This window comes from Carassius auratus, chromosome 11 (genome assembly GCF_003368295.1).
Source record: "Carassius auratus strain Wakin chromosome 11, ASM336829v1, whole genome shotgun sequence".
Lineage (NCBI taxonomy): Eukaryota > Metazoa > Chordata > Actinopteri > Cypriniformes > Cyprinidae > Carassius > Carassius auratus.
In genome coordinates this window covers 2,135,576-2,279,754 of record NC_039253.1, presented here as the reverse complement: position 1 = coordinate 2,279,754, position 144,179 = coordinate 2,135,576, and the positions used below count along the sequence as shown (strand labels likewise).

At 37.4% G+C, this 144,179-nt stretch overlaps 6 protein-coding genes across 7 annotated transcripts; 1 reads left to right on the top strand and 5 right to left on the bottom strand.

Annotated features, from left to right (window-relative positions):
• Nucleotides 1–37,065: 37,065 nt before the first annotated feature.
• LOC113110718 (inhibin beta B chain-like) lies at nt 37,066–49,059 on the bottom strand. Its single transcript, XM_026274872.1, has 2 exons — nt 47,962–49,059; nt 37,066–40,270 (listed from the first exon to the last, which is right to left on the bottom strand). Exons 1-2 carry the CDS (start codon nt 48,344–48,346, stop codon nt 39,495–39,497), a joined length of 1,161 nt encoding a protein of 386 aa, XP_026130657.1. The 5' UTR covers nt 48,347–49,059; the 3' UTR covers nt 37,066–39,494.
• Nucleotides 49,060–50,180: 1,121 nt separating this feature from the next.
• On the top strand, nt 50,181–60,735 carry LOC113110723 (ras-related protein Ral-B-like). 2 transcript variants are annotated; one of them, XM_026274877.1, is made up of 5 exons: nt 50,181–50,307; nt 51,012–51,157; nt 58,151–58,359; nt 59,691–59,868; nt 59,950–60,735. In XM_026274877.1, the coding sequence occupies exons 2-5, from the start codon at nt 51,044–51,046 to the stop codon at nt 60,067–60,069; spliced, it is 621 nt and encodes a 206-aa protein (XP_026130662.1). In that variant the 5' UTR covers nt 50,181–50,307; nt 51,012–51,043; the 3' UTR covers nt 60,070–60,735. The 2 variants fall into 2 exon arrangements, with proteins under 2 accessions (XP_026130662.1, XP_026130663.1); XM_026274878.1 differs by lacking the exon at nt 50,181–50,307 and adding an exon at nt 50,578–50,727.
• Nucleotides 60,736–73,400: 12,665 nt separating this feature from the next.
• On the bottom strand, nt 73,401–77,927 carry LOC113110724 (synapse differentiation-inducing gene protein 1-like). Its single transcript, XM_026274879.1, has 2 exons — nt 77,491–77,927; nt 73,401–74,059 (listed from the first exon to the last, which is right to left on the bottom strand). Exons 1-2 carry the CDS (start codon nt 77,902–77,904, stop codon nt 73,910–73,912), a joined length of 564 nt encoding a protein of 187 aa, XP_026130664.1. The 5' UTR covers nt 77,905–77,927; the 3' UTR covers nt 73,401–73,909.
• Nucleotides 77,928–78,594: 667 nt separating this feature from the next.
• LOC113110726 (synapse differentiation-inducing gene protein 1-like) lies at nt 78,595–80,313 on the bottom strand. The gene is made up of 2 exons (XM_026274881.1): nt 79,791–80,313; nt 78,595–78,992 (listed from the first exon to the last, which is right to left on the bottom strand). The coding sequence occupies exons 1-2, from the start codon at nt 80,196–80,198 to the stop codon at nt 78,855–78,857; spliced, it is 546 nt and encodes a 181-aa protein (XP_026130666.1). The 5' UTR covers nt 80,199–80,313; the 3' UTR covers nt 78,595–78,854.
• Nucleotides 80,314–91,681: 11,368 nt separating this feature from the next.
• LOC113110553 (zinc finger MYM-type protein 1-like) lies at nt 91,682–94,024 on the bottom strand. The gene has a single exon (XM_026274685.1). It carries the CDS (start codon nt 94,022–94,024, stop codon nt 91,682–91,684), a length of 2,343 nt encoding a protein of 780 aa, XP_026130470.1.
• Nucleotides 94,025–118,608: 24,584 nt separating this feature from the next.
• Nucleotides 118,609–120,869, bottom strand: LOC113110729 (synapse differentiation-inducing gene protein 1-like). Its single transcript, XM_026274885.1, has 2 exons — nt 120,616–120,869; nt 118,609–118,857 (listed from the first exon to the last, which is right to left on the bottom strand). The coding sequence occupies exons 1-2, from the start codon at nt 120,808–120,810 to the stop codon at nt 118,717–118,719; spliced, it is 336 nt and encodes a 111-aa protein (XP_026130670.1). The 5' UTR covers nt 120,811–120,869; the 3' UTR covers nt 118,609–118,716.
• Between the last annotated feature and the right edge of the window lie 23,310 nt (nt 120,870–144,179).

Sequence of the window (144,179 nt, the reverse complement as noted above, 5' to 3'; positions counted from 1 at the left end):
CTTACTTCAAATGGTCAAGAATTGCATGCTAATGCATAAAATGACATGTGTTGAGACCTCCAGCGGACCAGTGAGAGCATCAGAGAACTGCAAACCAAGTGTTGAGATTAAGCTTCTTTGTGGCATTGATGGCTCCATGAAGAACCTTTAACATCAATGAAATTATGTATAGTGTAGGCTCTTTCGATTTTGCCCACTAGATCGCAACGAGATAAATGCTGAGTGTTGAGACACTGAGATGTTTGTGTTGAGGAGACGTCAGTAATGTGACGTGTCTCCTGTACATTCAGATGAAGGTTCTTTATTGGCATCGAAGGTTCCATGAAGAAACTTTAACATCCACGGAATCTTTCTGTTGCACAAAAGGTTCTTTTGAATATTCAGTTGTTCTTCATACCATAGAAAAAAATGTTTATTCTGTTCACAGAAAGGTTATGAAGAACCAAAAATGGTTGTTCTGCTGCAGAGATGACTGGTGTAAAAATAATAATAATAAAAAAAAAAAAAATGTTATGTTGTTGTTTTTTCAAAAATTTAAAAAATGTAATTTAAAATGTTAAATTTAGAATATTTAAAATACAGATAAAGATGCTTCAATTTAATTTTTTAGTTTTAGTAATATTTAGTGTTTTCAATTTGATTAAAACCTTAAAAAAAAAAAAAATTAGTTCTGCTATCCTAAATTTTTAATTATCGTCCTGCTTGCTTTTAACTTAAAATTCTGCTATATATATATATATATATATATATATATATATATATATATATATATATATATATATATATATATATAGCATATATATATATATATATATATATATATATATATATATATATATATATATTTATATAATTTATTGAAGTTATAAAAATTATTTGAATTTTTTTCTTTATATATATATATATATATATATATATATATATATATATATATATATATATATATATATATATATATATATATATATATATATATATATGAAATATATAAAATATAAATATATAAGAAAATATTTAAAAATAATTTTTATAAATTCAATAAATTATATATATATATATATATATATATATATATATATATATATATATATATATATATATATATATAATTAATTGAAATTTATTGAATTTTTTTTTTTATTATTTCTCAACAATTCTCATCAATGCAGTTTGTAAGAAATTTTACACTTCTTTTATTTATTTTTTTATTTTTTTATTATGATTCATTGATTGCATGGCGTGGCAAATATAAAAGGTCATCTTTGGGCATCAAAAGTCTTAGATGTAAATCGGAAATTTTCTCAAGCTCAAAGAGCTGATTTCCACATAGATTTTTTGGCTTTAGGAGTTTTAAAGAAACATTTCATAAGTTGAAACTTAAATGAATTATAAATATAACTGCAATATAATGGAAGAATGATGTTTTCTTCTAGGTTACTTCACAGTACTGAAAGACCTGCTTAGCGTTTTCTTTTTACCATGAATGGACATGTGCACTTCCGAAATTCATCAGTGTTTGTTTTCCCACCGATTTGAAGCAGGTAATAAGACCTCGGATCTTTTTTAAAGCTAATTCATCCTATATGTACACCACCTCATTGTTCTAACAGTAATTTGTTGACCCAGAGGTCTATAGACTCCCGCTTTCACCAGCGAAAGAGCCCCTGATTTGTAAACCCTTTCATTGGCCGGTGGAGGAGTTGTACCGCGGTAAAGGCCAGAGGAGGGATGGGGAGGCCGCTCATAATGGAGCGCTGTGTATGGGAGGGTCGTGGGAAAGCATCGGCACGCTGTTATTGTGATATTTCAACCAGGACTCGGGACTGACCCTCCTAAAGACACATTGTGGTGACTGCCGTGCTAATGGGGCAGCCGTGCGCTCGCACCACAATAGATGCATCTCCACGAGGAGGAGGGGAGTTCACGCGAGGACAGGCTGATTTTAATGCAGTTAGTAGGTGAATGGGTTTGTGCTCTCACTTAATGGATGAGCCGCATCATTAGGAGCCTCTTACTGGGTCTGTGCCCTATGTGAATGATGCTACTACGACACTGTGGGTCCATGTGTTTTTAGCTTAGAGTATATATTGGTTTTGCTCCTGTTTAGTATTAGTGATGTGTGCAAACCTCTAAAAAAAAACTGAAAAATTCGACTTAAATTTTTTTTAATTCTACTTCACTAAATTCAAATTTTATTCAATTATAATTCTGCCAAATTAGATTTTCATTCATTAAATTATTTTTAAATTATAAAAAAAATTGAACAATTTATCACCTTGTTTAATTACAGTATTTAAAATTGTTATTGTAAAATTTTATTTATCTAACTACAACTATCTGTATTGAAATGTATATATTTTATAAAATAAACATTTTAAATATATATTAAATATATGTAAATATATATAAAAATATGGAAATCTAATTTGCCAATGATGCATTGTTTTCTTTAAGTATATAGCATTTTTTTTCAATTATGTGTCCTGTTTTTTCACAATATATAAAATTATATTTACTGTTTTTATAAATGCTATTTTGAAAATTTAAGCATCCTGTTTGCCTACAATACATACAATTATAATTATTATTTTTTTAAAAGCTAGTTTTAACAATGCATCCTATTTTTATTATATATACCTATAATTTTTCATGCAAATTTTAACAATTACAATGTGCATCCTGCACCGTTCTTGTTACCCAACATTTTAGATATATATTTTATATGTCTTTTATTTTTTTACTGTTTTGAGCATTTCAGAACGTCAACACAACATTCCAGGCACTCAGCACACAGTCAGTCTCACAGCACAGTCACATTACTAACGGTACAATAACGTGCTGTTACCGTATTCAGTTGATTTTTAGCACCTGCCAGACGATATACAAACCTTCAGACACCCTTTAGAAAATGTAGAAACGTAGTTGTGTGTGGCGAGCGAATGTTTATGTGTAAGCTCAGTATCTCAGACGAGGTCTTTAAACATGTTAAACGTGAGAGAGAAAGTCTTCCGTGCTCCAGACGCGGTTGAGGAGGTGTCAAACACAGCAGAAGTGTAAGTAGGTGACGCAAGCGTTTGCTGTCGTGTTCATGAGCTGTCGTGTGATAACCGCGCAGCTCTGTTTGGATGAAGGCAGAAGCTTCCAGAAGTTTTCTCTGCAGTAGACAGGGTGGTAATCATGGGGTCACCGGGGTGCTGTTTCGGCATTGTCCCATCCGCTGACTCTTTGACCTCTTATGTCACTTCCTCAGCGCTAGACTCTCTGGTTTCTCCATCGTCACACCCGCCTCGCTTCACGCCACATTGTTTGTGTCCAAATCTTTAGATCTCCTTGACAAATGCTAGTACATTTACAAGTCCAGAAGTGATTGAGTGGAGCCCGACCAATAAAGGGCGTTTCTGCGCCTCGGGGTGGCCATATTTCTGTGCACACCACATGTGTCACAGCGCTCTATCTGAGCAGAAACGGCTTTGGGGCAAAACACATTCAAGGTCACTTACTCTGATGGATGAAGTGCCTTCTTGCCCATTTTTCTCACCCTAAAATCCTGTTGTCCTGTGTGTGATCATATGAAAGCACAGCATTCGTTCAGAACGGTTGCACAAAGGTGCATTTCTGGTGTGTGACTTGGCAACCGCAAATAGTTAGACTAGAATGATTGAACTATTGGATTATTGGATATCTATCCATCTATATTCTCACATCTATCATTGTCTCTTTTGCACTATAATTCTATCCATCATTCTCTTGTTCTTTTTCTATCAGTCATTCTCACTCTATCATTCTAACATTCTCTCGTTCTTCCTCTTTATCATTTTATCACCCTCTCATTCTCTCAAATCACTCTCATTTTAATTTATAATTCTTTCCCACTGTACCATTCTCTCTCTCTCTCTCTCTCTCTGTCATTCGGTGTATCCTTCTGTCAATTTGTCATTGTTGTTTTTTCATTCGTGTATCATTTGTTCTCTTATTAGGGCTGTGCAAATAATCGAATGCGATTTTCATGCGTATCTCATCCGTAAAGATGCTCCTGTAATTAGAAGTATATCTCCAGCACGTGTGTTCAGATCAGGGTTGCCAGGTTTTCACAACAAATCCTGCCCAGTTACTTCTTAAAACAAGTCTAAAACTAGCCCAATCGCATTTCGAGGAGGTTCCCCGATAAAAATTGCTTCCCGGGGTTAAAATATAAGTTTTTTAGTAGTGTTGCCTAGGTAAAATTCGCATTTTAGGGGCTAAATATCACGTTATTGGTATTGGGGTTGCTTCAAAGCGCGGACATTAAAAACAACCACAGACTTGGCAACACTGGTTCAGGTGGAGCGGCAGTTACTACACAGAGCCGTAGTCTTTTGATAACTAACACAAAATTGTTTTCAAAATCGACCAAGAATCGCCTGCGATTTTAAAATCGATTTTGTGTAGATTGTCAGTGAATTGCGGCTCGGTGTAGTAAACGCCAACCAGTGTTGCCAAGTCTGTGGTTGTTTTTCATGTCCGTGGGTCGAAGCGAACCCAATACAAATAACATGATATTTAGCCTCTAAAATGCTAATTTTACCAAGGCAACCCTGCTAAAAAACGTATATTTTAACCCCGGGAAGCAATTTTTATCGGGGAACCTTCTCGAAACACGATTGGGCTAGTTTTGGACTAGTTTTGAGAAGCAACTGGGCAGGATTTGTTTATGAAAACCTGGCAACCCTGATCTGAACGCACGTGCTGGAGATATACTTCTAATTACAGGAGCATCTTTACTAAAGAGATGCGAATGAAAAACGCATTCGATTTTTTGCACAGCCCTAATTCTTATTTCTGTCGATTTCATACAATTCCCTCATTCTTGTTCTATCGTTCTCTCCGTATCACTCTATATCCTCTCATTCGGTCTGTCATTCTTTCATATGTATCACATCCTTTCCTTTCATTCTTCTTTTCTTGATCTGTCTATCCATCGCTTTGTCTGTTTAAACTTTTAAAACTCTTTGCACTTTTAATGCTTTCGCCCTTAAACTTCAAAACAAGTTTTCCTCTGACGTCTGTGTTTTAAGGCCGCTGTCAGTATCTCTGCAGGCAGATATGAAGCCCTGACGGAGTCCATGGGAAAAACACAACAAATGGCCTTGTGTTTTTAGATGCGTCTGCTGAAGATAAAACTAAATCTACAAATATTAAACACCTGCAGCCTGAGAACCTCCAGACGTCATACCAAAATAAGTCCGATTTGAGTGTAGAAAATAAAACAGGCTTTTAACTTCAAGTGAATGAACTGGAAAATAATAAAAATGTACATGTTACCTTGACAAAGCCATGTGTTAGGATTTCTAAAATTAATGTTTTAAAAGCCTTTCAGTAGTTATTTTTAATATGTAGTTGAATTTGACCGCTCAGTGATCCTTAACCCATCCCACAAGCACCAGGGTCAGTATCTCTGGCGAAAACCGTCTTGATGTGATTTGTGAAAGCTAAGGTTGTGACCTTGGCTAAACTCTCAGCTGACGTTCCTTAATAAGCAGTGCCGCTAAATTCTGACCCCCAGAGGTCAAACATATGTCAAGGATAATTTGAGGTCAAATGAAGCTGACCTGATGTAATCTGCTCTGTAAAGCACCAAGCGTTTGCTGTGTTTAATGATGCTGAAGAGTCCCAAGAACCGCTGCCACTCAAAAGAACCCTAAATGCTGAATGAAAGCCTCGGCAAACACACCCTCCTTCAAGACAAGACGGCACAAATCCAGCTCATTAAGACAAGAACGTTGGACGCCAAGGACAAAACCAATCGCTTCGGTCCTATTTCTCATTTAGACAGGTAAGAAATCTTCAGGTTTTAGGCCTTTCAGAACAAACATTCACCTTTTATGATGGTAAAGCACACCACCGAAGTGAATTCTGGGAAATATGTAGCGTTCACCACCATAGTGTTCACATTTGTGTGTTAAATCTCTTGTACGCCCCCCGTCTGTTCCCAGATCTGGACACTCACATCTATGGACTCAAACCAAGCCGTTGCACTTCTGGTCCAGGACTTTGAGTGACAGCTCGGCTTGGTATATACTTCAGCCTTTATCTGAAGAGTTAGAGGTCAAGGGATTAGTGTCCCAGGTCAAGTATAGCACCTGTGTGTCAGTGTAAACCACACAAAGGGGTCAGTCTGCAAAACGAGAGATTTTTTCTAGGTGGAATGCACTAATGGCAAGGACAAGATGGGAGATGAAGTTTCTGTGTGTGTGTGTGTGTGTGTGTGTTGTACATACAGCATTCTCTGATTTCAGTTTTCAGAAATTTCTATGTGTTTTGAAAAGTGCACTGAAAAAAAACATACAAGTGCAAGTTTCACTTGCTAGTAAACAAGAAATGGTGAGTAACACTGAATTTAACAATACATTTTAAATTCAATTAAAAATTTATAAAAAAAAAGTTTTATTGTAAGATAAAAATGAATAATTCATAAGAAATATTTTTTCACCCTCATGCCCTTTGTTTCCCTTGAAGAATCATCATATTGAACACATTGTCAAGCTCTGAAATGTATAAATACATTAAACACATTAAATTAAACATGAAAATAAAGCATAAAGATATGCATATTATGTCATATTTCTTCTAAAAAGGACTTAGTCTTTATTTTACACTTCAAAAATATTTTTTCATCATCTGTATAATGCATATTAAAGTTCATAAGTGCAGCGATGCTTTGTTTACAGCAGTAACCAAGGAAACACGTTAAGCGCCACCTGCTGGCAGATACTTACAAATAAGAACAATAGAAGCAATCAAAACCAACAAAAAGAGCAATAATATGTAATGCAATATAAGTATATTATAGTGTTATATTTCAGTTTCACATCTCACATTCACACTCATTTTGTTTAAAAAAATTAATGAATCGTGAATAGAATCAAAATTATGAAGTGAAAATCATGAATCGAATCGAATCATGAGTTGAGTGAATCGTTCCATCCCTACTCACCATGTGATGTTGTTTTGCCGTATTGCGTGTTTGGTATGTGATTTCTTTCTCCAAGACATGTAAGTTTGAAACAACGTTAATTATTCTTTTAAAGATGTACATCGAGACCCTCTTTGACGTCCGGAAGCTATTGTGAAGTTTGCAAGTCTTACTAGGGTTACCTTTGTGTACCTTAACTTAAAGAAACTTTCCCACCCTTTGTTTGGACGCTCACAATTAAGGTGGGCACAAAAAAATGGCCAATGTACTCAGTGCCTTAATGCAAGCAGCCATGTCCATTCAGAGCTGTGAGAGGGTGTCTTTGAGGGGAGAGGGTTATCAGATACGGACGGTGGGGGAAAGTGAAAGCCTTTCTATGTCTGTGTGAGCGAGGCACTCCGGAGGCTGAATGGATAGGGCTTTTAAAGGCCTAGATTACAGTAAAGCTGGCCTATGTGTTCTTTTTATCGGTCTGTGTGTCCTCGATCGCTGGCATCTGTTCTCTCTCGTCCTGTGAGGCCTTCCCTGCTCCGGCTTGACTGTCGGTCAATGGGCTTTGTCCCGGCTAGAATTTGAACAAGCGCCTCGGCCCTCTTTGACTTTATAGATAATATAGAAACCCCTTCAGAGAAGATGAGATTGTGCTCTCATGACAAAAAGGTACAAAAGCTTTCATTGGGGTGGTATTCTTCACATTTAAGTATGTTTAAAAGGCACATATTAGAAGCTAAAATACACATAGAAGTCAGAAAGAGTTATATAAACATTTTTCTAACAAGGAAGTTGACTTCGTGACTGGTGCTTCCAGTGATTCATCCATTTATCTGTCTGTCCATCTGTCCATCCGTCCATCCGTCTGTCATTCTATCTATCTATCCCCAGACAGCATGAGGAGATTCCAGTTCCATCCTTCCAGTTTGCATATCGGTCCAACCGGTCGACCGATGATGCCATCGCTACCACCCTCCACTCAGCACTCACACATATTGACGAAAAGGACTCATAATCATCCCTCAACAGCTCATCTACAAACTGGTCAAGCTGGGGCTCAACACTTCGCTGTGCAACTGGCTGTTGGACTTTCTGACTGGAAGACCTCAGGCAGTACGTGTCGGCAGTTACACATCCAGCACCATCACACTGAACACTGGGGCCCCCCAAGGATGTGTGCTGAGCCCCCTCCTCTTTACTCTGCTGATATACGACTGCACACCGTCACACAACTCCAACCTCATCATCAAGTTTGCGGATGAAACGACTGTGGTGGGTCTCATTAGCAACAAAGATGAGACTAACTACAGGAGTGAGGTGAGTGCAGTGACAACAATCTCTCACTGAATGTAGAGAAGACGAAGGAGATTGTTGTAGACTTAAGGAGAGCACACACTCAGCACGTTCCTCTGACCATCAACGGTGCGACTGTGGAGAGAGTGAGCAGAACCAAGTTCCTGGGTGTGCACATCACAGAGGACCTCTCCTGGACTGAAAACACCGCAGCACTGGCCAAGAAATCACAACAGCGTCTCTACTTCCTCCGCAAACTGAGGAGAGCCAGAGCCCCGGCCCCCATCATGAACACCTTCTACAGAGGCACCATCGAGAGCATCCTGACGAGCTGCATCACTGTGTGGTATGGTGCTTGCAAAATGTCATGCCGGAAGACAAGGACCTGAGAGTAATGCAATTTCAATTCAATTAATTTGATTTAGTTTCAATTCTACTTTTTTAGATTAAAACTCAAGAACTGAACTGAAATTCGGAATTCCACACACCCATAAGGTTTAATATGGAGTCTGCCACTACCTTGTAAAACTTTATTTCTCAGGGATTTTTGAAGAAACATGAAGATCTCCATGAAGATATGAATGAGCAATAATCTTTTCCTCTGGGAATGCTGCTTGTTGAGATCTAGAGGGTCAACTAAACATCTCCTCTAACAGCCTTTATGTTCTCCAGACAAAACCTGCTCGACACGACTGCGGCTGCTGAAGGGAGGGTTTTGGATCTGTAAGTAGCACAGAGAAAAGCCTGATTTTGAAAAGGGAGAAATAGTCTAAAGAGTGTTCTGTGAGTTCTAACCTTTGTTCTGCTGGCAAGGGGCTAATGTTCTCCAAGCTCTCCCATAACAATCAAAAGAGGAGCTCCCCTTCAAGATATCGGGGCCTCCTTCTCCTCCTGCATTTCTGTCTTTCCATTCCCTCTCCTCTCGGAGAATAATGCTGGCCTTTGTAAATATTGCACCACATTCAGAATCTTTACCAATCTACGAGATTGTAATTGACTAGTAGTGGGGATCCCTCGGGAGACGGCGATTCCTGGAGGATGAATTAAATGGCCAGTTAATTGATTCCTTTATTGATGTTTTTGTTAATGGGATGAGAGTGGAGGCGCAGTGAGATGTCAACACTTGTAGACTTTGCTGCAATCTGAAACTTCTCTCCCAATAAAGACAGCTTTTGAAACCCTGAAACATTTCTTATTTACGCTAAAAAAATAAATAAAAAGAAGATATCTTTTATCATTCTCAGATCAAGATACAGTTACTTCAGATGCAAAATTAAGATATCAAGGCTTGCTCTATGGAAAAATGTAAAAATATAAAGAACAGAAATCTGCTTTTTTTATACATTTGATACATTTTTCAGAAAATAAGACTTAAAATATGAAGCCATTTTTCTTCAAAAGTAAGTGTATGTTGATTTTAGAAGTAAGAAAAAAAAATAGAATATGCCATCACTTGCTCACCAATGGTTCATCTGCAATGAATTGGTGACGTCAGAATAAAGTTAATAAAAAGCATTATTATGGATTATGGAGTCATATTTTAGATAGAAGCAACCGTTTAAAGTTAAAATATGTTATTTATGGATTCGTTTCTTACAAACACACAGCTTCTGGTTTCCCAAGACAATAACTTATGAACTTGGAGTGGTGTGAATGAATCAAAATTTTTTCTGGTCACAAAGAAATGATGTCAGTTTTTTTTACCTTTTTTTGCTTATTTATTTGCCATTTGGTAATACTTTTGTTGTCTTGAATATATGTTTTTGTTAACATGTCAGTGTGGCCTGCTTTGTCAGCTTCGCTCTGTATTCCCTTAAAGCACACAGACTGTTAATGGTCTAGCGCTTGTGTCCATGATGCATTTTGACAGACTGGCTTTTATCGCCATGACTCTTTTTCTCACACTTCCCACGTCATTTCTCACCTCGTCTACAAACGTGCGAGTGTTTATCTTTGTTTCTCTTGCTTTCTGTCTGCATTCATTTGTTGGAGTTGTTTAGGAGAAGTTTCGTTTGTTTTGACTGTCAACTGGTATCTCGTTACAGTCACTGGGTTTCTTGACTTTCTTTGTGAATTTAAGGCAGGACACAATATCTGCCTTGAGGACAGTAGGCCACAATGATTCGGTGTTAGAGAGCATTGTTGTGTATTAAGTATTTTCCCATAAAGCTGAATTTTTTCATATTCTGAGTCTGATGTCAACACTGAAGTGAATGTCCAACATCAGATAATCCTTAAGACTCACTAAACATATCTGTATGCACTGGCCGTCGTCTTTTAGATTGTAGAAGAAAGTTTAGAATCTATCCCTTGTTTTCATGTCATTTTGTGATGAAGACCCTCAGTGTTTTTGGTTTGTCTACTAGACGCTTTCACATCAGACTTGCATTTGCTGCTTCTGAGCGAAAGACAAATAAAGCTCATTATTTGCAGGGTTTGCAGAATGGGCCGCATGTTTAGATTTCTTCAAAAGAGCAATTTTCTGTGCCACATGAGAGCTCAAAATGAAGAGGAGACGTTTCCACATGTGCTTTGATTTGGCAATTTCTCTCTCGGCTGTTTCTTTGATGTAGACCTCAATGATTTTTATATATTATTGACTGATGCTGGGAGATAGAGAACTGAACATTGCCACAGAAGATCTTGAAATGAAACGTTACAGGAAATAATAATAATAAAAAAAGAATCCCTTGTAAATATAATATTTTTATTTTCTGGGTACAAGTCAAGGTGCAGTTTTGACAAATTATGTGCAAAACTTTTTTTTAAAATTACAATTATTTTATTATTATGGGACAATACTATTTAATTGTGTGTATTTAGGTCGCATAAAATGCTTTTAAAAGCAACAAAAAAAATAATCATCCATTTTATTCTGGAAATATTTGACACCACAAAACAGTGCTGCATCAAATTTTTGTAAAGAATAAAAAATAGTAGCAAATTAATAAAAGTTTGGTAGTTAAATATTTAAAAATAAAGAAATAAAAATAGTAAATCTTTTATAGTAGTAAGGTAAAATAAAATACTTTTTTTTTTTTACTGTGAAAGATTATAATGCTAATATTTTGATTTTATTTTGTAATCTTATATTTTTATTTAGTAGTACTTTATTTATTGATTGATTTAAATGTAATGACCAAATTGATATATAATAACAAGATATTGACCAAATTGTGCACCCAAGCACAGCCAACCTGGATTTTTTAAACACATTTTTAATTGCAATTTTATTTGTTTTTATTTGGATTGTGGTTAGTTCTCCACCAAATATATTGGTCCGTCACTAATGTTTACGCTTGTTATTTTCACATGGATAAAATGCTTCATGTCTTCAAATGTGACCTGACAGAAATTCAATAGCGCTGAGTGATAACTGAGTGATTTGATTCATCTGGACAGTCTGCAGGAGTGAAATCGATTGATTTCTCTAATCTAGGGATCAGAGGAACCATAACAAGAATCAATGCTAGACACATCTGAGGAAAAAGGGTCCCTTTCAAAGCCGCATTTAGTGTACCAAATCAATAAAAGGAGATCAAAGACATTCTTCCTGAAGCTTTAAAGTCTTTAGTGTGAAGGCTGATTCACCTGTGTTGATATGGGACGCTTTCAGCCCTGGTTTACCGTGTGTCATCACAGCATGCCAATGTTAAATATGCTCCTTTCAACACCCGACCAACTGTGACCGAGTGTGTCTCCCAGTAATCTCACATATATATCCTCTAGAGTTTCAAAAGATCTCTACAATCTCTTAAATGTGCTCAGATACTGCATTCAAGATATTAGATATCGCTCAAACGATCCGAGCTGCTATTAACACTCATCTTATATTTCTATATTCTCGCTGGATGTCAACTAGTGGCTCATTTGTGTCTCTTTTATGTTTTTACGGGAATATTCAGAGGACAAAGTCCATACGTAAGTCAAGTCGCAATAATTTCTATACTGCTAAGTTTCAAAGCAGCCGATCAATGATAAATAGGAAATTAAACATGTTAGCATTGTAAAATTCATCAATTATGGAACAAATTCAGTTTGCGCTTTAAACAGTACTATAGAAGTTCATTGTTCATTCAATACACAGTTCAATAACAGTGTTGATATAAAGTTAATCAATTCAGTTTAATGTTATTTCAAGTCATTTCAATGTGCATTCAGTTCTGTTTCAATGTTGCAAAGTTCATCAATTATGAAAAAATTCAATTCAGCCACAGTTAAAGACGTTCTACGGCGGACCACTATTCAAACTCGATTCATTTTAATGTTGATTCAGTTCAGTTCAATAACTGCATTAGTTTCTCAGTTCGGCAAAGTTCCTCAATTCTGGATCAATTCAGCTCAGCAGAGAATTGTGTCATTATTCAACTTAATTCAGTTTCATGTTTATTCAGTTCAGTTCAATCACAGTCGCCAAAATTGCAAAGTTCATCAATTATTAAACAAATTAATTTCTGCTGACAAAAGTGTCATAATTCAACTCAGTTCAGTGTTAATTCGGATCAATAACAGTGTCAGTGTTGTAAAATCCATCAATTATGAAAAACAATAATGTCATTATTCAACTCACTTCATGTTCAGTGATTCAATTCATAATTTGTAAATAAATACAATTCAGCAGATAATAGTGTCATTCAACTCAGTGTTGATTCAATTTAGATCAATAACTGTGTCAGACTCATAAAATAAATAAATCGTGAATCAAATTCAGTTCAGCAGACAATTGTTTTTTTTATTCAACTCATTTCAAGTTCATTGTTGCTTCAGTTCAGTGTCAGTGTTGCAAAGTTTGTCGATTATGAATCAAGTTAAATTCAACTACAAGCATTGTGACATTGTGGGTCCCCACGAGGGAAAAAATGATTTAAAATAGTAAATTATGTTTATATCAATGTGTAACAATGCAAACTGGTTTTCTGCAAGGGGTAGGTTTAGGTTTAGGGGAAATAAATATCATTTGGTCAGTGTAGTAGTCTATGGAAAGTCCCCATAATTGACAGAAACAACTGTGTGTGTGTGTGTGCGCGCGTGTGTGTGTGTGTGCGTGCGAGTGTGGGTCTGCGTGCGTGTGTGTGTGTGTGTGTGTGTGTGTGTGCGTGTGTGTGTGTGTGTGTGCGTGTGTGTGTGTGTGTGTGTGCGTGCGAGTGTGTGTGTGTGTGTGTGTGTGTGTGTGTAGCGAGTGTGTGTGTGTGTGTGGGTGTAGCGAGTGTGTGTGTGTGTGTGCGTGCGAGTGTGTGTGTGTGCGTATGTGTGTGTCTGCGTGTGTGTGTGTGTGTGTGTGTGTCTGCGTGTGTGTGTGTGTGTGTGTAGCGAGTGTGTGCGGTCCTGTCAGTGTATTGTACGAGCTGATAGCCATGTGTTTCTGCTGGCTGTGACTTTGCTCCGCTGGCAGGCATGTCTAATCCTGAATGCACCTGATGTGTGTTTGTGTTTGTGTGTGAGCACATCTCGGCTGCTGGAGCTGATGCAGATTGACTTGACGTGCTCGGAGCCCTGCAGTGAGACTCTGGGCTGCCTGACCCCCGGTCCACGCTCCAGATCTGGGGGAACGGCAGCCGTAACAGGCACCATGGTGAGCGGTGTGTAAGGATCCTTAAGGGCCTGTCACATTGCCCTGGCACAGATCTCTGTCATCAGCTCTCCTTCCTGTCTCTGTGCCCCTCGCTCCACACACACACACACACACACACACACACACACTGATGACCTCGGCCTGCTCTCCTGCATGTCACATCACCGCTCACAAGTGCTGGCCAATCAAAATGCACCAATGATTTTGCATTTCTACATACAATACCATTACATTTGTAAAAATGTTTTCACACATTTTTGTCTTGTTTTCCGTGATAAGATAGATTTACTTGAGGTAAAAAAAAGTATTGTTTTCTGAAAAATAATTAAGTGAGTTTTTGCTTAAAAGAAGTACAGATATCTCAGGAAAACAAAGACAAATAAACTTAATTCAAAATATTTTTTTTCTATTTTAGCTTTATTTTTGTTACCACATTTGCAGATGATTTTTTTATGTGTAAACAATTTTTTTTTCTTTTTTTTATAAAGTAAAAGTTAAAGTATCTTGATTTTATATATATATATATATATATATATATATATATATATATATATATATATATATATATATATATATATATAAATAATTATGATATATACTGTAAATTTATTATGATATATACTGTAAATTTGATAAATTTAAAGCATCTTTAAAAATAAAAACATATATATATGTTTTTATTTTTAAAGATGCTTTAAATTTATCAAATTTACAAAAAAAAATTCCTTTCCTTTCCTATCTATCAAAGAATCCTGAAAATAAAATTCATCGCAGTTTCCATAAAAACAAAATGGTTTTAACCTTAGAATGATTTCTGAAGGATCACGTGACACTGAGGACTGGAGTAATGCTTGCATCACAGGAATACATTACATTTAAATTTACATTCACACAGAAAACTGTAATACACACATTCACGTTTACTGTTTTTACTGTATTTTTTATTAAATGCATCATTGGTGAGCAAAAGACACTTCTACCAAAACATAAAAATATGCCCTTGTCAAAATGTTATCAAACGTTTGAATAGTAATGTATAGACATTTAGAACAATGTGCATAATGCATAAAGCAAAAAACATACGTTAATATGCTTTTCTGAACTTACCCCAAGACTTACCCCTATTTCTTAGAAGCCGTAAAACACAGTTTCATGTCCAGTTTATGATAATATTAGTCAATTTGTTTGTTAATTTTGGCTGTGTGTTGAGATGCCACTTAATGTGCAAAGAAAAGCCTGATTTCTAAAGCAAAACCAGTAAAAATAAAAACATTACTTTGTTGTTGATGTTCAATAATTTAACTTGATTCTACAGTGTTCTACAGGAGTGATGTGCTGTAGTTTCACACATTGTTGTGGAGTGAATGAGGGTTTTTTTGGCTTCTCCTTATGCTTTACAAATTTTCCTCTTCCCTCTCAATGGACGTTATTGATTTTAGCCCACGGCTCTCTCCTGACCCGATACGCTACATTTAAAAAAAATCCCTTTAATCCAGAAGATATCAAGTGCATATTAAAAACCGATGTCCCTGTGTGTCATCAGACACATAATAATCCCTCGTCATGTGTACGATCACACAGGACGGGCCTGAATGTCCTCACACACCAAAGCCTTTCCAAGAAACACGTCTGACTGTGAAATGGGTCTAACATGTTGAGGATTACGACAAGACTTTTTTTTTTTTGGAGGGGGGACGGGGGGGTGAAGGCTTCATTTTGAAGTTCTGCTGGTCTCCAGAGCCTCGGGTCTCTAATAACCCAAATTGAGTTGACTTGGTTGGCAGGGGCGAGTCGTTCCCCGAGGCGGTGAGGTAAAAGATTTAAGGAGTTCAATGAAGTCAAGCATAACCCGTGAACACAAACCTAGTGCCTTTATGCTCGCATGATCTACAATAGAGCTTTTAGTCCAGCTTGAAATCAATTTATAGAGCAATGTTTCCAAATCGTGTCATTTTTGTGTGTGCCATTGACGTCTGCACTGAAGAATGTTGTGCGAATGTGAGCAGGCTTGTCTGTTAATCAAGTATTGAACTAATAATGCAATTTAAGTTAGTCATCCATTTTTTTTTCTTTAAGACTGGTCAAATCTATGTTAGTTACATTAAAAAAGTTGATTGTACTAATCTAGTTCCAAAAAAGTGAGACTGATTGTTACAATCATTGATGGTGCCCATTGACTTACATAGTAAGGAGTAAAATACTATGGAAGTCAATGACTTTGGTGAACTATCGCTTTAAATGGAGTATGTTTTACAAAAAAAAAAATGATTTTTAGATTTTAACTTGTTGTCTAATTGTTACTTGCCATTTATTCGCAATTACTTAGTGAAAATAGTTTCACCACAATTATTTTCAGTGTAGTTTTTAATTTATGTTAACTTGGTAATTTGTGTCGATAAAACTGATCTTGATTGGTGGGAATCTTATAATTCATATTTCCATAATTCATAAGTGATGACCACAAATCAGGCCAGCTATTGCAGAACATGCATGCATGTATAAACATAAGGATAACACAATTTGTCATGTTACATTAGAAAGCTGCATGGAGCTTTTTAAACCAGAAGTGGTTCGTTGGTCTGATGGGATTTGGACTGATTATCCCTTGACTTAGTTGGTCAGACCTAGTTATTAAGATTGTTTATGTTTACCTGTATATTGTACACCATGCAAGTAGTTTTGGATTAATGTTGACTTGGTTCTTCATGTCTATAAAACTGATTTGGATTGGTGGCATACATCTCATAATTTCATATTTACCCAACTTTAACTGGTAGCATGACATATTCTGCAAGGATAACAATATTGTTCACGCTATGAGAGAAAGTTGCATGGAAAAAAAGAGGTTTGTTGGTTTCAACTGGCCACTAAATTGGCCAGTCTGGTCTGGTTTGAATGTTTTATAGGAGTTTGGGTGCTGTTTAGGTTGGAAATAGTTGGAAACCAGTTCTTTTTAGTAAACTAGTTGAACCAATTCACCAAATCAGACCGAACCATAATGGCTCAATCAGTTCAGATCTCAATCAAAATTCACTTTCAGACGTCTTACAGCCACTCCGACTCAAAATGAGCCAATAAATGAGTTTGTATGAGTCAAAATGAGTTGGTTTTTGCCAACTCATTCGCTCCAACAATACACTAAACTGAGGAAACAGTCCTGACTCCAATCGGAGACCAACCGCATGGGCGAAATTATTAATAAGACTAGTTTATTCATTGTATATGTATATACTTTGTAAAACATTAATATTTCACACAGTTTTTGGGTGCTTTTTTAATAAAATTCAGTATATTTTACACCATTATGTGGTTATTTGAATAAGTTCATTCAAATGTCAGAAAGAATCAGTTCTCTGAAAACAATCGCTTTGACTCGGACAGTTGGCCGAGCAGCTAAACCCCTGCTTGAGATGAGATTACACCAGTTTAAGGTGCTTTAAACCAGACCTTAAACCAGATAAGACCAGCCAACCATGATAAGAATGGCTGGTTTAGGCCATTTCCTTCTTACATCTGGCGTCAGATATTTTGAAAACAATCAATAGATAGAAATTGAAGCAACCTGTGGAAGTTAGCGCTCCCGTCGCTAGTGCTTCGACCATTACCTTGTCAATATTGATTGATATCTTGATTAATTGGCGGGACGGGAGGGAAACCAGGTGCTGAGTGGAGAGCTGGGCTGGACGCTGGGTGCCATGGACTTCATGGTGTATTACTGACGGCGAAGGAACCCGGTCGAAGCATTGAGCCATTGTTTAACTTGGCACACCGCGTAGCTCCCTGGGGTTCGGCCCATAAAAGGCTTTCTGTTACTAGCCGGAGTGCTTATTGTAGAAAAATTGTCCCTCTGAAAAATTAGCATGGAGCAATGAAGAATGCGTAATGTTGGGCAAATGACAGCTGCTTGGCTGAAACAATAGATGCAAAATGGCTTTTCCTTCAGTGTGCTTCTTATGGAAATGAATCCCCCTTCTTCTTTGAGAGGCGACAAACACGTTCACACACCGACCGGTCCCATTCCAAACCAGTTACTCCCATACCCGCTGTTTCACTATAATGAGAACTGGGAGGAAACTTTGTTAATGGTGTTCTCATTGTACAAAGATTGAGATATCGAGGCACTTTCTTGGGATCTAGAGTGCAACAGTTAGGTCATCAGCAGTAAAATACCATATATTAAAAAAAAAAAAAAAAAAAAAAAAGGAATATATATATATATATATATATATATATATATATATATATATATATATATATATATATATATATATATATATATATATATATATATATATATATATTGGTACACTGATCAACTTAACTTTAGAAATTATTATTATATATATAGTAATTGCATTTATTTACTATACAACTTTCTCTTTTTCACTTATATATATATATGCATATATATATACATGCATTATTCATGATTTAATGACGTCAATCACAATGCTTCGTGGGATTTAAGTACACTATTTATCTTTATTTTTTAGTTTATGTATTATGTATATTTATTTTCACAGCTGTTTGGTTTAGTTCTACCCTTTTTTAACAGTTTTTTCTTCTTCTTTATGTCTCTAGAGAAAATGAATGGAAAATATTGAGTCTACGTTGCGTTTTATTGTCAGTATATATATATATATATATATATATATTACTATTACTATTTTATACTATTTCAGTCTTTCTACCTCAAAATGTCATGATTAATACAATGTGCAACTTGTTGTTTCTTTGTACTTTGTGAAATTTAGCTATTTCTGAGTGAAAATTGTTTCTACTCTATTGTGTGTGTGTGTGTGTGTGTGTGTGTAAACTAAACATAAATGCTAAGTTACAGTCCAACAGACTCTTAGAAAGCGAGAAGCCTGAGGTTAATGGGTTCATGAGTGATTCATATGTGTTCTCTAAGAGCGAGGGACTCTCTCAGATACGTGTGTGTGAGTTTGTGCTTAATATGCTAATGTATTCTCTCAGTTAATTTGGCATTGAGGCCTGAAAACACAAAATGAGCATCATGTTGACTGCAGGCAGATCGAGTTTCAGCGGTTCAGCAGATTAATCACGGGACTCCCTGAGCTACAGACAGGTATAGCCTGCTAAAGTGATAGAAATGTGCTGCATGGGGTTTGATTTTAACATTGTTAGGGACAGAGGCACACAACAGACATGCAATGGTTTGATCAAAATGATATAGTTTCTGATATTGGTAGGATCATGTCATACCATCTCTACTTAATTATACAGCCTTGAAAATCATAACAAGCGATGTCCGACTATAGTTTTCTCCTTAAATATGAAGAGGTCAAACAACAGATTTATGAGTTCATCCAAAATTCAGAAAAAGTTTATGGGCATAATTATAATATTAGTCAGAAACTGAAGTGAGCTGCTGTTTTTGTCTCTTCTGAGGAAGATTCATTCACTTGTTTAGCAATGTACCAACACAGAGAATTTTATGGTTTTACTAAAAAAAAAATAAAATAAAAAAAAAAAAAAAAAAAAAAATAAACTGAAATATTTATTTATTTATTTATTTATAATAATCTTTATTTGCAACTTTGAAAAACATTTTTACATTTTAATTTATTCAATGTTAATTTATTTTCTGCTTTTGCTGCATAACATAGCTGACTCAAAATGATCATTTATATGAGTTTTTGTCACTTTTTTACTCTTCCAACACATGCAAAAACTGGAATAGTATTTCTAGTAAGACATGCTCCCATGCAACTTAAAAAATAATAATAATAATAAAATGCAAAATTTTAAATATATAATCAATCATTGTCAATTTGTGTATGTTTTCATCACTCATTGCAAAATAGCCGGAGTAAAGACAAGCTCATTTTTGCATGCATTCTTAACCTGCAGCCAGACATCTGCAGTATGTGAAATATTCGGTATATCTGTAAACCGTGAGCACGCGTTTTTCAACAAACAGCCTCAAGAGCCCTATTTGGTTGAGGAGAGCGACGGCTTTGGCTGGAAAGCCCTGGTTTCAGGGTGTTTTCGAGTTTTGGCACGCCTGATTAAGGAATGAATTTACATTCGTTTAATTAAGTCAGTCTAAGTGGATCCTATAAAGCATGGTAAACTAATACCAGATGTCTCCAACAACAAATATGTAAGCAATTGAGAGATGTTTGCAGCAGCGGCGCAGATAATTACCACGATTACCCCGTTAAAGCTTGAATTTGTTGGTCATATAGGCTTCCACAGATGGCATTGTGTTGGTTTAAGGCTAAACATTTGAAGACCTTCCATTCATCACCTTCATGGTTTCCCTTTAGCGCCTTTCTGCGGCTAAACAAGGGCTTGTTCTGTTCCAGCAAACACTCCAAACACATCTTCCTGGTTTCATTTAGGACGCCCATTCATCTCCGTTGGGGGAAAATATGCATGCGTGTATGTGATCTGTATGATTACCATCACAATATGGCTTTGCTTGGGATGTTCGTCGGAGGGTAAATGAGATGAGCACTTTTTTGAAGCTCTTTGAAAGTTGGAGCTGGCACTGTGTGCCTTCTCCTCATTGTTTGGGACTCTCGGTTTGGCTCGCTTGGTATTCCTCTCACAGACGGGCCTAAACTTTGGCCTGAGAGATGTGCTTCAGGAATTCAGCCTGCTGCCAGTCCAATTCAGCTTTCCAACTCAATTTCTTTCTCTCTCCGCATTTGTCTTTGCTAATTCTCTCTCTTTCTCCCTCCTCTGCGTCTCACTTCTCCCGTTTGTCTGCTTTCTGTGTTTCGTGCTGCTCACTTGTTTGTTAACATTCGTTAAAAAACATTTTTCGCTGAGAAATTGCGTGTAAAGTTTCCAATTAATGGCAAGACGTTGAATTAAATAGGAAAGTCGTTTAAAGTGGAAAGACTGATTTGATTGTAAAACCCTTTAACTTTGAAAAATCTAAAGTGAAATAAGTGTATAGAGTATATAGTTAATTTCACAGGTAATTAAAAAAATGATATGCATTAAAATAAATGTGAAAGTTTGAAGTTAAAAAACAACATTTTAGTTTATTGGAAAGAATATATATAAATAATAATAAAAAAAAAAACATACTCTGAAAATCTTTATTTACAGCTTAACTCCATTAGTTTAACTCATCAAACTAATTTAACCAATTTCAACTTCATTCATTTAAATGATACAAGATTTAACATTTTTCTAGGTACGGTTGTTATATTTTAAACCGATTTCACTTAAGGCAGCAACTGAATTTATTATTTTTATTATTTTTACACAACTTTTTTTCAGTGTATAATTGATTGACATATTTTGCAACAATAACAGAAAATTACATATTACATAAACCACAAATAAAATTTTATTTCAGTCTTTCTATTTCAAAATATTCACATTTAGTTAAACGCATGGTTTATCTTTTTTGAAAAAGATAATTTTAAACTTTTCTTCTGCTCTTCTTGCATCATATGTGGATCACACTGAAACAAATAATCAGTGTTGGATTTACAGTAAAATGTTTTTTTTTTTACAATTGCTTACAAAGAAACATCAATCATATAATACTGAACTAAATGTAACATTTTGAAGTAGAAAGACTGATAAATAATCTTTATTTACAACTTTAAAAATCAATTGCAACCAAAGCACTCTTCACACGCAGGCAAGCACCGCTTTCGTAAAAATGTAGTTTTTAATTTAATGCTTCCCTAAACATTTCTGCTGCACATTTAATTTGTGCCAAAAAGTGCTTTTGTTTGATTTATCATCACCTTTCTTCTCTACCGATTCGAGCGATGTCTCTCACCTGCGTTCTCCTACAAGATCCCTTTAGGATCCGCTCTGCAGCTGTTTTCTGTATCCGTCAGCTCTGATTGGAGGACGGAGTTTGTCCTGTCGCCGTGTCACTTCTCTCAGGTGCTTCTCATCATGCTTCTGCTTATTTTCCTCCTTTGGTAAATTAAAACGTCATGCATATTTATGCAGCGTGACGCTTCACTTCAGTATGATCGATGGCTGGCCGTTTCTGTGATGGGTGCACGCATTAAGCGGCCCGTGTAACTTATACAAACTGATGGAAGACTTTTTTGCCAGGATATAAGTTTCAAGAAAACTATAATTCATAGATTAGACTGGACTGTTTTGAATTGAAGATATCATTCTTTCACAAATAATTTAATTACAGTATATTGTGCATGGTTTATCGAAAACTATTGCAAAATTTAACAAACTTCTTCTTTCAAGCAAATATAATGAATTAATGACCAAAAATATAATTAGTATATATTAGTGGCTTTATCCACTTTCCTGTGTCATGGGGAAGATACTAGTTAAAGTTTTAGTAATTGTTGTATATTCTTGTAATTTTTACTATTTGTTTCTTTGTTTGTTTTTAATATACATGTCTATATATTTTTTTTTTTACATCGTTAAATTAAAATGATTAGTTTTAGTTTCAGTTTTAAACTCTCTAGCCTTTTGTAGCCTGGCCCAAACTTTAAAACAAGGTTTTTTTTAAGTAAGTAAAATCGAATATTTCCTTAAATAAATAAAATATAAAATATGTAATTTTTTATAATTTATATAATGATATTTTTTCAGCTGGCTGGCAAGGAAACATTATCATCTTATTTTCTCTTAAACTTGGATATAATAAAATAACTAAACTGAAACTAAATTAATTAATTTTTTAAAAATATATAATAAAAAATATCTTTTAAATATAAAATAAAAATTATATTATTATATAATATATATATATATATATATATATATATATATATATATATATATATATATATATATATATATATAAAGATGAAAAAATATAATTCAAAATATTAACAAAATCTAGAATAGTGTTTCAATGATACTAAAAAACAACATATATTTTTATATCCTATTCTTAAGCGTTTGTTTTCACCGTGTAGATTTGTTTTCATACGTATTGTACAGTATTTTGGTTCAATTTATGTTATGTTTAAATCCTCTTTATTAGTAATGTAATGTGTAGTTTTCCTTCAGCTCCAGAGCAATCAGTCACATGACATTTACAGCTCGTATGATTGGCTCTCAAACCTCTGAGCAAAGCCTGCATCCCGCCCATCCAGTCACTGAATTTCAGGTAATTCAGAGCGCTTTCTATTGATGCGCTCATACCACAGTCGTTTCTCTGTCCAAACGATGTGATAAGTGAGTTATCCGATTAAGACGGTCATCGCCGCCACTGATCTCCTGAATAATTAGATCGTTTTCTGAGCTGCTGAAAGCTCGCTTCTTGGCAGCCGTCCATCTTGATGATTGTAAAGCGGGTTCATTCAGACTGCGGCGCCGAAGACGGATGGATTGGTTGGTCAGTTCGCGGTCTGAATGGCCACGTCCTGCCCGCTGCGCTGGACATTAAGGCCTGATGGACAGCGTTAAGCCTCTCTAAACACTCGAGGATGAACACAGCTGCTGGGAGAGACACTGACCCACTGTGGAATAAGTACACAGACTCTGTCTCCGCTCAGCAGGAGGCCCCTAGGGGCCCCTCGGTGCATCTCTTGATTGTGTCCATCAACGAGCATCAAACCCCAGCTTTGTGTCTTCTTTAAACATTGACATGCATATTCAAAAACCAATGCATCATCTAGAGGAAGATGCGTGCATCGCAAGCTTTGGCGATCCACTGAGAAATGCAGCCAGTGGCTCGTTTGCCAATATTTGTTTATGTTCCAGTATCTGCGACGTCGGCTAATTTGGTACGAACACAAGCTGCGAGTTCGTCCAGTAATGAGCCCTCAGATATTTGTTGAACCACTGCCATCGGGGGCGCTTTTATTCTGCACGTGCAATTACCAGGTCATTCGGCGAACGGGACACAAACGAGGTTAAATGACTGCATGGGATTTTGGCTGGAGTGTTTTTGGCCGGCTATGGCGAACAATTAGTTATGCAAATACATATAAGAGATGTAGAAAGCATGCGAGCTGGAAGGATGCAATGCCCAAAGGCGATGAACTTCGCCTCAATCTCGTTTCGTCGGCCAGAAACCAATTAAAGAGAACTTTAGTTGGATGTGTAGAGCGGCTGGAAACGCGATTGGCACTCAAAGACGTGTTGTTGTTGTTGCTTCTTCTCCTTCATTAGACATGTAAAATAAGACTTTTTGCGATCCGTCTATGTCATGTGTCTCTCATAATCAAAGCCAGAGCTCCCAGTTGATCTCCTTGTCGCAGTTCGTGAACGTGCATTTGCTTGAAAGAGCTTTCGAACGTGCCTTTTGGAAAAGCAAATGTTTAGCCACTAATTCACAAATCCCTTTAAGAAGCTGAGAGTGTTTGGTATTCCCACCATGGCTTTAGTTAAACTCTCGTAATGATAGATGTTTGACGTCTCCTGCGTCGCCGCCTTCTTGACGGATGAAGTCACTCACGCTGCTAGATTACATGTGGTGTAGTCTTGACCCAGAATAGTTGACCCGCCAGTTGGATGGAGTCATGTGGGACTGAAACAATCAGTTGATGGGATGCTTTTTGTGCTGGAGTAAAAAGGTCCAAAAGTTACAACTGGGAGCTCTTTTATAGTGTATATCAATTGGTTCTATTAGGAAACGATGGTTTAAGAAAGAAAGTAAACTTTTTGCTAATCGTGTGTTTCTCCACTTTATTGGCACTGATGGTTTCAATGAAGAACCTTAAGACTTTTAATTTGCGCAAAAGGTTCTTTATAGTGGAGAAAGGTTTTTTCACACTAAGAAAAAATGGTTATTTTAATAGGAAATGTTCTTTGAGAAACCAAAACTGCAAAATAAACCCATGTTTGAACCATGATTTTTAAGATTGTGAGAAAAATAAGCCAGCAATCTCACTAAAGTCTCCAACGGTGACTTTTCAGATTCAGAGAGGTACGAGATCTCAATATCAACGGAAATATTTAATGACCTTTCCATGAAGGAAAATGGTATAAATGTCCAAACTGACAGCTCTTTTACAATGTATCTGTTATTCTCTTAGAAAACAGTGAAGAAAATAAAAATTTGGCTAAAATCTTTTACTTCTCAGATGTTTCTCCTGTTAAAAATAAGGCTTCTTTATTGGAACTGAGGGTTCCACGAAGAACCTTTTACATCCATGGAACCTTTCTTGAGATTATTCAAATGTTCTACACACAAAAATGGTTCTTCTATTACATTGCTACAAAATCCCCCCTTTTGGAAGCTTTGTTTTGAAGCGTGTGAGGAAAAATAACCCAGAAATCTCACTAAAATCTCAACTATGTTTCAAATGGTGCTCAGATTTGCCGAGAGGATTCCAACATCTACAATCAGAGGTGAAACATCTCAATATTGACTTCAATATGAATACATTTTTACAATAAGGTTCTATTTGTTAACACACTTGAAATAAACGAAAGAAAGAAAACCATTTTTAACCTCAGTAACATAACTTATGTTAATAGTGTACACAAAACAACTACTGTATGATGATTATGACACAGAGGAATTATATTGTTGGTATCAGAACAAACCTTTTTCCAGCGGATGAGTTATAAAAACACTGACAGCTTAACAGAAACTTTAAAAGAGGACAAAACTGCAGCACATAAGAGCTTATAATAAACCGAACGTATCGTGTTTGTTATCAATGTGGACACTAATGTAGTTATCGTTGTGTTAAAAGGCCTTTACTAGTATTGCTTATTGTTAATTGCATTGATTAAGTAACGTTAACTATTGGGACCCTATTGCAATATTTCTCATGGAGATTCTTCCAAATTATGTGTCATCAATTTTTCTTATCTGTTTCCATTCCTATTTCTCTTATAAGAGAAGCGTCTGAAACAAAGCAAAGTTGATACTGGAATAAATCATAACAGAGAAATGGAATGAATCAGGTCACATCGTGTCAATTTGTATTATTCTTAGTATCTGATCTGCTTTTTTGATGCTGCTGTTCACCCAAAACCACTGGAGACCCGAGCTGGACCCGTCCCTCGGTTCGAGGCCTCCGTCAGCAACAGAAGCACATTGCTATATCAGGAATGCAGCAGTAATCCACAGGTGTTTGGGCAAATTCCTTCAGTCTGGCAGGATGACAAGCTCTCGGTCCAGTAACACCAAAGTGGGGCTCTTCAGATGCCAAATGCTGCCTAAAACTGAAGTTCAGTCTCTCCAGTCAATCGTTTTCTTCTGACGGCAAGATTGCATTAATATTAAATTGCTTCTTTGAGATTTCAGCTTGCTCAGCAATGCATCTTCTGCAGAGAATGGGTGAATTTCTCCAAACTTGATGAAGAAACAAACTCATCTAAATCTCGTATGGCCTGAGGATGACACTTTGGATGAGCTGTTCCTTTAAATGCACAATAAACCACTTTCTATTAAAGTGTCTGCCATGTGCATGAATGTTGACCGAAATATAATACTTCATGCATGTCATTTTCCCATCCTGCTTTATTCAGAATATCCCAGATTCCAAGCGATATTGTGTGATATTTTTGTTAGTCACTCAAGGTCTGTTTGATATTACGGTTTGTTTCAGGGTTTCCTTGAATCCAAACTTGGATTTGTAACATAAGCCAAATATGATAATTTGGGCGTACGCGGGTTTGCTTATGGCGAGATCAGAGGCATACCACGAATGCTGCAGGGGATGAATAATTTTGGAGTAATCCTTTGTTTTTTTGACCCAATTTTCAGGCCCTAATTTCCACCAGCGCTCTCGTCTGACATTTGATCTAGGATTTGTGGGTCTTACCATCAAGAACTGCTGCGGTTCTAGAGTTCTGCTGAATTGGCCCTACAGTAACATGACAAATGAATGTGATTTTATTACACAAAGCGACTACGCCTTTGAAAGAAGATGGGCGTCTCTTTATCAGTGTTTAATTGGCAGGGTCGCAAGCGTTTTCCTGCTCTTCAACTTTGAAAAGCATTACGCCATGCTTGATTTGAAACTTCTCAGATTGCTGTTGTTGTATAAATCCCCAATAAGTGTTTTATTATGACTGGTCATAATCCTCTCCCTCGACCCCACAATAGAGCGGCATCTGCCATCGAACAAGCCGCGAATCTCTCTGAATCCTCCTCATTATCTGTGCTGGAGGAGGTGTGTCCTCTGCAGATGTAGCGTGAAATTTGTTTGCACAAAACTCTGCGTCCTAAACCTTTGGGAAGTTTCCGTTGAATATTCATGAGGCGCACAGACGTCACCCTTTTCCTGAGCCGGGCTTGTTATGAATATTCAAATGATGGGAGGTGGTCATGGCTCCTAACAAGTGCACTGTCCTCATGAATATTCATGAGGGGAAGGGTCTGCTTTGTAGCGCAATGGTAACCCGGCGTCTGAAGCGGGCCGGGACCCTCAGGAGCAGCACCAAACCATCTGGACCTTTTGATGGCACAATATAACACGCAGCCGGTTATGAAAGCTAGAGCCTTTGTCCTGATGCCACAAGTAGTACTTGTACCTAAAGGATCTTCTGGTGCGCTTGTGTCTTCTAGGAACAGCGGAAACGCTGATAAACGCTCCATTTGACGGAACTGGGGGGCCAGATTTAGAACAGTAGTTAAAAAAAATAAATAGCAAATACATTTAAAATGCAATTTATTTATATCATTTATATTTAGTAAGTTCTTTATGAAAGAACATCGGACTACAGACTTCTTGCTAATTTATTATAAAGGGAACGTAACTCTAGCTGGGGTAAAAGTTAAAGCAGAGAAATGCTGGTAAATTTTACCTTTTAAAAAAAAACTTAAAATTCTTTAGAATGATTGCATTTAAATATATTGATATTATATATTTAAATTAAGTATATAGATTCTTTACTTTGTATAAAAGTAAAACATTCAAAAAAAAATATATTTCACATATTACATATATATATATTTATATATATAATTAAAAATAAATACAATTAAATTAAATTTATGCATTTAGCAGCGACTTACAGTGCATTCAGGCTAGTTTTACCTTTCATGTGTTCCCAGGGAATTGAACCCACAACCTTGCGCTTGAAATCGCAATGATCTACCAATTGAGCTACAGGAACACTACATATATATATATATATATATATATATATATATATATATATATATATATATATATATATATATATATATATATAAATAATGTGTTTTTATATATAATTTATGTATATGTCTGTATATGTACAGTATGTATCTGTGTGTGTGTGTGTGTGTGTGTGTGTGCATCCATAAAATATTTGAGAAACTTACTCAAATACTTTATGGCATTCAAACTTGGTATGACTATTCCCTCAAAACCATTACAACAACAATTATATATTATATATTTTATATATATTGTACTTACTGTTTTAAGATCATACCAAACTGATCTCATACCAATCATACCACAGTAAAAGTAGTTTTTAGTGCTACAGTAAAATAATAATGAAAACATTTGTTTACAGTAGGCAGAAACAAACTTCAAAAGCATAAACCATTTGTCACATGCAGCTTGTCACTCATAATCCATATGTTCATAAACATATGGAGAAATCTATTGTTTAGTTTAAAAGATTATGAGATTATAGTTCCTGTAAACCGGGTTAAAGCTTATACAAGGTCTGTTTTATCCACACGCTGAACGTCTTATTTACCTCAGTCCTGTCCGGATGGATTCTGTGGTGGATTAGTTACTCAAATACTTTATGAAAAACGTCAAAAAAAAGTCATGCCACATTAATTTCTATAGTGCTTTATGGAATACGCACTGTTTCAAAGCAGAGTCACTGTAGTAAACAGGAATATTAAAGTGTCAATGATGCAAAATTCATCAATTATGAAAGAAATTGAATTCAGCAGACAGTTTCATTATTCAGATCAATTTAGTTCAATGTTGACACTTAATTAACAGTGTCAATTCTGCAAAGTTTATCAATTATGAAATTAATTTCAGCTATGAGCAACTCTGTGGAAAGCAATAATGTGATTCATCTCAAGTCAATGCGATGTTAATTCAATTCAGTTTGATAAGTGTTGATGTTACAAATTTCATCATTAATAAAAAAATCCAGTTCAGCTATAAATAACTCAGAAATGCCATTCATCATTCTCAATAAAAAAATTCTGTTTTAATGAAATTTTACTTAATTAGATAAATTCATCCGTTTTGAAGACCATTAATAATGTCATTATTCATCTCAGTTCATTTCAGTGTTGATTTAATTAAATTAAATAAAAGTGTCAGTCTTGAAAAGTTTATCAATTATGCTGCAAATTCAATTTAGCCGGCAACAGTGTCATTATTCAACTCTATTAATTTCAGTGTTGATTCATTTAAGGTCAGTAACACTGTCAGTATTGCAAAATTCAATCAATTATGAAATAAATTCAATTTAGCAGACAGAAGTGTCATTGTTCAGCTCAGTTTAATGTTGATTCAGTTTCGTTCAATAACAGTGTTAATCTTGTAAAATTAATCAATTTGAAACATTTAGTTCAACTTTTAGAAGGGTTCGTTAATCAATTTAATTGAGTCAGTAATGATGAGGATTCTTTGAATATTGAATGTTAATTAAATTGAATTAAACAATAGTGTTATTCAATTATTATTCAATTGTTAAACAATAGTGTTGTCTCGGTTCTGCAAAAGTACATCAGTTACAGTTGTCAACATTTGAAGTGGATCAAAACCTTTCATCAAAGTTGTACTTAAACCTAAAACCAAAATGCATTCTTGTCGTAGGACAACTTTGATTTACATTTTTGATCTTCTATATGATATTGATTCAATTGAGTCACAATTCAATTCACATTTGTTGAACACCTTTCTTCGCTTGCCAAATAATGTGTTTTACTCAATTTCATAGTATGCCTTTTAATATAATTTTTTATTGTTTTGTTTTTTTCACTTTCAGATGCTGGTCACTGAGTCTGAGTTCTTGTTTAGTTCATGTTTTCAGTAGATGCACTCATGCTGGTGTTTCACTCACTCCTCGCCGTGTTTAACTGCTATGTAAGACAGCTTGTTTATGTCACGGCCCCGTCTGTAGTGACCAGGGCCCCTCAGGTTATTTTCCTGGCGTCTGGTGACTCATCCCAGCATTATCGGCCCCTGGAGTCGTGTTCCTGTCCAGACGGCTGGGTATGACAGGACGGCTAACACTCCAGTCATGAGGGCTGAAGTGGCGTTCCTGAACCCTGACGCATGCAGGGAACACTTCTGTCCTCGCGCCGCTCGCTCTCTGCGAGCAACAAATGTTGTTTTTCAGTCGGCTTTGAGATGTTAGAACGGTCTCCTGTCACAAAACAAATCTGCTTTTGCTTTTATTGTTAAAAACACATAAAATATGAGAAAATATGAGTGGTGCATCAAGTGCAGATATTACCATCACTAGTTAGGGTGCTTACTACAGTAGTTACTGGGCTATTCTGTGTAGTTGTTTCTTATAGCTAGGTTCTTCATTCAGAAAAAGTCTATTGGATTTTTTTCAGCAGCCAATCATTTGAAGAATGTCTGTAATAGTAAAAGATTTAGTTCACCAAAAAATGAAAATTAGGCTGTGTCTTACTCATCCCTGAGGCATCCAGTGACTTTCTTCTTTCAGACGAATCCAGTCGGAGATATATTAAAAACTGTCTTTGATCTTTCGAGCTCTATCATTGCAGTCAGCGGGTGTTGCATTGCTTCAGTCCAAAAGAAGTGAAATAAAAAGCGGCTCCAGGTGGTCCCCTGTAGCGAATCGATGCGTTTTGGTAAGAAAAATATCCATATTCAAAACATAAGGAAGCTAGATTAAAGTGATTGTTACTTTTTGAATATGGATATTTTTCTTAAAAAAACGTCACTACAGGAGGCCTTTGTTCACCACCTGGAGCCGTGTGAGACACTGTTTAATGGATGGGTGATTTTTCTTTTTTCAATTTTTAATATAACTCCAACTGGAGTCGTCTGAAAGAAGAAAGTCATACACGCTTAGGATGCGCATGGGGGGAGTAAAACGCAGCCTAATTTTCATTTTTGGGTGAACTAACCCTTTAAACTGACTTTCACTATTGCTGACTAACAGCAGACCAGAAGCCATTCATTTCTAATAGAGAGTGGTATGTGTATGCAGAATTTATGCTTTGGGTACGTTGAAATATTAACATTTTTGCGACCACACAACTAATTAGATTGTTTTCTAATTAAAACTATATATTAAATATATTTTATATATTTATATATAAATATATAAATATATATATACTATAAATATATTTTTGCTTTAAACACTTTAACCGCTATTTTGTAAAAAGATTTGTTAATTGATCAATTGACTGATTGATTGATTGTAATTATTAATTACTTTATAATTATTATGTAATTATTTACATTAATTGGCCTTTGAAAACTAAAACTATAAATATATTTTTTGCAATAAAACATTAAACTTTAAACACTATTACATAACTTTTTACATAATTATATTTGATGATTAGCTCTAGAAAACCTATATGCTTTAAAACCATCATTTTTGTTTACTAAAATGTCAAAATTTAAACATTTTTTTAAATAAACTCAGTAGTTACAAACTTATGCTTTAAATTATTATTTTATAACACTATGAAAATATTAATAAAACGTATATATATATATATATATATATATATATATATATATATATATATATATATATATATATATATATATATATATATATATATATATATGCTTTTAAGCAGTTCTATATGTTGAGTAGCTCTAGAATACCTACTATGTTTCAGTCTATAAATACAGTCTTAAAATGGTAAAATTTGTGACATTTTTGGTAAAATTGGTGGTTAAAATTATATCTGAAATAACTATTTTATTATTACTATTTACTGTAAATTCAGCACCTTCTGTGCTGTTTTTTTATGTTTTATTGGAGTACATTTACAAGAAAATATTTCCGTCCTTCTACTTCAATCTCACATTTAACCCACTTTCTTACTTCCTGTTTCTTTGTGATCAATTGTGAAATCGACTTGCCATTTGTAAGTGAAAATAGTTTCTATACCACATCTCTTGGAACAGTTAGTCGAATTTTCCTAACAATGCTGATGCTTACAGTAACAAACACAACTCATGACTGTTTCCAAACAGGTTTCCAAAACATTCCCCAGAAAAACTGATCGTTCTGCCTGGAAACCAACACCATTGGTAGCATCCAAAAATGCATTCGATTACACACTTCTACAGCAAAACAAACAAGCTATATTATACTGAAATCTTCAAAGTTATCTCCGCAGTCCGTCCCGTTTGAGAAGAACAAACAGGAAGAGCTGACATATGGGGCCCCGCCAGCGGTTATGACAATGAGGGGCCCTGCTTTGGCCTCTATAGGAAATCCACCTGTTCAATTTAATAGTATCCCAATACTAAAGTGACAAGACTTGAATAGAGCCCCAGTCCCTCTTCTATGGGATTAAGCGGAATGATATGCCAAGTCCATCTTTTGTGTCCCTTCATAAAACCACTGTCATTTCCAAAGAAATCTGTCTTTATTCTTTCCCTCGGGATAAAGTGACAAGCTTAGGGCCCGCCGAAATGCACCTGATATTGAAAAAAGACACACAAAGAACTCGCCTTTGTTCTGCAATATCTGTTAATCGTGGGCCGAGATGTTATTCTCATCTTGTTCCAGAAAGGCAGTATGTTGTTTCCGTGCGAATGTGACCACAAGCTAAAAAAGAAATGCATTTTTTCCATCTGTAATTGCTCTGGCCGTTCTTCTTTCTGTGTAGTTTCCCCCCTTCGACATCATGAAAAAGGATGGAACTGATTTTTGTTCTGTGGGAAAACATGTGTTTATGGGGTGGCGTGTCAGAATCGCTTCAAGCATCTACATGTCAAGTGATAAATGATGGCGCGGGGTCTCGGGGGCCCACAAATGACTGCTGTGTTTGTTGTAAGAGGACCGTCAGAATGACAGGCCTGAGATGGATTTACTCTGAGATGATCTGGAGTTTATACTGGACTCTCTTTGAGATCTGTGTTTGAACAAACAGCTCTTTGGATTGGCGTATCGAAGCCTTTCTGTTCAGCAAGAATGAAAATGTCACACTCAGTTTAAAGCATTTCAATGCGATTGCAGTAGATGGTGTTTTTTCTTTTTCCTTTCTGTTAAAGGAGTGCAGACAAATATATTGCAAGTCATACCTGATGAGGAACTATGATGTTATTGTTAATTGTTAACTAAAACTATCAAAAATCTGTTTCGGTAAATCAAATAAAGCTGAAATTAAATCTAAATACTGAAAATCGAAATCAAAAATTATAATTGTTGTATTGGAAACTAATTTAATTGAGTTTAAATACTAAAATGACTAAAATGAATACTTTATATATATATAAAAAGCATCTGAGATTTTCTGCGTAACATCTCATTTTGTTTTGCGATATAAAGTCTTGTGTTTGTGACAGCTTGAGTAAAAGATGACAGAATCTTGATTTACAAAAGTTAAAGGGGTCATATGATGTTGCTAAAAAGAACATTATTTTGTGTATTTGGTGTAATGCAATGTGTTATTAAACACATTATTTTCCATATAATACACTATTGTTTCTCCTCTATGCCCCACTTTCTGAAACGCATCGTTTTTTACAAAGCTCATCGTTCTGAAAAGCAAGGTGTGCTCTGATTGGCCAGCTGTCAAGTGCATTGTGATTGGCTGAATACCTCAAGGGTGTGACGGAAATGTTCTGCCCCTTAACATACTGTGATGCATGTCCTGGTCAGAACACCGGCGCTACAAGACGAAAACATTCACACCCATTACAAATGAAGTATTTGGTTGCATCCAGTGTGGAAATAAATATGGATTAAAATTACTTTTACGCGTTGTGTTGCGTCGTATCGTGCGGCATAAACATAAAACCTTGTCTGCATTTATAATCGGAAAAATGACAAACAAAAAGCCTACTCTACACTGCTCAAATCTTGCGTTTACATCATCAGTGGCAAATCCTTTAAATATGTAAACATACTTACAGACTGTGAGTCAGAACAGCCAGCATTTGTAGTCTTCCATCCCATGATCAGGAAACAGTCCTCCATAAAATGTGCCGCACACATCTGAATATTTAGGTTGAACTGTTCTGGGACTAAACACAACTTAACCACTGATTTCTAGTTTTGTCCTCTTTTTGAAGGCCAAACAAAGTAGCTTCAGTTTGACAGCGAAACAGTGTCTCCACAACATGACGCTGGCAGAAACAACAATACAAAACTGAGAATCATAGTTAAGGTGGGCGTACACAGTGCGAATTCGGATCGTCGGAAGATCGTATGTCCACGCACACGGCACAAGTGAGTTTATCTGAAAATCGCACGGACGAGATGATATACGACATGATTTTACAACCTGCGAATTCCAGAAGCAATCGCACGAAGTTGATAGACGCGTTTGACTTGAAGCAGTATTTAAAAAATACTATAAGGTGTTTAATATACATTTTAAACATGCATTTTCCGTGATGGATAGAGGTAGTGTATGGGGATATAAAGTATAGAATACTGTTATGTCTATGGAGATTCCCTGTAAACTACATATGCGTGTGTGTGTGTGTGTGTGTGTGTGTGTGAGAGAGAGAGAGAAAGAGACAGAGAGAGAGAGAGAGAAAACTAAAAAGCATGTACATGTTGCTAGAAACATCATACAGCACTCGCTGTTCCTGTCAGACTTCAGCGAGTTTATCCTCCTGGTCAACAGTCCAAATTCGCCGTGGCGCTGCCATCTTCGTCTTTCTTCTTCTGTGGTTTTCCTAGTTCGTGATTGGTCAACTTCAGATAAATCAACAAATCGGCTCGTCCAACCGCACACATGTCACGAATTCAAACAGATAGCTCACAAACTTTTTAGACATGTTTAAAAATGATCGGGAGGTCGGGGAGCTGCGACCATACGAGAATACGGGATTTCCACACAACTGAAAAAAATCGCATGCAAACTCGTACGACAGCAAAAATCGCACCGTGTACGCCCGCCTTTAGGCCTTCGATCTTTGCATGAACATTTGCAAATCTTCACACACAGTGACGTAGACATGTGGGGGCGTGTTTAAACGAGGCGTTTTGGGAGGGCGTGGATGAGTCTACACCTTTGGGTTTGAGACTTCAGTCTTTGCAACTTTAGGGATCTTATCTATGCAGGAACGGTCCAAAGAGAAAGAAAAACTTAAAATCACACCGTATGACCCCTTTAACTTGTCCTTTAAAGCACTGAGACCTGCTTGAGCTGGAATCAGGCCTTTTTCAGTATTAGCGTCTCCTGAATGCGGTGGGTAAAAATATCTGCGATCAACATATTTTGATTACTGAAGTGGAACATTCCAGGAATTCTTTTCCGCAAACTCACGAGGATGAAACATTCTGGAGCGTTTTACAGTCGCCTGATGACAAACAAGCTATATGCGGCGACAGATACACGAGACATTTATTAGCAGCTGAAGTTTATTGCAATATCAAACAGTTGTGCATCTATTGAGGTGAAGTGAATTCATTGTTTTACAGTCGCTGCTCATTACTCTGACGGGTTTAAGATGCCCGGGCTTGAGGAACTCACCATATTTGGTATGGTCTTGGAGTTTGCTTTTGCTCTCACATGATCTGTTCAACACTGTTTCTTTTTTTGTGTATTTGGGCTGAGAGACGATTCTGTCTGCTGGAAATAAACTCTACAAATCTGTAAAATAAAGTTCAGCTCAGCCTTTGGAGGAAAACGAGCATCGCATTAGACTCCAAATATTAAAGTGGCTGTGTTGTTTTGTGCGGGTGCTGGAAAAAGATTGTCAAACTCTGTCCACATCATTCAGTGTTATTGCGCTGGTGTTGCTCTTTTAGAGATCAGGAGACGAAGTGTACTGCTTTCAGATTGTTTAAGCAGTTTAGCTGGACTTTCATCACTTCATTACTGATCAAAAGATTTCTTTATTGTTTTGGAAGGAAGTCTCTTTTGCTCACCAAGGCTACATTTATTTTATAAAAAAATAAAAAAATACATTAAAAATTGAGAAATATTATTACGGATTTAGAATTTTTTTTTTATTGTAATGTTTGTTAAAATGTTTTTTTATTTCTGTGATCAAAGCTGAATTTTCAGCAGCATTACTCCAGACTTCAGTGTCACATGATCCTAAAGAAATAATTTTACATGTTGGCTTGGTGCTTAAGTAACATTTTGCACATTTCTACCACAAAAAAAAACAAAAACAAAAAACATAATTGCTACTTTTAATCTCACAATAGATAGATAGATAGATTTCTGAAGAACATTTGACACTGAAGACTGGAGGAATGATGCTGAAAATACAGCTGTGCATGACAGAAATAAATTACATTTTACAATATATCCACATAGAAAACAGTTATTTAAAATTGTAATAATATTTCACTTTTTACTGTATTTTTTATCAAAAAATGCAGCGTGGGTTAGCAAAACTTCCTCGCAGAAATACTCAGCACTGTGTGATGGAGAGGTTGTGTGTGTTTTTCCAAAACATGTAATTTGGCTTCTGCTGACAAACACACATGACACACGCACTAATGTGCACGTATGCCATAATTGCAGTGGTGACGGATTTGGGATGTTCAGAGCTTTATTAAAGTGACGTGGTCAGTGTTGTTCAGTTTGGACTGAAGTAGAAATCTGTCATGACTTGTGGTAAAGACAGTTTGGGGTATGGAAATAATATTCCATACGACTAGTGCACTATATTGCAACTCTCAACATATGTGATCACAGTGACATCAAACATTGGTTTCTCGTGTGTCTCACAAACAAACATCATTTACATCAAACCTGACGCAAACAAGATTTAAGATTAGCAGCTGACTGGAAAATTGATTTTACAACTTAAAATTTGGTCTGATCCTTGTAAGACTGGAGAAGACTTATTGCACAAATTCTCAAAATATCCCAAAATATTTCGCATTGTATATTCATAACCAAAGTTAATATGCATTATTATATTTGCATATTTGCTATTACATCTGAAATTGTTTTTTTGTCATGTGTTTGAATGCATTATATTTTCTAAAGGTGTAATTTTGATTAAAATTGTAGTAAGTGTAAAGTAAGTGGATGCAAACATAGCTAGTGTACTGTAGCTTGCCTTAGAAAATATAATATCTTCATGCATTTCCTGGGAATCAAACCCACAAACATGGCACGAGTAACGCCAAGGTCATGGGTTCGATTCCCAGAGCATGCATGAACTGTTAAAGTGCAGACCTTGAATGCAATGGATAAAAGCATCAGCTAAATGCATAAACATGAATGTAAAAGTAACACAAGTCGATTTTGATCCAGTATAAGAAATTTATTTCATAACAGTTACAAAGAACAAAATATTTAAAAGCATTTTTATCTTACATAAACTGTACAGTGATGGCATGTATTTGACTTTAAAATGATTCTGGAATAGACGCTACAGAAGTATTAAATAGAAAACTGGAAAAAAAAAATTAAGTGGATGGAAAAATATGAAATGTTCCATTTATCTACTGTACAAAACAACAACTTGAAAATGGAATCCATTCTGTTGTACCCTGATACATTGTTTAGGCCTCTTGCGTATTAAAAAAGTATTTTACAAAAGAATCCGATGGCATTGCCATCTCACAATAGCTAAAATCTTGGCCTCTTTGGTTCCATAATTCGGTATAATACATTTGAGCAGAATTCAGTTTCAGCTTTTATAAAAATATCTTTTCTTGTTTTTTTTTTCAATGGCAGATTTTTTTCTTTACTAATAATGCAACTTCAGTGCAAACATTGTAACAACCATCCGCTCAGAGTAGGAAGCGAAAGTTTACATTTCAAGTATTGAAAACGTTTCATAACAAGTGGGTCATCCGGTGTAGGTCACTACTATACATTGCATAGCTTGTGCGGCACTTATTTCAGAGGAATCGTGAATGAGGCGTGCCACTTGGTACCTTCAAAGGCATTTTTAAGTCTGCAAGTGCTTTATATCGTGCATTTTCAATATTTTTTGCAAGTGCTATGCTGCACCATGATGTAACTGAAGAGTTTGCCGATTTACGAGATCACTGGATTCGCTTGTGTTTCAGAAGCATGTCTTCGGCTTGTTGCATGAATATTCACAACCGAGACATAACAAAACATGCCTCATGATTTATAAATGGATCTCATGTCTGTCAAGAAGCACAAGGACTGTTGTAGCTCTTTGCAGATGATCGTTGAAGATGGATGCTCTCAAATGGATTGGTTGTCACTCAATGGACTCGATGTGGGAAGTGCTGGCGTTGCTTTGAGAAGATGGTCAGTGCTTATCGGGGAGGTACACAGATATAAAAGTCTTTTGAGAAGATCAACCCTCCTCTTTCCATTTTTAAAGACAAGAACTTACTACACTCTTAAAAAATAAAGGTTTGAAAAGGAAGGGCTTTCTTAGCGATGCCATAAAAGAACCATTTTTGGTTGCCCAAAAAATCTTTCAGTCAAGTTCTTAAAGGGACAGTTCACCCAAAAATGAAAATGTGCTGTTGATTTACTCCCCCTCAGACCATCCTAGATGTAAGTGACTTTGTTCTTCAGTTGAAAAGTAAAGAAGATGTGTTTTGAAACGTGGTCCTTGGTTTATCAAACAATGCAGATCAGCGACTGCCTGTTTTTGATAAAAATTTAAAAAAGACTTATCAAGGAATGCAAAATTACTGATGATATATTGAGGTCTTATGAAGCAAATCAATCTGTAAACATTATTTACAACATTATTCCTAGTAATCCAGAGCCTCAGGCAAACGGTCCAGAGAGATGTCCAGTTCACGAATGAATGATTCTTTTGAACCAGTTCATTTTAGTGAGTTAGTTAAATCAATTCATCAGGTTGAACTGAATGGTCTGAAACAGTTTGTGGGTCAAGCAGCACAGATCTACATTTACTGAATAAGAAATTTCTTTGGGACACCTGACAGTCATGACAGTCATGAACCGAAATAGCATTGTGTCTGATCCTATGATGAATGAATCATTCGGTGCTCCAGTTCCTCTTGATTGGGACCAAAGACCATGCATGAACCAAACACTCGAATGAAGGGGTGAAATGAATGTTTAGATGGTTAATGTAAAAAGTTTAGCTGATTACGACTAGTTTGGTCACTTTATATGCAAAACATCCACGTTGCACATCTTTATTGGATGCTTTAATAATATAATTTTGTATACTTGACATCATTGCATCATTACATGAACTATTGAATTGAATCAGTTCATTGAAAGAACCTGTTTAATGGAAAAGAGTATGCCTGAGGCTCTGGATTGAAGGAAATAAGGTTATAAAAAAAATTCAGTTTCTTGCACAGACTGATTGTTTCGCTTCATAAGAACTCAATATATCTGCTTCAGCTAAAAATCTTCTTCACTGCTCTACTGAGGAAAAAAGTCACCTACGTCTTGGATGACCTGAAGGTGAGTAAATTAACAGCAAATTTTCATTTACGGCTGAACAATCTCTTGTGTGAAAATTTTTTTTTAGTGATCTAAAGAACCTCTTGTCTAACGGATGACCATCGATGCCAATAAAAGTGTAAACGGAGATAAAAGCAATCCCATCCCTTTGACGTGACAGAATCGTACAAACCTGTAGACTGGAACTAAATTGCTCGATGATTAAAGAACATAAATATATGTACAAAGATGCGTGGAAGAGTTGGGGATTTGTGAGCACGTATGAGTCATAAATATTAGTTTCTTACTATGATAATTTGGAAGTCTCAAGCACAGCCGCACTCCTCGACGATCATGTTGGGCACATCGCGTTTCACGATGTTGTATTCGTCGTCGAAGTACAGCATGGACATGGTGCTGAGTTTGGTGGGGATGCAGCAGGAGTTCATGGATCCCGGACTCATTCCTCGCATGCGGTATTGGTTTACGACGGCCGTGTGGAAAGATGAAGCAGATCCGGGAACTCCGGCCATGTACGCCGGACAATTCCCTTCGCAATAATTCCCAAAGTACCCTGATGGGGCGATGATCCAATCGTTCCAGCCGATGAGGCGGAAGTCGATGTAAAACTGTTGGCGGCAACACAAGCTGCTGCTTCCATCGCATTCAAGACCTCGTTTGCGGATGCGGTGTTTGTTGTCGGCCGCTCGTGCTTGGACCACAAGGAATGGACGATGGGATTCATCGGCTGTGTTCACCAAAATAGGCATGACACCCATCTTATCGCACACTTCACACCGTACATCCAGGTTCTGCCGGCGATTGCCTTTGGCAAAAACCATTTGCACGGCCTCCGTCAATGGAAAAGTGTGCCATCCGCTGCGTTTGAGATCCACGCGCTTCTCCACCAAGTTCCACTTGCTCCCGAGTCCCGGTTCCTGCGAGTAAACCTTCACCGTGACCTTCCTCCTCAAACCTTTCTCCAAAACATTTGGGAGAATCTTGAAGTACAACCACAGACTGGCTTGGGACACATGGAGGTTCTGGTTGCCCTCGTTGGATATCACGAAAAACAGGCTGGTTTTGGAGGTCAGCGCTTCGTCTGTGGGATCAAGAAAAGATAGAAAGGATCAATTCACAGCTGACTTGGGCGATATGCTCCCTGTGAACCCAACGAACCTGGTGAACTCAAAGTCTATAGGATAAAGACTTGAGACACGGACATTCAGAGAGGGCAGTGAAATTCTAAGGGCCTTGTGAATGGCCCCCTTAACTGGGACCACTTCAACCTAGACACACTAAATCGTGTTCAGTCTCATGAGATTCTCATTACTGTAAAACAGTTATTTTACTTACAGGTAATTTTTTTTATTATTTTTCTTTAACTTTACAATTTAATAATGTACCTTTTTGACAGTACAGTTATTGTAATAGGGGAATTTTAATATTTTTTGTTGTCTTATAATAGGCTTTTTTGCAGAAAAAAACTATTTTATATTTAATCAAAAAATATATTTTTGCTTCCAAAATTAAACAAAATTTTTTTATCTTTGTGCCAAAATGTTATTTCTTATTTCTTAACTGTTCTTAGAAGTTTTCATGAGATTAAATCCAAACTCAGCATAAATTAAAGGCAAGAAATAAATAAATACTTTGCAATTCAAATCACGATAAAAAAATCAAAACAAACCAAAATCGTTCAATAAATGAACTTAATTTTGTGCAGAATATAATAAATCCTCATGCAAAAAAAATATTTTGTATTTCTTTCTTCAGATTTTAGGGTGTAATATTGCCGAGACGTGCCCTGATGATTATTGTATGGTTAAATGTGTGTTCTCAGGGTCCCGTGACAGCGGCGTTATTCAGGCGTCCGGTCCAGAGCTGCCGGGGGTCTGGATTGAGATGACAGGAGTCAGAGAGCTTGTGAGAGAACAACACAAACCAGCAAAGACTTCCTGTGAACCGCAGAGACACACAATGAGCCGCGTGACGTCACAGGAACCGTGGACATACAGCCGTACAGTGAGAGCGCGATCAAGCACATCCCTTTGACATCCACAAAAGAACATATTTACATGATACTGACCGCTTCTGGAGCCACAGACCACTCCAGATTCACCAAAACCCATCTCTTCTGATTACAAACCATACACACCATACATACACACTTCTCCGGATGTTACACCTGCTTTATCACGCGTCTGATCACATGACCGACTTAGCAAAGAAACTAATGCGACATGCTTCAGGTTTCTCTCTCTCTCTCTTGGGTTTGTCGTGTGACCAAAGAGACTTCTAGATAAAACTAGAAATATGAGATTTCTGTCTCTCTGTAATGGAATAATAAATCCAAGCCCTCAGGAGTTTGGCTGAAAAGTATCCACAAAACACACATAAAATTGAAATGTTTAAAAATAAATCAAAAAATATTTTGAATATGTGTGTAATTGTGTATCATGCTGAGTGCAGCTGTGCAGAAAGAGAGAGAGAGAGAGAGAGTCACATGGGCAGCTCGCAGGCTTCTGATTGGATAATCACATTTGGTTTCAGCACAGCTCTGTAACTCATTTAAATGTAAACTCTGTCCAGCTGAATTAGAGTTAATATGTTATGAAAACTTTCATTAGTAACAATAACGAATAATATGGCACTATGATGCTTCACAGATTCTTCCCAAATATACTTTTTTCTTCCCAGTCACAAAAGAGTGTATTAAAGGGAAAGTTCACCCAAAAATATTTAGTTTTTACATTTTTATGAAACATTTGTGTTATGTGTGTTTTAGTAGTATTTTGCTACACTGATGCTAAATTTAAGTTTAATTTAGTGCAGTAAAACGATTAATCGTGTTTAATCACATCCAAAATAAAAGTTTGTTTGTTTGTTTGTTTACTTAGTATAAGTGTGTGTGCTGTATGTATATATATATATATATATATATATATATATATATATATATATATATATATAAAAACACACTCATGCATGTATGTATTTAAGAAAAATAGTTACGCTTAAATATTAAATATATTTATATATGATATACATTATATGGATATAAATATGTACATTTATTTTTTTAAAGATAAATACTGTATGTGTGTTTATTTATATACTGTATACATAATAAAAATACACAGTACACACAGATATATTATGTAAATAAAAACTTATTTTGGATGCGATTAATCGCGATTAATCGTTTGACAGCACTAGTTTAATTTTACGTTAAATAAAACAAAATGCTTTCAATTTAAATGTGCACACAAAATAATAATAAATATTCTCACATTCAAAGCCAATGTATTTATTTGATTCTATTAAACATTCATTTAAAACAAATGTAGCATACTAATACAACTTAAATACTAAAAATACTACTGAAATACGTGTTTAATGCATATTAATATAACGGATATTCATCTATTTTATTCTATTTAATATTAAACGAAACATAAATTTAGCAAAAGTGCTACTAATATATACATAATACATATTAATAGTAGTATATATATAAAAAAAATAAGAGTTAATCTGTGAATTAATTTTATGTTAAACCTTAAATTCACTTTAAATCTAGCATAAATGTAGAAAAATACTACTAATATGTGCATGATCCTTATTTACAGCATAATAATATATAATAATAGTGATATATAATACAAAACAATACTAACAATGTTAAACTATATGATGCTTCACAAATCATATCATCATAAAAGTGACTACTATAGATATATATGACATGCTAATGAAGGTTATTATATGTATAATATATAAGTAGCACATCCAGTAAATCCATGCAAGAGAAATCCTAACACACATGTTTAATCAGAATGTAATGGACAGATGTAACTCTTGAGTTAGCGTCAGTGGAACAGCAGGAGCTCTCCTGACTTTCGTGATGCCGGTGTGTTGTTGGAGGCTAACAGGCTGTTGCTAGGCTTTTGCTAAAGTTGGAATGTTTTTAGCATGTTGCTATGAGGTTGCTAGGGTGCACTGGTTGCTTGTTTGCTATCCTCGGTGTCTTTTATAAACCGGTTCCTTTCTGTGGATTGTTTAGAATCTTGACAAGCGAAAACAGAAAAGAGTCTGACCGTTTGGAAGAGTATTAACACCAGTTTTATTTTAACAGTGTTTATACAATATTATAGTATATATTCATATTTTGCTTTACTTAGCCTACACGTTTTTATTTTTGTATGGAATTCTATGCAGTTGTAATTGACTGTTATTTTGGTTTTACTAATATTTAGTACTTAGACAAAAATAACTGTTTTTCATCAGATGTTTTAGTATATATTATATATTTATTGTGTTTAATTTCAGATCAACTTTATTTGAAAAGACAAAGCAATTAATCTTAATTCACTTTAATTTCAGCTTTAATTTTAGTAACTTTATTTTCTTCAAATAAAACATTTTAGTTAGGTGCCAAAATAAAATAAAATTATATATATATATACATTTTCATTGAACTTTTTACTTCTCATATGCTCCCTCTCTCTCTCTCTCTCTCTCTCTCTCTCTCTCTCTATATATATATATATATATATATATATATATATATATATTAGATTTTATTTTATAACAGTTTTATTTAAATTACTGATTTTTAAATTTATTTTATTTACATTTATTTCTGTAGTTATTCAGTTTAAACTTAATAATATATTTTCATTTCAAGTTTGAAATTATTTTATACATATATTTTATTTATAGTAGCTTTATTTCAGTTACCAAAAAATTGTTCTAATTTACAGTTTGAGTCATTTTAGTAGTTTAGTATTTTAGTTCTTCTTCATTTTAATTTTTTATCTAATGTTTTATTATATATTATACTGTACATTTTATTATATTATGTTTTATATGACCTCTATTTCACTTATCGAAAACAATATGTTTTAATTTACTCTATTTCAGTTTCAGTTTTAGTTATTTTTAGTTTCAATTCAAACTTAATTTCATTTAGATACCAAATTTTGTTTCCAATCTAGTATTTTATTTAAGCCTTTAAATGTTTATATTTTATTTTAGTATATTTTAGATGTGCATCAACATGATTTCAGTTGCCAGAAGTTAGTTAACAATCCCAACACTGATTAGCACCGATCTGTTTGGCTAACCAAGTGATTTCCAGACACCACAGATGTTTGTTTGACAGACAGCGCTAGTTTCTCTGTGTGAAGAGCTTGTTCTGATCACTAGCCTGCAGTATATGAGCACTAGTGATGCCTGAACACAGGAGGGATGGAGTTTACTGTCAGAGCGCTTCCAGCTGGCCAAATCAAAGCGTAAAAGCGCAGCTAAAAACAAGCAGTGACGCATGATTACAGGTTGGACGGCTTCCCGTTTCGATTCAGGCCTTTTGCAAAGCGCGGAGCACATTCATCACTGGCTCTAATAGAGAGCGCGAGCGAATTGTCCCTCTTGGCAGCCGTCCTCACCTGAGTCTCCACACACCATTAAGATGTCACAGAAACCTAGAGGGACTCCGGCCTCTGCCAGCGCAGGGCAGCACCATTCTTAAGAAAACCAGATCCTCAAGAAGATCCTGGACGTCTTCCAGAGCTCCTTGTCCTGAGGTCACCCCGCATCCTAATGAGACGACTTCATCAGATCACTGCGACTGCGGGCCTTTACCACCAAAACGCTTTCTGACTGGCTACCGGGAATGAGTTCAATCACAAATGCATGCATTTTTGAAAAAGAAGAATCTGGATTTGGAAATTATATTGACTTTTGTTATAAGTTGGATTTTGGATATGATATTTAAGTCTCTGAAAATTGTATTATTGATTTAATTTGCATTGCATATATTTACAGAATTTTATTATTATTATTATTTCCTTGTTTTAACTTAAAAAAAAAAAAAAAAAAAAAAAAAAAAAATATATATATATATATATATATATATATATATATTTTTTTTTTTTTTTTTTTTTTTAATAGACAAAGCATTAAGCGTTATATGTTTTTAATGACATACTAGTGAAAGTTATTATAAATAGCAACCTCTCTGTTTTATCTTCCTTTTTCCTTTAATCATTTATTTTATTAATAAAATATTTAAAAAAAATTATATTCTGAGCTGCGAAAACACTATGAGTTGGATTTTACAATGAATATGTAAAATATGTATACTTTTTATTATAATTTCTTAATAATTCTTATAATTTCTTTATTGTTTTATCGTCCTTTTTATTTTACTTATGTTTATTTTATTTTATAATGATGTAATTTTTTTTTATTTTGACCCGTAGATAACTTTGAGCTGCATTTTGTTGTTGTTATTACTATTATTATTATTACTTGCTTTTTGTTGTTTTTTTTGTTTTGTTTATTCGCAATATTTTTATATTTTCTATTTTTTTGAGATTTAAAGCATTAAGTAAGTATTATGCATTATATAATAATAATAATTATTATTATTATTAATACTCCTGGTCTTATTGTGAATGATTAATCAGTGCATGTTATTTAAAAAAAAAAAAAGTATAGTCTTTATAATCTATCATTGCAATATAATACTTGTTCCATCTCTAAAATGACTTTACTTTTCAGTCGATGTCCTCAATCTTGTCAGAACCATTCTTTAAATTATGTTTAGGTCTGTTTCATTTTTAAATACGTCACATTATGGAAGTAAAACATTTTAAAACTCAGGTTCTCTCAAGCAGAGCCCTAGAAATAGTGACTATTAAACCACCAGACAACATTTTAGAAGCAAATCTGTGAAACTAAAATATGTTGCATCCGCTCTGAGTCTTCTGTGAAAGCATTGGACAATAGCAGGCTGTGTCTGGAGCGGTCAGGAGCTCCATCATTTCAGTAAACAGCTCCTGGATCTCATCCTGGCAGTCACCGAGCAGCACAACACACAGGGTCAAAGGTCCAGATCTGCTCTGGGTTTGGATAATTGCTGCCTTGTTCTAAATGGTGCTTGAAATCGTGTGGACTTCACGGGGCGGCGTTCGCGACCGGACCCGCGGTGCGCTGGTAAGATTCAATCCTGCGTGCTGTGACGTGAGTGCAAGCGTGAGCTCTTTGCTTCCGAAGTTATTTTAACCTTGAACTCTTTCTGCATGCTGCTCGATTTGTTTAGCAAATGCAATACATTGAAAAGCTAAAGCTGAAAAAACTCAATTCTGCTCGTGAAGTCAACACAAAACGCTCTTTGCATCCCATTTTACTTGCATAATGTGACAGATTTTTGAATGTAACAGGATATTCAAGAGGGAAAGATGTTTCCAGTGGGAACTGATGGTGGCATGCTCACCACACTTCTGCTAAAGGTCAAGTTTACTCTCTGAAGCAGCTTTATGGATCCCAATCCTAAAAATATCCTTACTTGATTTTATTGATGCTGCCTTTAATTGCATTAACTGATATTAGATTACTACGTAGCTATTTGACGTCAACTGCAGTGACATTACTTTTGAGAAGTTATTGCATTTTGTTGAGACATTAACGAGACAAACATCTTTTGTCTTTGTAAAAAATATGCACTGGTGAAAACGCATGAAATATGATTATAAGGCACTATGGACGATTGTTTGTTCAGTTGTCATCCAGTAACTTTAAAGGCACAGTTCACCCAAAAATGATGGTAATGTAATTCCCTCAGGTCATTCAAGATGAGTTTGTTTCATTATCAGAAATGTAGCATTGCATCAGTGTCTCATCAATGGATGCTCTGCAGTGAATGGGTGCCGTCAGATTGAAAGTTCAAACAGTTGATAAAAACATCACAATAATCCACAACCACTCGCGTTCATCTGTTAATATCTGGAGAAGACAAAAGGGTGATGTCTCTCACATCAAAAATCCTTTATTATGGATAAGCTTAATGATAAAGCTTTTGGCTTTATGAACTGATGGACTAGAGTGCTGTGGATTACTCGTTCTGACGGCACCCATTCACTGCAGAGCATCCATAATGCTACATTTCTCCAACTCTGATGAAGAAACAAACTCATCTACATCTTGCAGGACCTGAGAGTGAGCACATTTTCACCAAATGTTTTTATTTCGGATCAATGATTCCATTATTAAGAGCATTTATCTCACTTTGAGTGTTTCTCAGTCCTGCTCCTTCCCAGATTCACTCATCAGATCAGTCTGGAGTGAGAAACACTAAAACTGAAAGGAAACATTGTGATCTGCCATTTGGACAAAAAATAGCAACTGAAAGTTGAGCTGTATCTGTTTTCATGATTCACTGCTATCAGATAATTTATCGCTGATGCATTTTGATCAGTCGAGAGCAGATTCTAGAATGTGTTGATTTATAAGCAGCAAGTGGCTTTAGTTAGACTCTTTAACAGGTTTCTGCATGCATGAGTTTTCTGTGCCATGACTTTAAATGCTCTTTTTGATATTTTAATAAAAGGTTTCTGGGTGGCAATTAAACAGAGATACTATGATGACAGACTTTGCTCAAGCATTTCAAATTGAACATAACTATATTTCATATGCTGTGGAACAAGCAGTCAGGTTTTGCCGTGAAAGCACAAAGTCACGTGACTTTTTGATGCATATATATATATATATATATATATATATATATATATATATATATATATATATATATATTTATTTATTTATTTATTTTTTTTTGCGATTTAAGGGATTTTTAATTTAAATTTGGCGTTTCCATCACTCGTTTCTGATGCGATCCTCTACTTTAAAATGCGCACAGAAACAGTGTAGGCTAATGGAAACATATAGGTTACCTGTGCGTGCCCGCGCAGCGCGCTCCGCTAAACGCACACCCGATCTTATACACACCTGTCTCGGCGAAGCTGATGATCTCCGAGGTCTCCTCTTCCACCTCGTTCGCGGACGTGGAGTGTCCATCCAGGTTCGGGATCTCCACCCTCCCGTCCTCGCGCACCTTCCCGGCGTGGAGCTTCTTGAGCGCGGTCACCATCGCCGCCTTCGGGATGGGGTGTGTGATGTTGGGTCTGTCCCGCATCTGTAACCGGCTCAGAATGTGTCTCTTCACCACCTCCAACAAATCCACATCCACCCGTGTGCCTCCATCCGTCTGGCTGAGCCCGCAGGACGCGCAGCTCGGGCTGATGCTCGGGGGTTCGGTGTCCGGTGCCGGTGTGCAGCGGATGGAGACGAGGATGGACACAAAACAAAGCACTTCGAATACCAAGCTTTTCATCTTCCGTGATAATCAACAGAACGCGGTTGGTGGAGATGAATGCGACCAAGTTCGTATCCGCCTTCTTTCTCTCAAAAAAGTGAGACTCAGAAGTGTTAAATCCACTCTTAAAGGAGATCCGGATTGATCTGAATTAAACGCAAACGCGATAAATCCTCTCGACGTCTGGACTGTGTTCCTGCGGGTGATTATTTGGTCACTCTGTCAATGATTTCAACACAATTCGTGACTGATATCACGGATCGTTGACCATTAGATTTTCTCAAAGTTGATAAATGTGAGATATGTCAATAATAAAGTACCCAGAGCTCTTGATATCTGTCCACGCACAGCCGCGAATGGCACTTTTACGCACGCGTCTGATGCGTCATGACATGACTGGAAGTATCTCAGTATTACGCGTGTAAAACCCCACAGACTAAACAAAGGAGCTGTTATGATGTGTCCCGGTGATTTCTTCACTCTTTCGAGTTCAAATTATCCATGGTGATGATGTGTAAACCAGTCAGAGAAGGAGACTACAGTATTTCCAAATAATCATTCGCTTCTTTAGTTCTTCAGATGAAGATATTGTCCTCCTTTGTTGGGCATTTTGACTTCCAGTGTTCGTTTCCAATATACTTCTTCATCGTAGCTCTCGGAGTGAATGTGTGTCTCTGTGTTAGGCTCGTTTCTCGTGCGAACAGACATTGTGCCGATTTTGAGCCTCTGGAAAGTTTTTATAAGAGGCTGGAGAACCACGTGGGACGAGCCACCGACTCCGGGATTATAAGGGTCGAGGAACCTCGGGATCACCGGGGAATTGTGTCAAGACTAACGCGACGTTTCAATGAATTTCCACTAAACTGTTTAACAGGATGAAAAAAAAAGTGCATTTCAACAAAAGGCTATTGATGACATTTTATTTGAGTTCTAATTCGCCTAAAAGGAAAATTACATGCAAAATAAATGTAATAAATTTAACCTATGAAGTTAAGGACTGTGTTCATTTTGTAGTGTGCAATGGCCCACATTTTAGTTGATGCATTTATTTAAGACCATACTGGTATTAAACGAGAAAATACCCTTTTAACATTTTGTACTAATTATTACAAAAGACACAATTTCAGGTGATTATGAATCATCTGGGTTAAATCAAGGTCAAATATTTATGTCTACAAAAACAAAGGACAAAATTTGTGTCTGGAAAATAGGAAGGATCCCCTCTGAATGTAACCATGTATAGCCAGTAGGTTTTAGAAAAGGAAAGCAAATGAGCAAAACTTTTAACTGGTTTGGGTGAATGAACGTGTGAACTCGTAAACTGGTTAAGCAGGCGCCACAGAAGCTCGTCTAAAGATCACTAACCGGCTATTTCTAAAGAAAAAAAAAAATACTTTCTTGACATCTAGTTATTTTTCAATAGAGAAAATATAAAAGGGTGTATATATATATATATATATATATATATATATATATATATATATATATATATATATATATATATATATATATATATATATATATTTTCTCTATCTCTAAAAAACAACCAAGTTACATTTTCTTTCAGTTTTATTTCAATAAATATTTTTGTGCCTTAGAACTGCATGTCCAATTACTGATGAAGTTGAAAGTTGTGAAACAGCGCTCCCACTTGCCGAAATAATATTTCACACAAAATAGACCCTGTGTAGTGTTTACATTTATAAAATATAAATGTAACAACAACAAAAATAAATAAATAAATAAATAAAAATTTAGACACAAATTGTGTAAATATTTTATGTCTAATTACTTTTGATACCGTTAATAAAAGTAAACGCGACGCATGGTGTGAGGCGTCATATCCTTGTGATTTGAATATCCGGTGGGCGGGACTTCGCTGTACTGGAGTAGTGGATCTGATCCCGGTTGACAGAATTATGTTTTAATCGTTCGTACGTGCAAATATAGCCCAAGAGTACTGACAGATCAAACCTACGGTGAGTGGTCTATTAAAGTTCATGTTGTTTTGATCAGTTTGAAAAAGTTTAATCGGCTTGCGTAGACAACAACTTTGCAGTTTTGAGGTATTTCCTTGGGTTAAGCACCCCTATGTCTTTGTGGAGAAACTATGTGATTGACTGTCACGACAGCCAATGAGAGCACGAGTTGAGGAGGCCCGCCTCATTGTTTGTCTGCTCAACCAATCAAAATCTAGAAGAAGCGGGCTCTTGACTAAACAATGAGGAAGGGGTGGTGTCTCCGCGCGAATGAAAAAGTGGAAAGAATAGCTTTTGTCATTTTTTAAACAACTCGCTTTTTTGTGATATATTATTGTTTTCTGTTTCTTAATGATTATCAATATTCGCTGAAGATGTTTCCATTGCGAAGTAAAATTCAGTGACTAAAGTTGTACAATGGTACTTTTACTATGTACCATAATAGTCAATGATTGCTATACTCGTATACAGTAGCATACTAAGAACGTGCTATTTCAGCACTAAAAATATAACCTTGTACTTTAATGTATATAAATTCACTTTACAAGTGTGAAAATTGGATAAAAGTGCCTGCTAAATGACTAAATGTAATTTTGAGGTGTGCTTCACTGGATATGTTGTATGTGGGCTATCAATAATATAAATTATTTCATATGCATATATGTTTTTTTATTATTAATAATTTTTCTTTTGCATGTTTGCAGTCTGGTTCTGCTTCTTCTAGAACACTAAAGTCATGGCAGCTAATAAGAGCAAAACCCAGAGTTCGCTGGTTCTGCACAAGGTGATCATGGTGGGCAGCGGCGGCGTGGGGAAATCAGCTCTGACGCTGCAGTTCATGTATGACGAGGTGAGCTCAACACACTCTCACCAACACACATGCTCCTGCAGAATTCATACTCTTTATTTAAAGGGGTCCTATTATGCTTTTTCTCTTTTCAAACTTTAGTTAGTCTGAAATGTTGCTGTTTGAGCATAAAAAAGATCTGCAAAGGTACAAAGCTCAAAGTCCAATTCAAAAGGAGATATTTTGTTTAACAGAAATCACTTTAAAAAACTACAATGAACGACTCGTTTGGACTACAACAAATATTTTCCGGGATTTGTCACATCACAAATAGGAAGAATGGGACGAGACCTTGTTGAGGTGTATTAGGGAAGGCAGCGAGTGTTATCACTATGTTGGAGACACGCTAGCGTTCCCAAGGCAGACAAATTTAGAGTGGTTACAGTCATCCGGGTTTAAATCGCACTCAAATTGATTTGATTTTGATGAAATATTTGCAATCACAACACACACACACTGGCCCAGCTCACCAATCACAACACACACACACTGGCCCAGCTCACCAATCACAACACACACACACTGGCCCAGCTCACCAATCACAACACACACACACTGGCCCAGCTCACCAATCACAACACACTCACACTGGCCCAGCTCACCAATCACAACACACACACACTGGCCCAGCTCACCAATCACAACACACACACACTGGCCCAGCTCACCAATCACAACACACACACACTGACCCAGCTCACCAATCATAACACACTCACACTGGCCCAGCTCACCAATCACAACACACACACACTGGCCCAGCTCACCAATCACAACACACACACGCTCACCAATCACAACACACACACACTGACCCAGCTCACCAATCGCAACACACTCACACTGGCCCAGCTCACCAATCACAACACACACACATACACACACTGACCCAGCTCACCAATTGCAACACACTCACACTGGCCCAGCTCACCAATCACAACACACACACACACACACACACTGACCCAGCTCACCAATCGCAACACACTCACACTGGCCCAGCTCACCAATCACAACACACACACACACACACACTGACCCAGCTCACCAATCACAACACACACACACTGGCCCAGCTCACCAATCACAACACACACACTGACCCAGCTCACCAATCACAACACACACACACTGGCCCAGCTCACCAATCACAACACACACACGCTCACCAATCACAACACACACACTGGCCCAGCTCACCAATTGCAACACACACACACTGACCCAGCTCACCACTCACAACACACACACACACTGACCCAGCTCATCAATCACAACACACACACACTGGCCCAGCTCACCAATCACAACACACACACTGACCCAGCTCACCAATCACAACACACACACTGACCCAGCTCACCAATCACAACACACACACTGACCCAGCTCACCAATCACAACACACACACACTGGCCCAGCTCACCAGTCACAACACACACACACTGACCCAGCTCACCAGTCACAACACACACACACTGACCCAGCTCACCAGTCACAACACACACACACTGGCCCAGCTCACCAATCACAACACACACACACTGGCCCAGCTCACCAATTGCAACACACACACTGACCCAGCTCACCAATCGCAACACACACACACTGACCCAGCTCACCAATCACAACACACACACACTGGCCCAGCTCACCAATCGCAACACACACACACTGACCCAGCTCACCAATCACAACACACACACACTGGCCCAGCTCACCAATCACAACACACACACTGACCCAGCTCACCAATCACAACACACTCACACTGTCCCAGCTCACCAATCACAACACACACACTGACCCAGCTCACCAATCACAACACACACACACTGACCCAGCTCACCAATCACAACACACACACACTGGCCCAGCTCACCAATCACAACACACTCACACTGGCCCAGCTCACCAATCACAACACACACACACTGGCCCAGCTCACCAATCACAACACACACTCACACTGACCCAGCTCACCAATCGCAACACTCACACTGACCCAGCTCACCAATCGCAACACACACACTGACCCAGCTCACCAATCACAACACACACTCACACTGACCCAGCTCACCAATCATAACACACTCACACTGGCCCAGCTCACCAATCACAACACACACACACTGGCCCAGCTCACCAATCACAACACACACACACTGACCCAGCTCACCAATCACAACACACACACACTGGCCCAGCTCACCAATCACAACACACACTCACACTGACCCAGCTCACCAATCGCAACACTCACACTGACCCAGCTCACCAATCGCAACACACACACTGACCCAGCTCACCAATCACAACACACACTCACACTGACCCAGCTCACCAATCATAACACACTCACACTGACCCAGCTCACCAATCACAACACACACACTGACCCAGCTCACCAATCACAACACACACACACTGACCCAGCTCACCAATCACAACACACACTCACACTGACCCAGCTCACCAATCGCAACACTCACACTGACCCAGCTCACCAATCGCAACACACACACTGACCCAGCTCACCAATCACAACACACACTCACACTGACCCAGCTCACCAATCATAACACACTCACACTGGCCCAGCTCACCAATCACAACACACACACACTGGCCCAGCTCACCAATCACAACACACACACGCTCACCAATCACAACACACACACTGGCCCAGCTCACCAATCATAACACACTCACACTGGCCCAGCTCACCAATCACAACACACACACACTGGCCCAGCTCACCAATCACAACACACACACGCTCACCAATCACAACACACACACTGGCCCAGCTCACCAATCGCAACACACTCACACTGGCCCAGCTCACCAATCACAACACACACACACACACACACTGACCCAGCTCACCAATCGCAACACACTCACACTGGCCCAGCTCACCAATCGCAACACACACACGCTCACCAATCACAACACACACACTGGCCCAGCTCACCAATCGCAACACACACACACTGGCCCAGCTCACCAATCACAACACACACACACACACACTGAACCAGCTCACCAATCGCAACACACACACACTGACCCAGCTCACCAATCGCAACACACACACACTGACCCAGCTCACCACTCACAACACACACACACACTGACCCAGCTCACCAATCACAACACACACACACTGGCCCAGCTCACCAATCACAACACACACACTGACCCAGCTCACCAATCACAACACACACACACTGGCCCAGCTCACCAATCGCAACACACACACACTGACCCAGCTCACCAATCACAACACACACACTGACCCAGCTCACCAGTCACAACACACACACTGACCCAGCTCACCAGTCACAACACACACACACTGGCCCAGCTCACCAATCGCAACACACACACACTGGCCCAGCTCACCAATCGCAACACACACACACTGGCCCAGCTCACCAATCGCAACACACACACACTGGCCCAGCTCACCAATCGCAACACACACACACTGGCCCAGCTCACCAATCGCAACACACACACACTGGCCCAGCTCACCAATCGCAACACACACACACTGACCCAGCTCACCAATCGCAACACACTCACACTGGCCCAGCTCACCAATCACAACACACACACACTGGCCCAGCTCACCAATCACAACACACACACACTGACCCAGCTCACCAATCACAACACACACACACTGGCCCAGCTCACCAATCACAACACACACACACTGACCCAGCTCACCAATCATAACACACACACACTGACCCAGCTCACCAATCATAACACACTCACACTGGCCCAGCTCACCAATCACAACACACACACACTGGCCCAGCTCACCAATCACAACACACACTCACACTGACCCAGCTCACCAATCGCAACACACACACTGGCCCAGCTCACCAATCACAACACACACACACTGACCCAGCTCACCAATCACAACACACACACACTGGCCCAGCTCACCAATCATAACACACACACACTGACCCAGCTCACCAATCACAACACACACACACTGACCCAGCTCACCAATCACAACACACACACACTGGCCCAGCTCACCAATCACAACACACACACACTGACCCAGCTCACCAATCACAACACAACAACACTGGCCCAGCTCACCAATCATAACACACACACACTGGCCCAGCTCACCAATCACAACACACACTCACACTGACCCAGCTCACCAATCGCAACACACACACTGGTCCAGCTCACCAATCGCAACACACACACACTGACCCAGCTCACCAATCACAACACACACACACTGACCCAGCTCACCAATCACAACACACACACACTGACCCAGCTCAACAATCACAACACACACACACTGACCCAGCTCACCAATCACAACACAACAACACTGGCCCAGCTCACCAATCATAACACACACACACTGGCCCAGCTCACCAATCACAACACACACTCACACTGACCCAGCTCACCAATCGCAACACACACACACTGACCCAGCTCACCACTCACAACACACACACACACTGACCCAGCTCACCAATCACAACACACACACACTGGCCCAGCTCACCAATCACAACACACACACTGACCCAGCTCACCAATCACAACACACACACACTGGCCCAGCTCACCAATCGCAACACACACACACTGACCCAGCTCACCAATCACAACACACACACTGACCCAGCTCACCAGTCACAACACACACACTGACCCAGCTCACCAGTCACAACACACACACACTGGCCCAGCTCACCAATCGCAACACACACACACTGGCCCAGCTCACCAATCGCAACACACACACACTGGCCCAGCTCACCAATCGCAACACACACACACTGGCCCAGCTCACCAATCGCAACACACACACACTGGCCCAGCTCACCAATCGCAACACACACACTGACCCAGCTCACCAATCGCAACACACACACACTGACCCAGCTCACCAATCGCAACACACTCACACTGGCCCAGCTCACCAATCACAACACACACACACTGGCCCAGCTCACCAATCACAACACACACACACTGACCCAGCTCACCAATCACAACACACTGACACTGGCCCAGCTCACCAATCACAACACACACACACTGGCCCAGCTCACCAATCACAACACACACACACTGACCCAGCTCACCAATCATAACACACACACACTGACCCAGCTCACCAATCATAACACACTCACACTGGCCCAGCTCACCAATCACAACACACTCACACTGACCCAGCTCACCAATCGCAACACACACACTGGCCCAGCTCACCAATCACAACACACACACACTGACCCAGCTCACCAATCACAACACACACACACTGGCCCAGCTCACCAATCATAACACACACACACTGACCCAGCTCACCAATCACAACACACACACACTGACCCAGCTCACCAATCACAACACACACACACTGGCCCAGCTCACCAATCACAACACACACACACTGACCCAGCTCACCAATCACAACACAACAACACTGGCCCAGCTCACCAATCATAACACACACACACTGGCCCAGCTCACCAATCACAACACACACTCACACTGACCCAGCTCACCAATCGCAACACACACACTGGTCCAGCTCACCAATCACAACACACACACACTGACCCAGCTCACCAATCACAACACACACACACTGACCCAGCTCAACAATCACAACACACACACACTGACCCAGCTCACCAATCACAACACAACAACACTGGCCCAGCTCACCAATCATAACACACACACACTGGCCCAGCTCACCAATCACAACACACACTGACCCAGCTCACCAATCGCAACACACACACTGGTCCAGCTCACCAATCACAACACACACACACTGACCCAGCTCACCAATCACAACACACACACACTGACCCAGCTCACCAATCGCAACACACACACTGGTCCAGCTCACCAATCACAACACACACACACTGACCCAGCTCACCAATCACAACACACACTCACACTGACCCAGCTCACCAATCACAACACACACACACTGACCCAGCTCACCAATCACAACACACACACACTGACCCAGCTCACCAATCGCAACACACACACTGGTCCAGCTCACCAATCACAACACACACACACTGACCCAGCTCACCAATCACAACACACACTCACACTGACCCAGCTCACCAATCGCAACACACACACTGGTCCAGCTCACCAATCACAACACACACACACTGACCCAGCTCACCAATCGCAACACACACACTGGTCCAGCTCACCAATCACAACACACACACACTGACCCAGCTCACCAATCACAAGACACACACACTGGTCCAGCTCTCACAACACACACACACACACACACACACACACTGACCCAGCTCACCAATTGCTGCACATTTCGTGTTTCAGAGGGCGGGCCTTCATTTGATACAGGAACTATTCGAGCCGTTCATGCCACACTGGGGAGAGAGGTGTTGTAATAATGTCAAATATATGGAAAATATATATATTTTTCAAACAACGTAGTATGAGAGGTTTTTCTAGAAACACCCCCTAAACAAAATCATCAAGACTTTGTAAAAGAGTATAATAGAGCCTCTTTAAGCTACAGGAATAGTTCTTTCAAAATATCTTCATTTACACACCTATCAAAACTTTTTGTATTCCAAGTACTGTTCTTTTTTATGTGTTATTATAGTTTTAACTAATTTTTTTTATTTATTATTTTTAAGTTTTAGCAATTTTGTTTGCGCTGTTGACTTGTTGAATATATATATATATTTCTTTTGCGCCCCATTTATTTTATTTCAGTTAACCTCACTGCTAAAATGACCAAAACTTAAACTGAAATAAAATAAATCAAATTCTACCTATATTTGCAATCTAATGTTTACATTTTATTTTATATAACCATTATTGTTAATAAATAATATGATGTTTAAAAGTGTTGGTTTTAGTTAACAATAACAGCACTGATCCTGTAACTAATGCTTTGCTCGGCTCAGTTTGTGGAGGACTATGAGCCCACCAAAGCAGACAGTTACCGGAAGAAAGTGGTGCTGGATGGAGAGGAGGTGCAGATTGATATTTTGGATACGGCGGGGCAGGAAGACTACGCTGCCATCAGGGACAACTACTTCCGCAGCGGAGAGGGTTTCCTTCTGGTTTTCTCCATCACAGAGCCCGAGTCCTTCAGCGCCTCGTCAGACTTCAGGTCAGATCTCCACGAGGTTACTGCACTGTATGTTCTCTGAATGATGTTATCATTACAGCCCAAAACTAAACTCTGAAGCTCCCAGATACAGACCCAGTGTTGAGACAAAACCAGCTTTAAAATGAGTGAAAACTGAGATTATATTTCTTTCTTTAATTCTTTTCCTCTAATAACTGGTATTTTATTTATGAGTCAAAATGGGGAGAAACCTCAATATATGAGAGAATTTTTCAAAAGTGTTATTTCTAGATCTGGAGAAGTCTTAGAAATTAATTAAATCGTAAATTATAAGTAAAAAAATAGACAATGACCGGAAAACATAAATGTATGAGAGAATTACAAAAGTGTGATTTCTAAACCAGGAAAAGTCATGGAAATTCTTAAAATCTTAAAATACAACAAAACAAAATTGGTGATTTTTATAATGAATAATTTTCTAGTTGTGTTAATAACTAAAGTAATAAAAACTTTGTAATGAAATACGAGTGGAAAAATAATTAAATATTTTAATATTTAAAAGTCCTTTTATATTTTATCTTTATTGCCACTCGTTGAAAACGTTGAAAATGAACAGCTTTGCCATTACAGAAATATTTTGTTGGGTATAAAAGGGAATTTTAAACTGATTTCAAGACCTGGAAAAGTCATGCCCATTAATAAAATCATTAAAAAAAAAAAAAAACTATTTATGAACAATTTACAATTAACATTTAGATTCTAGTTATGTCAAGCTCAAACATGTTTTATTGGCTAGAAAAAGCTATTTGTGAGCAAATGAATTATAAAAAAAAAAAAAAAAAAATTAATCACAAATATCTAGAAATGTTCTAAATTCATTGGTAATAAAAAGTGAAACTTTACTATATTGTATACTGCCACTCGTATTTTCTGAAAAATACAAATATAAATGATTAGCTTTTTTTATTATATATATGAATACAAATATAAATCTTTATAAATATATTTATTGCCATTTCTTATCAATTTAATGCAAATACTCACCCCAAACATTAGAATGGAAGTGTATAACGGTTTCCACAAGAAATAAATAAATAATATTAATAAACATTGATAATAATCAGAAAAGTTTCTTGAGCAGTAAATCAGAATATTATACTGATTTCTGAAGATCATGTGACACTGAAGACTGAAGTAATGATGCTGAAAATACAGCTGCGCATCACTGATATAAATTACATTTAAAAAGATATTCACATAGAAAACAGTTATTTTAAATTGCAATAATTTAACAAAATTTTTCTGTATTTTTAATCAAGTAAGTGCAGCCTTACGAGTTGTAATTATTGTGTTTGTGCTGCTGGTCCACACAGGGAGCAGATCCTGAGAGTGAAAGCGGAGGATGATAAAATCCCTCTGTTATTGGTGGGGAATAAGTCTGATTTGGAGGACAGGAGACAGGTTTCTGCGGACGAGGCACGAACCAAAGCGGACGAGTGGTCCGTCCAGTATGTAGAAACATCAGCCAAAACCAGAGCCAATGTGGATAAGGTTTGTGCATTAAATATCCTGATGCTTTCAGAATGCATGCTCTCGCCATATTTACTCTATAGTGTGTTTTGTTCTCCGCAGGTCTTCTTTGATCTGATGAGGGAGGTGCGGGCGAAGAAGATGTCCGAGAACAAGGAGAAGAACGGGAAGAAGAGCGGCAAGAATAAGAAGAGTTTGAAAGAGAGATGCACGCTGCTTTGATTCCCACCTCAAGCTTTCCTGTGCTGGACTGAGCCCTTCTTCTGATGATGATGAGGAGACCAGATCTTCCTCCTGCAGGGTTTTTCTTGCCAAATACAATCAAACCAAATCACTTCTTATGGGTTTTCCATGTTGCCGTAAAATCAAATCAGTAGCGAAACTCTAATCTGTGAAATGTGTATGCTTTATAAAAGTACTTTCCAAAAGTATTTACTTTTTTACTTTTAAACACTAGGAATTGTCATTATGCTGCATATCTGGGCCTCATTCGTGATATAGGTATAGAATCCATTTTTAAGTAAATTGTTGCATTGAATCAAATCTGATAATTTGCAACAAACTATTTAGAAATGAATTCATGAATTTCTTTTTTCACTATGTTTCACATACATGTATATCTTTTTATGCTAAATACTCTATCTGTCTTTCCCTAAGGAATAGGGCAACAGACATATGCAATGTTTGTTTTTTTTTATGCATTATCGTGAAGCTGAGGAAGGTGAATGTGTTCACGGATTTCACTATGCAAGCTCACCGAGTGTGTGGCTTTTATTATGATACAAACACACAATTGAAATTATGATATTTTTGTAATCCAACCACTTTATTGATTTCTCTGCCTGGGGATTAAAGACCAAATAAACCTTCTCTGAATTTGTTATGAAATCTCTGGGACTCCATTCCTGTTACGTTACCTGTTTTGTGTGTCAGTGCTAGAAAGTTTCAAGGAGAAAATGCTTGCACTTTTGCATTACACTCTTGTTTCTGAGTTTGATGACCTCCGGAGTTTTGACAAAGGACTGCAGGAGGCCCATAAGAGTTTATGAGAGCAGTAAAATGTGTCCGGAGGTAATCTGTCACCTTGACTTTGAATGTGAGAAACCGTCTATTCAGCATTTAACACCCCACTGTAAAGACACTTGTGATGGGCGTCACTTACACATGCACAACTCTGAGGATGCTTTCACATTCAAGGATGCAAGCAAGCTGGACGACAGGCACCTAAAAAATCAATACATCTAAACAACAATATTAATCTAGGAATTCCAGAGTTATTCTATGCACATTTTTTGTGTTTTGAAATATGAAATAATTAAAAAAATAAGGAATAGTTTTTAATAAATTGTTGCCCTTTGTAATGACAAAATACAACTTCGTTTTTACTTGTTATATATAATGTGAAGACTTCCAAATCTTTAGTTTTAGCAAAAATAATATAAGTAGTGAATAATAAAATACTGTGTAATAGGTAAATGTTTTTTAATTTTGCCTAATACATAGTCGTGTAGCATATACTGATTTTATCAAACTGCAGTTCCGCTCTCGGCCAGCAGAGGTCAGTGTGAGTTCAGCTCACCAGCAGAAACGCTCCAACGGAAACCGCGTTTGAATCACGTTATCAATTTCCTCCCGCCAAAATCTTAAGTGGGACAGTTGCTGTGTTTATTTCCAGCTGAGGTAAATCTGACGGTGACGATTGGATGTACATATAACGTAAGTGCAGGGTTATGAATATTATTGGGTTTATTCAAATCGTTTTGATAAATAACCGTGAATTTACACTTTAATGTGTAACTTAGTTGACATGAAATTCTTAAAAAGTCAACTACAGACTTTAATTTCTACTTTTTCATCAATGTAATTCGGTGCTTGACATGTGTTATGCTAATGTGCTATCTATCTATCTATCTATCTATCTATCTATCTATCTATCTATCTATCTATCTATCTATCTATCTGTCTGTCTATCTGTCTGTCTAGACTTGCATACATCTAAAAATATGTTTGGTGCAAAGATAATTATGAAAAGGTGTAGAAATGTTTAATTTATGTTCAGAATTGAGAAAAAAATATATTTCTCAAGATTAATTGAAGCTTATGTTTCACAAGGCAAATGTTTTTCACTTAAAATGTTACACAAAGTGCATTTAATTCAGACTATATCTATCTATTGATTGTTTTTTTGTTTGTTACATCTATTAATCTGTGGTTCTATCTTTAATTTAATATTTCTATCATTCTGTATAATGCTGTGTCTATCCATGGTTCTATTATTCTATCTATCATTCTCTATAACATTCCCTTTAATATTTTATCTATCTCTCTGTCAGTCTGTATATCAGTCTTATTTATCAGTCCATCTATGAATTGCTGAATATCTTTCCTTTTGTGCTTTGTCTCAGCCCTCTCCTTCCTTCTCTCTTGCTGTTGCTTTGGGCCTTTTCTCTTTAAGAGTCTAATCTCTCTTCTCTCTGTTGTAGATGATGCATCAAAAAATGAATAAATAAATAACACTTCGGTAAATCTTCAATGCATAAACCTCTTAGAAAAGCAGTTTTTAAGAGCAAATGTCCCCCTGAGGCTGTCTTTCAGGGTACTTTGTTGTTTGTGATTGTTCCATAAGTGTCCAGCAGAGGGCAGGCGTGTGATGGACTGATCCATACTTGTCTTGTACCTTCTGGAACTTCCAGTCGATTCTTCAGCTTCTGTAATCGAGGATGTGATGTCAAAGCACATGAACAGAAGCACCAGCTTATATAGAGATTCAAATCATCTCAAGGTGTAGACTAGCTTATGTTTAGTACCAACTAATCAACAGCTGAAAGACTGATTAGTTCCAGCATATCCAAAAACACATTACTGGCACACTCACTGCAAGAGCATTCAAACAAAGATTTCTGGAGAAAACAAACAACACAGACATCAGCCAATCAGAAAATGATGTTGGCAGTGATGTCACTCACTTTGAAGTACTCTTGCAGACTCTCAACGAGGCATCCTTGAGGATTGATGACCAGCGAAAGGTCATTTAAATCCTCTCTGAAGCTCACTTGGAAGCCACAGCTGAAACAACAGAACAACATGAGTCTGGAACCAGTGCAGGTGTGGACATGTGATGATAATCTGTGTAAAAATCAAGCTCCTCTGGCTCCTCCCAGTGTCCTATTGCCATTTGCAGAAACTCCATCGCTCCCGGTAAGAAACAACCAATCAGAGCTGCGGTCCGTAACTTTGTTTGTGTTCAAAATGCAGAAAAATTTATATAATAAGCGAGTACACCATGAATCCATTTTCCAAACCGTGTTTTTAGCTTGTCCTGAATCACTAGGGTGTATCTATAATAAGTGTTTATATTCGGACTATTTTAGATTGCTTCGGGGGTATCGCGGCGGAGTAACCCAGTACCTTTGTGATTCTTCATAGACATAAACAGAGAGAAGTAGTTCCGGCTACAATGTTCTTCCGCAAGACGCAAGCAGTTCTGTTTATTAACCGCTAGAGCGTCAAAAGTTACCGACTGCAGCTTTAAAGCGAATAAACTGTGATAACGTGAGAAATGTTGAATACATTTTGTTTTGACTGCAAAAGTGCTTTAAGTGTCCCAAAAGAGGGAGGGTCTGGCTGCAGACATGATGCACTCTCAGACACACGCATGCACACTGTTTAAAATGCACGAACAGGCCACTCAACGTGATACATACGATTTAACGGTCATACAGAAATTATTGTAGGTATATTTATTTTATTTAGGACTACTCCGATCACGATCGGCCGATCGTTAATGCGCATCTCGTCAGTAAAGCCGGTTCTCTAATCAGCGGTAAATTCCCTCAGGTGCGTGATTTCACATAGAGCAGCTGTTACTACACAGAACCGTTGTTAATAGAGAAGATGCACAAATAAATGCTGAAAATGAACGTGGATTTGCGCATCTTCTCAGTTAACATCGGCTCTGTGTAGTAATAGCTGCTCTATGTGAAATCACACACCTGAGGGAATTTATTAGGCAATCAGGTAACGATTTGAACGAGGGGGGTAATAATTGGGTACAACACCGGTACTCTATTATAGCCAATTATTATTTTTTATTTTTTTGATGACTTCCCTCATCCCCTGAGGTAACAACAACTATATTGAAGGGGTTTTATATACAGCAGCCAACAGGCGACCTTAAAAATAATTTTTTTTATTAGCTTGGATTTGCTTGAGCTAGAAAGAACTACTGAACATAAATAAAATGTGCAAAAGGATTTAGAAAAAATACCCTTAGAAAGAGTTACTGCATTACTTCATTAGCTTGCGTCTGACCTCCAGCGATATCATTCCGGCTTGGTGGGATGTCAGCTAGCGAGTCAGCTGATTCTGACCGTGTTCTTTTAGTACTCAGAGTCTGAAGCAGTACTAAATCTAAGTCTCAGAATCTCAAATGATTCGCGAACCCGCTCCGAACTCCCGAACTGATTCAAATGATTCGCGAACCCGCTCCGAGCTCCCGCACTGATTCAAATGATTCGAGACCCGCTCCTAGCTCCCGAACTGGCTCAAATTATTCACGCTCCATACTCCAAACTCCCAAAATGACTCAAATGAATCGCGAACACGCTCCGAACTCTCGAATTGATTCAAATGATCCGCGAAGCTGCTCCGAACTCCCAAACTGACTCAAATGATTCGCGATCCCCAAACTGACTCAAGTGATTCGCGAACCCGCTCCGAATTCTCGAATTGATTCAAATGATTCGCAATTCGGCTCCGAACTCCCAAACTGATTCAAATGATTCGCAAACCCGCTCCGAACTCCCGAACTGATTCAAATGATTTCGCAATCCCACTCCAAACACCCGAACTGACTCAAATGACTCCCCTCATCCCCTGAGGTAACAACTATATTGAAGGGGTTTTATATACAGCACCCAACAGGCGACCTTAAAAATAAATCATTTTATTAGTTTGTGGATTTGCTTGAGCTAGAAAGAACTACTGAACATAAATAAAATGTGCAAAAGGATTAAAAAAAAATACCTTTAGAAAGAGCTACTGCATTACTTCATTAGCTTGCGTCTGAGTGTACGTGTTTCACACACTCTCTCCGGTCACGTTGAGTTGTTGAGACTGACAGCAGCAAAAGCGACACATGCGCTTTTCACTTGTAAAACTCAAGGGTGTATGGGTAATGTAGTCTCTGCTCTCGGTGCGACGAATTAGGAAGCGTGCATTTTGAAGGGCACTCTGAAAAGTGTTAGCGCAGGCAAAGGATTAAAACCTCTATTAAAACAGATGTCCAAATGAACGTACCGTTACGCTAAAAGCACATTCTAGGCGCACGGAGAGGTGGCGGTACGCTCAAGAGCTATATTTGGAAGTGGTGGTACTGAGTACGGGTGCGTACCGGCCCACTTAAAGCACTGACTTTACATTCGATCCAGCATTTGGATTAAAATGACTATGATGGTGTATTGCATGCAATCGAATTATAAGAGTTTTTTAAAAAGTTTACATACACATCAACATACACCTCAACAATTTTTTTTAAATGTACATTTTATGAATGAAAATTTGGCAAGAAATTAATAACACATTTAAAGAGAGAAGGGTCTAGATTGAAGGAGTAACCAAAAAAATAAAATAAATAAATGATTGTTTCTTCAGACTGAAGTCAAAAGGATTGACCAATTGAGGGAAGTACTGTTTTTAGGTATGGGTAATTTTAATAGACTTCAAGTTTATTAGATGATGATGACATCACTGAATCAAGGATGAACTGCCTTGAACTAAAATATTAACTCTTTACCATTGTCCTCGTTTTAGAGCTGCATTACAGCAGAATTTATTTTTGTTTCCATTAATAACTGTTTAATATTATTTAAACTTAATCCTGTTTAAAGCTGCTTAAGTGGAAAAAAGTGGAGTTGTTCAGCCAGTGTCCCCACACAGGAATTTTGGTCAGATTTTTATTTATGCTTATCTGATCTAATTTTGTAAATTACATTTCTTTCGGTTGATTCTGATGTAGCACACACATGCACGGTGCTTTGTTTACTTTCTGAGCAAAGCATGCCAATGCACCATGATCCTCATGATACTCAATGCATGTGATACTCATGAATCACTGATGCCACATGGACTATTTTGTCTATTTTCTTGGTACCTTTCTGGACTCTTGCTGTCCGTGGAGTGTCAGAAAGCTTTTGGATTTCTCACTTTTAGTATTTTTATTCATTTGTTCATATACTCTTTTAAAAATATTATTTTACCCTGCTCTCGCAACTTAAAAATTTCATAATTTTTTTATTTCACAAGTACTAATATATTTTATTTTCCAATAAGTATAAGTGAATTTGATTTCTGATCTTTTGTGTCTGAAGAATTTATTTCATGGTGTTTTGATGTATCTATCAATTATTCAGTCGATACCTTTACGTTTGCATTGAAAGAAGAATTTAATATTTGCATATATTTTCTTATTCAGATCTTAAGTTATGTAAAAAAATATATTTTGTAGATCTCTTTTAAAAAATTAAGACTGATTAAAATAATAATAAAATATTGATGGACTGATGGTTCTCCACTTGTCATTTGTTTCTCACTCATGTCATTTTACAAATAAAGTTTATTACTCATTTTTATTTCACAAGTTTCCAGGAAGTTATTTTGATTTTTATATTAATAGACATTTTAAGGTTGTTGTGAGGTTTGTGGAGAATTTTCCTCATTTGTGTTGATGTGGGTTTTTCTGTGAGTTCCTCATGTTACTTCTAACCAGTCTTCAGTCTTCTTGAGAAAACATTCGCTTCCACATCAAAGAATCATTGCAGACAAATACAAACACCAGACTGTATTAATTCATAATACTGAGTGAATCTGACATGAAACCCAAACATTCTCTGATTGTGTTATTTCTGCTGAATCTGAAAGGTAGGATTCATCCAGTCAATCATTAGTTAATCTTTCTTGTAAAAACCTTCAGTGCTACAAAACTGTGACTCTAACTTAATTTGGCAGAAAATTATCATCTGGAAATTTTACATTTTCACACATTCATACACATTCTGCCTCCCATTCTGATTAGTGTTTCAGGTTTATTTGCTCAGAATGACACCGTGCTTTTTGACTCTGGATCAGTTTGTGCTCCTGCAGGATCAGCTGTTTCTGATGTCCAAATGTTTATATACTGGATGGATATTTCAATCATGGAAACTCAGAAGAAATAATACTGAAATTCTAGTGGATCCTAGAAAGGACTCCCAATAGAGATATAGAATTTATAAATATTTAGTAGACTGGTGTTACCTACACATTCGTAGTCTAAAAGAGAAGGATACACCAGATTTACCTCAAAGAGTCCATCAGAATTCACTGTACATGTCACAGGTAAATGTTACTTTACCCCTTGATTCATTTTCATTTGGTATGCACCTTCTATTTACATTCTAGAGAGAGATAGATCTGATATATAGAGACTGATGTGTGTTTTATTAGATCTTCAGGTGTGTGTGGACTCAGATGTTTCGTATGAGAGCGCTGGAATCATAGCGGTCGTCTTTCCTGATTCCTGTCGTTCCGCTGCTGGTTTGTGCAGCTTTGTGGTTGATGTGAGTCTGTGATCTGGTGATCTCTTCATTTTCAACTCCGCTGCGGTAATGTTTACCATTGTTCAGCAAATTTTTTACAGTAGAAATCCGGTCATTTCGAAATGAAATCCACACTATTGGGAATTTTGCCACGCAGATTTCACTCTGTTAAGTTGGTCACACAAATTCGCTGATGACTTTCAGAAAACACGATCATGATTCTTCATGGCCGATAACGATTTTTTTACAAGCAAACTGGCCGATTCCGAAACCGATTTCCATTTTTTTAAATATATATATAATCTTTTAAGCAACAAACGAGTAAGAAGCAAAGTGTGCATAAACAAGATGTTTATTTGGTATTTATTATTTCAAACTGGCTTTTAGCTATTGAAAACAATAACCGTAACCATCTGAAATTAATTTTAAAAGTGTATGCAAGTTTTAATTTACAAAAAAAAAAAAAAAAAATCAGTTTTGTCACATTTTAGTCGGTTTCGTTTCTCATCCAGCACGTGAGAAGTTGATCTGAACACCTCTTCACGGTCTACTCGTGTTCAGGGCGCGGACCTGTACAGTAGAGCTCGGGCGTAGACGTCATGGAATGGTGCATTGTGGGTAACGGCGGCCATTTTAGAGGCATCGCAAAGCAGGTTTGTAATAAGATAATTGCCAGTCTCCAGAAAAAGTTATAGAACGTGACAAAAAAAGTTGCCTATACCTATACGGACAAACTTAATAATGAAGCCAAACAACGCTACTTAAAAAAAAGAGGTTGTAGGCGGAATCGATCCCTATGAACACATGAAAGTTTACCAAGCTTCAGTTTCCCTGATAATTTATCCTACCGGGTCTGTGGAGTGAGCGCTTACACCTCCGATCAATTTAAAAATGTCACTTTCACTTTTTAAAAAGTCACTGGAGGCTCACCTGCAGATCATAAATGGATCTGCAAATTAAACGTGGAGAAAACAATCTTTTTCACTAAGGAAATGTTAACATTAACCAAGCATCAGTGGTGACACACACACACACACTTATCAGATTCTGCGAGCTATGAAGCTTGTCTATGCGGGTTTGTTACACTTCAGGAGTAATTACTCACCTATCATACTTGCAAAAATCCACTGTTTTCCTCCGGTAGTTCTGTAATCCGGTATAATATTGACGAACATTCACCTCAGACACAACCCACCATTCACCAAAACAAGACGCTTAACTTCCTATTTTGAAGTTCGTTCCAGTTTTTTTTTTTTTTTTTTTTAAACAAGTCTTTCAAATTTGTTAAATACAGTCAGCACAAAAATATCAAAAAGCAAATTAAGTTCAGGATTGGGTCAAAAGAAAATGTTTAAACAAAAAATACAGACACTAAACTGACTCCCTTACTGGCCAAAAACTAGAGAAAACGTAATGTGTTTGTGTCTGAGTTTGTGTGTGTGTATGTGAGAGAGAGAGAGAGACCATACACAACATGTCTCACCATAACTATGTATTATAATATTATCGAAGGTGATGGTTTCCCTACGTACAGTGGCGACCCAAGCCATCTGACGCCTCTTGGTGATTTCAGACACCTTGTGTTTTTTTTCCAAGTAGGAAAATGTTGAAAACTAATATGATTCACGAGGCGTTTGCCCTGTCGATCATGAAACCGATTACAGCAGTTCACAATACAGCAATACTGAACCATTTTCCAAAAAATAATCAAAATTAATGACCAAATGACCAACGTTACCTAATGCCTACTATACAGTACATCTACTTCTGTACCGCGATTCCCACAATGCATTGCGACGTGACGCAACGATCCCGACCTCTGTATACGCTCGCGCAGCTTTAGTGCGCAGGAAAGGGACTCTTATTTGTGTGCCAGTACACTAACGGCTGTTCGTTTCCTGCGCATAGATTTCGAAATACTTCCACACAAATGACATGATAGTGAACGATTACAATGTAGTCTTTGTGCACGCGAGCGCACTTCGGAAAAATCGGCCGAAAAAAGACCCCACGGAATGTCTATTCCACTTTAAGCAAACATACTACAACTCTTGCGTATTTGCCGGGTTACTATACGTACAATCAGAACTAGCGTGCGCAAGAAGCGTGACTGGATGTACGGCAAGTCAAATAGTTCAAAATACCGTCCTAAATCTTAAACTTGAAAATAGAGAGGGTTTTCAACTTGAAATGTAAAAACATAAGACAAAAATAACGGAACAACTGCAAGATGATAAAAAAAAGAACATAAACGGGAGTGTGAGAATCATTTTACTATGCTGCAGTGTAGCAAGAAATTTGTCCCTTTTTTCTTTCCTTACATCCAGGTGTGTTTGGTGTATTTTCATGCGGGAATGTTGCCAAAATCCGCAGAATTTAGGCTACTTTGGGAAAATGTTTAATTAACTATTTGGTTGGGTTTATTACACGGACCTGGCAACCCGAGGGGAAACAGACATTCCGAGGGGAACTGAATCGACTGCTACACCGGTCAACCAGTGCATCCCTTTTATATATATATATATATATATATATATATATATATATATATATATATATATATATATATATATATATATATATATATATATATATATATATATATTCTTTGTTGGCGGTGCCCCAACATGCAGTGCTGTTGCATTACAGGTTTCCCTGATCTAAAAATACCAAAACTAAACCTTTAAAAAAATATATATATATTCAGGGACGGACTGGGAATAAAAAACAGCCCAGGACTTTGACTAAACCTGGCCCAAAGTAATCGGCGTGCGGAAACTAGACGACAATCTGTCTGCGCCATCTTTGTGTACTGTTGATTTAAACACTCAACTCAAGCACTCTCTGTACTGTCAGGTATTTTGTCTTCTTCTGATGGTGGTTTGACAAAAAAAAAATCTGACTTGGGGCGCTTAAAAGTAATTTAAAGTTGAGTTGGAGTGAGTGTCTTTCTCTGCTCTTGGTCTAAGCTCAACCATGAATAAACTAATTATGAAATGGATAAAAAAAAAAAAAAAAAAAAAAAAAACAGGTTTTATTCCAAGATAGCATGGAATAGATTATATAATATGCTGTTATGACATCAGAGCGGGCTCGCGAATCATTTGAGTTCGATCGGGACTTCATTTTTTTTTTTTATTATTATGTTGCTGAAATGTTCTCTGTCTCTATTTTTCTTATATTTTGTTATTTGAAAATTATTGTTGTGTTCTAACTGTTTAAAATAAAGAAAAAAAGTTAGATCAGGACTTCAGAGCGGGTTCGCGAATCAGATCGCGACATCAGAGCGGGTCTGCGAATCATTTGAGTCATATGAGTCAGATCAGGATGTCAGAGCGGATTCGCGAATCATTTGAGTCAGATCGCCACTTCAGAACGGGTTCGCGAATCATTTGAGTCAGATCGCGACTTCAGAACGGGTCCGCGAATCATTTGAGTCATATGAGTCAGATCGGGACTTCAGAGCGGGTCCGCGAATCATTTGAGTCATATCGCGACTTCAGAACGGGTTCGCGAATCATTCGAGTCAGATCGCGACTTCAAAGTGGGTCCGCGAATCATTTGAGTCATATGAATCAGATCGGGACTTCAGAGCGGGTTCGCGAATCATTTGAGTCAGATCGCGACTTCAGAGCGGGTTCGTGAATCATTTGAGTCATATGAATCTTTCTTTTACTGTTTATAATTCAAAGTTTACGTTTCTGAGAATGCATTCACGTGTGTTCGACTGGAATGTTAAAAGAGGTTTTCTTTTTATCATGTCTTTATTAATCTTAATTGACTTACCCAGTTGTCTTATAAACACAAAGATATTTGGAAGAATGTTTGTAACCAAGCAGATCTCACAATCTCACAAATCATTAACTGCCATTGTAGGAAAAATTATCATGATCGTTAAGATGACGAGATCTGCTTAGTTACAAACATTCTTCCAAATATCTTTGTGTCAAGCAGAACATAGAAATTATACAGGTTTGTAGTAACACCAGGGTGAGAAAATTATGACTATTTTCATTTTTGGGTGAACTATCCCACATATAACACATTACAGCTGTTCGTTTCATTTCTTGTGTAACCTCCACCCTCAGCTCTTCTTGGAGCGTGCTTCAGGTGTTTTGCCATCGCTGCATTCACTTCACCTGAAGGGAAGAGAATATATTTATTTTTAAAATAAAAAAAATAAAAAGATAAATGACTTGCACTTATTTTCAAAATATCTTTATGGTCTACAGCTAAAAAAAAAAAAAACTTGGAACAAGATGAATGAATCATGAATGAAACAAGGAATCAACATGCATTAGATTTAATTTTTATTGTATAAAAGATTGTGTGCTTTAATGTGATGATGCCCTTGAGAAAGACCCTTAACTAGGTGTGTAACTGTGAGCAAGTGAACAGGACATTTCTGATAAGACAGGTGGGCTGTGATGTCCCCTGAATAATTAATTAAAGTGTACCAATAAAAATTACATCAATATAAGTAACTTTTAGCCTTCTAACGTTAGCTCATTTTAGCCTTACTCAGTGAATTTCAGTTGACAATGTAGGCATCATTCCTCTCGGTTCCTTCTTGTCAAACTATTAAAACTCAAGCACGTTAATCAAATAATACAAAATGTACTTACCCAACAGTAGATTTTATATAATATAGCTACTTAATAATCTTAAAAATGTATGCAGTAATTAATCTTACTGCACAAATAATAATACCACATCTAAATGAAAATACACCATTACAAATGTAACTTCTGTATTCAAAATCTTCAAAGTTTGTAAGCATTAACTGTAACGTTACCAACATTTTTATAAGTAAAAGCACAAAATATTTCTTAATATTGGCTACTGCAAGTGGCATTTTCCAGCTAAAATGTTGAAGTTTAGCTGTTTTAACTGTAATCATTAAAAATGTAGCAACCTGAATATCACTTCCTAACATTATCCCTAGCAAGTATCTCTTTCTCCTCTCATGTTCCATACTTACTGTATTTTCCGGACTATAAGTCGCACTTTTTTTTCATAGTTTGGCTGGTCCTATCAAAATTAATTTGACATGAACCAAGAGAAAACATAACCGTCTACAGCCGCGACAGGGCGCTCTATGCTGCTCAGTGCTCCTTTAGTCTACCATTGAAAACATGGAGCGCCCTCTCACGGCTGTAGACGGTAATGTTTTCTCTTGGTTCTTGGTTCTAAATGAATGCGACTTACAATCCAGTGCGACTTATGTTTTTTTTTCCTCGTCATGACGTATTTTTGGACTGATGCGGTGGGTGGTGGGCTGGCCCGCCGGCCGTCCTGGAGTACCAGCCGTTCTGTGATTGCCAGTCCGCCCCTGTATACATTTATAATTCTAACAGACAATCAACTTTTTTCTAACTTTCATAACAATGTCACTTTTTTTTTAACAGAATGAAAAAACAGCAAAACCTGAAAAGAACTAAAGGAAACAAAAAAAAAAGAGGTAAACATAACCAGTTTTTTAATAGACTACTGTAAAAATTCTTATTCAAACTTTTGATGTCTTTTTCTTCAGAAAGACACTGCGTACGAACATGAACAGACACTGGTGGATTGGTGCGATGCATCCGAGTACACTTGTGTTTATTTCAGGCTACACAAAAAACTGCACAAAACATTTGCAGAGGATACTGTATGTCACATGACATTGTTGCCCCCTACTGAACATCGCAACAACTAGACTATTCTTGTGTAGTACACAAACAGAATTTGTGTCTATAGGCTACATACTGTTTGTACTTAACGTTTTGTGAAAGCTTGAAAAAGTCTGAAAAGTCCCCCAATTTACTTGAATTTACCCTGATAACAGTGAAAATGTCTTTCTCTTTAGAGACAAAATGTAAAATTGTTAGACGGCTCATAGTGCCAGTGCATGCAAATAAAAGCCTTGTGAGCACAGTGAAGCTTCATCTGTAAACACACCTCTGACATCCTGTTTGCATCAAAAACACTATAAGGCTAAAGGTCGAAAAGTCTCCTTGGTTATAAATTTTATTTCAACCCACAATCAAATAAATAAATAAATAAATGTTGCGTTGGTTTGGCTTTTAGGAGTGCAGTAAAATAAAATAAGATTAGATAAGACTGTCATCAAATCAGTCATATATGTGCTGCACATTAATTCGCATTCATTTGCAACCATAAAATAATCAGCTGTTTCTTTTACTGAAATAACATTATAGGCTCTGCTTCTTACGGTAAAAGAAAGACATGCTGTAATTTTATTCAAATGCCTTATTTTGAAGTCTTATTTAAAATATTGGTATAAAGAAACATACTTTAATTTCATATCTGCTACTGTAGATGTAAATTGCACATATAATATACAGTTAATCATACAGCATTAACTACAGCAATGAATAAAACATAATTTTTTTTTAATGTAGGCTAATTGTAATTTTTCCACAAAGTCATTGATGAGTTACAATAAGAGTAGATTTATTTGAAGCAGAATACAACATGTATGTTCATCAAATTACACCATTCTTATAAAGTAAGAGGATGGTGCCTGTCATGATGAGCCCGAAGCCGATGATGATAGCGATATTGTTCAGGATCAGTGCCGATCTGGAGCTCCTCATTGCTGATTCTCGGTGTCCAGATGCATTAGCATCTCGAGTCTGTGAAAACAAAAGCCAAGCATCTTAAAAGTGAATTTGAAATCTTTATATCCAGAAGCTTCAGAAATTGTGTAATAGATTTCAGTCCATGCAATTACAACGCAATAAAATTAAGTGTTGGTGAAATCTAGCACCATTTGTATTAATATTTTTTTCACTCTTTCAAACTAATAATCCTGTATTTTCATTTTGTAATATCATATTATCCGATTTATTTTACTGTCTGTGAATGCCTGTTTGTGACATTCAATTCATTTTTGTGTTGGAGTTCATGAGCAACTTGCTCAAATACGATCTTTCCAACATGACTTGAATGCACAATAACAACAACAAATATTCACGATAAGAAACGTCACCATAATATAAACAGCATAAGGAGCAGTTTTGTACAGATTAAAATAACTGAACACAAAGCATGTCTCACTCATTAAACTTACAAATGTCCTCTCTTTGGTTAAAAATGAAGTTGGTAGATCATTGCTTTTGATGACTGCAAATGTACAGTAGGCTAAATCCAAGGTTCAAAGTTATAACCTTAATGATACTTTAATCGCTGGTGTAAATCATATAATAGAGCTGTCTGATGAGATAACTATGACATCATTCATTTACAGGAACTGTCTGGTTTCCTGGCCTTCAGTATAGAGGACATAGTCACCAGATTTGATATGATGCAAATATCACAGCACATTAACATGCTCATATCATGCATAACATGAAATAAATATTTATTTAAAGGGATTTGTCCGTTTTTTGTACTTAAATCGCTATTGTGAGTAGGACTATTTCTTTGCATCTCATTCAATGGCTCTTTTGCTAGTACCATAACATCGTTTTAAAGCTAGTAACGGAGGCTTGAGGCATTGATAGCATTCTAATGCAGTTATAAATTAAGTTATTAGAAAGAGAGCGCACAGAGACACACAGAGTCTCTATAAAGCACTGTTATTTCCTCGCTAGTGAAAAATGTCATGTGTAGCCTTTAAGTTGCTACACTATATATGCTAACTGATAAAATTGTCAGGGCAGTGCTGACAACACCTTTTTATGCAAACTGCGTGACCGTTATTGCAGTTAACTATGCGAAGTATGGAACTGTAATGCGGTCAAGAGAGCTGCCTGGAACTACGTTTGCCGTACGTTTCCCAGAAAATAACTGCACACCTCAGAACGTTCGACTGCCAATCAGATTCAAGCTTTCAATGGCCCCGTAGTATAAAATCTTTTATAATCTAAGTGAATATCTATAGGTCACTTTATGAAACTTCCAAGAGAAGGTTATGATACATTTCTGTACAATTTAAAACATTATATATGTGTGTGTGTGTATATATATATATATATATATATATATATATATATATATATATATATATATATATATATTTATTATCTTTTAAACATAATTTAAGCTAAAAATCTCTTCTTAATCTGCCTCCTCCTCCATCGACTCTTACAGCTGACGACGACAGTTTTCTTCACAAATAAGACCAGAACCATCAGTGACCAATTCTTCACACCGAAGACTGATGATAACTTCACAATGACCAATGCACACTCTCTCTCCCCCTTCTCTCCACTCTCAGAGACTTATGTTTCCATACTTATCCTGTCCAATTATCCTACCACTTGTCCACTTGATCGATCCCTACTCACCTCCTTCAAGTGATTTCTTCTTCAGTCATACCTTCACTTAGTCACATTATCAACTCCTCTCTTTGCTCTGGAACATTTTCCTTATCATATAATCAGACTCTGGTAAGCCCACTGCTTAAGAAACCATCTCTAAATCCAGCACTTTTAGAAAACTACAGACCAGTATCCCTTCTTCCATTTATTACAAAGACACTTGAGCAAGCTGTGTTCAACCAGCTCTCTATGTTTCTTGTACAGAACAACCCTCCACTCAACTGAGACTGCTCTGCTCTCGGTTACTGAAGCCCTGCGACTGGCAAGAGCAGCTTCAAAATCCTCAGTACTCCTCTTACTGGACCTGTCTGCTGCTTTTGACACCGCTAATCACCAGATTTTCCTGTCCACCCTCAGAAAGATGAGCATCTTTGGAACCACACTCCTGTGGTTTAAGTCCTACCTTTCAAATACTGTAGATCCTTCAGTATGTCTTGGAGGGGTGATGTTTTTAAGTCACAACAACTCGCTACTGGGGTTCCTCAAGGCTGAGTACTTTGACCACTTCTCTTCTCCATCTACATGCAACATTAGGAAGATTAGACCCTTCCTGTCAGAGCAAGCAACCCAACTTCTTCTCCAAGCTCTTGTTCTCTCCAGACTGGACTATTGTAATGCTCTTCTGGCCTTCCTGCATGTACTATCAAGCTTCTGCAACTGATCCAGAATGCAGCAGCGAGGGTTGTCTTCAATGAGCCAAAAAAAGCTCACATTACTCCTCTCCTCATCAGGTTACACTGGTTACCAGTAGCCGCTTGCATCAAATTCCAGGTACGGATGCTTGCCTACAAGACGACCACTGGCACGGCACCAACATATCTAAACTCACTAGTTCCATCTTATGTGCCATCCAGAAGTTTGCGTTGTTCAAGTGAACATATACAGCCATCCCAAAGAGGTTCAAAATCACTTTCACAGACCTTTTCCTGGACTATGCCCAGCTGGTTTAATGACCTCCCAATCTCAATTCTAACATCTAAAGACTCATCTTTTTCAACAGCACTTAACCAACTAATACTAGCACTTACCTTTTCTTTTCTTGTCTATCATATTCTTGGCTTCGTGTTCTGTATTAGACTAACTGAGACTTGCCATGGCACTTGGGTACTGTTGTTGTTCTCTTGTTGGTCTGATTGCTTCTATTTTTCTCATTTGTAAGTCGCTTTGGATAAAAGCGTCTGCTAAATAATTACATTTAAATGTTACATTTGAATTAAAATTTAAAGTATTTCAGGTAAAAGTATTTACATTTAAAGACTTTTAAACAGTTTAACAGTTTAAGACCCGATTTCACAGATGGCGCTTGGTTTAGGATTAGATTGTAGTTAAATTAGGGCATTAAAGCAATTTTTATAAACATGCTTAAGGAATAAAACATTACTGGTGTGCATCTTGAGACAAAACAAAGACACTCATGTATTTTAAGATCAGTCAGTGCAAGTTTCTTTCAGTTGAAACAGTTCAAACTTACTTTTTAGTCTAGGACTAGGCTTAAGCCTTGTCTGTGAAACCGGGGGTAATACTTTCTTTGTCTGTTATAATGTTTAAAATTGTTGAAGTGTTAATGTCATTTTTATACAAAAATAAATTGGCCTTTATTTTTTTTAAGCATTTAATTTTCCTTTAATTGTTGCACTCTATATTTATCAATGAAGCTATGCATTTTATAAATTGTATTATTAATTCATATAATGCAAATAAATATTCTCAAAATGAAGAAAATGTCTAGAATGACGACTTACATTGCAGGAGCAGACTGTAGCGGCGATGCCCAGAGGTAAACAGCAGCACAGCAAGGTAAAGATGGAGTAGCCCAAGTAATCTGGCATTGGAGTGGCTGGTGGTGTGGGGGTCATGAACATAGTGGGCTGAACTGTGACCCCATTTTGACCATCATATGCTGCTTGGGGATACGCAGCCATCCCTGGATATGACTGATGGACATACTGGCCCTGAGGGGCTCCTGGAGCTCCGTACGGTTGGTTTGGATATCCAGAAGGAATGGGATTGACTCTTGGAATCTGGTATCCTGCATTGGGATAGTACGGAGGTGGCACAGACTGACCCATCCTTGACTTCTCCAGATGATCCTGTTCATCCCGAGGGTCAGTGAATGTAGGGTTTATTCTTCCGACTGATGGTCCTTGATTATACATTTTCTTGTTCTCCTGTAAGTGTACTTAATGATCTTGATGGTTGTTCTCTTTCGTTTGATGCTCCTCTGAGATGCTCCTCGCTGAACACTGGTTTATCTGCAGACTTTACTGAACCTTGTCCTCTAATGGTGATGTGTAGATTAATAGCAGTTCAGTGTGAGGTGGTTTGGAGCTTGTATCTCCTACAAGCATCAAACCACCTCCCATTGAACTGCTGTTAATCTTTTCAGTGTATGATAATGCTTCAGTTTATCTGAGTATTATTCTAACACATTGTTTCTGTTTTCTAAAGTTTGCGAATACTGTGAAGGGCCATAAAATTAGTTTGTGTAAATCCTTATTTTTAATGTGCTCTTGTGAATAGCCTGTAAATGAAAACATGTCGATTCCAGACAGGGAAAATAAATGCAAAAGAACAACCAGTAAAAGATAATGATAATAAAGACGAACCAAAAATAATTTTAAAATAGTCTGTAAATAGTTTATGTTCATTAAATAACCCAGTTCCCCATGTGCTTCAATAACATTTTTCCACAAATTGTAACATTCTAAATCAATATTCAAACACAATATTTACATTAGTGTTTTAAAATAATAATGTGTATGTCGATCTCTCTCTCTCTCTCTCTCTCTCTCTCTCTCTCTCTCTCTCTCTCTATTTATTTATATCAGAACCAGAACACTGTTCCTTTTCTTTTAAATTCTTTATTTGAAAGAAACCTTTTAAATCAGCCTACTAACTTGAAATGTAGTTTAATTTCCGCCCAAAATGCACAGATAATTGTACAATTTACAGCTCAATCTGCCAGCATTAAATACAACACGAAATAAAACATATCCATATTAGATTATTCCCTCAAAGTGTCTGGAAAATATTTGTCATTTCGTCCACAAAATCAAAGTCTTGAGTTACAGCATGAGTAGATGCATTTGAAGCAGAATGCGTCTGTTCATAATGTAAAGATGATGATAAGCGACACTGCAGTGATTGTGAGGCCGATACCGAGAGCCACATTGTTCAGGATAAAGGCCGCTCTGGAGTGGCTCATCGCTAGCTCTCGCTGTCCAGCCAAGTTAGCATCTCGAGTCTGTGAAAAAACAAAAGCTCAGCATGAGTGATTTTGAAAAACCTTTGAAAAAAAAAAAAAAAGTAAATCCAGGAGCTTCATTAATTATAGCCCATGATAAGATAACAGTACTGGTGAAATCGAAACGCATTCAGTTTTCATATTTAGCACCCGCAAGGTTTTCTTTACATACTAATAGTCCTGCACTTTCCATATAGACTGTACTTGATACCTTCAAAATGACAATCCAAAGTTCACAGTTATCCAGTATTATAACCCTAATCATGCTGTAATCTCTGGTGTAGCAAGATGGGGTAATTGAGTAATATAATGATGTTTTACAAGAACTGTAAAGTTTCGGTTGCAGTGTGTCTGGTTTTCTGGGATTTGATTAGTAGATAGTCACCTAATTTACTAGATAAATCTTTCAACTTTAAATTGTGTTATAGGTGCAGTCTTAAGCTAAAAGTTAAATATAATAGGACTTAAGAAAATTAACAGGGCTATAAAATTAGGATAGATAGATTTATTTATAATTTAAACTTCTATAGGTAGTTTTATGAAATACCATCTCTCTCTCTCTCTCTCTCTCTCTCTCTCTCTTTCTCTGTGTGTGTGTGTGTGTGTAAATCACAAAAGAAACTTACTAAATGTATTAAATTGCATCAGGGTTTTAGACCAAATGTATGGAACAGCAGACAGTGAGCAAGATTCGTTATTATTGTTCAATACGCAGATTGATTAAAACTTGATGAGCCATTTCTTAATTTAGGAGATATACACATGAAGCAGAAAAGTCCTGCTAGAATGAATACTTACGTAGCACGAGTAGACAACAGCAGCGATGCCCAGAGGTAAGCAGCAGAACAGCATGGTGAAGATGGAGTAGCCCAAATAATCCGGAGCAGCCATTAGCAGTGGAGCCATGAACACATTGGGCTGAACTGTGACCCCAGTTTGACCATCATATGCTGCTTGGGGATACACAGCCATCCCTGGATATGACTGATGGACATACTGGCCCTGAGGGGCTCCTGGAGCTCCGTACGGTTGGTTTGGATATCCAGAAGGAATGGGATTGGCCCTTGGAATCTGGTATCCTGTGTAGGGATAGTACGGTTGTTGCACAGACTGACCCATCCTTGACTTCTCCAGATGATCCTGTTCATCCCGAGGGTCAGTGAATGTAGGGTTTATTCTACCGACTGATGGTCCTTGATTGTACATCTCTTCTCTTGATTTCCTGTAAGTGTACTAAATGATCTTAATGGTTGCTCTTTTTCGTTTTGTGCACAGCTAGATGCTCCTCGCTGGACACTGGTTAATTTGCAGTCAGTCATGTGCTTTTACGCACTTCGTCCTTTTATGGTGATCATGTGTAGATTTATATGAATCTGACGGGAAGTGGTGTCGTAGCTTGCAATTTTGTTTATGGTTTTTGAAGATGAGGGTGTCATGCAACCTACGTAGATTCACTTAATATACACTGTAAAATGATTGTGATTTTTACAGTAAAAGACTGTACAAATGCTACAGTTAAAACCTGTCAATTAGTAAATAGGAAGTTTCCATACTTTTTGCACTATATACAGTGTTCTTTATAAGTATTGCTCTCCTCAGCTCGTAAAAAAAGCTATGATGAGCTTTGGTTCATCATGTGACTCTCATCACCACCAGTTTTTGGAGGTTATCAGTGCATTACAATGATTCAAAACCGATATGAATACTTCAGTATGTTGGTTTATTAATATTACATCAGTTAATGAAGTATGGTATTTTAATGTGAATTTAAGTATTTTTTAGGGTGAGGTTCTGGCCACCACAACTGCTGGTATTTTACTGTAAATGTCACAGATTTTATGTTTTACAGTGTAGTAAGAGAAAACTTTTCACATTTTAATTTTTGATGTCAGAGTCAGGTCTAAAGTATTTTAACTGTCATTTAAAGGTGACCTATTAGATCCTTTTTTAGAGGATGTCAAATATGTCTCTGATGTCCCCAGAGTGTATATGTGAAGTTCTACAAGTAGCTTAAATTTAAAATACCCCACAGATATTTTTTTATACACTATAACTGGAGCTTGTAAAGGCAGCTGCAGAGACTTTTATTTTGAAGGTAAGACTTATTCTGCCAAGCCTTGCCCTTCCTCCCATTCATATTCAAGTACACTATTAAAAATAAAGGTGATCAAAAGGTTTGTCACAGTGATGCCATATAAGAACAATTTTTGGTTCCACAAAGAACCTTTCAGTCAAATATTATTTAAAGAACTATCTCTTTCTTACCTTTTTATAATCTGAAGATTATAATCTAAATAAAATATTAATATTTCCAATTTGAACTGCTTTCCACGTCGAAACATCCACGAACATAACCATGTGAGCAGATCACTCTCTGACTATTTGATTGCTCTAGTCTTTATCCACTCATCATCATCCTCCACCAATCAGAACACATGAGAACTCTTTGACCACAGCTGCTCTGCTTCTAAAGCTCTTGCAGCAGCTCAACACTGGTTTTCTCTGAGGTGGTCGAATCACATCAGATTGTGCTTAATCTTGCAGATCATGATTTATCTACTCTTCCTCTCACTGCAGTTTGGTAATATAATGATTCCTCCTTTGAACTCCCACCTCTTCTGTGGGTTTTATTGTTCTGGGTCTGAATTTGGGCTCCTGGGGTCTCAGAAAAGAAACATTTTCAATCTCCAAGGTGAACGTTATGACAACACACTCTTAGACTCAAATGATTCGCGAACCCGCTTTGTTCTCCCGAACTGATTCGAATGATTTGCGATCTCCAAACTGATTCAAATGATTCGCGATCCCCAGACTGACTAAAATGATTCGCGAACCCGCTTTGAACTCCCGAACTGACTCAAATGATTCGCGATCCCGCTTTGAACTCCCGAACTGATTCAAATGATTCGCGATCCCCAGACTGACTCAAATGATTCGCGAACCCGCTACGAACTCCCGAACTGACTCAAATGATTCGCGATCCCGCTTTGAACTCGCGAACTGATTCAAATGATTCGCGATCCCCAGACTGACTCAAATGAGTCGCGAACCCGCTTTGAACTCCCGAACTGACTCAAATGATTCGTGATCCCGCTTTGAACTCCCGAACTGATTCAAATGATTCGCGATCCCCAGACTGACTCAAATGATTCGCGAAGCCGCTCCGAACTCTCGAAATGATTCAAATGATCCACGAAGCCGCTCCGAACTCCCGAACTGACTCAAATGATTTACTCATCCTCCAAAGAAGAGAGGCACATGGCATGAGAGGGAATCACATTTTAGCTCAAAAAACTGTTTTTTACCTTTCAAAGTAAAATTTCTATGTTCACGTTTTTTTTTGATTGTAGAGTCTGAACAATTCTAGAAAAGTTTGAAAACATTTCACACATGTTTTAGTGCTTTACCAAGCTACACAATGAGTCTATACAGTTAGCATGAGGTTAACTCTTTACAGCTAGATCATGCTAGTTTTTTTATACTTGTGGGTATGGGTTGATTTGTACCAAAGGGGCCTGGGTTAAGTTGTGGCAGTGGCACAACTCACCCCCACTTATGATTATTTTCAGCACAATATTAATTTGTAATTGTACATTGTACTCTTGCATTTTAGCAGTTAAACTATTTGGCTTCTTAATTTTAGACGAAAACCCATTATGCCACGCACTTATAAACAGAAGACCGACAGGGCTTCAACTGCTCTTGTGGAGTTGGACAGAGCAGTGAAAGAGATGCAACAGGGAAAAACCATACGTCAGGTGTCAAGGGAGGTGAATAACTGCAGGACCTTGAAAAGATTCAAGGCAGAAGAAAAAGGGTTGCCATGATTTTGCTAAGGGGCCGTTCACATATCGCGCCTAAAAAGGCCTGGAAAATGCTAGGCACTGTCTCCTTCTTTCCAAAGCGCTCAGGCTGAAGCGCTCCTGCCGTAGCTCTGCTACTAAATGTATTTAAAAATGGCGATCCATATACAGCTATGATCAGCTGTTCCTTCATCTTGTTTGAGCTTTCAACGTTGTTACGGGAGGATGAAGCTGTCTGTTTAGTTCTTGTCACATGACCTGTAGTGCGCTTGCGGCATTCTGAAAAGTTGAGATGGTTTTAACTCGATGCGGTGTTACTGAATTTAAGGCACGAAAAGTATGTTGTTAACAAATAAAATGTTCCATTCCGAACTGCTTTCCATGTCGAAACATCCACGAACATAACCAGGTGATCAGATCACTCTCTCACTATTTGATTGCTCTAGTCTTTATCATCTCATCGTCATCATCATCCACCAATCAGAACACACGAGAACTCTTTGACTACAGCTGCTGTGCTTCTAAAGCTCTTGCAGCAGCTCAACACTGGTTTTCTCTGAGGTGGTCGAATCACATCAGATTGTGGTTAATCTTGCAGATCATGACTTATATCTACTCTTCCTCTCCTTCTACCCATTTTCAATCTCCAAGTTGAACGTTATGACAACAAACTCTTAGAAAAAAGGGTTCATTGGGGTTCTATATAGAACCATAGGGTTCTTTACTCAACTCCAAAGAACCTTTTATGCTAAAAAGGTTCTATAATGACAAGAAAGAACCCTTTTGGCACAAAGGTTCTTTAGACTATTATTCATTCATATATTACATTATTCTGCAACATTTTGTATTTGTAATTAAATTATTGTTTGTAGTAACTTAATATCACATTTTAATCATGCAGATTTTTGGAGAAAACTGAAATGGCACTCTTCGTGTGATATTGATTAACTACATAAAATGATATAAATATATACATTTTCTAACCCCCATATCTTGAATTTTGTGATCATTCACATGCATTCATAAATGCATTTGAATACTCCGAATAATGCAGTGAAAGAACGCACTCAAAATGCACACGCGCACTAGTATGACTTTTATCATGTAACTTTACATTAGCCTAGATCTGTGCACTTTTTAGGCACGATTTGTTTAGTTTTTGAATATACTTGATACTGTTAAAAGGCATATCATTAAAGCAAAAAAATATGAGTTCACATAACACACCTGAACACGCTTGGAAAACGTAATTAGAATTAGCTACTAAATTAGTTAAAAATGCCTATCCATGTACAGCTATGATTCGTGAACCCCAAACTGACTCAAATCAGTGCTTTAAGTGGCCCAAAAGAGGTACCGGTACTCTATTATAGAGAATTTTTTTTTTTTTTTTGATGACTCCCCTCATCCCCTGAGGTAAAAACAACTATATTGAAGGGGTTTTATATACAGCAGTCAACAGGCGACCTTAATAATAAATCCTTTTATTAGTTTGTGGATTTGCTTGAGCTAGAAAGAACTACTGAACATAAATAAAATGTGCAAAAGGATTTTGAAAAAATACCCTAAGAAAGAGCTACTGCATTACTTCATTAGCTTGCGTCTGAGTGTACGCGTTTCACACACTCTCTCCTGCCATGTTGAGTCGTTGACAATGACAGCAGAAAAAGCGACTCATGCGCTTTCCACTTGTAAAACTCAAGGGTGTATGGGTAATGTAGTCTCTGCTCTCGGTGGGACAAATTAGGAAGTGTGCATTTTGAAAGGCGCTCTGAAAAGCGGCAGCGCAGGCAAAGGATTAAAACCTCTATTAAAACAGATGTCCAAATGAACTTACTGGTACACTAAAAGCACGTTCTGGGCGCACGGAGAGGTGGCGGTACACTCAAGAGCTATATTTGGAAGTGGCGGTACTGAGTACCGGTGAATACCGGCCCACTTAAAGCACTGACTTTAGTGAAAAAGAAAGGTTCTTCATTTTTTAAGGAATCATTTAGACAAAAAGGTTTTTCTATGGCATCATGAAGCACCTTTATTTTTAAGAGTGTATGTGAGTGTACAGCCTTTGTATACCAAAAGTCTTCTATATCAGTCTATGTCAGTTAAATTAACCATATATTATCTGAAATCAGCATGGAAATCAGCTAATGGGTCTAGAGAATTCGGCATATCACTATACTCAGTTTGCATCTGCTGATAGTGACTTCACCAATCAAATGTCAAACATCGTTGCAAAGCACAAATTTGCATGCATCGCTCCAGCATCAAGAATATAAGGCATATGCTGCATCCAGTCTAAAATAAGTATCTTGGACAACACATTTCATTGAAAAGTGAATATACTAGGTACCTGGGTCATTCCCTGTGCAGTCTTTGGCCTGACAGACTGTTAGACTGCTTTGTCATTTGGCTATACCACAGTTCCAATACTCAAATCAACAGTCATGGTTATTTCATACATGCATTTGGGGACAGGGAGGTGGTCAAAGAGTTCTTTAAAAGGTTAACTTTTATGCAAAATCCACTTTTACATGTTGTTTGGACAGAAATGTGTCTTAACAGTGTGTGAACACAACCATCCCACCATGATAAAAATCCACCCACTACTCATTTTTTTAATTCCCTTTAAAAACCAAGTCAGTCTCACTGGCCTGCCATTCTTATTCAGTGTGATATTCAGGAGATAGGAGGGAGGCAATGCAACTCATTTTCATTTAAAGCGATACACACTTTTTTTAAGACAAACCCCCAAAATCTCATTTTCCAGCTGTTATAATAATGAACTGTTGGGTATTTTCAGCAGCATGTGCATGATGTGTCTTCTTCTTCTTGCTTTATGACTGATTGCAGACTTAAGTGCATTACTGCCACCTATCTCTCAAGTGGACACACTTAAAAGTCTGTGATCCACCATAAAGCAAGAAGCAGAAGATGCTTCTTTCTTTTTTTTATTGTATGTTTTAGCCGTGATTTCCATCCACTTCCACTGTAAGACTGACAGACTGCCAACATTTGTGTTAAAAATATATGTTTGTATTCTACTGAAGAAACAAAGTCACCTACATCTCGGATGCCCTGGGGGTAAGCAGATAAACTTAAATTTACATTTTTTGGATGAGCTATCCCTTTAAGGCATCCCCTGCATTTGTCTTCCACTTCTTTGACTTTTCTTGCCTTTGCAACACACAATGTTTGCATGTAGTATGCAAAAACCAAAATGTGTATTGTTTGCATATGTAAATATATGAAAATGTAATGTAGACTAATTTAGTAAGTGACAGTGTATGCTTTGTTCTGTTAAAGGAAGAATTAGCACTTTATTTTACAGTCCTGTTCCTCATGTACATACTATGTACTTACTATAGTAATTACAATAACTATGTAATAACTAGGTACTAACCCTGAACCTACCCCTAACCCTACCCCATGTAGTTACCTTGTATTACCAGAACTTTCTTAGATAAATACACTGTAAGTATACTATGAGTACATGTTAGTACACGTACTGTAAAATGAAGTGCAACAATTATTATTATTATAATACCCAAGTACTTGACAAATTCATGTCAGATTCTTGTCAGATATACAGTTGTGGTCATACATTTACATGCCTCTTGCAAAATGTTAATAATAAGAGGGAACATGAAAATTGCATGTAGTTGTTTAATGATGTCCTGAATAAGCTATTTCACATAACGAATGTTTATATATTCTCCAAAGGACAAAATGATAACTGAATCTATAAAAAATACACAATTTAAAAGTTTACATACCATTGGTTCTTAATACTGTGTGTCACTATTAAAAAAAGTGATTTTCTTTTTTTACTGCAGCTCAAGAAGGAAACACGACACATTAAGAGCTGAGGGGTGTAAACATGAGGAGGCCTGTGTTATTAGTATAGTGGGTTTTTTTATTCATCAAGGAAACAGATTAGTACAATTTTAAGTAAACTGAACAAATTTACATTTTACAGTGTTATAAGATCTTTGCATTGATATGTGCATATTACATTTAATAAGATCATAATAAGCAGATCAAACCATTATTTACTTCCAATCACAAACAGAAAACATACCTTGTAGATAACCAGAAAAAAAGTGTATGCATTTAATGCAAAATATCTTTTGATTTTAGATTATGTGTTTATACATATAAAACTTTAAAACCAGAACAAATCTATTTCCTTTAAATTTCAACACTTTATTTGATTGTGTAATTTAAAAAAGAAAAAAATGGGAACGTTTTAAATCAGCACTAAGTGAAAAGCAGTTTAGTTTCTACTATTCAAATAGATCAGTCTTCCTGCATTTAATATAACAAGAAATAAAATATAACTGTACATAAGATTATTCCCTCAAAGGGTCTGAAAAATAATTGTCTTTTCTTCCACAAAATCAATGACTTGGTAACAGTATGAATAGCTGCATTCGAAGCAGAATACAGCATCTGTTCATAACTATCCCTCCCAATATTTGAAATCCATTCACTGATTTTCTACTGAAGAAAAAAAGCCAACACTTTCATCAATGACAAAATAATTGGGATGGCCAATCAAATCAAAGTAGACGGTTTAATGTTCACAGAAATCATCTAGCATTAAGTTTGAAGCTGAAAGAGAGCCAGAAGTTGCAAATAAGTCATTACAAACATTAGTCAACATTTTAAAAAAGAAAACACAACACAAGTTGGTCATCCCCAAATGTTCAAGAATGCCTTATTGCTACTGTAAATATGAGGATAATGATCACTGCAGTGATTGTGAGGCCGATACCGAGAGCCACATTGTTCAGGATAAATGCCACTCTGGAGTGGCTCATCGCTAACTCTCGCTGTCCAGCCAAGTTAGCATCTCGAGTCTGTGAAAACAGATGTCAAGCATACTGAAGTGAGTTCAAAAACTCCTATCCAGAAGCTACAAGAAGTTTACTACATTTCAGCCCATGTAATTATAGCCCATTGTAAGATTAAACATTAAAGTAAAATTCAAACAGCTGACAGTTTTAATATTTAGTGTACGAATTTTAATAAATGTAATAAAATCTTTTATTTAGGTCATTTTATGTTTGTTTTCAACACATTTTATGTGATTTTAAAATGTAATGTTATGTTAGAGTTTCTCATTTATATATATTGTTAGAAAAAAACCCTACTAAATATATAAAATTGCATCCGGGTATCAGACCAAATGTATGTATCTCAATAAATATTGTAATTCTTGCATGCACAGAGGGACAGTGTGCAGGGCAGTTTATTCTTCATTAAAACACAATGAGCCATTTGGATTCTTGATTTAGGAGATTGTTTGATTGAAATATACACATGAAGCACAAAAAATTCTTCTAGAATGAATACTTACGTAGCACGAGTAGACAACAGCAGCGATGCCCAGAGGTAAACAGCAGCACAGCATGGTGAAGATGGAGTAGCCCAAATAATCCGGAGCAGCCATTACAACTGTAGTCATGACCACAGTGGGCTGAACTGTGACCCCAGTTTGACCATCATATCCTACTTGGGGATACACAGCCATCCCTGGATAGACATACTGGCCCTGATCTCCTCCTGGAGCTCCGTACGGTTGGTTTGGATATCCAGAAGGAATGGGATTGAGATTGGCCCTTGGAATCTGGTATCCTGCGTTGGGATAGTACGGAGGTGGCACAGACTGACCCATCCTTGACTTCTCCAGATTGTCCTGTTCATCCTGAGGGTTAGTGAACGCAGGGTTTATTCTTCCGACTGATGGTCCTTGATTGTTCATTTCTTCTCTTGATCTCCTGTAAGTGTACTAAATGATCTTAATGGTTCTTCTCTTTCGTTTCGTGCCCAACTGAGATGTTCCTTGCTGGACACTGGTTTATCTGTATTCAGTCTTGTGCTTTTATGAACTTTGTCAACATAGGAATCTGACAGGAAGTGGTTTTGTAATTGTATCTGTGGATTTAAAAAAAAAAGGGTGTTAAACAACCTGCCTGTGCTGACATTTGCATGAGCTTCTACCTAATGACAGATAAGGACAGGTTCCATGTAAATCACTTAATATAGAACAACATGCAAGGAAGGAGAAAACATTTCCCGTATCTTTTGTTGGTGATGTACGAGATCATGCCCAATCAATCGCTATACAGTATTTTACCTCTCATTTAATAAAAGCTCATGCAGATATGAGATTGGAAAGGTTGTGTGGAAAATATGTCACAGGAAATATGACACAGATGGCATTCACATGGTTCAACATTTCAGCTGGATGAATTCATGGGCCAGTTGCATAAACTTAGCCACAATCTTTAGATTGTGTCTTGTTACCATTAATAAAACCAATCTACCATTTCATTACTGAATTAAAAAAGTTATGACCAGACTTGAAGAAAAAATAGTAGATCACAAAATTTTAAGACTACTCTAAACCGTTTATGCAGCCGGAGATTTTTATTCTGGTCCTCCATTTTTCACAGCAACTCCCTTTCAAGGTTGACTCGGCGCCTCCTATTCTAGGCACAGAGGCAATGTGGCTCCAGAAGAATGGACCCTACATCCTCATATGGTTCAAGAAATCTGGTCTGTTTTTAGGAAGGCACAGGTATACCTCTTCGCCTCGGATGACAGCTCTCACTGCCCATCTTCTTTCTCAATACAGTGAGATTTTCTGGCCTATGGACAATTCCACTCTCAAAGTTTATGTGGGAGCTATTACAGCGGATCATTCCCTCGAAGCCTGCCATTTGATTGGTAGAAATGATCTGATTTTTAAGTTCTTGAAAGGTGCCTGGAGATTTAACCCTACTCGTCCTCAGACCATACCAATCTGGGACTTGTCAAAAGTCCTTAGGATCCTACGGTGGTCCTCCCTTTCAAACCACTACATTCGGCCAAACCAGACTATTGCAATGCCTCATTGGCTGAGTTGGCCCTCTTACTAATTCCCCCATTAACCCCAGCTCAAAACTTTATGTTCCCGCTCACTAAAGATCCGCTGTGTGTTTTCCCACCCGCTCAACAGCATTTCTCACGATCTGTGCTCTCTAGAGTAAAGACCACAGTTCTGTTGCATTAACAGGTAGATGCATTTCAATCCACATTACAGTCAGTGGATGATTCGCTGAATTAGTAATTTGGTAGTTTGTTTTTGTATTTTTTGTTGGCAATGATTTGCACAGATCTAATATAAATAACACAAAATTTGCTGTTGTTGGCACACAAAAAAAAACCTTAACAAAAAAGTAGACAGACAGAGAGTAGGAGCGAAGGGAGGCTAAAGGCAGTTCAACATTTTAAACATGAATACAAAGCTCCAGCGAGCAAGCATGTAAATCATCATATAGAATATTTAGCAGTTTGTCACTTTAATTCTTGTAATTAAGTATATTTCCCATTATAATTACTTGTCTTGATACTAGTAATCTATAGAACATTTTAATAAAACCATATTATTAGCTACAATGCCGTATGGTGGGGTAAGTTGAAATGCAGACTCGATTTACAACATATAATATTTAGCTAAATGATTTGCATGGTTTAATATGTTGCTAAAATCACCTATATGTATCATAAATATTTTTAGACCTGGATACATTTATTTTGGTGTAACAACCATTGCATCTGTTATGCTAAAATGTTACTTTGACAAGCCAAAAACTGTTTTTAAAGTAAAAGAGTACCTTCCATTCTCATGTGTTTCTGCTTTTCACAGTCTGGCAGAAATGAATACATGGTTAGCTGACAGTAAAAGTGTACAGTTTTGTGCTGTCTTCTCTTTTAATTTGTATATTTAACAACACTATAATTTGTATTAACAAGTACCCACCCCCCAGTGCCCCTTTTTTTCAGAATGAAAATTCTGAATTCATTGTTACAGGTGTGTGTGTGTGTGTGTGTGTGTGTGAATGGCCATCTGATATGCAGGCTAAGTCACAGCTGGTGGTTTGGTAAAATTGTACATTTTATGATAGATTGATATGAAGTCCAGACACTTCACATTTAATGATTTTTGAGTTTTTTGTTAATAATGATGTGTTGGTACACCAGGGGCCCTCTGGCTTGTCAACCACCCTAATAACAATCAGAAAGATTAAATATTTTAAATTGTTAAGGCTTGTCTGCCTCTGTGTTAAAAATATATGCCCATCGATAATGTCTGATTTCTTCAACCGGTCACATTTACCTTGTTTACAATGGTAACGTTAATGCCTAGCGTGCAAATTTTGCATTGCTTAAAAATATTTCTGCCTTGTATGAAAATTATAATCCACATCGGATCAAATTATATCATACACTCGCTTCTGACTGAAAGTGCGTTTTGAGCTCAACTTATTTAAAAAAGTTTATTATTAACTGATTGAAGAATAAAAATACTAAGTATTTTAGAAAATGTTGTATATATTTGAACTCAATAGATTGCAGCCTGCCATATGATATGCATAGAAATAAAAAAAAATTAAAAAATAAATATTGAAAATAGAATTCAAGTACAAAATTAAGACAAACTCATTTAAACTTGGGTAAAAAGAAACAAAGGGAAACCTGGCCGTTAGTGCAAATCTCTGTAACTGTATATTAGGCCTAAAGTTACTGCACAATAAACAGAACACTATCCAGCTCTTATGGTGCGTTCACACCAGAAGCAAATAGAGCATCTGGCGCGAGTGATTTCAATGTTAAGTCAATGCAGGCCCGGCTGCAGGATGAAATGACTGAGGGGGCATGTGAAATTGTTAAGGGGGCTTAACTTTATTACACCATCAATGATTAATACACACTGAGATCTCGCTTTACAACGACAGATTTTTAAATACAACGCTCCCTAAAACACTACATATGCAACTGCAGGTAATCAGAGACTAGCAAATTTTAAACAGTGTAATGATGATAGATCATGCCTTATATTTAGAAGAGCTGCAGTCTCCTTGATTTGGCACTGAATCTCCTTAGTAACCTTTCATGCCATTCTTTCTCTTTGAATTTTACAGTTAGATCACGTTCAAATGCCAACTGGATAAGTTGCGCTTTCCTCTGATGTGACATGCTTCGTCTGTGCTGAGTGAACACATTAGTGAGGGTCGAAAAAGAGTTTTCACAGGTGGCAGTAGATGCCCCAAAAGTTATTCCATGTCTGAGCGCAATATAAACGGTTGGCATTGCAGCTAGAGCCCCAGAAAACGTTTGCAGTACATCCAGGGTGGTCCATTTCTCCCTGTTAGAAAGAGCAGTTTCAGTCCGTATAAACTGTCGAGCCACAGTGAATTCAGCATCCACAATTTCTGTTTTGGTTAGGTCCAAGAGTGGTTTAACCATTGAACTGTCCAGAAAGTCATTGCTTCCAGGGTCGAGAGCACACAGGGCTTCAACCAATTGGCTGTTACGCTCACTGAACCGTGCTGACATTTCTCCAATGACAGTATCCAAAGTACTGAAGAAAAGTCTTTTGCATTCTGTTTCATCTGCTTCATCACTCTGTCCACAGGAACTTTCCACTACAAACTGCTCTAGACCCTTGGTCAAGTATCTTGCCCGTTTGGAAGAATTCGCTTGTTGCTCGTCATTGCATTGTGCCCACAATGCTTCAAACTCACTGTCACACCGGAGATTCTTAATGCATTCGCACACACTATGCACAAGTTTTAGGCCAGTGTACAGATCAGTTTCTTTGGCCTGAAGTATCTTGTTTGCGGGATCTAGGAGAAGGAGGATCTTGTGTACCATCAAAGCAATGAACTTAAAATCCGCTTCAGATACCGACTTCATCAAGCCTGCAGCCTCCAGCTTTATGTCTGTGCTGTACGCTCTGTTTGCGTGTCGCAAACCTATGTCAGACAAAAAATTCACAATGTTGTCATAGCTTCTTACTATGACAGACGCTGTTGCCAGGTGACCTGTCCACCTTTGATCGAGAAGTCTTTTCAACATTTCGCCATTGTATTGGGCAGCTACTGTCGGTTTCTTCACAAATTTATACAGGTTGTCACACACATTAAAAAAATGCTCCAGTGCATTCTCTACTGACATTGCGCGCACCACCACCAAATGTAACTGATGGTTGAAACAGTGAATGTATGGCACTTCTCTGTTCAATTTATCCTGTAGAATCTTTTGCATCCCCCCCTTCTTCCCCGACATCACGTTGGCCCCATCATAGCATTGACTTAGAATTTTTTCTGTGCTCAGACCAGCACGTGTTATCTCTGTTAAGACCACATTAGTTAACGACAGTGCATCAAAGTTTTCAGTTGTTGCCACACACAACAGCCGCTCGTGAACTTCGTTTTTTTCGTTCAGGTAGCGAATGACGATGGAGATGTTTTCATGGCCTTTGGCATCTTGGGTACCATCTGCCTTTAACGTGTACCATGAATTTCCTACATCTTTAACAATTTCCTCAGTTAAAAGTTCACTCATAAGTCCAATAATTTCATTTTGAATGTCATGCGATGTGTATCTGGCATTGGCAGGTATAGTGCGATACACTTCAGCAAGTTCTGTGTCTTTTCGGAGAGTATAATCCATCATGGACAAAAAAAGGCCACTGCCCCCCTCTCCCATTGTGTCAAAAGCATCCAACGAACCCCTGAAAGGCAGCGCGTTTGAAACAAGAAACTCAATTATGTCAACAATTGCAGAAAAATACTTGCGATTTCTATCCAGCTGTCTTGAATTAACCAGAGTTGACACCTCTGTTCCTGCTGTGCTGCGTGTTTCCTTTTCCTTCCACAGCGCCATGCATTTTAAGTGCTCTTTTGAATGCGCATGCCTGGAAAATCCCTTTGAAGAATCCATTGCATGTCTCCAGTTAGAGTAGCCACTTAGCGTGAAGGCCTTGTCAGCATTAGGGCCCAAACTGAACTTTCTACATGGAAAACAAAAGGCTGAATCGGCGGAACGTGAATATTCCAGCCATTCCCTTCCTTTAAACCAACCACTGCAGAATGAACGTTTCCTGCTATTGAACATACGACCTGGGTACGACTGCAGGCAGACCTGGACTGGGCTCTCTGTTCCGAGGTCATTAGGCAGCAGCAGCAGAGGAGGTTGGGGTTGAGACGGGACTGCCGCTTGGGCCTGGCTGTCCAGGTCGACACTCGTGCTGGGTGCTGCTGGCTCTGAGTGTTGGTGCTCATCAAAAAATGCAGCTGCATTTTGATGGCTGTCATCTTCATCAACTGTACTCTCAATCACACTTTCAGTGTCCTTTTTATGATCTGAAATACGCTGCATATACTTTCTTATGTCCATTGTTGAATATTAATGATAATTCACATTTTAGCTGAAACTGAATTGCTGATAATATCACACGTTCAGATATTTTCTCAACAGACACCGAATGGCGCGGGGTTGGATAAAACCACGCCCCTTGCTTTAAATTTAAACAACTGTATTTTCCATGTGACTTAATACCCACATCAGGAAATCACACAGTCAACAAAAGATAAGCCAGTGTCATTTATTATGAATAACTAACCCTTTCACACTTAAATTTAAAATATTCTAACGGACTCCAGAGAATAAGATTTTTCAAGGCGACAGTTATTTTAGAACGTTCCCCCTTAATGTTTCCATGGCAACGCGTCATATTTGTCACGTGACACCGCAGCCACAATAATAACACTGTATAACAGATGTAGGCTATCCTTCATTTCGTTTTTCCTTTTTTATTCGAAATATTCACAAACTTACTTACCATGTCATCAACTATCCTATATTCCGATTCTCAAATATGTGTATGTGAGTGTGTTTGGTCGTTTAATATGAAAAACACACGTCGGAAAATTATTTAAATTTAAATTTAAATTTATTCATTTAGCAGACGCTTTTATCCAAAGCGACTTACAGATGAAGACAGTGGAAGCAATCAAAAACAACAAAAAGAGCAATGATATATAAGTGCTAAGTGCTTAACACAGTACACGTAGCATGGGATTTTAAATAATATAATAAATAAAAAGAAAACAAATTATATTTGAATAGATTATTTTTGCTGCTTTCACAGACTCTAAATGTAGGCTATTGTTTTACCAGTGCTTATGTGTAGCCTATTTAAATGTCTGAAATCTAAAATAAACAATGTGAGGTTGAAAACACTGCATAGTTGTGATATATGACGGCGCTGAGTGACAGCGCTGAGCTCGCCCGTCTCTGTCTCAGCGCCAACCAACGCGACACTAGCACTTGCTTCCGCAGACATCAGTGTGTATTTTACAAACTCCAAATGTAGGCTGTTGTTTTACCAGTGCTTATGTGTATTTAAATGTCTGAAATCTAAAATAAACATTATGAGGTTGAAAACACTGCACAGTAGTTGTGACAGCGTTGAGCTCGTCCGTATCTGGCTCAGCGCCAACCAACGCGAAAGACGTTTGAATCTGGCAGTAATGTCACGAGTCACAACACTGAACATTCTAAATCCCATGGGGATAAGGTTAAATTATTATTTAACTCAAAGGGTTGAACATTTTATTTTTAACCATGAATACAAAAATGAAACTGAGGGGGCACAAGTCAGAGCTGAGGGGGCATTGCCCCCTTTTGCCCCCTTGTGGCGCCGGGCCTGAGTCAATGCAAAGACGCAAATAGACAACCTCCGAAAATCAACGAAACACATTTTTAAATAAACCGCATATTTGAGTTTAAAAAAACTAGCTACATGCCCCGAAGTACCGATCTGAATCAATGATTCGCGATTCATCATGCTCCGAAGTCCCGATCTGAATCGATGCTCCGAAGTCCCGATCTGAATCCAATGATTCGCGATAGGGGAGAGCGGGGTCGAAAGTAACGTGGGACGAAAGTAACAAAGCGATATTCTCCGAGCCTCTTTCTGCACTTGCATTCCCAGCTATGACGGATATTCAGCATGCAATCCTTGAAGGAGCTTAGAAATATCACGTGATTTCCTCATTGTTTCCCGAAGTTAGGTCCGTAAAACTGTTTTCGAGTACTAAAAGTAAATTGTTGAAGCAGTAATTTTTTTTTTGTATTAGTTGTGTTGTTTTTCTTGTTTCATGTGTCACAGTAATGATCAATCTACAGGTTATTTAGTGCTTTAACACATTCTAAAGTTTGCATTTTCAATTTTTTTTAATGTTTAAATGTCAGGAGTTCCTGTCAGGACGAAAGTAACAATTGCTACTTTTGTCCCGCTACAGTCACAAAAAGTATTTATTTTGTTCCAGTGCAAGCTATATTGTGAATTTCTGTGCCTTGCATCATTTCTTACAAATGTTTATGTCATATTATACCAAAAGAACATGTCTTAGTGAGGTTCAGAAAGACAGACAGAGGTCTGGTTTTATCCAGATGTTTTTGAGAGGGGGCGTTTCTGGACATAGAGGAACATCTCTCTCTGGGCAGCTGCTACATCACATTTATATTTAGGTTTTAGCCATATCTTAGCCTTTACACCCCCACCTATGAATTTGCTGTGTATCCAGATGTTTTAATGCACATTTTCAATTCATGCATAAAAAAAACTTGATGGAAACATAAATAGGCCTACTGTTACATTATGTTTAGAGTTTTTTTTATTATGCTAATGTGATTACATTTTTATATTGTGCATTCTGTAGAATTTTTTATTATTATATAAAAATACATTGAAATTTACAATAAAAAATACAGTCAGGTTTTAAGACATCTGATGAAACTTAAACTTAAATTTAAAATGAAAATAGGAAAATTTAATTTAATTTTTTTTTTTTTTGCAAAGAGAAAGGAGAAAATATGTTTGCAGTTACTTATCAACAAGGTCACAATCATGTATACTTAAGAAAAATCAGACTAACAGAAAAAAATCGAGCTTATATTGTTGTTACTTTTGACCCACCTGTGTGTTTCTTTCGTCCCAACCGATGGGGTCGAAAGTAACAATGTTCATCGTGAAATTATACTGAAGTCTTTCTAAATTTCTACAAAATACCACCTGGTATTGTTAGACCACACTTCTGACTTACTGGCCACAGCAGAAATATATCTCTGTCTACAACATTATCTTTTAAAATGATGTTTTTCTGAAAAATGGTACTTTCGCCCCTGCTCTCCCCTACATGCTCCGAAGTCCCGATCTGAATCAATGATTCGCGATGCTCCGAAGTCCCGATCTGAATAAAATGATTCGCGATGCTCCGAAGTCCCGATCTGAATCAATGATTCGCGATGCTCCGAATTCCCGATCTGAATAAAATGATTCGCGATGCTCCGAAGTCCCGATCTGAATCAATGATTCGCGATGCTCCGAAGTCCCGATCTGAATCAATGATTCGCGATGCTCCGAAGTCCCGATCTGAATCAATGATTCGCGATGCTCCGAAGTCCCGATCTGAATCAAATGATTCGCTATACATTCTCCGAAGTCCCGATCTGAATCAATGATTCGCGATGCTCCGAAGTCCCGATCTGAATAAAATGATTCGCGATGCTCCGAAGTCCCGATCTGAATCAATGATTCGCGATGCTCCGAAGTCCCGATCTGAATCAATGATTGGCGATGCTCCGAAGTCCCGATCTGAATCAAATGATTCGCGAAACATGCTCCGAAGTCCCGATCTGAATCAATGATTCACGATACATGCGCCGAGGTCCTGCTCTGAATCAAATGATTCGCGAAACATGCTCCGAAGTCCCGATCTGAATGAATGATTCACTATGCTCCGAAGTCCTGATCTGAATCAAATGATTCGCAAAACATGCTCCGAAGTCCTTTTCCAGAGTTTCAGGTCTCTGCTTAATTATCAACAAGTGTGAGTTAATATCAATCAAACGCTGTGATCTTCCCTCTATTTGTAACATTCCTGTGAAAGATCAAGTTACATACTTGAAATGATACAAAATAAAATTCGACCCTTTAATAGTGAAAACCCAAAGAAAACTCAACTCGTGGCTGCAGAGAGATTTGTCAATAAGAGGAAGAATTTTACTCTCTAAAGCTGAAGGATTGTTTCGAATGACTTATGCTGCTCTTTCCTTGGAGGTTGATAAAGGAACATTGTAAAAAATTGATAGCTTGTTAAACAATTTTGTTGGGAAAAATAAAACTCACTATATTAGGAAATCTGTAATAATGAACCAAACTAAACAAGGGGGACTGGATTTTGTAGATTTTACTACCTTAAATAATACTTTATTAAATAATGCTAACTTTGTAATATTATCCCTTATTCTATTTTCTCTAAAGTTGGTGGCCTGAATTTCCTTTTACTTTGTAATTATAATGTTTTAAAAATCCCTGTCAAACTTTCTAATTTCCATAAGCAGATGCTCTTGGCCTGGTCCTTAATATACAAACACAACTTTTCTCCGCACAGATATTATTTATTGAACAATAAAGATATTCTTTACAAGAATAAATCAGTTTTCTTTGACAGCTGGTTTGAAAACAACCTTCTTTTAGTTGGACAGCTTTTTAATTCACAAGGCAGACTTTACAACTACTAATATCCCTGTATCTGCTGATGAATATGCTGTTGTTTTCAATGCCATTCCCTCTGGTGTGTCTTTTCTGTTGCAAGGTATTACATTTCAATGGCCATGTACTTACATTCTAAATTTAACTGACACAATGAACTGAAATGATTGCTTTTCTGCAGATTAACAAAAAAAATAATTATTAAATTAGAGCTATCTTTCAGAGAGAGATAATAACGATTCCTTACATAATCCCTTATTGGAATAGCATTGTGGAGAATTTACCTTGGGAGAAAGTATGGACCTTGCCTCATAGATATCTGCTTACCAACAAAGTAAAAGAAATAACATTTAAGTTAATTCACAAATGTTACCCAACTAAAGCCTTTCTTAGGAAATATAAGTTAGACATTGACTTGAGTTGCTGTTTTTGTCATTCTTCTGAAGAAGACTTAATTTATTTTGGCAATGCTCCTACAATGAAAAATTTTGGTCAGACTTTTTGGCGTTTATTCAGTTTTATTTTGTAAGTGACTTCTCTTTTTATTTTCATGATGCTTTCTTTGGATTGTTTGACTATTCAAAAGAGAATCCTGGAGAAAAGAGAAAATATTACATAATTAATTTATGTTTCCTGTTAGCTAAATTTCACATTCATAAACAAAAGTTTACTGGCTCTAAACCTCTTTTTTCCTAATTCAAATTGGACTTCGACATGCATATGGAAACTATCCAAAGTTATATTAATTTGAAAGCTATGAAAACAGTCTCTTTATATTCATCCTTTGTGTCTTCTTGAGATGTAATTTTATTACCTTGTTTTTCTTGTTGTTACCCTGGCCATGGGCACCGTATAGGGGTCCTAATTCCAAGTCCAAATGTTTATTGTGCAGAGTATCGTAAATACAGTAGGTTATGGATTAAATGAACGTGAACAGGTGTGTGAAAACTGAACGTGTGTAAGTATTTAATGCATGCCTTCCGTCTTTAAAGGACAGCATTCCAAATTAAATAGGCTACTTATGTCATTAATTTTAACCAACAAAATATGTTAAATAAATGTATACATGCAGTAAAACTTACAGTATCTGAGAAATTAGTTTAATGTGTATCTCTATTGTATTTGTCTTATTGTGCTTCTTTAAAACACACACACACACACACACACATATATATATATATATATATATATATATATATATAGACATAAGTAGCCTATTTAATATATACAAATGATACATCATACATTATGTTCCTCCATTTGTTTGGTTTCTTCATATTGTCTAGTTTATTTTGCTGTGTTTATACTTCACCTGCATGTGGTTAGCAAACTGCTAACAACTTGCTGTAACTTCAACTTAACAACTTGACAACATTCTGTTCACTTTCAAATAGTTTGTCTAAATCACAATATAAATCCAACAGAATTGTGCTTTTCTGTATATGAAAATCAGTGGTGTTATGTTTAAAATGTTTAAAAGAGCTCAGCAGGAGGGTACTGTAAATCTTGTTGCCGAAACCTTCTTAAAAAACACATACCCACCAGGGAATTTTTTTTATAGGTTACTTTTATCATTTTATATTAGCAGAAACACCCATGTCATACTGCTTAAAGTGTGTATATATATAATATGTTATCTTGTTTTGGAAGACACCCTTCCAAAACACCACTTATACACACATCTTAAACGCGATCAAGTAAGCAAACGCCACGTGATCTGCCATGACTGACGTAATTGCAGCAAACTATGGGAGCCACAGCATGTCCAGCTTCATATCTCTGTTTGTAGCTCCTCCCCACCTGCACGCGGCTACTATCGCGGATCGGTTGCATCCAGCCGCAGCCGATGTCGAACACAGCTAATGATTCGCGATGCTCCGAAGTCCCGATCTGAATCAATGATTCGCGATGCTCCGAAGTCCCGATCCTAATCAATGATTCGCGATGCTCCGAAGTCCCGATCCTAATCAATGATTCGCGATGCTCCGAAGTCCCGATCCGAATCAATGATTCGCGATGCTCCGAAGTCCCGATCTGATTAAATGATTCGCGATGCTCCGAAGTCCCGATCTGAATTCGCGATGCTCCGAAGTCCCGATCTGAATCAATGATTCGCGATGCTCCGAAGTCCCGATCCGAATAAAATGATTCGCGATGCTCCGATGTCCCGATCTGAATTCGCGATGCTCCGAAGTTCCGATCTGAATCAATGATTCGCGATGCTCCGAAGTTCCGATCTGAATCAATGATTCGCGATGCTCCGAAGTCCTGATCTGAATCAAATGATTCGTGATGCTCCGATGTCCCGATCTGAATAAATGATTTGCGATGCTCCGATGATGTTCTCTCCTTAAATATGAAGAGCTCAAACAACAGATTCAGAATTTCATCCAAATTTCACAAAAAGCTTATGTTCATAATTATAATACAAGCCTGACGACATTAAAGTGAGTTGCTGTTCTGTCACTCCTCTGAATAAATTATTCAAATGATTCACGATTTTAAATCCTTTGGTGTAGACATATCAACCTTCATAACTTGAACTTCGGTGTATTTCATATTAGTTTATAGGCCACCTGGTTACAGTTAGGATTTCCTTGAAGATTTTATGTTTTTTTTTTTTTTTTTTTGTCTGGTTTTATAACTTGTGCTGACAAGATTCTGATTATGGGGGATTTTAATATTCATGTTTGTTGCCCAGAAAAACCCATGTCTAAGGATTTTTTTATTTTTGATTTAAATTTACCCAGAGTGTAATGGGGCATACACATGTCCATGGGCATACACTGGATCTAGTGTTATCTTTGGGTATAAGCATTGAGAATATTTGCGTTGATGAGATTCCTATTTCGGATCATAAGCCTGTTAGGTTTGTTTTGAACATGCCTCGTGTTGTACAGGATGTTTCTTTTCCTCCAAAAATGTCCAGAGTCATTACGGATCATACACATGATGCTTTTACTGCTGCTTTTATGGCTGTAGAGCTACCTTTTATAAATGTTTTTTTTTCTGAATTGCATGTAACAGCACCAGATGAAATGGTACACTCTTTTAATCATGTATGTAGTAAGATTCTTGATACTGTTGCACCTTTTAAGGTGAAAAGTGAAAAAGTGAATAAGCGACCATGGCTAAATGAGGTAACGCAGGGTTTTAGGCGGGTCTGCAGGCAGGCTGAGCGTACGTGGGTTAAAAATAAATAGCAAATTTCATATGATATTTTTAGGGAATCTTTGAGAAATTATCAAAATGCAGTCAAATCAGAGAGATCATCTTATTTCACAAGAGGTGAACAACCCTAAAGTGCTGTTTGCTACCATAGATAAGGTGTTAAACCCACCTTAAAGTGTACTTGTAAGACCATCTCATGACTTATGCCAGGCTTTTTTTTTTTAAATTTGTGGACAAGGTGGATTTGATCAGGTCGAGTATATCAGGAGTAGGGCACACAGTGTTTAATATAATAGAGAGACCTTCTCTCCCAGTTCTGAGTCAGTTTAATTTGGTTTCCTTAGAAAAGTTGGAGGGCATTGTCTTGCATTTAAAATCTACTACATCCATTTATGATGTGGTCCCCACTAAATTGTTGTCAATGCATGTCCTTGGTCCTAGCATTTTTTTAATTATCAACAGTAGCCTACAATCTGGCATAGTACCACTTGAGTTCAAGCGGGCCATTATTGAGCCAGTTCTAAAAAAAAAAAAAAACCTGTAAAGTAAGGATCTCAAAAATTTTAGCCAAATATCGAAACTCCCCTTTATGAGTGTGATTTTAGAAAATGTTGTCCACACTCTGGACATTAAGTAAAGAAGACACGACAAAGTTTGGTGCCGAAACCTGAAAAGCTGTACGCGCTTCCACAACAAGACTTTTACAAGACATCGAAACAGAGGTAGACAAAGAAGATCTGGTCATTGAATGATTATGTGAACTGTTAGCCGTGTTATCTGTAAAAGAGGAAACGCTGCTGGAGTTGAATGTTGGAATATGTGGAAGGGATATAAAGAGCGAGTCATCACCGCAAAATCACATGTGCACCGAGTAATACAGAGAAACCGGGAAAGTAGCAGACCAAGCAGCACAGAGCCCTCGCTGCACAGACAAACAGTTAAGTTGCCCAAGTTGATTATTGATCAGTTTAATGGTGAAATCAGTCAGTGGCAAGACTTTTGTAATCAGTTTGAAACCGCTATTCACAAGAATGATGTGCTGAGCAAAACAGAGAAGTTTAATTATTTAAAGACGTACATAACTGGCGCTGCTTCAAAGGCAATAGCGGGACTGATGTTAACAGACAGTAATTCTAATCACGCAGCTGCTGCAGAATCTGTTCGGAAGAAAAGACCTGCTTGTTAACCCTCATATGACCAAACTACTGAATCTTTGCCCAGTAAAGAAATCAAACGAAGTCACTGCTCTGAGACAACTTTATGATGAATGTGATGTACTGTACATATCCGCAGCTTAGAATCGCTTGGTTGAAAAAAATTATAGCATGTTAAAACTCACTATATTAGGAAATCTGTATTAATGAACCAAGCTAAACAAGGGGGACTGGATTTTGTAGATTTTACTACCTTAAATAATGCTCACTTTGGAATATTATCCCTTATTATATTTTCTCTAAAGTTGGTGGCCTTAATTACCTTTTACTTCGTAATTATAATGTTTTAAAAATCCCTGGTAAGTTTTCTAATTTCCATAAGCAGACAGCTTTTTAATTCACAAGGCAAACTTTACAACTTCTCAGATTTCTTACAGAAATATAATATCTCTGTATCTGCTGATGAATATGCTGTTGTTTTCAATGCCATTCCCTCTGGTGTGTCTTTTCTGTTGCAAGGTATTACATTTCAATGGCCATGTACTTACACTCTAAATTTAACTGAAACAATGATCTGAAATGTTTGCTTTTCTGCAGATTAACAACAACAACAAAAAAACTATAAAATTAGAGCTTTCTTTCAGATAGAGATAATAACGATTCCTTACAGAAACCCTTATTGGAATAGTATTGTGGAGAATTTACCTTGGGAGAAAGTATGGACCTTGCCTCATAGATATCTGCTTACCAACAAAGTAAAAGAAATAATATTTAAGTTAATTCACAAATCTTACCTAACTAAAGCCTTTCTTAGGAAATATAAGTTAGACATTGACGTGAGTTGCTGTTTTTGTCATTCTTCTAATGAAGACTTCATTCATTTATTTTGGCAATGCTCCTACAATCAAATATTTTGGTCAGACTTTTTGGCGTTATTTTGTAAGTGACTTCTCTTTTTATTTTCATGATGCTTTCTTTGGAATGTTTGACTATTCAAAAGAGAATCCTGGAAAATATTACATAATTAATTTATGTTTCCTGTTAGCTAAATTTCACATTCATAAACAAAAGTTTACTGGCTCTAAACCTCTTTTTTCTTGATTCAAGTTGGACTTCGACATGCATATGGAAACTATCCAAAGTTCTATTATTTTGAAAGCTATGAAAACAGTCCCTTTATATTCATCCTTTGTGTCTTCTTGAGATGTTATTTTATTACCTCATTTTTCTTGTTGTTACCCTGGCCATGGGCACCATATAGGGGGGAAAAGGTAGGACAATTTCTAAGGGCCCCTGACTGACAGGGGGCCCAACAAATAGGTAAAAATATATTGTAATTTTTTTTTTAATTATATTATACACTATATAAAACATCAAGTATATTTCAAATAATAATAAAATGAATGATGTCTTTGATTTTACTTATTTTGGCAATAAAAGTTAAATATCACCAGTGACCAAAAAATAAAACATCCATATTGACCGACCACCCCCCTGTATCTGCATGAAATGGTTTGGCCCTGCCTTAGCTAGGGATGGGTATCGTTAAGGTTTTAACAGTATTACTGCTCTTACCGATACTGCTTAACGGTGCGGTACTTTAACTGTATTTTTATCTGTACTTTGTGTTGTGTGTGTGTGTGTGTCTGTGTGTGTGTGTGTGTGTGTGTTTTAAGAACAAGTTGAGAACAGAATTAACATTTCTTTATTTTTTTTTTTAATGTAAAATTAATAATGGGCTTGTCTTGGACCAGAGGTGTTAGGAGGAGTTGGTTGGTTCATAGTAGCTGCAGCTTAAATATATATATATATATATATATATATATATATATATATATATATATATATATATATATATATATATGTATATATATATATATATATGTATATATATATATATATATATATATATGTATATATATGTATATATGTATATATGTATATATGAGTCATTCCACGAAACCGGTACGATTTGGACTTAAACATTTTTTTATTTTTTACCTATATATATTACTTTTCTGAACACACCACAACATTAATAACATATTCAACTTCCAGAAAAACATATTTTCCCACCTCAGGCATCAAATCCCTATTTATTATTGGTTACTATTTTAAGGTAAGGGCACTATTAATCTTCAACCCCGTTATGGACCCTATGGGAGCTCTCTGAATATGATTATAAAATGTATTTGTAATGAAATCAACATTTTCCTCTTATTCAGATGTCCCTCACACTTAATTCAATAATTGAAAATATAAAAGTTACATAAAATCTCACTTTTGCAATACTAAAGCCTGAAATTGTCACTTTTTGTGACCGCAACCTCATCATTTTTTACCAAAGTTGTGGTTTAACTTCAGAATTTGAACTAAAATCAGTATTCTTATTATTGCTCTGAATATTTCAAACATTAAATTACTTTTTCATAAACTTAAAAAATAATAATAAAAACTTAAGTGTAACAGGGTTGAGACAAGGGTAACGGGGTTGAAGAGACAAATACAGTTTAACTTATAAAAAGTTGTTTTTTACTCAAATTCACTGTAAGATTTTCTATAAACACTGCATTTCAATATGTTACCAAGAAAGACAACAAATATAAATTACAAATGAACTGAGTTTTATTAACCCGACTGCAGAAAAAACAACAATAACAGCTACATTAGAACATTATAAACTTATTCTCAACTCAATCCGGTTACAACAGTTACAGCTCACCGGTGAAATGTATTAAATCATTCATGAGTTTTGAGTTTTACATTGAGTGAGAGAGAGAGAGTGTGTGTGTGTGTGTGTGTGTGTGTGTGCAGGGGTGTAGATTACGCAGGGGATGTTGCGTTCATTTTACAAGTATTTGTCCCTTTTCCAGGATCAGCTTTTAGGCGTGCATGATACTGCCTATAACTTTCCGTCGCTGTTGTCGGTGGCATCACAGACTCATAGATGTCTGTGTAGATGTTTAAATTGATATCATTAAATAAAAAATTATTTCAGAGCAATTTACTTAACACTGAGGTGTGAAAATCTAGGCAGTAATGTATTAATTAATTTAAATTACTGGATAACGTCAGAACCAAAGAGTTCAAAACACAACCCCATCACAATCTCACAACCCCTTTATGATCAAATAAGTAACGGGGTTGTGATTTTTTTACTCAAAATGTCCACTGTTCTACATTTAGTGAATGACAGGGGAGCACATGGCATGCATGATTTTAAGAAATTGTGTATATTGTTGAAATAACAAAGATCATTTTCACAAGTAATAGTTTTCTATCTTTATTTGATGTAACAGGGTTGAGTCGTTAAGCTTGTCAACAACAATATCACAATATAAATAAGTTATAATTATAAAAGATGGTGGTAACTTGCCTGTGTCTGCTCACAATGTTGGTCAAAAGACTTCAATGATGTCACTTCCTGTTATTGATGCCACATAAGGTTAAGTTCATTATTTTTATGGGGGAAGAATGATGTGCGTAACGGGGTTGAGGGGTTACTGAGGGACGGTACTAAATAATGTAATTTTAATTAATAATCATGAACTTACTAAGAAAAAAATCATTAACAGCAAATAAGCACAGATATTTATGGGAAAGGCAAAATGTATGGACTTTTATTTTATTTTATTGTTCATATTACAAATACACTTTCATAGAAGGCCAGGAGGGACATGACAAAATAGGTGGTGTCAACTGAAAAAAACAAGATAATTTCTAATATAAAGATAAAATGTATATCATGTTTTCAAACTTTATTAAAGGAGACATTTCAATTGATACAAACAACTTTTAAAAATAGATTTTGGTGACCCAATAAATAAAATAAGCTTGAAAAGGTCAGAGGGACTCAAATCGTACCGGTTTCGTGGAATGACTCATATATATATATATATATATATATATATATATATATATATATATATATATATATATATATATATATATATATATATATAATAAAAAGGTTCCAAAATGTGGCAATTTTGTAAACTAACTTGAGGTACTGTGCATTTAAGTTAGCCAAATAATTGTTTACATTTACATACTGATTTTTCCTTATTTGGAATTTTAAAAACAAGTAGAAAATATGTTGATTTCATTCTAATTTTTCCCAAAAGAAATCAACAGAATTTCTACGTAAGGTTAGCAAACCAGGGAGATTTTACATTTATTTTAAATGACATGAACAACGTTGATTCAACATGATTTAAGCATACATACCTGACGTAGATGGGGCAACAACCAGAGACGAGCTAGCTAGGCAGTCAATACACATTATGCGCTTTTGAAAGATGCTTTGACAGATTGCTTGTGTTTCCGCCCTTACATGAAAATATTGTTTTGCACTTGTGACAACGAGGGTTGTCAGCATTAACTCTAGTGAAGTATAACCACACTTTGGAACGTTTTGCTCTCTCCGCCATCGTCACTCTTTGTTTTCGTACTGTTATGCGTGTACCGCGCTCGTTCTTGTTGTGTGTGTGTGTGTGTGTGTGTGTGTGTGTGTGTGTGTGTGTGACTGACAAACAGCCTCCGCGGCGCGCATGCAAGTTCTTGCAGATCTCACAGACAAACATCTTAATATCGCAAATTACAAATGTTAAGATAAAATGTGCACGATAACATTAAGCAAATCTCTTCGCCATCGTCACTCTTTATTATTAAGCAGGAGTTTACGTACAGTTAATGCATGTGCGTGCGCTCGTTGTGGTGTGTGTGTGTGTGACCTCACTGACCTGACAAACAGCTTCCGCGGCGTGCATGAGAGTTCATGCAGATCTCACGGACAAACGTCTTAATATGATCGCACATTAGAAATGTTTGGCGAGATTAAATGTGCACGACAACATTATTAAGAAAAAATACGTAATATACATTATTTTTTTCCTCCAGTACCGAAAGCAGAACCGATACCGTCAGATCTTACTGATACTACGGTCTTTCATAATTTAGCCCCGGGGCCAGTTTAATACCGGGTTTTGGTACCCATCCCTAGCCTTAGCACACTCATCAGTGACGTGCAGACAGTCAAATAATGATGAGCTAAAAATTATATCTGATGACGAAATTGTGATGAAATTAATGCCGAGTTTTTGTTAACTAGACGAGATTGGATTATAATGTTATTTGAGGACTATTGGACATTTAAAATGCACCTTATAGGCTATTGTCTTTCAAAATGTGTGTCCCTGTCATTGGATTTGTTTCGTTTGGATCTAGTCAGTATAACAGCTGCAGTGGATGGATAAAACGTGAGCTAGCGATCTGAAACAATGGCTTCAGCAACCGAAGGGACAGGGATGAGGTGACCAGACGTCCCGTTTTTTTCCCGGGAGTCACAGTTCGTTGTCGATTAACTTAAAGTTAGTGAAGGCGGGATAGGCGCTTCCTCAGTTCTCACATACAGCGCGCGATCAGTTCTCAGCGCTCAAATACACACACAACAGTCCAAATGTTTATCGTGCAGCGTATCGTAAATACAGTAGGTTATGGATTAAATGAACGTGAACAGGTGTGTAAAAACTGAACGTGTGTCAGTATTTGATGCCTGCCTTCCGTCTTTAAAGGACAGCTTTCCAAATTAAATAGGCTACTTATGTCATTAATTTTAACCAACAAAATATGTTAAATAAATGTATACATGCAGTAAAACTTACAGTATGTGAAAAACGAGTTTAATTTGTATCTCTATTGTATTTGTCTTATTGTGCTTCTTTAAAACACACACACACACACACACACACACACACACACACACATATATATATAATATTTTTTATAAATTGAGTTATGTAAAGCTTTTTATTTTTTTAAGTGTACTGTATTCATGTTTTAATGTTTGTATTGCTTAATAAAAAAAAAGAAAAAAAATGCTCCGAAGTCTCGATCTGAATCAATGATTCGCGATGCACCGAAGTCCCGATCTGAATCCAATGATTCGCGATGCTCCGAAGTCCCGATCTGAATCAATGATTCGCGATACATGCTCCGAAGTCCCGATCTGAATCAATGACACGCGATGCTCCGAAGTCCCGATCTGAATCAATGATTCGCGATACATGCTCCGAAGTCCCGATCTGAATCAATGATTCGCGATGCTCCGAAGTCCCGCTCTGAATCAATGACACGCGATGCTCCGAAGTCCCGATCTGAATCAATGATTCACGATATGCTCCGAAGTCCCGAACTGAATCAATGATTCACCATACATGCTCCGAAGTCCCGTTTTGAATCAAATGATTCGCGATGCACCGAAGTCCCGATCTGAATCAATGACACGCGATGCTCCGAAGTCCCGATCTGAATCAATGATTCACGATATGCTCCGAAGTCCCGAACTGAATCAATGATTCACCATACATGCTCCGAAGTCCCGTTTTGAATCAAATGATTCGCGATGCTCCGACGTCCTGATCTGAATCAATGATTCACCATACATGCTCCGAAGTCCCGTTTTGAATCAAATGATTCGCGATGCTCCGACGTCCTGATCTGAATCAAATGATTCGCGATACATGCTCTGAAGTCCCGATCTGAATCAATGATTCACGATGCTCCGATGAAGTTCTCTCCTTAAATATGAAGAGCTCAAACAACCGATTCAGAATTACATCCAAATTTCACAAAAACCTTATGGACATAATTATAATACAAGTCTGTAAATTATTCAAATGATTCACGATTTTAAATCCCTTGAAGTTCAAGTTATGAAGGTTGATATGTCTACACCAGTGTATTGCAGATTAGTTTATAGGCCCCCTGGTTACAGTTAGGATTTCCTTGAGGATTTTAATTTTTTTTATTTATCTGGTTTTATAACTTTTGCTGACAAGATTCTGATTATGGGGGATTTTAATATTCATGTTTGTTGCCCAAAAAAACCCATGTCTAAGGATTTTTTAATTTTGATTGACTCTTTTAAATTTACCCAGAGTGTAAAGGGGCATACACTGGATCTAGTGTTATCTTTGGGTATAAGCATTGAGAATATTTGCATTGATGAGATTCCTATTTCGGATCATAAGCCTGTTAGATTTGATTTGAACATGCCTCGTGTTGTACAGGATGTTTCTTTTCCTCCAAAAATCCTGCTACAGAGGATTCCAGGTGACATTACTCTCCAGTATAGTTGACAGAGAGGAACCAGTGATGAATGGAAGGTCTCAGAAGTTGTGGAATTCCTGCAAAAAGAGATTCTGAGCAGAAAAAAACCATGCAGCTGATTAAGCCATGTAATTCCAGAGACAGTCAAAGTTACCAGAAACCAGTTAAAATACAAGACACATCATTTGAAATGAAGCATAGAAAACACAACATGCCATCAGCTGTAGTACTGCAAACCACCAGTCAAAGAATACAGAACTGCCTTTTCTGTGATAGTGCACCACATAAAACGGAACTGTGTCCCGAAACTGATATTGCTGCACGAAAGGACAAACTGATGAAGATGGGAAGATGTTTCATATGTCCTGGGCCAAAGCACATCGCAAGATTCTGTAAGACTAAATGTGCTGTAATGTATGTGGAAGCCGACTCAACAGTGCTGTATGTGAAAAAAGAGAGACACATACTTCTGACACTGATGATAACAAGGACAATGTAGTTTCTTCCTTTGCTTCCCATTCAGTAAAGATACAGCGTGCTAGTGAACCTGGTGGATGTAGAAGCATTCACTGCTTACTGGATGGAGGCAGTCAGAGAAGCTTCATCAGTTAAAGCACAGTGAGCTTTAAAGTTACCTGTGATCAAGCAAGAAACAGTCACTGTTCATACTTTTGGCTCTACAGCACCAGTTACAGCAAAGCGCAGCACAGTAAAATTAACTCTGCAGAACATCTGGAAGAAGGGGAAGAAAATTGAAATCGAAGCACTTGAGACACCACAAGTGTGCACTGCCGTGATGAAGATCCCAGGTGAGCACATCCAAGCAGAGCTGGAATGAAAAGGCTTGCAGTTAGCAGATTATACAGACGACAGCACTTGTGATACAGAGTTGTCGATGCTGATTGATGCCGATTACTACTGGCGTATAGTGTCAGGCCGAGTTGAAAGAATTACAGATGCACTTGTAGCCATTGAAAGCATCTTTGGATGGTCAGTGCAAAGACCAGTCAAAATGTCCAGTGTTGCTAATGCAGATTGCATACAAATACAATTACTGAAGACATACTGGTTTCAGAGTGTCTAAAAGCCTTCTGGGAAATAGAGTCGCTCGGTATCACCATGAAGCAGACAGACAGTCCTGAGGAAGAGGAGGCTCTTCACAAGTTTGAAAAGACAACTCAGTACAAAGATGGAAGATATGAAGTAGAACTGCCATGGCGACCTGACAAGACAGAACTTCCAGATAACTACAGAATAACAAGGAAAAGATTTGAAGGTCTTAAGAGAAAGCTGTAGTCAGATGTAGTGCTGTGTCACCGATATAATGAAGTTGTGAATGATTACCTTAAGCAGGGCATTGTCGAAGATGTGGTCACTGTGAAATACTATATGCCTCATCACGCTGTTCTCCGCGAAGACAAGGTAACAACAAAACTCAGAGAAGTGTTTGATGCCTCAACACATGACACAGACTCTCCATCACTTAATGACTGTCTGCTTACTGGTCCTAACCTGAATCCAGATCTGCTCAGTATATTAATCAAGTTCAGACTGCATGCGATTGCATTTACAGCAGATCTCTAAAAGGCTTTTTAGCAGATTTCTCTTGCTGAGAAGGACAGAGATGCTGTGCGATTTCTCTGGCTCACTGCACTGCCTCATGAAGTCGAAGGTGAGAAGCTACGTGTACTACAGATGACGAGGGTGGTGTTTGGAGTATCTCCCAGCCCATTTCTCCTCGCAGCTACAGTGAGAAAACATTTGAAGAAATATGAAGCCCTACTTCCTGAGGTAGTGAAGATAATAAAGGAATCACTTTATGTCGATGACTTTATCTCAAGTGCAAGAATACCAAAAGGAGCATTCTGAAACTCTCTGCTCGCATATTCAACCCAAAAGGCTTTCTAACTCTTTTCACTGTGCGGATGAAATGCCTTTTTTAAGAGATGTGGATACGAGGCCTTGGCAGGGATGAGGAACTGCCTACAGATCTTGCACAAGAATTGCAAAGCTGGTATTCAGAACTTCCACAGATCCACCAAATAGGCATTCCCTGCTGGTATGGAATAAATTCTGAGCACAAGCACGATGCACAACAACTTTACGCGTTCTGTGACACAAGCGAGAAAGCTTATAGTACAGTTGCATACTTGCTGCGAGAGGTGGATGATGGAACAAAAATTAAGTGCCTCGTTGCTTCAAAGTCCAGGGTAGCCCCGCTGAAAAAGATATCCCTGCCACGTCTTGAGTTGATGGGAGCAGTTATTGGAGCAAGACTAGGAAATAACTTGCTAAAGCCTTTGAATCTGGAGCTACAACAGGTTCACCTGTGGACAGATTCAATGATCGTACTACAGTGGATTAGCAGTCCATCTTACAGATGGAAACAGTTTGTGTCAAACAGAGTGGCTAAAATACAGTCTTTAACCAACCCGGCAATGTGGTCTCACTGCAAAGGCAAGGCCAATCCAGCAGATCTCCCAACCAGAGGTCAGACCATAGCTAATCTGGAGGAAAGCGGACTGTTGTGGAGAGGACCCCCATTTTTGATTACCCCAAATCTGGTAAAAAAGTGATGACGATCAGAGTGTCGAACAAGTTCAGCAGATCAGTGTGCAACTCAGCAGCAACAGTGACCAAAGTTAAACAGAACCTGTGCTAGACTTACAGAAGTACAGTAAACTGAAGAAAGTATTGCGGGTCACTGCTTGGATTAAGAGGTTTGTGCACAATGCAAGTTTAAACTCAAATAGAAGAGGTGAGTTGACTGCGGAAGAAATGTTTGAGGCTGAGAAGTACTGGACCAAAGTGACACAAGTTTGCAGTTTTAGTCATGAGATGAGTTTGCTGAAAGCTGGTAAAACCCTGAATTCAGATTCCAAGATCAGAGATTTAAAACCTTTCCTTGATGCTGATGAATTGCTCTGTTTTGGAGGAAGATTGCAACAGTCGGACTTCAGTTACAGAGAAAAACACCCATGGATTCTACCTAGCAAATGCAGATATTGTGAGCTACTGATCCAATACAGCCATGAAGTTACCATGCATTCTGATCTAGGAGACACTGTTGTACAAATGAGAAGTAGACACTTTTGTGGTATATTGAGGTATAGTGCCCAGGTGCACCGCACTGTCTTAGTACGGCCCTGGATACATGCTCTGAAGTCCTGATCTGAATCAATGATTTGCGATGCTCCGGAGTCCCGATATCCTTGTTGATCCAGGAACAATATTCCAACCAACCAATCAGAAGTGAGATATAACTTTTCAGGAAATATCTGTTTTAGGCTTACAATCAGGATTAGATTGGCTATCATTTGTCTCTGATTTTAGGACTAAATTATGGGTAGGGTTAGGTTTAGGGGTAGGGATTGGGTTAAGTCTATATTTTTGAACAATAATGTTGATCCAGGATCATCAGAAGATGTTGATCCAGGAACATGTCTTATTGGCAAAATCATAGCAACCCCTTTTCTTCTCCCTGAATCTTTTCAAGGTCCTGCAGATATTCATCTCCCTTGCCACCTGACGTATGGTTTTTCCCTGTTGCATGTCTTTCACTGCTCTGTCCAACTCCACAATAGCAGTTGAAGCCCTGTCAGTCTTCTGTTTATAAGTGTGTGGCATAATGGGTTTTCGTCTAAAATTAAGAATGCCACATAGTTCAAGTGAAAAAAATTCAAGAGTGCAATGTACAATTACAAATTAATAATGTGTTGAAAATAATCATAAGTGGGGGTGAGTTGTGCCACTGGCATAACTTAACCCAGGCCCTTTGGCACAAAACACCCCATACCCACAAGTTTGAAAAACCAGCAGTTAAGAGCTAAAATCATGCTAACTTTATTGACTCATTGTGTAGCCTAGTAAAACACTAAAACGTGTAAAACTTTTCTAGAATTGTTCAGATACTACCATGAAAAAACCTTGATCATAGAAATATTACTTTCAAAGGAAAAAACTCATCCTTTGGAGGATGAGTAAAATGGATGGCTTTTTAAAATTATGTGGTCACATGACCAATTTCTTGAATGGTTTTCCAGAAACAAGAGGTGGAACTACTTCCTCCCCCCGGCACAAATCACCCCACTCTCCCCTACATTCTCGCATGAAATACTTTTAAAACTACATTTCATGACACGATAACAGTAATATTTAGAAAATTATCTGAATAAAAATGGTGGTTGAAAATGCTGCGTTAACTCAACTGGCATAAGCTTTCGTCACCATCATCCCAACAACCCTCCAGACCAAACTGACCCAGCTCTCTGTTCCTAGCTCTATCTGTCAGTGGATCACCAGCTTTCTGACAGATAGGCAACAGTTAGTGAGACTGGGGAAATTCATGTCAAACAGCTGCTCCACCAACACTGGTGCCCCTCAGGAATGTGTTCTCTACCCTCTGCTCTTCTCCCTTTACACCAATGACTGCACCTCTAAAGTCCCCTCTGTCAAGCTCCTGAAGTTTGCAGATGACACTACAGTCATCGGCCTCATCCAGGACGGTGATGAGTCTGCTTACAGACAAGAGGTTGAGCAGCTGGCTGGCTGGTGCAGTCTTAACAACCTGGAGCTGAACATGCTCAAAACAGTGGAGATGATCATGGACTTTAGGAGAAACCCCCCTACACTTTCCCCAATCACCATCATGAACAGCACTGTGACTGCAGTGGAGTCATTTAGATTCCTGGGAACCACCATCTCTCAGGACCTGAAGTGGGACAATCACATTGACTCCATTGGGGAAAAGGCCCAGCAAAGGTTGTACTTCCTTCGCCAGCTGAGGAAGTTTAACCTGCCACAGGAGCTGCTGAAACAGTTCTACTCAGCCGTCATTAAGTCTGTACTGTGTACTTCTATAACTGTCTGGTTTGGCTCAGCAACAAAATCAGACATCAGAAAACTACATAGAACTGTTCGGACTGCTGAAAGGATTGTTGGTGCTCCTCTGCCCACCCTTCAAGAACTGTATACAGCCAGAGTGAGGAAAAGGGCTCATAAAATCACTCTGGATCCCTCACATCCAAGTCACCCCATTTTTGAACTTTTGCCATCTGGCTTGTGCCTCAGAGCCGCAAATACCAGAACAGTAAGGCACAAAAACAGTTTCTTCCCCCAGGCAATCTACCTCATGAACAGTTAAATGTTCCCCACTTATACTTATGCAAACAAGTACAATATCCTTATATTTATTTGTTACCCCTCCATCCTAGTACATCCCTGCATCTTATTAAATCCTATTCCATTATCATTTATAGCTCAATTGTTTATACACTTATTTATTTGCCTACATTTTTGTTGTTGTTGTTGTTGTCTGTGTGTTCGTGTCTCTGTACTGGAAGCTTATGTCACTAAAACAAATTCCTTGTATGCGCAAACATACTTGGCAATAAAACTCTTTCTGATTCTGATTCTGATCTATTGTTTGACTGCAGTCAGGATGATTTCTGTTTTGTAGTAGTTAGTCCTCAAGAGCTTAGGTATCATTTCAGCCTCAATGAAGATTTCATTGAAGCTCTTTTATCGGTGTTGTGATTTTATCACACTGTTTTGATCAACTTCCTTTTCATATTCAAATGTATCAACTTAAATTGTCTTCCTTTATCCAATCAAAAGTTTTACAGTTGTTTATAATTTAGCATTTTTATTCTGTTTGCTCATTCTCATTAAAATGTTGCTCATTTGTTGTAATGAAGCAGATAGAACAATAAATAATGCAGTTTGCTGAATAAAGCTTTAGGTTCTATTTTGTGACTCTCTGTTGAGTACCAGAATATAATTTGAATGATGGTATTCCAATGTTAAATTTAATTTTTTGTTGCTTAGGCAAACAAATAGATATGTCCATTAAAGAACAACTAATGTCATTCCTCGTCTACGCTGCTGCTATTATGTCCCTGACAAGTATGTGGTTTTGTCTAATTCTCAATCTAATTCTAATTCTCTTTTGTCTAATTCTAAAGCCACCGGATATGGTCTCCAGTCTAACAATGAGTATCCTGTGTCATTCTACAAATATGTTGGTATGGGATGCGTCTGTCTCTCCTTCAATATCTCTAAAAGGCAAATAAGAATTAACTTACCAAAGCTGCTGGAGAAAGAAAAAGAGATGTTCAAACATCTGTTCAAAGACTCGTCTGTTTAGGAGGTCATGTCACCATTTGTAAGGTCTGCACACTCGGTCCAAGGAATGTATCCAGTGCTGGCTGAAAGTTGCTTGTGTGTTCGGTCTTTCCAGAAGGCAAAGTTATTCAATTCTAATCTGACTCCATTGTAACAGAAATGAGTCGAACCAGACAAATTAAAGAGTCTATCAAAGCTGTGTTTGGAACAAGAGCCGAATTCCTCAGGAAGTCATAAAACATTCTGTGCCACAAGTCCCAAGGAAGATAACCAACCAACCAACTTGTTCACACAACAGCTTTCAACATTAACACCACTAGAACAATTATTGACAATTTTAATTCGCAGAAGAGATTGTCAAATTTGTTGTTCGTAATTGAAATGCAACGCTGGACATCACATGGAAACCCATGAGTTAAACACTTCCATTGACTTTCCCCCACCTAGCAGAACCAGACTGAAATTCCTAAGGCGGGAGGGTCTTTGAACCTCTGGTCTTCACCAAACATCCCTATGTCAGAGAATGACAAAGAAACTGTCTTTTGTACACACATTAATTAGTTCATGAATTAGTTCAGACAATCATTTATTTGTCAAATATATCATAACCTGGTTAAAGGAATCATGTCCAAAATTAGACCCTGCAAGAGTGGGAAAATTCGGACCACATGCTTGGTAAGATAAACATATGATTTATGATACCCCCGAGCCAAGACAATATCTGATTGGTCTAACAACATTTGAGGTGTGGCCAACAGGCCAGTTTAAATACTTACGACACCATAAAATCTGGCTTTTTAGTTGTTAGCTTTGCTTCTGCTACTAGTCATGCCTGCTCTTAGCTTTTAGCTTGTAGCTTTGCTACCTAGCTTTAGCTTTTAGCCATGCTCTTAGTCATCACTGTTAGCTGTTCTTTGAGCGCGGTTCCAGCATGCCTGCCTGCTGCTACTTAGCCACAATGAGAAGAAACACCACCTAAGTCTCGTCTTTTCTTTTCCGTTTGAGAGTTTCGTGTTCTGAGTTAAGATTGTAACATCGAGTTCAACTTCAACCAGCCACACAGAACTCTGCATCTTCAGCCAACGCCCAAGCAGGGCTTCCTAAGACGTCACTTCAGCGACTACTGAACTTCCAGCCAATCAGCGACATCGGGATAGCCCTTTCAACGGGACTCCTTTTTCACAGGAGACGCAAGTACAGTAACTTTACCTCCAGACTGTGACCTTTACTGGTGTATCTAATATAATTTTAACCTCACTGAGGAACTCAATGCGAGGGCTAATTACTTGATTGATTGTTGTTCATGTCTATGCAATTTAACGTATTGCTGTAAACTTGGGATTCCATATTTCCATTCTCTTAAACTCACTCAACTTTCGATCTTCCTGCAACTTGTGTGAATGTGTGTGTGCGTGCGTTTATGTCTTAGATTTATCTAATAAAGCCTTTATTCATATTGAAAAGAGAAGTATCTTGCGTTTTGTGCTTACAAGTTAATGTCTTAAACTGCAGATCTTGTTACTGTTCTAATTGATAGTGTTTTCACGATAGTTTGGATTTTAATATCCAGCGTAGATTTGATGTTAAACGGCTCGTTCAGTGAATCGCACGACGTCTCAGTGATCAGCCGTGAAACAGTGATTCTGTTCAATTTCCCTTTAAATTATTAAATGATTCCCTTTGAGTTAAATTGACCTGTTTCCGATACACCATTTTATTTCATCTGACAAAATTTTTGTATGACCTTGAATTTAGGTTGAAAGGCAACATAGTTGATTGTCTGTCTCTAGTTAATATTATTATTATTTTGACATTTGATTGTTCTAGTTAACTCAGTCTTTACTTTATATTTACTCATTCATTAGGAATCTTTGTCACTCAGGGTGTATCATGGAGGCCGATTTACATGAACCCCACAATCACAAACTCTCCAGTCTGATCATTGAGTTGTAGTCATGAGTTATGACTAACTATTTAATAGACCGCCTCATGCTTGTCATTCTTTATATAGTGGTTCTGCCTACAGTCACCTTTGTAACAACTTAGTTAAAGCTCAAACAATAACCAGAAGTTATGCCTAGTACTATGAAATATGCCCAAACCATGCTAACACTCGATAGTATTTTTGTCGAGCCCCCCATAATTGGTGCAACTGCATAACAACTTAACTAAAGTCTGTTACGATCATCAGCTGGAGTGCCCATGAAATCTTATATAGGGCACTCCACTCAGGACTCTGGCATCTCCTCTTTCCATCAACCACCATATGTCACCATTTAATAACTTGGACACTAGCACCCAGGGGCGTTGGACTGGGGGTAAAACCAGTACTGATTACCAGGGCCCCAAAGGAATAGAGGGCCCTTGAAAAGTCTGGAATATATATTTTCGGGGGGAGGGGGGGGATGGGGGGCTGCCTATGCATAGGGCATGGGATCCCTGTTAGCACCTTTCATTCTGTTGCACCACACCCGAACTACATTCCCCATGAATCACTGTATGACAATCACCTTGCCACACCTGCACCTCAATCATCAGCCTATTAGACACACACACCTGCAGCTAATACACAGACATATATTTAAGCAGCACAATCACTCTCAGTCACTGCAAAGTCTTGTTAAGCCCGTCTAACATTTCTGAGCGGTTTCTTCTTGTGTTTGTTCTTCCCTTGTCTGATCTTGGATTGTGTATTTCGATTCTGATTCTCTGCTGCCTGCCCTGACCTCTGCTTGGTTCTGTTTTCGATTCTGGTTACCCCTAACATACCTGACGCAATTCCTGATTTCTGCATGTCTGACCAATGAAAGAAGAAATGAAAGATAAATGTTTATTACATTATTCCCTAAGAGGGTCTGGAAAATATTTTTCATTTCTTCCGCAAAATCATTGACTTGAGTTGACATTATCATTGACAGAAAGAGTAGATGCATTTGAAGCAGAATAAAACATCTGTTCAAAGATGTTGTTCAAGCATATTTCAAACAAATGATAAGGATCATTGTCATGATAGCGAGGCCGATACCGACAGACACATTGTTCAGGATAAATGCCACTCTGGAGTGGCTCATCGCTAAATCTCGCTGTCCAGAAAAGTTAGCATCTCGAGCCTGTGAAAACACAAATGTCAAGCTTATTTTAAGTGATTTTGAAAAAACCCTGGTGAAAAAAAAAAAAACCTCCTATCCAGAAGCTGGCTGTTAAGGGATTAAATAGCTGCCAATTGTAATATTTAGCAAGTTAAATGTAATAAAAGTAAATTAAATGTAACAAAATATTTCATCATCCAATTTCACTTATATATGATAGGTCATTTTATGAAACATCCAGTTAGATCATATTATTTTCAATACATTTTATATGATTTAAGAGCTAAATTGTGTTAAAGTGTCTTAATTCTCTTAAAGCTGCAGTAGGTAACTTTTGTAAAAAATATATTTTTTACATATTTGTTAAACCTGTCATTATGTCCTGACAGTAGAATATGAGACCGATAATCTGTGAAAAAATCAAACTCCTCTGGTTCCTCCCAGTGCTCCTATTGCCATTTGCAGAAATTAATCAGCTCCCGGTAAGAAACAACCAATCAGAGCTGCGGTCCATAACTTTGTTTGTGTTCAAAATGTAGAAAAATGTATATAATAAGAGAGTACACTATGAATCCATTTTCCAAACCGTGTTTTTAGCTTGTCCTGAATCACTAGGGTGCTCCTATAATAAGTGTTTATATTTGGACTATTTTAGATTGCTTCGGGGGTACAGCGGCGGAGTAACCCAGTACTTTTGAGATTCTTCATAGACATAAACAGAGAGAAGTAGTTCCGGCTACGATGTTCTTCAGCAAGACGCAAGCAGTTCTGTTTATTAACTGCTAGAGCGTCAAAAGTTACCTACCGCATCTTTAATGCATGTTTTTTCCTTCTGGAGCATCAGTGAACATTTGAACCTTCTGTAATAGTTGCATATGTCCATATAGCTGTCCTCAGTGTCGAGATATATATATATATATATATATATATATATAGCGGGTAAAATAAGTGTTGAACACGTCACCATTTTTCTCAGTAAATATATTTCTAAAGGTGCTGTTGACATTACATTTTCACCAGATGTCAATAACAACCCAAGTAATCCAAACATACAAAGAAAACAAAACAATTAGAAATTAAGAAATTAATTAACGTGTAATAAAATGGAGTGATACAAGGAAAAATTACTACTGAAATGTAATACATCATACAAAAGCCTTTGTTGGTAAAGACAGCTTCAAGACGCATACTGTATCGAGAAACTAGTCACATGCATTGCTCATGTGTAATTCTGGCACATTTTGGTCTTCAAATATTGAAGGTTATGTTGGCCTCTTCTATGAACTCTGATCAGTAGTTCTTATTTTCTATTGAATTTAAGTCAGATGATCGACAAGGGGGCAGGATTGTTTTCTAATGACTGTTATATTTCTGTTGTGTCTTGGCTTTCCATGCCTTTTTGCTCCTCCGTTTCTTCATGTGTTCAATACTTTTTCTCTAGGACCATTCCATTTTATTACACACAACAATTTCAGAAATTATTTGTTTAGTTTTCTTTGCATATACTGGTATTTGGTGAAAATTTAGAGTCAACAGGCAACTAACAAAAATGGTGATGTGCTCAATACTTATTTACCCACTGTATATATATATAGTCAGAAAATAAACTTAATAAACATATAAAATTGCATCAGGGTTTTAGACTAAATGCATGTTGCCAATTCAATATTGTAATTCTTTCATGCAACAGTGGACAGTTGAATCACTTAATTTATAGGATTGTTTGAATGCGATACTCAGATATGAAGCAGAAAAAGTCCTACTAGAATGAAGACTTACATTGCATGAGAAGATGATAGCAACGATGCCCAGAGGTAAACAGCAGCACAGCATGGTAAAGATGGAGTAGCCCAAGTAATCTGGTACAATAGCAACTGGCATTTGACTCATGACCACAGTGGACTGAACCAATGGTACAGTTGGCTGAACAACCGTTACAGCAGGTCGAAACACTGGTACAGCAGGCTGATACATTGTTACAGCAGGCTGAACGGAGAACCCAGTCACTGTTAGTGCTGGTGTTGGTATTTGAAAGTTCATTAGGGCTCAAGCCCGAAGGGGCGAAGAGCCCTATTGTTCTTCTAAGGATTATTCTTATTAGGGCTCAAGCCCGAAGGGGCGAAGAGCCCTATTGTTCTTCTAAGGATTATTCTTCTTATTATTATTTTTTTTATTTTTTATTAAACCTTCCGGGGGTTTTTGGGGGCCTTAACATGCTCAAAAACTCTTGAAAATTGGCACACACATTGGAATCTGCGGCCATCAGGACGCCACAGAGACTGGGACCCGGGCGTGGCACAGGGGCTCTACAGCGCCCCCTGGAACACAGTCAGAAATCTTGAACCATAGCTCACACATACTAGCATGTATTTATATGAAACTCAGTACACTTATAGATGTCATTGAGCCGAACAACTTTCACACTTTATGTCATAGGCTCCGCCCAACAGGAAGTCAGCTATTCAGGGCTGTTTAAAAAAAGCATGCTCTGGAATTTGAAATACTCCTCTGAGGTTTTCAACCCGTTCGCCACGAAACTCGGCGAACATGATCTCAAGACATTGGGGATGAAAAATTGCGAGGGGATTTTTGATATCTCGAACGGTTTGCCCGTGACGAGGCGTGGAAATTATGGCAAGAAATGAGAAACAGGAAATGTCTAATAACATCCACATACATTTCCTGAATTTGATCAAACTTCATTGGTTTGTTCGTTGTATGATACCGATCGTATATATGTGACTATTAAGAGTCAACGTTATAGCGCCACCAACTGGCAGCAGGAAGTGAGTTATTTTCAAAATGTTTTGAATTCAGCATCTTATTTTTACTCGATTTACTTAAAACTTCATCAGAATAATGACAAAACACGGCCGATGTAAATCTGTTGTGGGGATATTAATATCTAATATGGCGTTGCCATGGCAACGTGTCAAACTTGAATGTTCTGTTATGATGAGTTTGAGGCAGACAACAACCTCAGATTTACATGAAACTCAAAACACATATCGGTATTAGTGATAGCTAGACAATGGCAAAAGCTTTTAAAACGGCGTGAAGGAGGCACGCTATAGCGCCACCTTTTGTCAAAAGTGGGGGGTTTAGTTTTAGCTACAGACATCAAACTTGGTACATAAATTGTTCTTATCAAGACGGACAACTTTCTAATTCACAGTCATCAGCTACAACCAACAGGAAGTCGGCTATTTTGATTTGAATATTTAAATTGAGCTCTGATTTAATGCATTCTCCTCAGAGGAAATGTTCACTATACTCACCAAACTTTGTCTACATGTTGAAAAAACAATGAGGAACTTAAATTGCGAACGGATTTTGGTTAGCTTGAACCGTTTTGTCGTGGTGATTTTTTGAAATGACAGTAAAAAGGGAATCATTAATTGTCTTGTATTTTTAAATTGCAGCTTCCAAACACTTAAAAAAAATTTCATACAGAGATCAAATCATTCTGAGGACATATGCATAGTTTCATGACTTTACAACACTGTATGATTAAAAGAAAATTAAAAAACTGTCAGACATCTCAACTCACTCTGTCCCTCTGTTTGAGCAATGTATGTGTGCTGACTGAGTGCATGTGTGTGTGTGAGTGTGTGTGTGTGTGAGTGGGGGATGGGCATGAGCTGAGTGGCAGACACAATGAGAGAGAGAAAGAGAGAGAGAGAGACTTAATCATCTCTTTAATCACCAGTAAAAAAATGTATTTTAAATTGTTATTTTTTGTTGCTGTTGCTAACATTGCTGTTTTCATTACAGCTTAAGAAATCTCTTAGGCTTTATCCTTTTCTGACAGTTTCAGGAATTAAAAACAAAATTCTAAAAATACTTATTTGTGCTGCAAATAATAATTTCAACTCATTTGATACTGACCTATTCCATCCTGTTGCATGACATGTATCTACATTTTTAAAATCTCATGGATGTAACAGTAAAACTGTTCAGTTCACAGATCAAGACTAAGCTTCTTTCTCAAATGCTTATAAGTCATTAAAGGATTTAATAACACTGTAAAATAATGTCTAATTTGTTAACATAAGTAAATGCATTGGTAACACTTTATAATAACTGCACTCATTAGTAAATAGTCAGTTTATGCTTTATAAAGCCTTGTACCAATATTAATAGTCAGTAGTAAGCAGTTTATAAATACAGCTATAAATAGCTTGTTCTTGGTTTATAAGCACATTTATTAAAAAGGAGAGTAAAGGGTCAGTTATCTTCCTATGAAAAATAAAAAAAAATAAAAATAAACAAACAACAACACAGATTGATAAAGAACTCAGAAATGTTATTGTGGATTTATGATAAAATCAGCATGTAAAAATGAATTCATACTCCTCCGAGAAGACATAAGTAGTTCACACCAAACTTTTTCAACATGATGCCAATATACTGAAGATGTTAAATTGCGAATGGGTTTAGGATACCTTAAATGGTGTGGCCATACCGATTTATTAAAGTAACATAAAAAAATACAATAGTTATTTTACTATATCTTTAACATTCTTCATTCCAACTCTTCATATTTTTTTATATACGTAGAATTCATCATTTGAAAGAAGCACAGTAAGTTTCATAGCTTTATCATTTTCAAGAGCCAGCATAAAATTAAAACTATCATAACATATAAATCAAGCTTGCAATTCTTAGTACCAATAATGGCCACCAGATGGCGCTATAGGATTACTTTTAAATAATTATTGTAGAAACAAGTATGATTTAAATCATTTATAGAAATCTTTCAAAGAAAAAGAATATGTATTTTACTGATAAAATGACCCTCACTTAATTAGAATAATATGCTGAAGTATTGTGAAATACTGTGTATTAAGAATAATTATTTATAGGCTTTATGGACAGATAAGTTTGGAGTGACTCTTGAAGGATCAGCACCACATCCTCTTTTACCACTGTTTAAAGAATTTATCTTACAGAACAGGTGGGAATGAATTTTGGATACCTTGAATGGTTTTGTCGTGGTGATTTTTTGAAATAACAGTAAAAAAGGAACCAGTAAATGTCTTTTATTTTTTTAAGTGCAGCTTCTAAACACTTCAACAAAATGTACACATAGAAGACAAGTCATGCTGAGGAAATATGCATAGTTTCATGACTTTACAACACTATTACAACACTATACAACACTAGAAAATTAAAAAACTACCATACATCTGATGTCACTGTCCCTCTGGGTAATGTGTGTGTGTGTGTGTGTGTTTGTGTGTTAAGTGTTTGTGTGTTAAGTGTGTGTGCTGAGTTTGTGTGAATGTGTGGGAGAGGGGATGGGCTTGGTGTCAGAGAGAGAGAGAGAGAGAGAGAGAGAGAGGGAGGGAGACTTAATCATCTCTTTAATCACCAGCAGAAAAAAAAAGCAATTTGGTGTTGTTGTTGTTTTTTCATCATTACAGCTTAAGAAATATCTTAGGCCTCAACATCAACTGTTGCTAGCCTACTCCCAAAATTAATAGTCATTAGTAAGCATTTTATAAATACAGCTATAATTAAATTGTTCATGGTTTATATGCACATTTATTTTGAGGAGATTAAAGGCTGTAATCTTCCTAAAAAAAAATAAAAAAATAAATAAATAAATAAATAAACAAACACAGAACTCAGAAACATTTATTTCAAGATGCAATAAAAGAAAACTGTACACTATATATATATATATATATATATATATATATATATATATATATATATATATACAATTGCATAAGTTTATATTAAATTTTTTTATCAAGTGTAAAGGTTAATAATAATAATAATAATAATAATAATAATAATAATAATGCATTTTATTTAAGGCGCCTTTCAAACCACTCAAGGTCACCGTACAACAAGTAACAACAGTAACAATATTAAAACAAAAAATAACAGCAAATAACAATGTCAATAAAAAACCACAATAATATTAGAATAGCACAACATATTGTGGAATACTATATTAAGACTTTATATATAGGCTTTATGAACAGATAGGTTTTGAGAGATTCTTGAAGTACTAGCATCACCTCCTCTTGTACAACGGTTTGAGGAATATATCTTCCAGATAGTACCGCCGCTCCCTATATGCAGAATACGCAGTCTTCGTAGGGCACCAACTCCCAGAGGGGGCACCATCCCAGTAGCTCAAAAAAAATAAAACATGCGCCATTCTCCCATCCGCGCTTGCGACCGCTCAGACATTTGCGGATGAATGTTCGTAATTGATGGATGGACATCTATGCCAGGGTAAAAGACATCAGCAATCCGGCACAGAGAAAAGAAAAATAAAGTAAAAAACAAAACAAAAACAGGCATAAAGTTGGCTTGACATTGGACATTCGAGAGTCTCAAATTTAGGGACCGTCTCTAAAGTTACATGTGATATTGTTATACACTTTTCTAACGTCAGTAGCATTTGAAGAGAATGACTTACAGTCATAAAAACAACTGTAATTGTTCATCTAGGTGACAGCTATAATGCACCATTAAATTGAATGTTTCATATTTATTCAAACAAACTGTAAGTCATATGTACATTATGCTACTTTTTCACATGGGCTCAAAAGCAAATTTGAAGCTCAATAGCATTTGAGGAAAAAGACTTGCAGTCATAAACCAATTGTAATGTGTTCATTTAGGTGTCAGCTACGATGCACAACTTATACATTTTTTATATATATTAAAATAAAGTGTTACTAAAGTTATATATATTGTTCTGTGTATGTGATTTCAAAGTCTAGATGGGTCGGATTAACCCTTTAACTGCCATATCCCTTAAAATTTGATTGCCAGAGGGTTACTGTAAATGCTTATGCCCGCTGGGCACAGTTTTCCCGATGCCACCGGGGTGGTGTTGCACTGACGGCTTGAGCCCGCCATCGCTGCTTGCAGCTATATTTATTATTTTTTTTATTTTTTATTAAACCTTCCGGGGGGTTTTGGGGGCCTTAACATGCTCAAAAACTCTTGAAAATTGGCACACACATTGGAATCTGCGGCCATCAGGATGCCGCAGAGGCTTGGACCCGGGCGTGGCACAGGGGCTCTACAGCGCCCCCTGGAACACAGTCAGAAATCTTGAACCATAGCTCACACACACTTGCATGTATTTATATGAAACTCGGTACACTTATAGATCTCATTGAGCCGAACAACTTTCACACTTTATGTCCTAGGCTCCGCCCAACAGGAAGTCAGCTATTCAGGGCTGTTTAAAAAAAGCATGCTCTGGAATTTGAAATACTCCTCTGAGGTTTTCAACCCGTTCGCCACGAAACTCGGTGAACATGATCTCAAGACATTGAGGATGAAAAATTGCGAGGGGATTTTTGATATCTCGAACGGTTTGCCCGTGGCGAGGCGTGGAACTTATGGCGAGAAATGAGAAACAGGAAATGTCTAATAACATCCACATACATTTCCTGAATTTGATCAAACTTCATGGGTTTGTTCGTTGTATGATACCGATTGTATATATGTGACTATTAAGAGTCAACGTTATAGCGCCACCAACTGGCCGCAGGAAGTGTGTCATTTTCCAAATGCTTTGAATTCAGCATCTTATTTTTACTCGATTTACTTAAAACTTCATCAGAATAATGACAAAACATGGCCGATGTAAATCTGTTGTGGGGATATTGATATCTGATATAGTGTTGCCATGACAACGTGTCAAACTTGAATGTTCTGTTATGATGAGTTTGAGGCAGACAACAAGCTCAGATTTACATGAAACTCAAAACACATATCAGTAATAGTGATAGCTAGACAATGGCAAAAGCTTTTAAAAGGGCGTGAAGGAGGCACTCTATAGCGCCACCTTTTGTCAAAAGTGGGGGGGTTAGTTTTAGCTACAGACACCAAACTTGGTACATAAATTGTTCTTTTCAAGACGGACAACTTTCTAATTCACAGTCATCAGCTACGATCAACAGGAAGTGAGCTATTTTGATTTGAATGTGGATTTTTTTTTACATTTAGCTGTGAATTAATGCATACTGCTCAGAGGAGAGTAACACTATACTCACCAAACTTTGTCTACATGATGCCAAAACATTTTAAACAACTTAAATTGCCAATGGATTTTGGATAGCTTGAACGGTTTTGTCGTGGTGATTTTTTTAAATGACAGTAAAAATGGAATTATTAATTGTCCTGCATTTTTTAATTCCAAACACTTCAAAACCTTTTTTCATACAGAAAAAAAGTCATTCTGAGTACATATGGATAGTTTCACGACTTTACAACACTGTATGGATAACAGAAAATTAAATAACTGTCAGACATCTCATCTCACTCTGTCCCTCTGTTTGAGTATATGTGCTTCAGACTTCCATTGTCTGAGAGAAATAGCGCCCCTACAGGTGCAATTACCGGAATTTACTTTCAGTTTTAAATCGGTTAAAAATACAAATAAATACTTAGATTTAATTCACACTGACAAGCTAAACCAACATATCTGATTATTACCGGTTCAGGGCTCATGGATAAATTATTTCTGGCCAGAGATACGTGAGAAATAGGAGAGATGAATCACCGCTGTGATCACGAGCGTCTGGAGTAAAGAGCTCAGAAAAAAACGAATTTATTCCTGTTTTAAAGCTTTTAAAAATAAATTATTACAGCGATATCACACAATCAACCAATTAGAACACCCCAAGAGCCGAATTCAGATGTTTTTGAACTGTTTGTGTGAAAATGAAATATTTGTGGCTGCCTATCTGAAATCACGCCTCCGATCAGCGCGTACAGTGTCGAGCTCAAAACAAACGAATTTATTCTTGTTTAATAGCTTTTTTAAATAAAATATTACCACAAATGCACACAATAAACACATTGTAACACAACAAGAGCTAAATGCAGGTGTTTGTGACCCATTTAAGTGTGCAAGACTATTTGAAAGCGCGACTGGCAGAATAACATATATCTCTCGAGCTGCAAGATTCTGCCTTTCGTCGTACGAACGAACACATCACGGACAAGATTATTTCAAAATACATAATAGCTTGGCGACTATAAACGAAAACAGCCACGTGACCATAAACTGTTGAGAAATGTATCTGAAGTGGATCTACTGGATTTTAATATTAAGTGACCGCATATACCAGCTGCTTCTGTCTTCAATTTTAATCTATATAAAAAATGAAACTCATTCATCTTGGCTTCTTTTTTTAATGTGTGTACGTATTTATTTATTTATTATTTTGCTCTAACAAGAATTAATCTATATTTAATTAAATCAATTACATTTTATTTTACATTTGATTTGTCCATTTCTGCATCTAAACGCCTAAAAACCTAAAACATGATCTATTATACTATTGTTAGCAATTTCTTTATCGTCCAATTTATCTGGTGTACACACTTTTATTTTCATAATAAACTTGTTTGTTAGATTATACACAGTTACAGTGGTCTATAATAAATATTGACAGGTTTTATTCAAGCTGTTTAGAATGATTGCAGTAGGCAAATTTTTTGAAATGTAAAAAAAAAAAAAAAAAAAAAACATTGGAAAACAATAACTGTTGTACATTTTTATACATTTTGTATAATTTCATAGTTTATGCATTATAGTTATAAAAACAAATAAATGTAGCCACTCACATAGAAATCTTATAGGCATTATCCTTTTCTGACAGTTTTAGGGGATTTTTAAAAATCCTAAAAAACCTTATTTGTGCTGCAAATAATAATTTCAAACTCAGAAAGTAAATAGTCAGTTCATGCTTTATAAAGCCTTGTCCCAATATTAATAGTCAGTAGTAAGCAGTTTATAAATACAGCTATAAAAAGCTTGTTCTTGGTTTATAAGCACATTTATTAAAAAGGAGAGTAAAGGGTCAGTTATCTTCCTATGAAAAATAAAAAAATAAAAATAAACAAACAACAACACAGATTGATACAGAACTCAGAAATTTTATTGTGGATTTATGATAAAATCAGCCTGTAAATGAATTCATACTCCTCCTCATACTACTCCATACTCCTTTTTCAACATGATGCCAATATACTGAGATGTTAAATTGTGAATGGGTTTAGGATAGCTTAAATGGTGTTGCCATAGAGATTTATTAAAGTAACATAAAAAAATACAATAGTTATTTTACTATATCTTTAAAAATTTTCATTCTAACTCTTCATAATTTTTTATATAAGTAGAAGTCATCATTTGAAGGAAGCACAGTAAGTTTCATAGCTTTATCATTTTCAAGAGCCAGCATAAAATTAAAACTATCATAACTTATAAATCAAGCTTGCAATTCTTAGTACCAATAATGGTCACCAGAGGGAGCTATAGGATTACTTTTAAATAATTATTGTAGAAACGAGTATGATTTAAATCATTTATAGAAATCTTTCAAGAAAAATAATATGAATTGTATGTATTTTACTGATAAAATGACCCTCACTTAATTAGAATAACAAGCTGAAGTATTGTGAACTGTATATTAAGAATAATTCTTTATAGGCTTTATGGACAGATACGTTTTGAGTGACTCTTGAAGGTTCAGCACCACATCCTCTTTTACCACTGTTTAAAGAATTAATCTTACAGAACAGGTGTGAATGAATTTTGGATAGCTTGAATGGTTTTGTCGTGGTGATTTTTTGAAATAATAGTAAAAAAGGAACCAGTAAATGTCTTTTTATTTTTTTAAAGTGCAGCTTCTAAACACTTCAAAAAAAATGTACACATAGAAGACCAGTCATTCTGAGGCATATTTCCTCAGAATGACTGGTCTCATGACCATAGTTTCATGACTATACAACACTATATGGATGATAGAAAATTAAAAAACTATCATACATCTGATGTCACTCAGTCCCACTGTCACTGTGGGTAATGTGTGTGTGTGTGTGTGTGTGTGTGTGTTAAGTGAATTAGGTGTGAAACTATCAGGGTGCATTTAGTCTCCAGCGCCAACATTTTACAGAACTGCCACTTTCCTGGAGTCTCCAGAATTACTCGGTGTCAGGCTCTGAGAGTTAAGATTCCAAAAAATGATTTAATTAGAATACCATGAAGTATTGTGAAATACTATATATTAAGGCTTTATATATAGGCTTTATGAACAGATTAGAGTGACTCGTGAAGGACCAGCACCACCTCCTCTTGTCCGATGGTATGAGGAATATATCTTCCAGAATCTGGGATTAAGATTTAGGAGCTCATTTTTATTCCACTTCCTTTCCTGAAAAGTCTGTCTTGCAGAATTGACTAAAAATTAATCTTCATATTAATTCCTAATTATTTTCCAATTCTTTTTGTCAGTTCTTCTTGACCTGTTTTTCTCTTCCAGCTTTCCTGGACTATTGTATAGCACTCATAAATGATTAAATAAAAAAATAATGGTAGTTATTAAGATTTGTATGGTTTGGAATTGGTAAAATGTGCTTGGAAAAAAATCACAATAAAACAATGTTGAATGATTGTTATATAAATATTGTTCATGTTAACATAATGTTTATAAATGGAATCTTATTGTAGAGTGTTACTAAAGTTATATATATATATATTGTTCTGTGAATGTGATTTTAAAGTCTAGATGATTCGGATTAACCCTTTAACTGCCATATCCCTTAAAACCTCACAGCCAGAGGGATATTGTGAATGCATGTGGCCGCTGGGCACAGTTTACCTGATGCCACCGGGGTGGCGATGGCATTGGTGGCTTGAGCCCGCCATCGCTGCTTGCAGCTATATTTTCTTCTTGTTCTTCTGTAGATGTTCTAAATGATCTTGATGGGACTGAGATGCTCCTCACTGGACACTGGTTCAACTGCAGTCAGTCTTGTGCTTTTATGAATTTTGTCTTCTGGAGGTGATGTATAGATGCAGGAATCTAATGGAAAGTGGTTTTGTAATTTTGTTTATGTTTTTTAATGATAAGGATGTCAGAGATATTTGACATTGTGCATGAGGGTTTAATTTGGATTTGACTGTGCATGTTTGTTAGTTTTTTCCTCTCTCATAAATAGATTCTGTAACCATTTGCCATGGATTTTGACTGAGAAACAGCAATGACTGGAGCTAAAATTCATAATTTGTGTTCTACTGAAGAAACAAAGTCACCTACATCTTGGATGCCATGGGGGTAAACAGATAATCATCAAATTTTCATTTTTCTGTGAACTATCCCTTTAAAGTCTGTTAAATCATTGATGCAACTTATAACAATAACATTTTCTGAATGAGGAATTTAGTTTTATTTTTGTGTGGCTCAACAGTTTTGAGTAAACTCTTCTATTTAAATTATTATTTTTAAGTTTACTGAGTGACGTAAAGTGAACAACTTCTAATCACATAAAAAAAACTGAAAATGTCTTATTTCCTTTTTGAGTGTTGTAAGAAAATCATAAAGGAATTTTGTCATTTTTGGCAAAAGCTGTTTTTACACAGTGCTATAAAACGCGGCATTTTCCTAGTGTGCTTTTGAATGCATATATGAATACTATTGTAGCGTCACTGCTTATGGTATAATGTTAACGTCAAAGAAGGGCACTAACGTTAACGTCAGTTTGCTTCCCAGAGGGAAATCCATATAACATCTAACGCACATTTCATATTCTTATCAACAGCTGCAAATCATTTGCCCTTACCTCTGAGATCGCACCCAAAACTGTTCAGCTGAGTTCAGACTTCTTGAGGCTCGAAAGTAATATTCAGTTCCAGAATAATGTGTTACTAAATGTTAATAATGTGTTAATAAATAAATTACTCAGAGAATTTCCTTTTAATAAAGTTTTAACGCATCACCATTTGTAATGGCTTTGCTTTATTAGTAGACAATAACTCATATTTAATAAAAAATGAAAATAACAGCGAGTAAGTCTTCACCATCGGAGTGTGGCCCCAAACAAAGCTCTCCTTGGCCTTTTATAGTCTTGCATAAAATGTGCATCAACTTCCTTTGATTTCTCCTTATTTGGCAGTCTTCTATATTCATACACAGAAAGAGTGCATGACGTTTATTACACTTAATACAGAGTGTCAAAAGTACGAATGGAAGAATAGCAGGGTCTATTAGTAAAGCATTCAACAGCTCAGAAAAATATCCATAACACCTCTAAAGCATAGTTATAATTATACATTGTCTCAACCACAAAATTCACACTTGTATATAGATAGTGTAAAATTAGGTAGAGGTTCTCACAAGTTTATTGTGAGATGCATGCCCTTTTGTCTCCATCTTCTAAATAAACAAAGCACATAGCAACGTAAACCTCAAAGATTAATACTTATAGAAATGAGAAACATTTTCTGGGAAATGGGAAATCATCTGAAACTTATATAATTTTAGAGCTGGAGCTTTAAGTTTTAATGACTCAAAGTCACTTGTTAATGCTTGCGGCTCAAGATTAATCCTATAATATTCAGCCATCTCTCTTATCAGTTTCATTATTCTTCTATTCAGGGTTTTCTGTTTTCGCATCAGCTTTATTACATTTCTCAATTTGAAATTAATTTTCTGCTGGGTATTCCAGGTTTCTTCTTTGTCTAGCGATGCCTCACAACTTTCGCTAGCTTTTTTTACTTTTTGGCTGTCTTCCACTTGCAGTTTTTTAAAGATGAGATCACCAAAGTCGACATGTATTTTATTTGCTTCACTGTCTCTGTTCCCTATAGAAATTGGTCCAGTATGGAATTGATCAGAAAATTGATCTTCCATATTATTAATTGGATTTTCTACAATGTGTATAACTTATGTTGTGCAACAAAACTTAAAAGTATCCTCAAGTTACATTTGCCATAGGCTTTATTTTAATTGAAAAACCCCATTACAGGAAAATCTGGAAGGAAACCATGACGAATTATTCTTCCGGGTTCTGACTTTATTGTTCCCCCCCTCTATTGGCAGTAAATAGAAATGACTACTTTTTGTCTCTGAAGTTAAAGTTTTAACCTCTGTGCTTATTCCAGGAGGAATTAGGAGAGCCAGACATCACTTGAATTGAAAGGTATAGGTTTCCACACTCCACTGAAGACCTAAAGCTCTCTCAACAGGCAATTTATCTCGATCCAGATCTAGCTGCTGTATATCCTTAGTTGGTGTTCCACAGGAACTGACTGAAACACTTTGCGACTGTTGCTGATCCATTTTGTTGAGCAGAAAACCTCATTTTTGACAGAGAACAGTTAGATTTGTAACCATAGAGATGGCCACTTCCTCAGAAGAGACACTCTTCAGACAGTCATCTATATAAAAGTTATTGTTGATGGTGTCAATTACCTCAGTTGGAAAGTGTGCTTGATTGTCATTTGCTGTCTGTCTCAAGGCATACCAAGCACAGCTTGGAGAAGGCACAGCTCCGAAAAGATGAACTCTCAATACAATGGGCTCTATAGTCAATTTTCCATCAGGCTAACACAAGAACCGAATAAAATCTACCTCTTCTTTACCTCTTATTTAACTTGATTGAACATTGCTTAAATGTCAGCCATGTAGGCTACTGGCTCTTACCGGAATCTCATCAGCACACTTACCAAAGAATTGGTAAGGTAAGGGCCTTGCAACAATTGCCTATTAAGTGAGGTTCCTTTATATGTTGCTCCACAATCAAACACAACTCTCAATGTTCCCTTCCTGGGATGAAACACCTCGTGATGAGGAATGTACCAAACTTAGCCATCCATTTGATCTAGTTGGTGAGATGGTACCTTTAAGTACAACATCAGCGAAAATGAGATTACTTTTCCTCCAACTCTTTCCCAGTTACGTCCTTGCGATATATATGCAGGATAGTTGGATGCACTTCTCCACAAACCTCACAAATCAAATGATTTTCACATTCCTTACTCATATGTCCTGTCTTTAGACAACCAAAACATTTCCTTGGCTTTCAAGAATTCAATCTTGTCTCGTTGAGTCTTCCTCTTCAAAGAAAAACTTCTTTCCAATGGATGTTGATTTGCACAGAACAAACAGTTTCCATTAGACTTAGATACAGAGCAGTGTCTTTGCTGTATTGACCTAATGTCAGTCTTAGTTGGAATTGAAACAACAACATTAGTGGAAAAACTATTCCCTCTAAAAGTATTGCACACTTGGGATTTGAATTTACCTGTGCCCTGTTTGTCCTGGATATCTCCAAACACAGGATCAGATCACCTTAACCTGTTGTTCAATAAACTCAACAATGTGAGAGAACTTTGCTCTACCTTGACTGGACTCCATAATCTCACAAGCCTGAGCCCTCCATTGATCTCTCAGCTTGCAAGGTAACTTTGTTACAACAATCTTCATGTTGCTAGGCATGTTAAGTCCTTACGTGTATGAAAGTTCATTGATGGTATTGCAACATGTACAAAAAAACAAAGCATAAGCCTGTAATTCCTGCACATCCTCTGCCTTTAAAATGGGCTAGGAGGAGATGACGACAGCCTTCACGTGGCCCCCTCCGTGAGTAGCAAGAAATGGTGCAAGACCAGCTTGCGAAACTAATGTCGCCAACCAGTCATCATCTAGCTGGCAGACCGAGGTGCAAGAGACCGAAGGGACATGGTGCGTCCATGTCAGGACGAGTGACCATCCCGACCATCGAGTACCAAGGTCTGTCGGTGTTCCAACTTAATGTAGAGGGCCTTACCACCGCCAAAATGGAAGTCATCTACCACCTCGCTGACTCCCACAAAGTAGCAGCCGTCCTCCTCCAGGAGACACACCGTGACAGTGATAACATCCTCAAGCTGCCCGGTTTCCAGCTTGCTGGGTCTACCCACAGCAAACAGCACGGACTTGCAACCTTTGTAAGGAACAACCTTAGTTGGACAGCCACTGGCCAATCTCCACCAGGCTCGAGTATCGAATGGCTGTCCACTAAGGTGCAGACCACAACGGTTGTCAATGTCTACAAGCCCCCACCATCAATGCTGACCATGGCATCACTTCCACCGGCACCTGCACCCGCCATCTATGCAGGGGACTTTAACTGCCAACACATAGATTGGGGTTACAGCCATACTACACCAAATGGAGAGATATTAAGCCAATGGGCCTCCAGTGCCAATGCGTTGCTGCTATTCGACCCCAAAGAACCTCCAAGCTTCTTTTCAGCACGCTGGAATACCCACACCAACCCGGACCTGGCTTTCGTTGTGTGGCACACGGCTCAAAAGCCAGATAGACGTGTCCTGGATAGATTCCCCCGCTCACACCACCGACCGTCCATAATAAAGGTCCCATCCCTGGTGCAGCCAGTTGTAGGGAAACCCGTCAGGAGATGGAACTTTCGTAAGGCAAATTGGCAGTCATTCACTGAGGAGACAGAAAAAGCATCATTCTGTCTCCCAGATCCAGACAACGCTGATGTGGATGCTGGGTATGCAGCTTACTGCAGAGTACTCCTTGGGGCAGCAAGGAAAACCATCCCCCGTGGCTTTAACACAAATTACATCCCGGGCTGGGATGGAGAATGCAGCCACCTCCTGCATGTCCACCAGCAGGCAAGCTCCAGGGAGGAAGTTGAAGAATCTGCAACGGTACTTCTGCAGAAGCTAGATGCCACCCGTAGGTCAAGGTGGATAGAAGTAGTTCAGTCAATTGACTTCACCCACTCCAGCCGTAAGGCGTGGCGGACAATAAACCAGCTGACAGGTAGAACACCATCGACCTCCCGGTGCCCAATAACAGCAAATGCCATCGCATCCCAGCTCCTTAAGAACAGCTGTTTCCCTGATGCTGATAAGAACTTTGCCCGCACAATATCACACCAGGTGACTTCCCTGTATAGAGCAGCTAGTGTGGACGCCAACTTGTCAGGGGAATTTACAACAGCTGAACTCCAGACTGCCTTGAGTAAGACCAAACAAGGGAAAGCACCAGGCCATGATTACATCCACCCTGAGTTTGTGACTCACCAGAGTGTAAGAACATCTGTATGGCTCTGCTCATTCTACTCGACATGCCTTCGGAGGTCCAAGCTCCCGAAGATATGGCGCCGCGCTGCTGTTATAGCCCTTCCAAAACCAAACAAGCCTGTGGAAGACCCCAAATCCTACCGACCCATCTCACTGCTCTGTGTTCCATTTAAAACCCTGGAGAGGCTGATCTATAATCGTATCGAGCCAATAGTGGACCCTCAACTCCCACGGGAACAAGCTGGCTTCCGGCGCGGTCGGTCAACGGTTGACCAGGTGACACTGCTCACCCAAGACATTGAGGACAGCTTTCAGGAAAAACAGAAGGCTGGAGTAGTGCTGCTTGATCTTACAGCCGCTTACGATACCGTTTGGCACCGCGGACTCCACCTAAAGCTACTAAAGATCATTCCCGACCGGCACATGGTGAAGTTCATCATTGAGATGGTGACGAACCGCAGCTTCACCTTAAAGACAAGTGACGGTCAATACAGCAGACTTAGAAGGCTGAGGAATGGTGTTCCGCAGGGATCTGTCCTTGCACCGATGTTATTCAATATCTACATCCATGACTTACCGGAAACAACATCCCGGAAATATGGTTACGCTGACGACCTGGCCATTATGATGAGACAACAAACATGGGAGCAGATACAGGCCAGCCTAAACCAGGACATGGACACCTTGGCAGCCTACCTGCGTGAGTGGCGTTTACAGCTCAGCATCGGCAAGACAGTTGTAGCAGCTTACCATCTGAACAACAGTGAGGCCAGACGGGAACTGGACATATTCGTTAATAACAAGCGTCTTGAGTTCCAGCAAGCCCCACGGTACCTTGGCGTACGCCTGGATAGATCTCTAACATTCAAACAACACCTTGAAGAAGTGACGGCCAAAGTGTCATCAAGGGTGGCAATAATTCGACGTCTCGCTGGTACTAGCTGGGGTGCAACTGCCAAGGTGCTTCGAATATCAACAGTAGCTCTCGTCTTCTCCACAGCTGAATACTGTGCCCCAGCCTGGTGCAGAAGCCCACACGCCAGGAAAGTCGACACTGCCATAAACACCGCCCTTCGGACTATAACTGGCTGCCTGAATTCTACCCCTGTCTACCATCTGCCAACACTAGCAGGAATTGCCCCGGCCGGCCTCCGACGAGAGGCTGCTACCCTCGCTCTTGCAAGGAAAGCCCAAAGATGCAACTGGCATATCCTGCACAATACCACCACAACAGCACTGCCTCCTCATAGACTGAAGTCCCGCCACCCGTACAACAAGGCGGCACAAGATCTGCTCAGGTCCATCCCTGAGGACCTGTCTACAGAGGCATGGCTCGCGGCAGCTTGGAAGCAGGAGTGGGAGTCAGCAGGACCCTCACGAATCCACCGTTACATCTTTGACCCTGGAGGCGGTCTTGAAGGAGAGGATCTGCCACGTCGGCAATGGACTCTGCTAAACCGCCTGCGAACTGGGGTGGGACGTTACAAAGCATCGATGAGGAAGTGGGGCCTGGAGGACAGAGCAGTGTGTGAGTGTGGGGAGCCAGAGCAGACCGCTGAGCACATAATCACCAACTGTCCACTGTATAAACCACCTTCGGAGGCCGGCCTCTTCGACGTGGGACCTGAGATGAGAACGTGGCTGAGTTCTACTGAGCTGGACATTTGATGACGACACACGAAAGAAGAAAATGGGCTAGCCCAAGGCTTTCTCCAGATAGGCAGTAGATACCTTGAATTCATTACCAAAATATTATTTTAGTAATCCTTTGGCCAATGTATAGCCTCTGTCTGTGACCATATGCTGTGAACTGTGGACCAGATCTTTAGGCTGTCCTCTTGTGAAAAGGTGGCACAACAAGGAGCCCGCGATCTCCATACGGCCCGAAAGAAGTGTAAGGACTTAAGCCACTTTGGCCTCTTCATTTGCGTAACGCCGGGGCTTCAGAGAAAACACCAGCGAGCATTGGGAAAGAAACGCTTGACAGGCATTAGGATCTGACTCTGAAGTTGTTAACATCCAATGAATGCACACATACTTGAAGTACATGGTCAAATCACAACTCGTCAGGAATTTTCCATCTGCAATAAGTTCTAAGTTGTCACAAATTTCAGTCTCCTGTCAATTTATTTGAATATGAAAAGGTGTTGAGGAGCCGGGCAAGCTCAGGGCTGGATCAATCCACAATCATCAAGACTATATGAAGGCTCAGTAGCTATTTGCTTGATATAAGGTGTGATATGTTTAATTGTGTGTTACTATTTGGCCATCAATATCTCCCATTCAACAGGGAGAGAAACATCTTCTGAGTGTGTGCTTTGATCCACTCTCAGAAACAAAGTAATTTGTTTTATAAAATTATACCTTTCAATTTGTGTATCAGGTTCAGATTGTTTAATCTTATAATCTATTGTTTGACTGCAGTTAGGATGATTTCTGCTTTGTAGTAGTTAGTCCTCAAGGGCATAGGTATAATTTCAGCCTCAATGAAGCTTTCATTGAAGCTCTTTTATCTGTTGTGATTTTATCACTCTGTTTTGCCCAACTTTCTTTTCATATTAAAATGTAGCAACTTAAATTTTCTTCCTTTATCCAATCACAAGTTTTCTGATTGTTTATAATTTAGCGTTTTTATTCAGTTTGCTCGTTCTCATTAAAATGTTGCTCATTTGTTGCAATGAACCAAATAAATCAATATAGAATGCAGTTTGCTGATTAAAGCTTAAGGTTCTTTTTTGTGACTCTCTGTTGAGTACCAGAATATAATTTGGATGATGGTATTCCATTGTGAAATTTCATCTCTTGTTGTTTAGGTAAACAAAGAGATATGTCCATTCCAGAACAAGTAATGTTATTCCTTCTCTACGCCGTTGCTATTATGTCCCTGACAAATATGTGGTTTCGTCTAATTCTCAAGCCCACCCGATCTGGTCTCCAGTCTATCAATATGAGTATCCCGTCTCATTCTACAAATATGTTTGCATGGGATGCTATTAAGTCTTTTCCTCAATATTCCTAAAATTCAAATAAGAATTGACTTACCACAGCAGCTGGAGAAAGAGAAGGAGACGGACAAACCTCTTGTTCGGTACAAATACATAATAGGTCACTCACCTGTTAGGAGATTTTATTGCCAATCACCATTTGTAAGGTCCGCGCACTCCAAGGATGGTATCCAGTGCTGGCTGAAGGTTTCTTGTGTGTTCAATCTTTTCAGCGGACTCCATTTTATTATTTAATCTGAGTCCATTTTAGTATGACCTCAAATTTAGGTTGAAAGGCAAACTGTTTGATTCTTTTGTCTCTTCTTCTTCTTCTTCTTCAGACATTTGATTGTGTTAGTTAACTCTTTACTTTATATTTACTCATTCATTAGGAATCTTTGTCATTCAGGGTGTATCATGCCGGCCAATGTACATGTACACCACAATCACAAACTCTCCAGTCTGATCATTACTCAGAGGTTATGACTAACTATTTAATACACCACCTCATGCTTGTCATTCTTTAAATAGTGGTAGTCACCTATGTAACAACTTAGTTAAAGCTCAAACAATAACCAGAGGTTATGGCTAGCACTGTGAAATATGCTATTCCAGTTGTGTTTTACCTAGCCCCTATAATTAATATAACAACTTGAATATAGTGAGACAATAACCAGAGGTTATGGCTAGTACTATGAGATACTATATGCCCAAATCATGCTAATACTCAATAGTATTTTGTCTAGCCCCCCACAATTAATGCACTGAACGCAGATTTTCGCTAACATACGCCTTCAATTAATCTACTTGAGAAAATAATTTCAGAGGAAGTTAGAATAAATCAAATATAGCAATTATTAACAGTCAGGTAAATATGTATTATGCCAGTTACATAGCCAATTCAGATATATCAAATCAATACAAGACATTAAATTCCCAAAGATGAATTTAAGAGTAAGAAGTACTTCATGCTGTGGGCTCATTCTCAAAATATCTCTTAACTCTTCGGATCTGTATTATCTTTTAGTCTACTTTTGTAAGATTGAGAACATTGTAACAGTTGCACTGAGACATTTCAAATGATACCAGACATGAGTGTTAGTTCACTTGCATTGATATTTTCCTGTAATCATTTTGAGCAGATTGAGTAGAAGGAAGCATGGGTGAATTGATTTAAAATGAAACAAATGGACAGAAGGGAAGGATGTCTCCTACACCTCCACTCTGTGGGATGTCTTGAAAATGCCTGTGTATGTTTGTATTGTCTGTTTCTTTGTAGATCCAATGGGGTGGTGTTGGCGCAGTGGATAAGACACATGCCTTTGGTGTGAGAGACCTGGGTTTGAATCCAATGTGTCCCTGAGCAAGACACTTAACCCCTAGCTGCTCTAGAGGTGTGCAACCTCTGACATATATATAGCAACTGTATGTCGCTTTGGATAAAAGCATCAGCTAAATGAATAAATGTAGATCAAAGTCTATCCGAGGTTCTTTCATCCTTACACAGTGGTCAAGCCATAGCTCTCAGAAAACGTGTTAACAGCTGTATTAAATAATGGCTAAATCTATAGATTTTTAAGGTAATCAGTTTTATATAGTTATTGTTAACATTTTATTACTTTTGTATATTTAATTGTTAGTCAAAAGAATAAAACTAAACAACTTTTAGAAATAAATCCTTACATGTGATGGACATTTATTTTTATCTACTTTTGAAGGAATCTTGAGTAAAACAACTTCATATTTAAAAAAGCTTGAACCGGAAGCGGTGAGACCCTTATTTAACTACCCAAAACAGAGATCCTAAAACAATAAGTTCATAGTTCCTGGAGTTGTAATACGCCTAAATCTAATAATTTTCCTGCCAATAGTTCTAGGAACTATGATAAGGTTCCTCCAGTGCGAAAGCCCCTGACCAGAACAATTAATGTAATTAGTGCAATGCTGTATTTTACAGTGTAATAAAAAAAAAAAAAAGCAGTGAAGCATTTCCTTTCTAATCAAACAGATCAGTCTGCCAGCATTAAATAAAAAAAGAAATAAAACATAAGCGTACATTAGATAATTCCCTCAGAGGGTCTGGAAAGTATTTTTCATTTCTTCCGCAAAATCATTTACTTGAGTTGACAGTATCATTGACAGAACGAGTAGATGCATTTGAAGCAGAATAAAACATCTGTTCAAAGATGTTATTCTCGCATATATTTGAAATAAATGACAACGATTGCTGTCATGATTGCGAGGCCGATACCGACAGACACATTGTTCAGGATAAATGCCACTCTGGAGTGGCTCTTCGCTAAATCTCGCTGTCCAGAAATGTTAGCATCTCGAGCCTGTGAAAACACAAATGTCAAGCTTATTAAAGTGATTTTGAAAAAACCTTGAAAAAAAAAAACTCCTATCAGAAGCTGGTTTAACAGATTTAATTCCATGTAATTATAGCCTATTATAAAATGAAATGTTAAAGAAATTAAATAGCTGAAAATTTTAACATTTAGCAAATTAAATGTAATAAAAGTAAATTAAATTTAACAAAATCTTTTATCATTAAATTTGGCTTACATACGGTAGTTCATTTTATGAAACATCCAGTTAGAAAATTTTATTGAACAAGTCATTGTTGGATGGAAGTACTAAGCGGTCATGCATTATTATTTTCTCCTTCTTGTTTTTACATTATAACAAATTTATTTTTTCGTTATCTCGACATAACGCAATGATTTTTTTCTTTTTTTACAGTGATTAATTGATCTACTGTTGCTATAGTAACAAACTCAACTTTGACACACATCAGATGGACAACCGGGCGCTCTAACTGTAGCCTATATTTCAGCAAATTTTGCTTCGCCTAGTAATATGTCTACAATACATAAATAAAGGCTGATCAGTCACTGTTGATATTTCCAGAGACAGTGCACTAAACTTTTTGTTTTTGTAATAAACATGTTTAAATGATCAAAGCAACACCACAAACACAGGCGGAGCGCATTCAGAAGAATGCAGAACTATTCTAAGATCTTTCAGAGCTGCTTGGATTAAAAATTCACTTTTAATTTTACCTTTATTTAAAATAAAAAAATATATATATAATTTGTCATTTTTAGTAGTCATTATATACTGCACAAATTATAGCGATCACGAGGAAGGTCATATTCTAATCCAAAAGTATACAAAAAAGTGGATGGTATACAACACCCCATCAGTTTTTTTCGACCGGTTGGCGTAGTTTTGTAACGTCTTAGAGAACAACTCTCGTTATGTCGAAATCACGAGGTAATTAAGTCATTATAATGAGAAAACAACTCTCGTTATGTCGAGATATCGAGAAAATTAAGTCGTTATAACGAGAAAACAAGAAGGAAAAAAATTATAATGCATGAACGCTTAGAACTTCTCTAGGAAAGGGTTCAAATACACAAAAATGCTGTAAAACACGGAATTTGTAAGATCTGAAGGATTTTTCTGAAGAAAAGCAGGCAGTTCAACAGGAAAAACAAGGGACTCATGAACAACTATCACTAAACAAAAAAACTAAACAAAAAACAGCTGTGGATCATTCAGGTAACAATACAGTATTAAGAATCAAGTGAATGTACACATTTGAACAGGTGAAAATTTCAAATCAACAGCAACTATATATATTTATATATTTACTGAGAATAATGGTGATGTGCTCAATATATATATATATATATATATATATATATATATATATATATATATATATATATATATATATATATATATATATATATATTAGTGGTGGGTATAGATTAATTTTTTGAATCTAGATTAATCTCACTGTGATCTTGAAATTAATCTAGATTAATCTAGATTAAAATGGCTCATTCGAATTCTGCCGGAGGCATTCAGAATATGTGTGTTACCCAAATAAAATTGACAAACAGTAAGTCTTTGAGAAGGGGTTCATCAAGCTAGGTGGTGCATTAGAAAAGGGGCTCATCTCCTGTTTCCAAAATGGATCACAAAGTGCTTGAAAAAGTGTGCCCTGTTTGAAATTGTTTAATTTGTATGTTCGCTTATTTTTATTTATTTGTGCTATTTACACAATGTTTAAGTTTTTATCAAGTTTGTAGGTGTCAATGTACAGAATCCAAATAATTAAATGTAAAATAGCACTGGATAGTATTCAATGTAAAAATGAAATATACAGTCAAACCTACATTTATTCAGACACCTTCAACATTTCTCACATAATTACAGTTTTGCTATATATATATCAAAAATTATATCTGGTGTCTGAATAATTTTTGGTTTGACTGTTAAAACTAAGTAATTCAGTCAAGAGCAGTGAGCGATTTTCATTTTCATTTTCTTGGATTAACATTACAGCAGCCTGTAGCTAAATTAGGAGCGGTCACTTTAAGAGACCATGAACGCATCCCATTTTTTCCTCAACTGTTTACTTTCACTTATGAAATAACTGACAGTTTTTTCAAGCATTATTTCCAGCGTGGATATTTTGACATATTTTGTATGTATTTGTTGGCACAAGAGCAAAAATAAGCAAATTCGATGTTCAAGGGTTTTGAGACACCTTTCTCTGCGTGAGCCCTGAACACCAGAACACCGCGCGTACTGAATTGGGCTCTTTCACATCTTTTTGTTTGTTCAAACTGCGATTTGTATTTGTTCGGTTCAGTGTCGCTGTCCGTGATACACGGCTCTCTCTCTCTATCTCTCCGCACCGAACACAGCGCGCGCGTAACCAGCTACTCCGTTCAGCTTTTCCGCATCTTGTTTTTGGATGCTTTAATGTTTAAATCGACAAACGGTAAGGCTCAAAAACACGTGAAAAAGATAAGCTTTCGTGACGATGCGCAGCAGGGGCCCGTCAACTGTTCTGAGCATCTTTAGTCTTCATAGCTTGCTTAGTATAGACCCAGATCTCAACCCAACTGTGAGAATAGATTAACGATATTTATTTTATTGCCCGATAAGAGTCTCACGTTAACACAGCACCGATAACGCCGATAATGGCCCACCACTAATATATATATATATATACATATATATATATAGTCAGGAAAGAAAGATAAATAAAAATGTAAAATTGCATCAGGGTATTAGACTAAATGTATGTGGCCAATTCAATAAATATTGTAATTCTTTCATGCAACAGACAGTTGAATTGCTTGATTTATATAGGATTGTTTGACTGAGGTACACAGATATGAAACTGAAAATGAATGAAGACTTACGTTGCATGAGAAGATGATAGCAACGATGCCCAGAGGGAAACAGCAGCACAACATGTTAAAGATGGAGTAGCACATGTAATCTCGTACAATAGCAACTGGCATTTGAGTCATGACCACAGTGGACTGAACCAATGGTACAGTTTGCTGAACAACCGTTACAGCAGGCTGAACCACCGATATAGCAGGCTGAACGGAGACCCCAGTCATTGCTACTGCTGGTGTTGGTATTTGAATGTTCATTTCTTCTTGTTCTGCTGTAAGTGTACT

Coding starts and splice junctions, on each gene's coding strand:
- LOC113110718 (XM_026274872.1), bottom strand. CDS start 48,346: ATGAAAAGCTTGGTATTCGAAGTGCTTTGTTTTGTGTCCATCCTCGTC. Junction 40,271..47,961: donor CATCAGCTTCGCCGAGACAG/GTGTGTATAAGA, acceptor TTGATCCCACAG/ACGAAGCGCTGACCTCCAAA.
- LOC113110723 (XM_026274877.1), top strand. CDS start 51,044: ATGGCAGCTAATAAGAGCAAAACCCAGAGTTCGCTGGTTCTGCACAAG. Junction 58,360..59,690: donor AGCGCCTCGTCAGACTTCAG/GTCAGATCTCCA, acceptor TGGTCCACACAG/GGAGCAGATCCTGAGAGTGA. Junction 59,869..59,949: donor CCAGAGCCAATGTGGATAAG/GTTTGTGCATTA, acceptor TGTTCTCCGCAG/GTCTTCTTTGATCTGATGAG.
- LOC113110724 (XM_026274879.1), bottom strand. CDS start 77,904: ATGTATAATCAAGGACCATCAGTCGGAAGAATAAACCCTACATTCACT. Junction 74,060..77,490: donor CTACAGTCTGCTCCTGCAAT/GTAAGTCGTCAT, acceptor TTGTTTTCACAG/ACTCGAGATGCTAATGCATC.
- LOC113110726 (XM_026274881.1), bottom strand. CDS start 80,198: ATGTACAATCAAGGACCATCAGTCGGTAGAATAAACCCTACATTCACT. Junction 78,993..79,790: donor CTGTTGTCTACTCGTGCTAC/GTAAGTATTCAT, acceptor GTTTTTTCACAG/ACTCGAGATGCTAACTTGGC.
- LOC113110553 (XM_026274685.1), bottom strand. CDS start 94,024: ATGGACATAAGAAAGTATATGCAGCGTATTTCAGATCATAAAAAGGAC.
- LOC113110729 (XM_026274885.1), bottom strand. CDS start 120,810: ATGTATCAGCCTGCTGTACCAGTGTTTCGACCTGCTGTAACGGTTGTT. Junction 118,858..120,615: donor CTATCATCTTCTCATGCAAT/GTAAGTCTTCAT, acceptor GTGTTTTCACAG/GCTCGAGATGCTAACTTTTC.